A 122,751-nucleotide genomic window follows, 5' to 3' on the forward strand; every position below is an offset into this window, starting at 1 on the left:
CCTGGCTTCCCTGTGGTTTGTATTTATCATAATCATCTGGATCATTGGTTCTTAAAGTGGGGTCCGGGGACCCCCAGGGGTCCTTGAGGGAGTTCCAGGGGGTCCCCAGCTAAATGATGGATAGTTAGGAACCAAATGGACCCTTATGGGTCTGTAACTCTGAGAGTGTACAAATGGAACCAAATGGATCTAACGGGTTCTAACGGGACTGCATTAAATTAACATTGATTTTACAATATAAATTGTGGTCCCAGCGATAGAAATGCCATTAAATGGGGGTCCGTAGCCTAATGCATGTCAGACAGGGGGTCCTTGAAATTAAAATGGTTGAGAATCACTACTAGAACCTTAAAGATCTTCTCTTATGGGGGTCCCTGGCATATCTTTTCAAATGGGGGTCCGCGGGCTAATACTGTAAGTGTCAATTTGGGGACATGAAAAAGTTTGAGGACCTCTGTTCTAGATCTCAACTCTTCTCTCTGTGTTCTGTGCTGTCTGTGGCTTTTTTCTGGCTGTCTGCCTGTCTCCAACCTCATCAGCTGAACTGACTCTAGCTTGATTGGTTTGATTAGTGCAGGACTAATTAGTGCAGGTGTTACAGACTCCCTGCCTTTACAGGTCAGCCTGACCTGATTGACTCCAGAACCACATGTCACTCTGTCTCTAATATCTAGTGATAGATCATTTACAGGTATTCTGCTTTGAGACTGAATTAACTCCAGGTTTAGTTCTTCATGGGCAAAATGTCATATGCAATCCACTCTATATCATGTGTGTTACACTCGCAATAGTGCATTGGTTTTCAAAGTGGGGTCCGGGGACCCCCAGGGGTACTTCCATGGGGGTCCCCAGCTAAATTATGAGAGCATACAAATGGAACCAAATGGACCTGTTAGGGTGCCTGGAACCCCGATTTATATTGTAAAATCAATATTAGATTTGACTCTGAGAGTGTACAAATGGAACCCCAGGCATTTCTATGCCTGGGGTTCCAGGCATAGAAATGTCACTAAATGGGGGTCCGTAGCCATAATGCATGTCAAACTGGGGGTCCTTGAAATTAAAATGGTTGAGAATAACTACTAGAGCCGTAAAAATATTCTCTTATGGGGGTCCCTGGCATATCTTTTCAAATGGGAATAAGTGTCAATTTGGGGGTCCTTGACATGAAAAAGTTTGAGAACCACTGCAATAGTGCATAGATTGAATGTTTAAGTAACCCCAAAATATAGGCTACATTTAACCACTGCTCTCAACTTAAAATTCATAATGAAATCGTCATATAAATACATATAATATATCATTATTCTTCATACTGTAAGCATAATGATATTAATGTTATATAACAATCAGTAACATTAAGTAAAGTAATCATTTAAAAAAAATAATAATAATAATAAACGGGATGTAGGCCTGTTTGATTCACCTGAACCACTTGAACCCCAGCAAACCTGTTCTGGGGGAACACTCACTAAAAATAGCCGATCTAAGAGCTTAAGGTTGCAATTCACATGACACGTGGCTCTTGCGTGTGAATTTTGCACGCGTGTTTGTATGTAGGCGGCGGCCATGTACTGTACCATTGCAATTAATAAACCGGTTTCTGCACATATCTATAGGGATGAACGCAGCACTCTTTACATTCTGGAATGCATTCTTCTAACAATAGAGGTTGAGTATTTGCATATTGAAACATGTTTTAAATGTCAAACGTATATCAAGCATCGTCTCTCACGGCATCGTCTCTCACGGTCGTTACGCAACGCGCGCATGTTCCGCCCTCAGATCTATCTTATGGAAGCCACCGCACACACGCGCACACGCACGCACGCACGCACGCACGCACGCACACACACACACACACACACACACACACACACACACACACACACACACACACACACAGCTGACTCACTAATCAATGCACATTCATGAATTTGTTGATCAACTCTGACAGTATATATTTTACTCATTGGGAACAATTGTGTATCTTTACATTAACCTTGGCGATGGCTGCAGGGAAATCATTCCAGGGTCTGAAAATGACTCTAAATGAAAGACATCCTGTTAACATGACTCGCAATGCTAGTTCAGTTCTAGCAAACGAAGGCAATTAAGTCAAAGTAAAATAGGACAAAATAAGCCACCACACTATAGACGGGTTTCCGAGCGACGTCATCACAGAGCAGAATGCGCAATCTGCGCATGCCTGGGGGTGGAAGGCGCGTTTGAAAATACAGCCCTGAGCGGCAGTGAGCGCACTGGCCAATACAAACTAATAGGCGAGTGTGCTCCGGTGCGTAATTTCCAAACGCACCCATAGGCTTCCCCCCGCAGCTGCGCGGTCATATTCCTCTCAATGTTTACTAACAGGAAACCTGTCTATTATAGGCGAGTCAAAGGAACACTAACAGTAGGTCTGCTATATCACCTGTCCTTACATAACGTTAGATACAGTAGCTGTGACTTTGTTTCAACTGGATATTATGTGCTGTGCTACACAATAAAAAAAAAAGATTATGATAAGAATGGATGAATGATAAGTTTATTTTATTGTTACAAAAATGCTTTTAGGGTTCTAGAGCGCACGAGGCAACAAGGTAACAGACCGGCTTTAACTTCTATACTGTTGGCCAATAGAGCACCGAAGTCTGACGTAATTTACACGGTTCCCCCCCGCCCCCATTCTGAATCCCCATAGAAGTGTTTAATGTCGCTTCAAATAAGAACTGTGTTCCAGAAATAAACAAATGACCACGGCGGTTTGACTCTTATGGATATGAAGCATCAACTGACGGTGAGAAAAAACGATAATGTTACTTCCGCCGAATTAGTTAAATGTTCGCCAGGAACAGACCGTATCAAATATGAGTGACTGACTATCATAAACGATACAGAGCCTCCTCCCTGACAATATCGCAGAGACAGTTTGTTTATTTTTGGACCACAATTCTTTATACGAGACGATTCTAAGATGACCCAATGTTATTCTCCATAGAGAAATGACTTTACGACCCGGGGGGTTGGACGAGTGACGTCAGGACTTCTGTCCTCTATGTCAGTGGTTTTCAACCTGTGGTCCGGGGACCACCAGTGGTCCTTGAGGGGGTTCCAGGGGGTCCCCAGCCAAATTAATTGTTAGGAACCAAATTGACCCCTATGTGTCTGTAACTCTGAGAGTGTACAAATGGAACCAAATGGACCCTAACGGGTCCATTTGGTTCCATTTGTACACTCTCAGAGTTAAATAAACACTAATGATGATGATACAGTGTAGATTGGGACCCTCAAGATATCAAAATGGTTGAGTCCCTGGCATATCTTTTCAAAAGGTGGTCCGTGGGCTAATATGTGTCAATTTGGGGGTCCTTGACACGAAAAAGATTGAAAACCACTGCTCTATGTGAGATCCCTTGACAATAAACGTGTCATGGGATTGGACGTTTGAAGTGGCTGCCATTGGCGCTGGGCTGGAAGGCTCCCTATTTAAGGAGCCCCCCCCCCTCCTGCCCCCCCCAAGGAAAGGGAATTAAACCCCCCATGCACTGGACACGAGTGATCACTACGCTGATGCTGGGATCTGTGGCGCTAATGACTCCTGACTCTTACAGTACTTTTAATAGCTTTTTAACACTGGAGAGACACCTTAAAGGAGAATTTTGGACTAAAGTTGTCTTACCTTTTCTATGATGTTATGAAATCTTAGGATGAATGGTACAGTAGAACATTTTCATAACTCCATCCCTGGTCCGCCACAGCTTAAAACGTGCGCGGATAGGTTAGATCACATATTTTAATAGCTTTTTTTTGGGGCGTTTTTTTGGGTGAGATCTGACGTTCATAGTGACAGAACACTGTCCAAAAAAAAACAAAAAACAGAAGTCTCGCTAGACGATATTGAAATCTCTAGAATTCAATCTCGTCTAGCGAGACTTCTTTTTTTTTTCTTTTTTTTCTTTTTGGTTGCATAGTGTTCTGTCACTATGAACGTCAGATCTCACCAAAAAAAAAAAAAAAAATGTGATCTAACCTAAGGCCTATCCGCGCACGTTTTAAGCTGTGGCGGACCAGGGGTGGAGTTATGACATTTTTCTACTGTACCATTCATCCTAAGATATCATAACATCATAGAAAAGGTAAGACAACTTTAGTCCAAAATTCTCCTTTAAGCCAGGGGTCTTCAACAGGGGGTCCGGGACCCCTAGGAGGTCCTCAAGAGTTACTACAGGGGGTCCGCCAAATCTTTGTGTGATATGATTATTTGTTTTACCTTAACCACTTGAAACCTAGCATCCCTTTTCTATGAGGAGATCTTTAGCCAAAAATAGCAGATCTACAAGCTCACAACGCCTCGCAGCGCGAGGCGTTGTGAGCTTGTAGATCGGCTATTTTTGGCAAGGAGGTATAGGTGTAGAGGGAAAAAAAGAGCAGGCCAAGTAAACAAAAAAAGTTTAATCTAAAACACAATTTTATACAATATGTATAGTGGGGGTCCCTGCTTCATCTCTCATCTATACAATATGTAATGGGGGGGTCCCTGCTTCATCTCTCTCTCAGCTAGGGGGTCCTTGGCCCGAAAACGTTGAAGCTGCAAGGCACTGTCCATTGGGTGTGATCGAGGCAGAGTACTGAGAGAGATTGCATGCCAGTCCCTCTCTCGGCTCAGAGTAGAGGAGAGGTTGGCATGCGATTTAGTTTCTATATTTGTCATAGTAAACAACCAGTTTGTCTGTACTCACAAATACATTATGTGAGAGAGATAATCATAGTCATGCTACCAGGCAGGCTACTATAGGGCTCACACAGTCAAACAAAAACCCAGAACAAATGCGGTATGCAGACCTGTAATGTATAGGGCAATTACTATATGGAACACGTTGCCAACTATGATCACTGAAGCACCCAGTAAGGCTAGTTTTAAGAAACCCCTTAAAAGACACGTGATCAATGACCCTCATTTTAATTAACTGACCTGTAATTTAATGGATTGTCATGCTTAGTTATTTTTTACTTGACTTTTATTGTCTTGAAATGCTTTTAGCAAGACTGTACATGTATTTATTGTGTTGTGTTTTTATGTATTGTTCTGTTTGTTGGGGACCCCAGGAAGAGTAGCTCCTACTTTGGTGGCAGTTAAAGAATAAAGAATGGTGGAGCTATTTGTTTTACTTACTTACTTACTTACTTACTTTGCACGCACACTCCCTAGAAGGAAAACCCTCTGCCCTGCATTTTTCACATCTGCCTATTTAGAGCGCCACCAGGAGGCAGACTTTTGTAAAACATGTTTTTAAATATTACTCTGATTCTGTCCAATATCTCTGTAGTCATGTGATCAAGACAAATCTGTCCGATTTTTCATATTCCATCCTGATTGGCTAACATTGTCTTCCAAAGTTTGCAGGATTGGTCCGTTTTGAACAAAATGCCTCCATGAACCATGAACGCAGCGTGCGATTTCCGTGAAATTGTGCACGCACATTCCCACTAGGCCGAGGAAGAAATGCCACCCTTTTCATATTGGCCTGTTATAGCGCCACCATCAGGTCGATTTTTATAAAACAATTTCTTTGGGACAAAATGCCTCAAATCATGAACGCAGTGTCCGATTACCGTGAAAGGCCTATAGGAAGGAAATGGCATCCTTTTCACATATTACCTATTATAGAGCCACCAGGAGGCCACAATTACCTCCCTGACCTGGCAGAGGAGTAGCCTGGTATCCAGCCTGCTTCGCTACGTTCGGCGGACTTTTTTTTCTCTCTTCGCTTCTCAGTCTGGAATGCCTCCTATCTCCAAGGGAGGTGGGACATGGCAAACGTTTCGAGTCGTGCCATGGCTTCTGATTGGTCTGTGGTGCGGGGCGGGACAAAAAAAAACAGTGTGATCGTTGTGATTCGTCATTCGTTTGAACGACATCCAATCAGCAACGACGTTGCCTAACGTAACATATGTAGTTCCAGTGTAGTTCTGCAAAACGAGTCAATGGGGTGCATTCCAGACTGATAAGCGAAGAGAGAGAAAAAAGTCCGCCGAACGTAGCGAATCAGGCTGGATCCCAGGCTAGCAGAGGAGCACTTTTTCTAGTTTCCCCTGGATTCCTCGGATCATGACGCAACTCTCCACATATAGACCCCTGCCCCACCCCCCACCCTGATAAGCACTTGGAATGTTGAGGAGTTGGGTCATTACATTTTGTTTGACTCGGTTCCACAGATAAATATAGTGAAAATAGCTGATCTACGAGGCGTTGTGAGGCGTTGTGAGCTTGTAGATCGTCTATTTTCCCGATTTTCACCTCTTTCTAATATTATTTGACAATTTGGCCAAGGTTTGACCACTCTTTATAGTATAGTTTGCTGATTACTTTTGATGCAGTAAATGGTCTTTTACTTTTCTTGGTATTAAAAAGGTCCTAAAATGGTCTCTTTACTGTCATGCGGGGGCCGACCCGCAGGTTGAGAACCACTGTTTGAGCGCGTTCCCAACCTGTTACCAACGATCAGTGGTGTAAAGTAACTAAGTACATTTACCCAAGTACTGTACTTAAGTACAATGTTGAGGTACTTTTACTTTACTGGAGTATTTCCAATTGTCTATATTTTTTGACTTCTACTCCACTCACATCTAGTTACTTTGCAGATATAAATGATTACATTATAAAACATACATTAACCACTTTAGCCCTATTTTATACCTAGGCTATTTGAAAATGAGATCTGCTATTTTCAATGATGTTATTACTTTTACTTTTGGTACTTTAAGTACATTTTGATACCAATACTTTTGTACTATTACTCAAGTACATTTTTTAATTCCAGACTTTTACTCGTAACCGAGTATTTCTACATTGCAGTATTGATACTTTTACTGGAGTGAAACGTTTGAGTGCTTTTTCCACCAATGCGCCAACGGTGAACAAACACCTTGTTGTCTCTGACCCGGAGAACAGCACACTGTCCTCTGCTGACCCCACTGTGTGTGTGTGTGTGTGTGTGTGTGTGTGTGTGTGTGTGTGTGTGTGTGTGTGTGTGTGTGTGTGTGTGTGTGTGTGTGTGTGTGTGTGTGTGTACACACACAGGGCAGTATAAAGAGCAGAGCCTGCAGTGAGTCAGTCAGTCAGTCTGCTGTCTGTCTTTCTGTCTGTCTAACAAGATGATGAAACCCACTCTGATCCTGTTGCTGCTGCTGCCTCTCTGCTTAGGTGAGACAGCACACACACACACGCACACGCGCACACGCACACGCACACGCACACGCGCGTGTACACACACACACACACACACACACACACACACACACACACACACACACACACACACACACACACACAGACCAGGGGTCTTCAACAGGGGGTCCCGGGACCCCTAGGGGGGTCTGCCAAATCTTTGTGTGATAGGATTTAGTTTTTTTTTTTTTACATTAACCACTTTAACCCTAGCATCCCCTTTTCTGAGGGGAACATTAGCCGAAAATAGCCGATCTACAAGCTCACAACGCCTCGCGCTGCGAGGCGTTGAGAGCTTGTAGATCGGCTATTTTTTGGCAAAGAGGCTATAGGTGTAGAGGGAAAAAAAGAGCAGACTAAGTAAAAAAACAACAACTTTCATCTGATACACAATTTTATACAATATAGAGTAGGGGGGTCCCTGCTTCATCTCTCTCTCAGGTAGGGGGTCCTTGGCCTGAAAACGTTGAAGACCCATGACTTAGATATGTTATGTAGAGAGATGTCAGGTCATTGTTGACCTGACATCTCAGTGTGTATAGTTTCAATGTAGGCTGATGATAGGTTCTTGGTTTACGTATGTATTAGTTATTATTAGATTCTTGGTTTACCCACTGCCTATAACCCCTGAACCTAACATCTAATAATATAATTTTTAAACCATGAAACATGCTTTTTTTCTTGTGAGGATCATGAAAATGTTCCTCTCAAATGTTACTATACTTGTGGGGACAATAGACACACACACACACACACACACACACACACACACACACACACACACACACACACACACACACACACACACACACACACACACACACTCCGTGTTTTTAGTCTTTCCGTATTTTTTAAAGGAGCTACTGTACACCATGAATTTAAAAAATAATAATAATATTTGATATCATATTGTTTATGTCCCTCAAACGTTTTTCAAAAGGTTTGAGCCTAAATCAAGCCTCAGATATACTCATTCCAACTAACTTCTCTCTGGCTTATAAAGCACTTTCACCTGCAATACCACATTGTCCTGTTTGGCACGGGGCGCTATTGAGCCAGTTTGTATGCATGTTATGTCCTGGTTCTGTGTGGAAAAAGTAAAAAAAAAAATAAGAAAAAATTAAAAATAAATAAAAAATATTATTATTATTATTATTATTATTATTATTATTTTGGTTAGAACTGAAAAACGGGAGGAATTGTTCCCAGACGTGACGTAGGGTGGGGGAACAAATCTGACGGACTGTTTTCAGACCAATTTACATAAAAACCACAGATAGCCTATGAAAGCCTGCATGCTCGAAGTCGGGTATTTGTTGGAACAGAAGAGAGGTGGGGGAGACCAAAAACACACAAAAATGGTGTAGACCCTTCAAGTCTTTTGAATCCTTGTCTAGGCTAGCTATATATTAGGCTTCTTACATGCACTTTGTACTGTTTTTGTAGGCAAATGTCTTAAAAAGAAAGATTTTAGTCCCCTTTTAAAAGTGTCTGGTAGCCGAGGACATTATAGCCTCAGACTGGTTGTTAGAGGAAGCCCAAAAAGAGGAAAAAGGGCTGGCACTACTGTGCTGTCTCCAGGCCTGGAACTTCATCATGATGGCCTTCCTGCCAGGGCAGGAAGGCCATCAAATAAAACAAGATTTTAGACTATCTGCAGTGAAATAAATACATTATGGTATTTACGATCTGATCCATGCTCAGCCCTGCACCAATCAAAGCAGGGACGGACTGGCCATATGGCATATACCATATATGCCCGGTGGGCCACTGGGACAGTTTTTGGGCGGTGTAGCCACCCCTATAACTGGGGTTGGGACATCTCATTAGTAGACCCTTCGCTGTACTGTGATTGGCTACATTAGTACACCCCTAGCTGTACTGTGATTGGCTGACTCTATTGGCTGACTCTATTCAGCACTGTGATTGGCTAGCGAGACACATGATGAAATTAATAACCTATAAATAGGACTATGCACTTAAAAAAAAAAACTTTTATTTAAGTGAGCTTCCATCACTGTGATGACCACACCGCCCACTTCACACTGGGTGTGATTTTTTTTTTTTGGCTGGGGGGGTCGGGAGAATTCAGAATCTCAACAAAAGACACTGGTGTCGATATGACAAGAAAGAGACACTGGTGTCTACATGACAAGAAAGAGACAAAGGACAAAGTGGTACAGTCAGCTGGGGCATTACTTTTGCCCCAGCTGACTGTTTGCCCCAGCTGACTGTAATTTTCCATATTGGGAAAATTGGGCAGTAGAGTGTCTGCTATCTGCGCGCCGGTTGTGGTGGGCCGGTCTGGGCCAAAATGCCAGGGCTGAATTTTGGTCCCAGTCCGGCCCTGAATCAAAGTCGCTGAATTGGTTTGGTTTAAAGATGGGGACTAAGGGGAGTTAAGAATTCAGAATCTCAACAAAAGACACTGGTGTCTATATGCAGGGGTGCAATGCTCATTGGACGGCCTTGCACGGCGTGCCGGAACCTATTTGGCCAGGAGCACGCGCAGGCACACGCATAGATTTAAAACTACTTTAAATTCACACCTCAACAAAGTTTACAAAGGCTCCCGACTCACACCAGGGACATTAACAAAGGAATAAGCCTAGATGCATATCAATTGTCCATTGTGTGACCTGTACTGTCGGCATTAAGCGACGTGCGCGTCACGTCATTAAAATACAGTGCAAGCACATCCCAAATGAGCATAGTCTATATGACAAGAAAGAGACATTGGTGTTTACATGACAAGAAAGAGACACTGGTGTCTACATGACAAGACAGAGACACTGGTGTCTACATGACAAGAAAGAGACATTGATGTCTATATGACAAGAAAGAGACACTGGTGTCTACATGACAAGACAGAGACACTGGTGTCTACATGACAAGAAAGAGACACTGGTGTCTACATGACAAGACAGAGACACTGGTGTCTACATGACAAGAAAGAGACACTGGTGTCTACATGACAAGACAGAGACACTGGTGTCTACATGACAAGAAAGAGACACTGGTGTCTACATGACAAGACAGAGACACTGGTGTCTACATGACAAGAAAGAGACACCGGTGTCTACATGACAAGAAAGAGACACCGGTGTCTACATGACAAGAAAGAGACATTGGTGTCTACATGACAAGAAAGACACACTGGTGTCTACATATTGACAAGAAAGAGACACTGGTGTCTACATATTGACAAGAAAGAGACACTGGTGTCTACATATTGACAAGAAAGAGACACTGGTGTCTACATGACAAGAAAGAGACACTGGTGTCTGCATGACAAGAAAGAGACATTGGTGTCTACATATTGACAAGAAAGAGACACTGGTGTCTACATATTGACAAGAAAGAGACACTGGTGTCTACATATTGACAAGAAAGAGACACTGGTGTCTGCATGACAAGAAAGAGACACTGGTGTCTACATGACAAGAAAGAGACAGAGGACAAAGTGGTATAGCTGGGGCATTAAGGCCACTGTGGACTCAGGACAGGCACTTTACGAGGGGCACAAGGCCAAACTGAGGGGCAACGAACAGCCATGGCCTTTATGGCCTCCCCTGAAATTCCAATTCAAAAGTAGCAAAAATACCCGATCTACAAGCTCAAAACGCGTCGCAGCGCGACGCGTTTTGAGGTTGTAGATCGGCTGTTTCTGCTACTTTTGTGTGAAATAGAATGGCATTAATTTACAATAAAAGGTCAGTCTGTCTGCCCGACAGTATATGCAATGTGGCCCTCTGGTGTGAGTGTGGAAATATAGTGGCCCTCTGCATCATCAAAGTTGCATCACCCCTGACTTATACTGTTACTTCATACCCATAGAGTAAGAGTACTGAGTACATATATTGTTACTTCTACCCATAGAGTACTAAGTGACATGAGCGTATTGTATCATGAAGACATACAGTATGCCATGATTTTGTGAATGTAACCTTAACAGTACCTTCAATATTTGTGTCCTTATAGCTGGGGGGGAATTCGGCCAAGATCATCAAGATGGTGCACTTGGTGACGAGTTTTTGATTTTTGGCATGGCTTTAGGTATGGGCATAAGGTTTTCAAAAACCATCGCAAGCAAGCTGGGCTCGCCCCCTATAGTGGTCTGTTTGGAATGATTCCAATATTAGATATTTCAGTATATAGTTGAAAGCCCAATAATTGATAGAAGAGATTTTTTAATGGATTCTGTTACTATTGGTTATGCTAAATAACATACAAAAAATGTAGGAATATCAAACTTCTGCAAAGGCATCATTTTCAATATGGCGTCCACGATGGCTGCCGGGAGCTTAAAATAAACAGTATAAGCTGGGAGGGAATATGTAAAAAATCTTAAAATTTGTGCACTTGGTAACTCGTTTTTTTTATTTTGGCATGCTGTTAGGTATGGGCAAGGTTTTCAAAAAACAACGCAAACGAGTTGTGCTCGCCCCCTAGTGGTCGGTTTGTTGGTGGTTTGGTTAGTTGAAGCCTCCAATAATTGATAGAAGGGATTTCTCAATGGATTCTGTTACTATTGCATATTATGCTAAATAACATACTAAACATTTAGGAAAATTAAACTTCTGGAAAGGCATCTTTTTCAAGATGGCACATATTCCCTCCCAGCTTATAGGCATTTTAAGGTCCCCGTCATCTTGAAAATGATGCCTTTCCAGGAGTTAGATTTCCCTTTTTTTTTTGGTTATTTAGCATATTTAGCATACATTTTTGGCATGGAACAACATGCCAAACAATTTAAAGCTACCTTGTATGCTCTCCTTTATGTGGACATAAATAATTAAAATGTGTGATGTGCATGTGCATGTGCGTGTGCGTGTGCTTGTGCATGTGCATGTGCATGTGCATGTGCATGTGCATGTGCGCGTGCGTGTGTGCGTGTGTGTGTGTGTGTGTGTGTGTGTGTGTGTGCGTGCGTGTGCGTGTGTGTGTGTGTGTTCAACAGGACAGACGCAGTATAAAATCAGATGTTACGGGGAAGACTTCTTGATGCTGAGGAACCAGGTGCTGGACTGCACTGCCAAGGTTCCCCAGGCCTGCTACACGAGAAGTGAGTGTGTGTGTGTGTGTGTGTGTGTGTGTGTGTGTGTGTGTGTGTGTGTGTGTGTGTATTACTATACTTGCGAGGACCAAACGTTCTCACAAGTACAGTAGAATTTGAGGAATAGACGTTGTGAGGACCATTTTCTGGTCCTCGCAAGAAAAAATGGTTGTTTTATGGTGGATTTTTGAGTGGTGCCAACCACTCCTACATTTGACCGTGTGTGTCCGTCCGTCCGTCCGTATGTTTGAGCACGGCCTCAACAGCTGCAGCTGATTGCAACACAAGGATGCAACCAGTTACACTAATTCAAAGGCACCACTCTCTTCACACTGGGTGTGATTTTTTTTTTTAGAGATACGTTTACAATTAGACAAAGATTCAGGTTAGGATTAGACATTTAGAGGTTAGGTTTAGGGGGTCGGGTTGTAGATTTGGCTAATGTTCCCCTCAGAAAAGGGATGCTAGGGTTCAAGTGGTTAATGTAAAAAGAAAAAATCTTATCACACAAAGATTTGGCGGACCCCCTATAATAGCTCTGAGGACCCCCTAGGGGTCCCGGACCCCTTGTTGAAGACCCCTGGTCTATGGTTTGAAGCCATATCGCACATAACGAGACACATGTCATTATGAGTACAGTACAGTATGGCATCAGAATAAACTGAAACATATTTGGGCCCTTGTTACGTTATGTATTTTATACACACAGACTCAAATAAAGGAATTAAAATGTGTGTGTGTGTGTGTGTGTGTGTGTGTGTGTGTGTGTGTGTGTGTGTGTGTGTGTGTGTGTGTGTGCGTGTGCGTGTGTGTGTGTGTGTGTGTGGTACAGCTAACGGGGAGAAGGGTTGTGCTCGGCTGGCTCTGTGTGATCGTCCTGGATGGACCTGCTGCCACGAGAACCTCTGCAACGCCTGAACACCGTGACACCCCCCCCCCCCCCCCCCCCTCGACCCGGGGGGGTCAACGTCAACTTGGGAAAAACACGCAACCAATCAACTGACTGTGTCCCAAAGATATCTGTTCAATAAACATTATAAATAAATCTATGCAAATGGATGGAAAATGTCATCTTTATAAATGCATCTATTTTTTAAAACGGATGTATTTTCATGTTATTAAAACACGATGATTCATAACTTGATTTTTTGGGCTCTGTTCGTAATATGTTGGTAATGTTGGTTTGAAAAAAAATAAAATATATATATATATATGTGACGGTGGCCAGGTTGTCACATGTAACTTGCCACTTCTTTTTAGAATGCTGACACTCTTTACTTTGTCTCAATAATAAATAAATAACAATACACATTAAACTCACAACAATAAAATATCAGTTGCACGGTAAAGTGCGGGGTGCGTAATTACTGTGAGAATAATACTGTTTGTTAGGTACTGCAAGACTACGCCACCTTTTTATTTAAGAGGTAGGGTCCTCTGTAACACTCTTTCTTAGGCTATTCACAGGTTCGAGTTTACCCAGGTAAGTACAATACTTTTAAATGAGAACAACACTTCAACACATATCCCTTGGAGAAAGCTGGACGGAAACAGGTTTGTATAAAAAGGTAATCTATTTTATTAAGCTAATACAGTGGCGTCTATAAGCCATAAAATATTGAAAAGCATAAACAAAATATAACACTAATTCTAAAACCTCGACCTCCTAATGCGCCCACTAACTAACTAAAATACAGGAATACAGACAATCACCAAACACTAAAAACAGACAGGGCTTGTGCAAACTATAGCAAATAAATAATGAATTTAGCGTTAAAGTGCCAACTATTACTGAAGCAGTAAAGTGCCAAGTGCCAATTCAATTGCTATATGTCATATACTCATCACGGTTCAATGCAAAAGGTGGGAATGTCCTTATATGGGGTTTAACTGGAGCGGGGGTTTAGGCCAGGAATCACTGTCTCTTCTTGTCTTCGTGCGTATTGCCTGCAATCATAGAAACTAGAACCAGTTCATCTGTTCAGGTATATTTCACATATGAGGTTTAGGACCGTGGGTTTATAAAGGTAACGTTGCATAGAAGGACACTTACTCGCCCGCCAGACTGTACGTCTGGCTTTGAGGGTGTGAAGCGCGCAACGTTATCGCCACTGGACCTCTCCTCCGTTCCTTGGTTCGTCTGTCTGTCCTCCCCGTCTCTGCTGCTACTGCGCCGTCTGCTCACCGTCCGCTGCTGGTGGCTTGGTACGTGCCGCGATCACTGTATTCCCCACCTCTGCTCCGTGGTATGTCTGCTCCTCCTGTGCACAACCGTCCCTTCTGGCTGTCACTTCCACACTGCCCTGTATGCCTGTCTCTCTGCTGTCCAAGTGGCTCGCGCTCACTTTTGAATAAGGTGGGCCACACCCTACTCCGCCCTCATTCGCTCTGCCACCAGCGTGACCTGGGGACATTGGCCGTCCGCTGTCACAAGGCCAATGTCACACAGCCTATAGGGGAGTCCAATGTCAAGTGGCTCGGGGACCGGGGGGAAATACATTGTCAACCATAAAACATGCAGTGCAGAAATATAGTTAAGAGAATGATGTTTTTAAGTGCGTAATACAGGTTTTTCATCATCAATAAAAAATGTTACAATTTGGTTTCACCCCCCTGCTTTGACCCTGTCACATCCCCCCCCACTTTTCCGTTGCCAGTCCCTGCAACTGTCCCTAATCATGTCCATACCTCTGGGGTGGCTGGCCTATATTTGCTCTTCCCGAGCGCCGTGGCTCATCTGGTGCTCTCGGGACGGAGAGAAACCCATAATACTGCGGCGTTGTTGCTTCTACCTGCTCGGGCTGCACTACAGCTGGGGGGTCCTCGTGGGGCGACCTGGGGGCTACACACACTTTCAACGCATTTCTATGTATGGTCTTTTCTCGCCCCCCCCTTCTCGGGTCTGACTCGGTACACCAACCCCGTAGCTCCCACCTGTTCCATCACTGCGTAAGGCTCGGGGTCCCACCACGTACTCAATTTCCCCTGGCCATCTCTCTTCCTATTTCGAATCCACACTCTCTCTCCTGGTAATAGGGGTGTAATACCGGCCCTACGGTCATAAACCTGCTTTCTCCTCTTGGCCGTTTCTCCCATCCTCTCCCCTGCGGTCCTATAAGCTGTCGCCATTCTCTGTTGGTGGTCCTGTACCCAGCCACCCACTCCCATGCGCTCTTGCGCTGACTGCACTCCTAACTGGACATCTATAGGGCGCCTCAAATGTCGGCCAAACATTAAGTAGGCGGGGGCATAACCCGTAGCACTATGGATCGTGTTGTTATAAGCATGAACTAACTCGGGTAAGTGCTCATTCCATCTTCCTTGTTTATCAGTGTCTAGTGATCGCAACATGTTCAGTAATGTCTGATTAAATCGTTCCACTCCACCGTTCCCAGCCGGGTGGTACGGAGTGGTGCGACTTTTTGCAATACCATAAGTCTGACATAAATGGTGCATTAACTCGGACTCGAAGTTGGGGCCTCGATCTGAGTGGAACCGGGCCGGACAGCCGAACGGCTGGATAATATGCGTCCATAACGCACGGACAGTGGTGTGCGCAGTCTGGTCTCGGGTGGCAATAGCCCAACTATAACGGGTGAATAAGTCAGTAGCTACCAGAATGTTTTGCCACGCATCAGCAGGCCTACCTAATGTGAGGAAATCAATGGCTATTACTTCTAGTGGATATGAGACTTCAAAGGGTTGTAAGGGGGCCCGAGGCTCTGACCTGTTCCTCTGCAGGCTGCAGGCGACACAACCCTGTTGTAACTGACGCACCGCTCCCTCCATGCCTGGCCAATAGAACCGACGTCGCAGCTGGGCCAAGGTCCTCTCCAACCCAGCATGCGCCGCGGCCGTGTGGATTCCTCTCCATACCTCCTCTCTGCGTGAACCTGGACAAATGATCTGTGAGTATTGTTCTTTGGTATAAGGATCGGTCACCTTCCTATATAACACATGATTTCGTATAATCAGTTTGTTCCACTGGCGTAACAGTTGCCGCGCTCCCCGAGTCCAATTCTTCCTCTCCACCATATTAGGGGCTCTCCCCCGTTCCACGCACCTCTTCACCACCTGCACATCTGGATCCCGATCCTGCGTCTCTCTCCACTCATCCTCCCGGGCTGCTGGCGTCGATTGTACAGCCGCCACATCTACAGGCTGCACTGGGAACCGCGATAGGGCATCAGCGTTGGCGTTGTTTTTGCCCGGTCGATACTTGATGTCGAAAGTAAACGACGCAAGTTGAGCAGCCCACCGTTGTTCCACAGCTCCCAATCTAGCCGTTTGGAGATGCGCAACAGGGTTATTGTCCGTGAATATTGTGAATCGAGCGCCAGTGAGATAATCTTTAAACTTCTCGGTCACGGCCCATTTAAGGGCCAAAAGCTCCAATTTGAACGAGCTATAATTTGCGTCATTCTGCTCGGTCGGGTGGAGACTGCGGCTTGCATAAGCTATTACACGTTCGTGACCGTCTTGGACCTGGGCTAGAACCGCTCCCAACCCACGGCCACTCGCATCAGTGTAAACCACAAAAGGCTGTGTATAATCCGCATACGCTAACACCGGGGCTTGTGTGAGGGCACTCTTTAACGCATCAAACGCCCGCTGGCACTCCGAAGTCCACTCGACTTTACACTGGTGGGATTTTACGTCATTTGGGATTCCTATCAATAAGTTGTTTAAGGGTCGTGCTATAGCAGCAAAAGAGGACACGAAACGCCTATAGTAACCCGCTAGACCTAGAAACGCGCGGACCTCGCGGACCGTTGAGGGTGGTGTCCAGTCCCGCACTGCCACCACTTTCTCCGGATCGGGCCGCACTCCCTCTTTGTCCACGACATGGCCCAGAAATTGCACTTCCCTCCGCAGAAGTTTGCATTTGTCTAACCGCAGCTTCAGTCCATGTCTCCACAGGCGTTGGAAGACGAGCTCGAGGTGCTGTAGATGAGAGGAGAAGTCAGGTGAATATACTATAATGTCATCAAGATATACCAGCAAGGATTCTGTCACCTGACCACTCAGACACTGCTGCATCAGCCTCTGGAACGTCGCGGGCGCATTACAAAGCCCGAACGGCATGCGTTGAAACTCGAACAGGCCCAGCGGGGTCGTAAAGGCGGTCTTCTCCCGGTCCCGGGGATCCATTCCTACTTGCCAATACCCGCTGGCCAGGTCTAACGTGGAGAACCATTGCGCCTTCGTCAGGCTGGTGAGCGTCTCTTCTATCCTGGGTAGGGGGAAGGCGTCCTTGTGCGTCACGGCGTTAAGTTTCCTGTAGTCGACGCAGAACCTCCAGCTGCCATCTTTCTTCTTGACCAGTACGATAGGTGCCGCCCACGGACTGCAACTCTCCTTGATGACTCCCTTCTCCAGCATCTCATTCAGGAGGGTCTTCATCTCCCGGTACATGGAGGGCGGCAACGGCCGGTGTCGCTCTCGTATGGGTGCCGCGTCTCCGGTCGGTATCTGGTGTTGCACGACGTCCGTCCGTCCGAAATCCTCGTCATGGATGGCGAACACCTTCTTCCACCGACACAACATCTCGTGTAACTCTCTCTTCTGCGCCTCCGGCAGGTCATCACGCTCCGTCAACACTTCCATCTCTTCGGGCAGGGTCTTCAGTGGTCCATCATCTTCCACACTGATTACGGCCACTTCCACCTCTCCGTCGGTCCCCAGGGACAGGCTCAGGTCCCTGCCGCCTCGGACATCCGCTTCTTCCACCGGGTACAGCCTCCCCAGCTTCTGGTGGCGGTCCAGGACCAGACTATATGCGTGTGGGTTGCACACTCGTATGGGAACACGTCCGTGGCGCACCGTGACGAGGGCACGGGCCACTCCCAAATCTTTTCCATCCGGCAAGGCTTCCATCAAGGCCTCGTAGTCCGCTCCATTTGGTCCTCTCCAAGCGCGGCCCCAGATCATCACTTCACTCTGCGCGGGGATTCGAATCTTCCGCCGGCCGACCGGCCACACATAACCGATGGACCCATCTTCGTTCGTCACTGCCTCCACCCTCCTACAGGTGGCGAATGCGTCCTTCCACAGCGTCCTTCCCTGCTGACATGGAAACACAGGCCTCCCAGGCCATTTAAAGAGGGCATGCCATACAGCGTTCACGACATTCATCCCAATAATCAGCGGTTGAGTACAATGTTCATCTTTCACGATTACAACTCCTCTCCCTGGGATCTTCATTCCCTCCAGCTCTAGGTCCAATATGGCATAGCCAGTGTACGGTAAGTCAAGACCATTAGCGGCGCGTAATTTAAAAACAAGGGGCCCATTTCCCAACGTTAGGTGTGAGAATTTTTCCTCAAATAAGCTTTGCTGCATTAATGTGACTTGTGACCCAGTATCCAGTAACCCCCTTAAGTGGACTCCTCCCATAGTGATCCCAATAGTCGGACAGTCCCCAATAAACACTTCATTAGCCCTTGATCTGGCGAGTGCGCGCTGCACCCCTGTCTCCCGGACCTCGGCGACAGGGCGTACTAGTTTAAATGATTGGGGTCAGATTTACAAAAGCGAGCAATGTGCCCAGACTGCCTACAGCTCCTACAGATCGGCCTACCTCCCTCATCCCACTCGTTGCGTTGGTACGGCTCCCGGCGTCGTTCAGATGGAGGCGAACCGCGAGGTCGTGTATCGGTGGTGTTGGGTCGAAGGAGCGGTCTGATCTCTTTCATGAGCTCCTGCGTAAACCCCTGCATTTGCGATTTGACGTCTTCCATAATCTCCTGTTTCAGTTTCTCTCTCCATTCAGATTCCTGTGAGGGTGTTGGGATAGAGACAGGTTTAACAGCATGGCACAAGATTTCAGCAGTCCCTTCTCTTCTATGTTCAGTGTCTAGTAGGAAGGCCTCATTTTTTAGGGCGGCGAAGTCTTCTGTGGGGTTTCGACGGGCATATATTCTTAAGGCTTGACCCAGAGGGCCTTCAGACAGTCCTACAAGTAACTGCTCTCGCAGAATGGCATCGGAGGGAGCGGTGTCTGGGTCGAGCCGCCGCAGCCCGCAGAACAACTCTCTAAGCCTCAAAATATAAGCCTGCACACTTTCGCCTGCGCGTTGCGCACAGCCATAGAACAAGGCACGAGCTTGGGAAGCAGAAACAGATGTTTTATACAACGTGTCTAAACATTTAAAGACTTTGGCCACTGTATTGCGATCTTCCTTGTCAATTACACTAATTTGTCGCTTAGCTTCCTCAGTAAGGGTCTGTACTACAAAAGCAACTTTTTTCTCCTCTGTTAAATCCTGAGTGCCCAATAATCCTTTAATCTGTTCTCTCCATTCCCTGTATTTCTCCTCACCTTCTATGCCCGAAAACTTAGGTAGCCACGGTGCCCCTGGATACACTGGCATCATCATCATTACTTTCTTGATTCAACCAAACAAAACAAAACAAAAAGCAGCAAAACAGCAAAATTTCAATACAGTTTCTCTTAGGGATTTTGTGTTGTTCTCTACCCAGTCCTGCCGCGCTACGCCAAATATGTGACGGTGGCCAGGTTGTCACATGTAACTTGCCACTTCTTTTTAGAATGCTGACACTCTTTACTTTGTCTCAATAATAAATAAATAACAATACACATTAAACTCACAACAATAAAATATCAGTTGCACGGTAAAGTGCGGGGTGCGTAATTACTGTGAGAATAATACTGTTTGTTAGGTACTGCAAGACTACGCCACCTTTTTATTTAAGAGGTAGGGTCCTCTGTAACACTCTTTCTTAGGCTATTCACAGGTTCGAGTTTACCCAGGTAAGTACAATACTTTTAAATGAGAACAACACTTCAACACATATCCCTTGGAGAAAGCTGGACGGAAACAGGTTTGTATAAAAAGGTAATCTATTTTATTAAGCTAATACAGTGGCGTCTATAAGCCATAAAATATTGAAAAGCATAAACAAAATATAACACTAATTCTAAAACCTCGACCTCCTAATGCGCCCACTAACTAACTAAAATACAGGAATACAGACAATCACCAAACACTAAAAACAGACAGGGCTTGTGCAAACTATAGCAAATAAATAATGAATTTAGCGTTAAAGTGCCAACTATTACTGAAGCAGTAAAGTGCCAAGTGCCAATTCAATTGCTATATGTCATATACTCATCACGGTTCAATGCAAAAGGTGGGAATGTCCTTATATGGGGTTTAACTGGAGCGGGGGTTTAGGCCAGGAATCACTGTCTCTTCTTGTCTTCGTGCGTATTGCCTGCAATCATAGAAACTAGAACCAGTTCATCTGTTCAGGTATATTTCACATATGAGGTTTAGGACCGTGGGTTTATAAAGGTAACGTTGCATAGAAGGACACTTACTCGCCCGCCAGACTGTACGTCTGGCTTTGAGGGTGTGAAGCGCGCAACGTTATCGCCACTGGACCTCTCCTCCGTTCCTTGGTTCGTCTGTCTGTCCTCCCCGTCTCTGCTGCTACTGCGCCGTCTGCTCACCGTCCGCTGCTGGTGGCTTGGTACGTGCCGCGATCACTGTATTCCCCACCTCTGCTCCGTGGTATGTCTGCTCCTCCTGTGCACAACCGTCCCTTCTGGCTGTCACTTCCACACTGCCCTGTATGCCTGTCTCTCTGCTGTCCAAGTGGCTCGCGCTCACTTTTGAATAAGGTGGGCCACACCCTACTCCGCCCTCATTCGCTCTGCCACCAGCGTGACCTGGGGACATTGGCCGTCCGCTGTCACAAGGCCAATGTCACACAGCCTATAGGGGAGTCCAATGTCAAGTGGCTCGGGGACCGGGGGGAAATACATTGTCAACCATAAAACATGCAGTGCAGAAATATAGTTAAGAGAATGATGTTTTTAAGTGCGTAATACAGGTTTTTCATCATCAATAAAAAATGTTACAATTTGGTTTCACCCCCCTGCTTTGACCCTGTCACATATATATATTCAAAGATTTGCCAATATGTCACGATAATAAAAAAAAAAAAGACAGTCATGGTTCTCACATTTGGGTCCGGGGACCCCCAGGGGTCCTTCAGGGGGTCCCCAGCTAAATTATTAACAGTTAGGAACCAAATGGACCCTTACGGGTCTGTAACTCTGAGAGTGTACAAATGGAACCAAATTGACCCTTACAGGACACAGGACAGTAACTCTGAGAGTGTACACATGGAACTGTAAGGGTTGCATTTGTACCTTCTTGAGTGTTATGGGGGGTCCGTGGCCTAATGCTTATAACTCGGGGTCCTTGAAATTACAGAGTTTGAAGAAGCGCTGATTTAAGAGTTTTAATGTTTTATCATAATATCATAATGATGAAATAAACGCTGTGTATTTCTTTTCTTTTTGATTGATTGAATACTGTATTAGTCAGAAATGTAAACAGAGGGTGGTACAATCAGTCATTAAGGCTAGAAGCACAAACAAGTCCCAGGGGACTTGTTGCCATTGTGGTTTGGATCTACAACAGGGGTGATGCAACTTAGATGATGCAGAGGGCCACTATATTTCCACACTCACTCCAGAGGGCCACATTGCACATACTGTCGGGCAGACACTTCCGTATTTTACCTTTTTTCGTAAATGAATGCCTTACTTCGCCATTCTTTGTCACACAAAAATAGCCGATCTGCAAGTTCAAAAAGCGTCGCAGCGCGACGCTTTTTGAACTTGTAGATCGGCTATTTTTGCTATTTTTGAATTGGAATCCTGAAAAGTTTCATTTTTTTTTTATTTCAAATGCATTTAGTTATACTTATGTTAACTTTATGAACCTAAATACAAATACATTGGACATAAAAAATACATTATAATTTTAATACTAGTCATTAAGCCACTAATATAGACTGAAGTCATTAAAGCGGGTCATGTTTGCATGTTTGGAATCATAACAGCTGAAATCAATAATATAATCAGTATTCTGATATTAACCTGCGGGCCGCATTAAGTGAAGGTGGGGGCCGCATGTGGCCCCCGGGCCGCCAGTTGCCCATGTATGATCTACAAGCTCGCGACGCGTTGTGAGCTTGTAGAGATATAATATAGAGAGCTTACGGTGGGTTAAGGTATGTTCAGTAATACAAATCTAAATCTACGAAGTAACTAGTTTACTAAAGTTTTCAAATAGTAGGTAGTGGAGAAAAAGTACAATATTTTCCTCCGAGATGTAGAAGTGGAGTAGAAGTAAAAGTACTGGAAATTGGAAATACTCCAGTAAAGAGAAGATACTTAAGTACATGTACAGTACTTAGTTACTTTACAGCACTGGAACCACATCACCCTCATTGCTTGAAAAAAATGCACCGTCATCTCCTTTATCGTCTCTGTCGCGTAGAAACCTTGTATGAAAAAAAAGGGAACAGTTGAAATATGAAGATATGAGGTTTCTGCACAACGGCAAACGTTATGCAATAAATAAACACACTTATCTAATGATGTAAGCATGCACACGCACACACGCAATGTTTGTATTACGTTGCTTGTGTGGACATCAGCATTTTTAGGAGATTGAATGAATGCCATTTGACAATGTTTTACCATTTTCAATCCTAACCCTAGATAAAATAAATAAATAACACATCATAGCTGACCTACAAGCTCACAAGCTTGTAAAGAAGCTATTTTCGGTGTGTGACACCTGCCCAAAACTAAGTATTTAAATGTGACCGTAACTCTAATCCTAACTCCTAAACCCGACCTCTAAGTGTCTAATCCTAACCCTAAACCTGAATCTTTCTAAAAGTAATTCATCTTTTCTAACCATAAAAACAACCAGTTAAATGTTCCTCACATTTTATGTCTGTTTTTCAAATGCTATATGGGTACATTTCTCTCTCTCTCTCACACACACACACACACACACACACACACACACACACACACACACACACACACACACACACACACACACACACACACACACACACACACACACACACACACACACACACACACACACACACACACACACACACACACACACACATCCATGCTGCTGAGTCTGCAGGTTCAAAGGTGATTCACAAACAAACGGTACATGTGCAATTCACACACACACACACACACACACACACACACACACACACACACACACACACACACAAAATCTCAAAGCTCATGGTCAGTGCTGTTCAAACAGTGAATGTTTGACCATCAAACTACATTTCAGGGTTCACAGCATTCAATGTTCGTCAACTACCTTTTTTCACTGACAAACTTAATAGAAACTGAATAAAAACTAAGCTATGATGACTAAAACTAAGACTAAATATATTGACAATTTCGTCAACTAATAAAAACTAGACTAAAATGTTAGTGAGGGATCTAGTGGAGAAGAGATCCAGTAGAACTAAAAGACAAGTCATTTTATGTTTGGTTGAGCTTGGGGTGTTGCGCTCTGAAAATAGCAGATCTACAAGCTGACAACGCGCCGCGCTGCGACGCGTTGTGAGCTTGTAGATCGGCTATTTTCAGCATGCAACCAGGTGTAAAATCAGGCATTACGACGCCATCAAGGCACCGCCGAAATACATTTTAGTCGACTAAATCGACTGTAGATTTAGTCGACTATATAATCTTATGATATTTAGTCGACTAAAACTAGACTAACAGTAAAACATTTCAGATGACTAAAATATGACTAAAACTAAATGGAATTTAATTCGCAAGACTAAGACCAAAACTGAATCAAAATTTGCTGTCAAAATCAACACTACGAGGCCGTAACCATGGCACCAACAGCAACGTACAGCGAATGAAAACAAACAACGACCAATCAAGGTTTTTCACAAAGTTTTAATATTTCCACGTTTTTTTTTTTTTTAATCTTCCGTCTGTCGACAGGAAATGACATCATCAACCCTCGCCCCCCAATCACCCCAATGACCCCACCCACCCGACCCCTCTTTCTGTCCGTCTCTCTTCCAGCCCCCCCCTCCACCTACTATCTCTCTCTCTCTCTCCACCTCTCCGCCGCTCTCTCCGTCCCCGTTTTAAAAGTACAAAGTTACAACAAGCCCTTCAGAAAAGAATGACCATCTCAAAAAGAACAAAAAGAAAACAAGATAGAATGTTTATTGAACTCTGAGCGTGTACACACGCGCGCACTCCCAGAGTCACAGATTAAGATAGATAGATAAGAGTACAAATTTAGACATTCAATAACCCCCCCCCCCCCCCCCCCCCCTCATCTGTTCTGTCCAGAGAGCAGACTATGTATGACAAATCACCATGCCAACAGTAAAAATGCTGTTTCTCCGTTCACCGTTTATTTATTCTGAGAAATGTGTTTTTTTTTTCTTCCGATAGAATATTTTTTTTACTTTGATTTGCAAATGTCCAAAATAAACAAAAACAAACAAAAACTAAAAACTAAACTAAATAGGCTCTATATGCACAGCAGCCCATATTGGAAAGACATTGGGCCGCTTCCCTATACTTCCTGGTGTTACCAATGATGCAAACGAAGGCTCTGTCTCCATTTAGAATAGCAACTTTGCAACTAAAATAACACTGGTTCTCAAACATTTATTTTTTAATTTCAAGGAACCTCCGTAACTCTGAGAGTGAACAAAATGGAACCAAATCTGTACACTCTCGGAGTTGCTCATGCATAAGGGCGGGGGTCTTCAACGTTTTCAGGCCAAGGACCCCCCCCATAGCTGAGAGAGAGATGAAGCAGGGACCCCCCTCTATATCGTATAAAATTGTGTTTCAGATTATACTTTTTTTGTTTACTTGGTCTGCTCTTTTTTCCCTCTACACCTTGACCTCTTCGCCAAAAAATAGCCGATCTACAAGCTCGCGAGGCGTTGTGAGCTTGTAGATCTGCTATTTTTTGGCTAAAGTTCTCCTCAGAAAAGGGATGCTAGGGTTCAAGTGTAAAAAAAGAAAAATCATATCACACAAAGATTTGGCGGACCCCCTGTAGTAACTATGAGGACCCCCTAGGGGTCCCTGTTGAAGACCCCTGCATAAGGGGTCCATTGTGGTGGTCCTCGGACCACACTTTGAGACCCACTGGTGTAGCAGCCAACATGCACAATATCAACACCCTGACCCGCATCATTGGTTAACACCTGAAGAAAGTAAGGAGGAGGCCCAGTTTCTTTCCAATAATAATATGCTTGTGCATAGAGCCCCTTAATTAGACTACCCCACTAGACTAGAACCTGGACCAGACCAGACCAGACCAGGCTTAAACATGTGAAACATTAAGTTGAGACCTGAGGTTGGAGAACACCGCCTCCCAGTGGATGATGTGGTGAAACACAGATAAAGCTTAACACGCACGCAAAGGCACGCTCGCGCTCGCACACACACACGCACACACACACACACGCACGCACGCACACACACACACACACGCAGGCACGCACGCACGCACATACACACACGCGCACACACGCACACGTGTGACAAATGAAATAAAAAAACAAAACCTAAACAAAAGAACAAAACCTAAACAACTGCTCTCCAGGTAAAATGTGTTGAGATAACGGTTGTGATTTGGCACTTATAATAAGATTGAATTGAGGAGAGAAAAAAATGGTAGAAAAAAAATGATTCTAAAACCTTTGATATGCTTCAGGCAACGGAGCCCCTTTTTATACCATTTATTTTATTTTCGTCTCTATTTTTTGGCAAAGATATTTTGGTGCAGGCAGGAAGAAAGAAAAGGCGATCCAAGCACAGAGACAACCCGGGTCCAGTTTACCACGTCTAGAAGGGTTTAGGTTTTTAACCACCTGTATTATAGTATTATGTATATGAACTGTTTGAGCTTGTAAGATGTGTGTCACTGAATTGATTCCGTAAAGATTTGAGTTACAAATGTTCGCTTTAAATATTTGTGGCCAATTTGTCACCCATATATATGGAGAGGAGATGACATATACACACACACACACACACACACACACACACACACACACACACACAGCCTCGTTACAATAGCCATGTGTCGCTTTGCGGCTCAACTAGTTCCTCTTACTTCCTGTGATGTCAGCGAGCAGTAGCAGCTGTGATTGGGTTTCCCTCGGTCACCTGACTGTCCTCGCCTCCCAAAACGGTAAAACAAAAAAAAAACACCAACAAGAAAAAAAAAAAAACGCCAGAAGAACGGCAGTCAGCAACGTGCGCACAAAACAAAACCAGTCCAAACCAGTATAGAAACTACATGTTTATCCTACAGGAAATGGGAGAAAGAGAAGGAAAAAGAAAAGTCTTCCGAGAAAACAGAGACTTTTAGAAGCTCTGGTCCAACTGGGCCCAAAGGTCAACTGGGCCCAAAGATCAAAGCCGACTAGAGCTGGGTCACAACAACATGTTTAGAGCTGCAAACATCCATTATTCTACTGATTACTGAGCCTATCAATCTAATCATGTTGAAGTGCAGGCATATCAATGAAATTATGTTTTTCATGTATTTTTATAATTGACTAATACACTATAACGTATACCCTTGGTTCTTAAAGTGGGGTCCGCGGACGCGGAGGGAGTCCCCAGCTAAATCATGGATAGTTAGGAACCAAATGGACCCTTGTGGGTGTATAACTCTGAGAGTGTACAAATGGAACCAAATGGACCCCAGGTCCCAGAGATAGAAATGCCATTAAATGGGGGTCCGTAGCCTAAATGCATGTCAAACTGGGGGTCCTTGAAATCAAAATGGTTAAGAATCACTGCTAGAGCCGTAACAATCCTCTCTTATGGGGGGTAAAGCTTGGCATATATTTTCAAATGGGGGTCCACGGGCTAATAAGTGTCAATTTGGGGGTCCTTGACTTGAAAAAGTTTGAGAACCACTGACGTATACAATTGAAAAAAATCGTGTCTCACCTAGACACCAGATCTGACACGGATTCTGACCTGACGGTCAAGATTCTATTCATCCCCTGAGCAAGCTGGTATAGGCTCTATTGGCTCAATGGCAAAAAATGATACCGGGTTCAAATCTGGGGTAGAAGAGGAGAGTTACGAAGTGCAGCTTTAACTACTTAGGCCCCTCAGGTCTTCAAGTGCTGACCTGCTCGAGGTGCCTACAATGACTTATAAAAAACACGGTGAAGCAGCATTCTGCTTCTACGGGCCGACAGCGCGGAATAAACTCCCATTACACCTAAGACAGGCAGCATCTGTGGATAGCTTTAAAGCACAGCTCAAGACCTACAGTACTTCTTCACTCTTGCTTTTAGCTGATGTTTTTGGTTGATTTTTAAATCTCTGTGTTGTTACCCATGCCCTCACTGTATTGCCTGATTCACTGCTTTTTTGATATATTTTAATGTTGTTTTATGCTTTTGCTTTTCTTTTTTGCTTTATTGTTAAATTAGTTGTAACTGTAATTGTATTCTTGCTCTGTAAAGCACTTTCAGCTGCATTTCATGTCATGAAAGGTGCTATACAAATAAAGTTTATTATTATTATTATTATTGTATAGCGAAAATAGCCAATTTACAAGCTTGCTACGATTATCGCTGTTTTGGAACCCCAAAGAGTGTTCTTATTATATTTAATATATCATGTGTCTATATCCTCATGTTATAATGTTCAGTATCTCCCCCTTGGACAAGCGGGGAATATCTCTTGGAAGAGCGGTAGATGCATTGGTCTCTCATGCGTCGAGACCCGTCCCGCGTTCGACTCCGGGGTGGATATACTGCACTGTATGGATTTATAGCTTTAAAGACAGGATATTAAACACAACAATGAACATAATCATACTTTCATGTCTCCATATTGGAACCTAATGCCCAGCTCCAGTCATGATCAGGCTTTACATTTTCTAAAATACTAAAAAATACTACTAACTAGAGTACATCTACTAACTAGAGAACATCTACTAACTAGAGTACATCTACTAACTAGAGTACATCTACTAACTAGAGTACATCTACTAACTAGAGTACATCTACTAACTAGAGTACATCTACTTGAATAAGACAAGGAGAGATGAACATGCAGGCTTCACCTTTCTGTAACGCATGCTGCTCATTCTGCCTACATTTCCCAGCATGCCTTTGTACGACTCGTCCATCATGTCAGCTGTACCCTCACCTCCCCGGAAACGATAAAGAAACAATTGCTGATTGGCTATCGACGGACGCATTGTCTAGTGTCCTGCATTGTTATTCACATTATAAAGACCACCCCCCCCCCCCCCCCGTTAAAGGACCACTTCACCCATTTAAGGACCAGTCATTAAAACAGTTGATTCCCAAACCTTTTTAGCTCGAGACCCAAACTAGTGAAAATAGCAGATCTACACGCGTTGTGAGCGTGTAGATCTGCGCGTGTAGATCTGCTATTTTCACTACTTCTTAATTAAAACAAATTTAATTTAAATGTGATTGTTTTCACGTCCGTCTGCCATTTGCTTCTAAACACAATAATTCATATAAGACATCAAAGTAGACACACAGTGTATACTGGTTTGCACTGGGTTTGCTGACTGGTATTCCTGACTGGCTGGTTTTGAGCTAAAAAAAAGCGGATGGATTTTATCCATGACGTCATAATGAATGAAACTCACACTGTGTTAGTGTGTCTCTGTGTGTTTAGGATGTAGGATGAATGTGTGTGTGCATGTCAGGCTCCTCCACTATTTGTCACAACACGCACATGCGCGCGCACGCACACAAGCGCGCACACACACTCACACACACACACACACACACACACAGACACAGACACACACAGACACACACACACACACACACACACACACACACACACACACACACACACACACACACACACACACACACACACACACACACACACACACACAGAAAGATTCCTGCTTCAACTCAACTCAAGCGAGACAGACCTGAACAGTTTGTTATCGAGCCTGTAGGGGGCACTGAAGAGACACTTCCCTCTCTCTCTCTCTCTCTCTCTCTCTCTTATAACTGTGTAACAACACAGATATAACACTTGTTATTACACTGCTGTAACTTTACTATCATTTAACTCTGAGAGGATACAAATGTAGCCAAATGGACCCGTTACTAAGGTTCCATTTGGCTACATTTGTATCCTCTCAGAGTTACCCATAGATCAGTGGTTTTCAACCAGTGGTCCGGGGACCACCAGTGGTCCGGAGACCACCAGTGGTCCTTGAGGGGGCTACCAGGGGGTCCCCAGCTAAATCAGTTAACATAGCCTCAGAATCATTTTAACCACTTAGCTTTGGGCTATTCATAAATAGCAGATCTACAAGCTCATAGCGCGGCACCGAGTGCCGCGCTATGAGCTTGTAGATCTGCTATTTTTTTTAAAAATCTTGAAAACGTGTGCATGTCTTTGAATACATTCATTTTTCAAAGAGATTATTAACTCAAATCTTTGCTTGTGGGGGGTCCCTGGCACAAAACATTTTCAGACGGTGGTCCGCGGCCAAATAGTATATCAATTTAGGGGGTCCCTGGCATTAAAAAAGGTTGAAAACCACTGCCATAGATAAAACAAACCTCTCTTCCTCTCTCTCTCTCTCTGCTGGTCCACTGCTGTAGTCCACTGCTGGTCCACTGCTGTAGCCTTACTATAATTTAACTCTGAGAGGATACAAATGTAACCAAATGGACCAATGGTCCATTTGGTTACATTTGTATCCTCTCAGAGTTATCCATAGATAAAACAAACCTCTCTTCCTCTCTTTCTCTCTCTCTCTCTCTCTTCCTCTTCCTTTCTCTCTAGTTGGGAGGGGTGAACGGCGGCAGGCCCTCGTCGCTGGTGGGCGTGGCCGCCTCGTCGCTGGTGGTGGGCGTGGTCGCCACGTCGTCACTGGGCTCCAGGCTGTCCTTGGGGCTCAGCGTGCTGTCGGACGGGGGCGGGGTCGACTCGGAGCGGGGCGGGGTGAGCTCGGAGGAGGGGGGCGGGGTGAACTCCAGAGGAGAGTCGTCGTTCTGCGATGGCACGCCATTGGCCGTGGGAGGCGGGGTGGGCGTCGCCGGGGGCAGGGACAGGGGGAGGGCCGTGGGAGGCGTGGAGGGCGGGGTTATGATGATGACGTCACCGGAGGGCGGCGCCGCCGGCGGGGAGGAGGCGGGGAGAGCGGTTGTAGGAGGAGTCGGGGTTGGCTCAGTGGGCGTGGGAGTGGGAGTGGTCAGGGCGTGGTGGTGGTGGTTCACATCCGTCCTCCTGGGGTGGGGGGCGGAGTTGTTGCTGTTGTGTAGGAGGAGCCTATCCTCCCCGCCCACCAGAGAGAGGGGGGAGGGGTCTGAGGAGGAGGGGGAGGCGCCGGAGCCGGAGGCGGAGGCCAACGAGGGCGTCTTCTCCACCAGCCGCCACTGCATGGTGGACGTGTCCTTCCCCCCCGTGGAGATCAGGTGACTGTCGTTGTACAGGAAGCTGACGTTGGTCACGTGACTGCTGTGGGCGCTGTACTTGTGACTGGGCGCCTGTGTGTGTGTGTGGGAGGAGTCACAAGCAATTATTTATTTAACCCGTTAACACATTGACTGCCTAGATCGAGTTAACTCGATTTTAGCAAAAAAAAAAAAAAAAAAAACTTTTTTTTTTTTTTGACCCAAAGACCAAGGAGATATGAATTTTCGAAGATCTTTACTCTCATCCACTTCCTTGTTAACTTAAAACTTATATTATTTTGTATCTCGGCTCCTGAGTACTTTTTTTTTTTTCATTGAAAAATCTCTGGCATGAATAACAATAGGCAGTGAAAATAATTCAGGCAGTCAATGTGTTAAGTAGCAGAAAAATAGCAGATCTACAAGCTCATAGCGCGGCACTCGGTTAAAAAAAAAAAAAAAAGAATATTGTGAAAATGTGTGCAAATCTTTGCATATATATAGACATTTTTTACTCAAATTTTTGCTTTTGGGGGGGTCCCTGGAACAACATATTATGAGATGGGGGGGGGGGGGGGGGGGCACCGGACAAATAAATATAATTTTGGGGGTCCTTGACATGAAAAAGTTTGAGAACCACTGATTATTATAGCAACATAGTTCCCGCCCCAAGCTATGAGCTTGTAGATCTGCTATTTTTTGAATAGCCAAAGTACAAAATAATGGTTCAAAGTGGTTACACGCAGATGCGTTCCCGGTTTTAATGGGTTAAATGGATTAGGATGATGCAACTTAACAGAATGATGACATCGTGTTTTTTTTTGTGCAACATACGTCACACCAACGCGACGCGTTTCGAGCTTGTAGATCTGCTACTTTTTGATGCTTTTGAATTTGAAATCCTGAAAAGTTACAGTTTTTGGACATACGAGGTTTCCCTCCGACAAGAGGCCATATGAAATATAGGAAATACAATCATCTGAACATTAACGTCACACTGTGTACCTTTGTGTTGTTGTTGTTGTTGTGCGTTCCTAAGTAGTGCGTCTCCCACTTAAAACATCTCCATCAATTAAAGGCTTCATGGAGTGTGTAAATTGATAGAAAATACGTTCAGGTGAAGTATTCCTTTAAGGTTACGGTAACTGATATATAAAATAATAAGTGTTAAATAGCTCAATATTCTGTACTCATTGCTATATAGATGTTTGTTCAGTAACAGCTTCAGAAAAACAGCTGTAACTCAGTTTCTTTTTTTTTGCATTTCAGCGGACCAAAGCCCCAAAATGGCGGATCGCGTTTCGGAACGTTATTGTCCCTGTGTGGATTCCCAGATCCCTCCGCCTACCCACAGGAACTTTTTTTTTTACACAATGTATCTTCCACGGCGTTTCAAAACGATCGCTGATTTCAGGTAATTACGCTGGCATGGGGATAGAAAACTAGCCTGGTAAACCCTCCCTCCAGAAATCTCATTTCCATTTGATTCCAGGAGTGAGTCTGGCCTGATCCGCCTTTCTGCAATATTGGCTGTGGGCTGGAGTTGGGCGGGAGTAATACCGTTGACTGACAACCCCTTCAGCCAATGATCGTTTTTCCCCTTCAGCCAATTGCAGTGGATTTTTACCACCTCCGTCACTAATATGACGCAACGGGACTTTTGAGATCGCCATGCCCAAAATAGGTTGCCTTACTGGGATACATGCGTGTCACAGCCCGCCCCTCCCGGTTCTCTGAATTTATATTTTTAAATAGGCTCTGTCATGATTAATTGACCACATATATGAAGTTAAACAACTAAATTCTATCCAAACGATATCTTAACAGTAAATTCCGTGCCTCAAAAAAAAAGGTTGAGACCGTTTTAAAAACGAAAGTAAGACGTGACGGCACTCGAACAACAACAATGGCTGCCGTTCGTCTTTTGTCGGCGGCACTCAGGCTGCACTCGGCTTCATTCGGGCTCACTCGAACTCGCCACCTGATTGGCCAACTGTCGCTGTCAATCACAGAACGATGAGCGACGACGCTGATAGGCTCGTCAGTTCGGCGTACAGAGCCAATATTGCAGAAAGGCGGATCAGGCCAGACTCACTCCAGAAATCAAATGGAAATGAGATTTCTGGAGGGAGGGTTTACCAGGCTAATAGAAAACTATGTTTAAGATCTCGTAATGTCTCGTTCACAAACACACATTTAGATATACCAGTCCACGTAAGAGCACTGAGCATGGAAAAACTGCTTTCATGTATTATGCTCCACACAAATGGAACAGACTTCAGGACTCTCTGAAACTGGTGCGATTGGTCTCAATAGAGACATTCAGGGTGCTTCTTGAGGACACACTACATAGTGACTGTACCTGTTTCACGTAACACTGTTTATTTGGATCTGATTTTTAAATCTCTGTGTTGTTATCCATGTCCTCACTGTATTGTCTGATTCACCGCCTTTTGCGATTATTTTAATGTTGTTTTATGCTTCTGCTTTTCTTTTTTTTGCGTTATTGTCAAAGTTGTGACATTGTAATGTGATTCAAATGTTTGTTATCAGGGCGTCCTTGAAAAAGAGAGCTTGCTCTCAATGGCTTTCCCTGAATAAATAAAGGAAAAAGAAAGAAAGAATATCTTTGCAGTCAATGTGTTAACAATACTTATTCATCTTCTGAGGTGGGTATAGAGATAGAACATTGATTCTCAACCTTTTTAGTTCGGGAACCAAAAGAAAAATTGGATGTCAAATGATCAAATTCTTTTGAAAACAGTTTTAAATTTGTTTTTAATTTAGAAGAAAATAGTGGCAACATTTTAAATAAAGGGATATTTATACCCATAAAAATGGGTACCACTGGCATAGCGTGTGTGTGTGTGTGTGTGTGTGTGTGTGTGTGTGTGTGTGTGTGTGTGTGTGTGTGTGTGTGTGTGTGTGTGTACTGTACTTGCGAGGACCAAGTATAGTAGAATTTGAAGAAATATACATTGTGAGGACCGTTTTCCTGGTCCTCACACGACAAATGGTTGTTTTATAGTTGAAAAAACATTTTGTTAGACATACGTTTACAATTAGAAAAACATTCAGGTTAGGATTAGACATTTAGAGGTTAGGTTTAGGGATTGGAATTAGAGTTAAACATGATTTACTTAGTTGCGCGCCAGTGTCATGCACCGAAAAACAGCCGATCTATATATATATATATATATATATATATATATATATATATATATATATATATATATATATATATATATATATATATATATATATATATATATATATATATATATTGATGTCCTCACAAGCATAGCAATACAAACGTGTGTGTGTGAGTGTGAGTGTGTGTGTGTGTGTGTGTGTGTGTGTGTGTGTGTGTGTGTACCTTGAATCTAGAACAGGGGTAAGCGAACAGGTGAACTTTACAGAAGTCGTCGGCCAAGGCGATGACCTTCCTGCTGTGAGACCTGATCAGAGCGTTGATGTCCGTCCCGTCAGAACCCTCCGGCCACACGCCTACACACACACACACACACACACACAGAGAAACACACACACACACACACACACACACACACACACACAGAGAGAAACACACACACACACACACACACACACACACACACACACACACACACACACAGAGAGAGAGAAACACACACACACACACACACACACACACACACACACACACACACACACACACACACACACACACACACACAGAGAGAGAGAAACACACACACACACACACACACACACACACAGAGAGAAACACACACACACACACACACAAACAGTCACAGACACACAAACAGACACAGACGGGGGGCAAACCAGCCACCAGGGGGCAGAAACACATCAGGTTTCAGAATGATCACATTTACAGTTTAGCACCACACACACACACACACACACACACACACACACACACACACACACACACACACGCGCTGCACTAACCAAAGACGTGGTATCCCAGGACACAGGTGTACGTGGCCCAGTCAATGTCTTTACACTCAGACTTGTTTCTGATCAGCTTGCAGCCGTTTGGAATGTCCCCTGAAAACACATGAACACGTTGGATTGTGTCCCTCAAACACATTAGACCAATCAATAGTCTGATTAAACGTGATAATGTCCCATTCAGCGCATTGACAGCATCCGGAATGGGGGCCTTCCTCCTATCAAGGTGTCTTGGCTTAACAAACCTATTGGCATGATTAAAGTAATACTAGGTAACTCTTTCCAAAAAAACTAAAGTTAAATTGGATATCTTTTGTGAGTGGCAAATGTTTCACAACGCCCACTGCATGAATGTCACCCCTGAAAGCCTTTTATAAATATATTTTCCTGTTTGGCCAGGAACTACCGCACCAGTTTCCTGTTTGGCGCGAATAACAAAAAGGAATCTCACGCTGTTTTTAAGACATTACAGGATTTGAAGATGGAAAAACAACGCGTCGCAGCGCGACGCGTTGTGAGCTTGTAGATCTGCTATTTTCAGAACGCCACACAAGAGCGCAACCAAACATAAAATGACTTGTCTTTCAGTTCTACTGGATCTCTTCTCCACTAGTTTTAATTTGTTGATGAAATTGTCAATATATTTAGTCATAGTTTTAGTCATCGTAGCTTAGTTTTTATTTCGTTTTTATTTAGTTTTTGTCAGTGGAAAAAGGTAGTCAACATTTTAGTTTTAGTCGACGAAATCAACACTAGTAATTACCATTCTATCAACTGATAGGGACCCACGTGCAATTGGACACTTGTTAACACATTCCCTGCCAGAGTTTATTCATAAGGTACTCACCCACTGCCAGCGTTTTTGAGTTTTATAGCCTTTTGAACCGTTCACAAAAACATTATATCCATTAAAATCCGCGATCGGATGGTGTTTATAAACAGCAACGACGGACGTTCGAGCCCTCATAATGTTGACACTTTTTTTTCTTTTTCTTCTTCTGTGGTATCAGCGGCCCAAAGAGGCTGCAAACGTCATATCCGTTTGGCTGTGACGTGGCTGTGACGTTTCCCCACCGGCCATCTTAGATTAGCTTAGCATCCGATCGGCTATCAGATCGTTTTTAAACACAAAGAGGATAACCGTTCGTCGATCAAAGACAAGAAAATACAACCGGAGCTTACCATTCGTTTTTTAAACCGTGTGAAAACCATGATCTTTAGCCAAAACCAGGGAAAAACTGTTTTTTCAAGATAAAAACGAACCGGAAACGGTTGTCGGAAATTTTCTCATAGGATGGGTCGGAAGCGTCACAGAGAAAAAAAAAAATCAAGGATGGTACCAAAAATTTTTTTTTTCGTTATTAAACCACATAAAAAGACGATCCCGAGATATCTCGGGATACGCAGGTAACGGGTGGATTTAATGTCCCGCGATATCTCGGGATTGGCAGTATATGTGTTAATTGCCTAATTGCGTAACTATTCTCACGTGTTCCAGGACTATTTAATGAGTTTCTGTCTGTCTGTATTCATTTGGCCCGGATGAAGTTAAAATGTGATCAACTCACAGTAAAGGATCTCGTAGTCTCCTGAGTTGGACATGATGTAGTTGTTGTCTGGAGACCAGTCCAGATGAGTGATGTAGCTGGAATGTCCCTGAGCACAGACAGACAGGGAGACGTAAAGACAGACAGGAAAATATAAAGACAGACAGACAGACAGACAGACAGACAGACAGACAGTTAATTACATTACATTACATTATATCACATCACAGTCATTTAGCAGACGCTTTTATCCAAAGCGACTTACAATAAGTGCATTCAACATAGGTAGGGAACAAAACAACTAATCACCAGAGGTCTGAAGTGCATTTTCTGCTAAAACAGGCAACTAAGACTAGTATACCTAGCGCTAAGGTAAAAGTGCAATATATCAGCTACCTACTTTCTTAAACAGATGAGACAAATAGCAAAATGAAATGAGCAAGAGCTAGAACAAATAAGTGTATCGACTAAACAAGATCCAATAAAACAATACAATAATAAAACAAGAGTTCGTACAACTAGTTAACAACAAGTACGCAAGGCGAAGAGGAAGGGTAGTGTTTCCTGAAGAGGTGGGTTTTCAGCCTGCGGTGAAAGATGGGCAGTGACTCTGCTGTCCTGACATCAGTGGGAAGTTCATTCCACCACTGTGGGGCCAGAACAGAGAAAAGTGGTCGGGCAGGGGTGTAGGCATTGACCATAGCCCGGAGGTAAGAAGGAGCGGTTCCTTTCACTGCCCTATAGGCTAGCACCAGGGTTTTAAAGTGGATGTGAGCCGCTACGGGGAGCCAGTGTAGAGAACGGAGAAGGATAGTTGTGTGGGAGAACTTGGGGCGGTTGAACACCGGTTAACGGGCGGTTAATGTTCAAACTGCAAACTACAATCCCCAAATTCTAACGCAGGATTCAAAAACATTCTGGAAAGTGAGGACCGACCAGCTAAATGTTCCTCTCACACACACACACGGGCAAACACACACACACACACACACACACACACACACACACACACACTTACAGTGCACTTCCCGTATCTGGAGTACTTGCGTCCTTTCTCTGCTACAGTGTAGAGGTAAATAAAGTTGTCATGTGATCCCACTGCTAACAAGCTGCCATCTGGAGAAAGAGACACACACACACACACACACACACACACACACACACACACACACACACACACACACACACACACACACACACACACACACACACACACACTTATATATTGTATACCGTCACTGTCGGGAAGAAACCTTGTATCTTCATAATTCCAACGTTTTATGTTTTTCCACAAATTAACCCATTTTTGGGCGGGAACCCCTATTTGTAACTAAACCTTTCAGGACGGGAACCCCTTTTGGGAGTTATTGTTGCTATGTACAGTATATAGCAACATACATTTTTATCTTAGAATAAATATTTGAAGTTTTTCAGAAAACCTAGGTCAGGATTTAGAAGGCGTTTTTAGTATCTGCCTCAGGTCTAAATGGGATAAGGCTCTACTTCATAGAGTATAGAAGTCCTGACGTCACTCGTTCATCCCCAGGTTCGTAAAGTAATGTCTCTATGGAGAATAACATTGGGTCATCATAGAATCGTCTCATATAAGAATTGTGTTCCAAAAATAAACAAACTGTCTCGGGGATATTGTCAGGGAGGAGGCTCTGTATCGTTTATGATAGTCAGTCACTTATATTTGAAACAGTCTGTTTCTGGCGAAAATGTAACTAATTCAGCGGAAGTAACATTAGCGTTTTCTCACCGTCAGTTGATGTTTCATATCCATAAGAGTCAAACCGCCGGGATCATTTGTTTATTTTTGGAACACACTTCTTATTTGACGCGCACGTCTATGGGAATTCAGAACGGGGGTGAAAAACTGCGAACCAGGTAGGATGTGTAAATTACGTCAGACTTCGGTGCTCTATTGTGTCTCATAGAAGAGCGAGTTGTCTTTTATAAGTGAAAGTGCTTAAGTGAGACACGTTGTGAGCTTGTAGATCTTTCACTATTTCTTAAATCATACATTTCTTAAATCAGACATCTAGAGGTCAGGTTTAGGGGTTGGAATTAAGAATAAAACATGATTTTATACTTAGTTGCATGCCAGTGTCATGCACTGGAAAATTGCCGATCTACAAGCTCGTAGAGTTAAAAAAAAAAGGCTTATTGTGTGTGTGTGTGTGTGTGTGTGTGTGTGTGACCTCACCTATAGAGAACCTCATGACAGACAGCTGTTCGTTGCCATCAGTGTGAATGGCCACCAGATCTCTAGTCTCTGCATCCAGAGCATACCACCTACAGGAATAAAAGAGCATTACCTTATTATAAAATAAAAATGATTGACCATGCACTTAGAAATCAATTGACATTGCTATAAAACATACATGATAACAAATAAGCTGCTTTCTCGCTTGAGAACTGGAAAACGTCCGGGGGAATCATGTCCGGTGACATTGTCCGGTGTTCGGTCTTTCACACATGTAGCATGTAGCATGTAACATGCAGCATGTAGCATGTAGCATGCATGTTTACCCATTCAATCCGAGAACGCATTCTGTGTCATTTTAGATTTTTAGCTTTAACCATTACTTTATAGTTGGGATTTATACATGATCTACAAGCTCTATGAGCTTGTAGATCTTTTTTATTTTTTTTTACATGTAACATGTTGTTTACATTTGTATCTCCAAAATAGCTTAGATATTCATTACATCACCCAGCACTAGATAGAAGTTTGGAAATGTTATTTTGGTCGATTATTTCTCCCCTTCAATAACACCAATTGATATTGTATTTTATATCTTTGGAAAGCCTGATTAGTCACCTATATCAGTGGTTCTCAAACTTTTTCACGTCAAGGACCCCCAAATTGAGACTTATTAGCCCACGGACCCCCATTTGAAAAGATATGCCTCAGGGACCCCCATAAGAGAAGATGTTTACGGCTCTAGCAGTGATTCTCAAACCATTTTAATTTCAAGGAGCCCCCAGTTTGACATGCATTTAGGCTACGGACCCCCATTTAATGGCATTTCTATCTCTGGGAGGACTGGGACCCCAATTTATATTGTAAAATCAATGTTAATTTAACTCAGAGAGTGTACAAATGGATAACGGGTCCATTTGGTTCCATTTGTTAGGGTCCATTTGGTTCCATTTGTTAGGGTCCATTTGGTTCCATTTGTACACTCTCAGAGTTACAGACCCATAAGGGTCCATTTGGACCAACTATCCATCATTTTGCTGGGGACCCCCTGGAACTCCCTCAAGGACCCCTGGGGGTCCCCGGACCCCACTTTGAGAACCAATGACCTATATTGTAAGGATGGTGGATTCGTGGAATGAACAACGCAGCTAAAAGCGAGAGTGAATACCAACAGATAGAATATGGCAGGGGGTTTCTGCACTTCTTTTTAGGTGGGGTGGGGGGGGGGGGTGTGTGCATCATGCATGAGCAGGATGCATACAGTGCTGTGTCTACAGGACCTTCTATGTGGAACAGTCAACACTTACTTTCCTGAGTGGGTTCCTATGGCAACCACCGCTCCGCTAGGATGGAAGTCCGCACAGTGACCGTGTTCCTGAGAGAGAGAGAGAGAGAGAGAGAGAGAGAGAGAGAGAGAGGTGGAGAGAGAGAGAGAGAGAGAGAGAGATAGAGAGAGAGAGCGAGAGAGAGAGAAAGTGTATTTATTAATAATGATACAAGCATGTTTATATAGAGCACCGAAGTCTGACGTAATTTACACATCCTAGGTTTGTCTACCTGGTTTGCGGTTTTCCACCCCCATTCTGAATCCCATAGACGTGTTTAATATCACGTCAAATAAGAAATGTGTTAACAAAAATAAACAAATGACCCCGGCGATTTGACTCTTATGGATATGAAGCATCAACTGACGGTGAGAAAACGATAATGTTACTTCCGCCGAATTAGTTAGATTTTCACCAGAAACAGACTGTATCAAATATAAGTGACTGACTATCATAAACGATACAGTGCCTCCTCCCTGACAATATCGCCGAGACAGTTTGTTTATTTTTGGACCACTATTCTCAGGAGAGACGATTCTAAGATAACCCAATGTTATTCTCCATAGAGAAATGACTTTACGAACCTGGGGATGAACGAGTGACGTCAGGACTTCTGTACTCTATAACTCTAATGTGTTAGAATGTATGATGCCTGTGGCAGAAGTATTTCTTCTTCTTTTTTTGTTGTTTTGAAATATTTACTACTTATTCATATTTGAAAATAACATTCTATCTACATGTATGTGCTTTAACCACTTAAACCCGGAATCCCTCAGGGCTCTATAGTCCTTGGGCCAAACCCCAAAATCTCACATATCGCTACCACCTGGGATGGCAAATTCTAGTTGGGATTTTTTTATTCCTATACATCCCTAGATATTATTTTTGTATGATAGACCTTCCTGAGGCCCAGCTAAATTGGGGTTATCAGCTGCTAAAGTTACCACCCCCCATTGAAAAATGGCATTTTAGACACATGTGCATATCTTGGTATTGGCTCACGTTCAGGGCATATTACAATGTTTTATATTTTATGTTTGGTATCATTTTTAAGGGGACACTTTGAGCTTTCATTCGAGCCCTTTGGTGACTATGTATGATAAGTACAGTGGTCACTGGAGCTCTTCAAACCTTTAATAACCTTTTTTTTCTCACAATTTCCGCCTAAACCATATATTTTCTTTTAGTTCTGTGGCATCAAGAAACATCAGAGACACAAAACACAACAACTGGAATACTGACATGACCCTAAGGATTCAGGAAATGTATAATTTACCCATAGTATTTCATTCTGGGGTGGTAATTTTCAGCCTTATCTTAAACAAGCACTTTTTATGAGAAATAGACCGGTCAATAGGCATATAAGAAAGAGTACCACTAAACCTCCCAAAACGTTGATACAAAAGGGTTTTCAATTGATTCTGGTACCTTTAGGCATGCTTGAGAACATCCCAAATATCCAGGAAAATATACTTAGCAGAAAGGCATAATTTTCAAGATGCCATCCAAGATGGTCATGCAGTTCTGGGCAAGAACCATGCAGTGTTTTGCTTTCAGTACAAATATGTAATTTCTGCCTATTGTAAAAAGGAGACCACTTCTAGGAGAGGAGACTGCATCTATAGCTGTATGAGACCACTGTACTGTATCTAGAAACCACTGTACTGTACTGAATATATTGGAAGTGGTCTGTAGACCACTCTACTGCATCTGTAGACCACTATAGTGCATCTGTAGACCACTCTACTGCATCTGTAGACCACTCTAGTGCATCTGTAGACCACTGTAGTGCATCTGTAGACCACTGTAGTGCATCTGTAGACCACTCTACTGCATCTGTAGACCACTCTAGTGCATCTGTAGACCACTCTACTGCATCTGTAGACCCCTCTACTGCATCTGTAGACCACTCTACTGCATCTGTAGACCACTGTAGTGCATCTGTAGACCCCTCTACTGCATCTGTAGACCACTCTACTGCATCTGTAGACCACTGTAGTGCATCTGTAGACCCCTCTACTGCATCTGTAGATCACTCTAGTGCAGACCACCACACTGTATCTATTGCTATCTGAGACCACTTTACTGTATCTAGAGACCACTGTATTGTGTATATATACCACTGTACTGCATCTATAGCTATATGAGACCACTGTATTGCATCTAGACCACTGTGCTGCATCTATATCCCACTGTACTGAATCTATAAACCACTGTACTGCATATATAGACCATTGTACTGCATCTAAAGACCACTGTACTGCATCTATAGACTAGCTACTGTATCTATAGACTGCTGTACTGTATCGATAGACCACTGTAGTGCATCTGTGTAGACCATGTAGTGCATCTGTAGACCCCTGTCGTGATCTGTAGACCCCTCTAGTGTGTCTGTAGACTACTGTCTTGATCTGTAGACATCTCTGGACACTGATACTGCATCTGTAGACCCCTCTACTGCATCTGTAGACCACTCTAGTGCATCTGTAGACCACTCTACTGCATCTGTAGACCACTATACTGCATCTGTAGACCCCTCTACTGCATCTGTAGACCCCTATACTGCATCTGTAGACCACTCTACTGCATCTGTAGACCCCTATACTGCATCTGTAGACCCCTATACTGCATCTGTAGACCCCTATAATGCATCTGTAGACCACTGTAGTGCATCTGTAGACCACTCTACTGCATCTGTAGACCCCTCTACTGCATCTGTAGACCACTATACTGCATCTGTAGACCCATCTACTGCATCTGCAGACCACTCTACTGCATCTGTAGACCACTGTAGTGCATCTGTAGACCACTCTACTGCATCTGTAGACCCCTCTACTGCATCTGTAGACCACTCTACTGCATCTGTAGACCACTGTAGTGCATCTGTAGACCCCTCTACTGCATCTGCAGACCACTCTAGTGCATCTGTAGACCCCTCTACTGCATCTGTAGACCACTGTAGTGCATCTGTAGACCACTCTACTGCATCTGTAGATCACTCTACTGCATCTGTAGACCCCTCTACTGCATCTGTAGACCACTCTACTGCATCTGTAGACCCCTCTACTGCATCTGTAGACCACTCTACTGCATCTGTACACCACTGTAGTGCATCTGTAGACCACTCTACTGCATCTGTAGACCCCTCTACTGCATCTGTAGACCACTCTACTGCATCTGTAGACCACTGTAGTGCATCTGTAGACCCCTCTACTGCATCTGTAGACCACTCTAGTGCATCTGTAGACCCCTCTACTGCATCTTTAGACCACTCTACTGCATCTGTAGACCACTCTACTGCATCTGTAGACCACGCATCTGTAGACCACTCTACTGCATCTGTAGACCACTGTAGTGCATCTGTAGACCACTCTACTGCATCTGTAGATCACTCTACTGCATCTGTAGATCACTCTAGTGCATCTGTAGATCACTGTACTGCATCTACCGAGCCTTTGTGGCGACATAGTCATGTTAAATGTGCTTTATATATACATGTTTATAGCTGTGTTGAGTTGAGATGCAGTATAGTGGTCTATAGATACAGTACAGTGGTCAATGTATGTGGTCTATAAATGCAGTACAATGGTCTATACATGCAGTACAGTAGTTTATAGATTCAGTACAGTGGGATTGGATGCAGCACAGTGGTTTATAGATTCAGTACAGTGGGATATAGATGCAGCACAGTGGTCTAGATGCAATACAGTGGTCTCATATATGCAGTACAGTGGTCTCACGTAGCAATAGATGCAGTACAGTGGTATATATACAATACAGTGGTCTCTAGATACAGTAAAGTGGTCTCATATAGCAATAGATACAGTGTGGTGGTATATATACAATACAGTGGTCTCTAGATACATTAAAGTGGTCTCATATAGCAATAGATACAGTGTGGTGGTCTAGATACAGTACAGTGGTTTCTAGATACAGTACAGTGGTCTCATACAGCTATAGATGCAGTCTCCTCTCCTAGAAGTGGTCTCCTTTTTACAATAGGCAGAAATTACATATTTGTACTGCATGCAAAACACTGCATGGTTCTTGCCCAGAACTGCATGAGATAGGCATACATTTGGCATGTCTGTACAGGAGAGGCTTGTAGGTATCCATGTAACCCATTTTCATTCACATATATTGAGGTGACAGCTCAAGGGACCATTTGGAAAATGGTGATGGTCGTTTTTCCCTCGCCAAAATGTTGTCATAACTTTGAATCATTAGGTATTTAGCCCCCTTCCCGACAAGGTAGCATGACAAGGTTGGTCCCATTGGAAACCTGAGGTTGTCTGGAATCAAATGGTATCTCTATCTTTGGGCTACGTCTAAATTTGAGTGTTCCACAGTCTCCGAAAGACAGTCTCGCCGGCGTTCCAGCCAGCCATCCCGCAGGTCTCATAGGGTTAATAAAACATTGAAAAAAACACACTTGGGACCACTTTTTTTCTTGGGATCATCAAAATCCCAATATTAGAGGTCCTATGGATGCAAAAATCAAAACTAGAAAAAAAAATAAGCAGTCGCGCGTGGACCCCTCCTAGGGCCTCTACTACTTCAGCTTTGATTCCTGAAAAAACTGCTCCACCACCAAATAGGCCACACCCACTTCATCAACTACTTTAATTGGACACAGGTTTGTTTAATTTATAAAAAAAAGGAGCAGTGTGATGTCCAAAAAGTGTGTTATATAACTTTTAAAATGTTGTTGGCTATGAATGAAAATCCGCCTATAGAGAAAAATAACAACATGTCAAAAAATATAAAAAGCTGCTCCTATGGAAAGTCTATCATATTTTTATTTACTTATATTGGCCCAAAAAACAATTTAGTATAGGTAAGGTTTTGCCAACTTTGTGGTAGCGATATCTCGTCTGGCCCAAGGACTACTATACTAGTGTATTTTTTCCAGTGTTGTGTTATTGTGGGGAAAGCTTTCGCTGAAAATAGCAGATCTACAAGCTCACAACGTTGTGAGCTTGTAATGTCAACGTCTGCAACATTGACATGAAACATGACATGTGTTTGTTGGTTCTTTATATCTCTCTGTGTGTGTGTGTGTGTGTGTGTGTGTGTGTGTGTGTGTGTGTGTGTGTGTGTGTGTGTGTGTGTGTGTGTGTGTGTGTGTGTGTGTGTGTGTGTGTGTGTGTGTGTGTGTGTGTGTGTGTGTGTGTGTGTGCGTGCGTGCGTGCGTGCGTGCGTGCGTGCGTGTGTGTGTGTGTGTTGCTGTGCTGTCTGCACTGGGACATACCAGTTAATATTCACGTCACATTATGGGCTCAAAACGATCACTACGGCGGCTATATCAAACATTCATTAATCTGATCAACCCTCGTGTTCTTTTGCCAGAAGTGGGTGTGTCTGTTAGAGATGTGGACATCTCATGTGGGTCCATAAAAAGATGAATGTATTGATTCAAAGCGGATCACGTGCGGCCGGGTGAAGTAATGCGGAAAGTATTAATGACATATAATACTCTTAAGATGTGAAGTCATGTGTAGATGGGTTAGGGCATCATACCAGCGGGACAACGTTGTTTTTGTCAGTGACTATATTTGTATGTCAAAAAATATTTTGTTCCAAGCACCCCCAGGAGCCCAGGATGTCCAATGTATTTGTATTTAAGTTCATAAAGTTAACATAAGTCTAATAAAAAAAAATAGCAAACAATAAATCTGAATTCCAATGCAAAAATAGCAAAAATAGCAGATCTACAAGCTTTGAGACGCGCTTTGAGCTTGTAGATCTGCTATTTTTGCTACTTCTGTGTGACATAGAATGGCCCGACAGTATATGCAATGTGGCCCTCTGGAGTGACTGGGGAAATATAGTGTCCCTCTCCATCATCAAAGTTGCATCACCCCTGGCGTACATTCTCTGTAGAAAAAATGCACCAGACAACAACATCAGAGATGTGGTTGCAAATGTTGAATTAGTGCTGCTGCGTGCTAAAAGCTAAAACTGTGATGAAAAGAGGTCAACATGCTGGAAGTGACATCAGACACAGATCAGCTGCATCCATTGGAGAAATGTCTCACTCTCTTCAGAGTAGCCATAAACGCTAAAATCATCTGCATTTAATGGTATGCTTCAAAAATGACAAGTTGCACAAAATAAGGCTGCCAAGACTAGTTCTGGGTTGTTCTTATTGAACAAGTGTGAAAAATATGCATGAACGTCTTGCTTGGCCAAGTGTCAAAGAAAGACTTTCTGCTAGTTTACTTACATATTTTCATAGAGTCATTAACTCCAATCTCCAATCTGAGACTCCGATCTGTTTTTATAATAATATAACTTGGTGCTCAGAGATTCACACACACACACACACACACACACCCCACGTGGGCCCCTCGTATAAAAATAGAATTGGGTCAAAAACGGTCCGGACCGTTTTCGGCACTCCTCGTTTGGATTCTCAAAAACGGTCCGGACCGTTTATGGCACTCGATGTGTTAAGAAGACGATAAATTGTCATACAAATAATTGCAATTAAAAATGTCATTGTGTTTTTTTTTGGCATTGAACGATAATACGAGAATACAAATTACATTTCTGTTTGCATTTTAGGGCTTTGTAATCATGAATTACAGATATGACAGATAACTTACATAACTTTACAGTACAAAGGAATCACTGACATATCTAATCATTTTATACTATAAACTAAAATAGTGAAATAGCTGATCTACAAGCTTACAATGCGTCTCTTTGTGACACACTGAAATATTAGGGAGGGACTAGAGCAGGGGTCTTCAACCTTTTCAGGCCAAGGACCCCCTAACTGAGAGAGAGATGAAGCAGGGACCCCCACTATAGATTACACTGAAGCTTAATTAAAGCTTTTCATAGCTGTTGGATTCATGTTAATGTGTATTTTCAGACATTTAACGACTTAAATCGTCAATACTTAGTAAGCTTTCACTCTGTACTTGGTCTGCTCTTTTCCCCCCCCCCCCTCTTTCCCCTCTCGCGCTGCGAGGCGTTGTGAGCTTGTAGATAGGCTATTTTCGGCTAAAGTTGTCCTTAGAATAGGGATGCTAGGGTTCAAGTGGTTCATAACAATGATCCTATCACAGAGAGATTTGGCAGACCCCCTGTAGCAACTCTGAGGACCCCCTAGGGGTCCCGAACGACCCCTGGACTAGAGGAAAAGAGATCCAGTAAAACTAAAGACAAGTCATTCATAGACACTCCTTGAGGCAGTTCCAGGGGTCTCAGGCTAAATGCCAAACAGTTTTAACACTGTAGTCCTATTTTTAAACTTTGGCAATGCTGTGGGGGAGACTACAGAACAACTCAAATGTTGACAAATCTTCTCTCATTGGGGGGGGGGGGGGGGGTCACGGGCACAACATGTTTCCAAAGGGGGTCCTTGACATGAAGACGTTTGAATACGTTTTGAGAGCCACAGGTGTAGAGGCCTTAACCCACTAAGACCGGGAACGCCTCTGTGTCATTTTTAAGATTTCTTTGGCTATTTTTGATTTTTTTCGAGAAAAAAAAAAAAACGTGAAAATTTGTGCAAATCTTTGAATATATATATATTTTTTAACTCACATTTTTCACTCAAATAGTTGCTTCTGGGGGGGGGGATTCGGTTTTTGTTTTTTTAAACGTATGTTGCTATAATTACATACATTATACTAACTTTTTTCATGTCAAGGACCCCCAAAATAACATGTATTTGGCCGTGGACCCCCATCTCAAAAATATTCTGTTCCAGAAGCAAAGAATTTAGTTAAAAATGTTAGTTAAAAAAAACATATATAAATTCGATGATTTGCAAAAATGTTCACGATTTTAAAAGAGCTTGTAGATCTGCTATTTTTGAATAGCTCAAATAAATCTACAAATGACACACAGATGCGTTCCCGCGGTCTTAATGGGTTAAGAGTGAGAGTGTGTGTGTGTGTGTGTGTGTGTGTGTGTGTGTGTGTGAGTGTGTGAGTGTGTGAGAGTGTGTGAGTGCGTGTGTGAGTGTGAGTGTGAGTGTGTGTGTGTGTGTGTGTGTGTGTGTGTGTGAGTGTGAGTGTGTGTGTGCCACATACCTCCAGCTGTCGGCTCCACTCCAGGCTGTGAGACGAGGCGTTCCACAGACACACCATCCTGTCCTGAGCACACGTCAGAAACATCTCTCTGAAGGGATGAGACGCCAGACCCCACAACTCATCTGTATGGCCCTGTGAACGCACACACGCGCGCGCACACACACACACCCCCCCACACAGACACACACACATGTTTGTAATATTATACTCGTGGCGGACATCAACATTTTAGGACGGCACTGAAAACATAGCTAAACGGATGGGACTCACTGAAAAAACCCCCCAGAAAAAACAGGTGTTTGACCCGGATGGGTGGGGCTAAGCAGGACATATAGCAGTGCAACGCTTCTGAGAAAACAGGACATTCGATGTTGTTTCCATCCACTAAAACTAAAACTATGGCGAAAAATGTTGGTCGACTACCTTTCTTCACTGAAGAAAACTAAATAAAAACTAAGCTATGAAGACTAAAACTAAATATATTGACAATTTTGTCAACAAATAAAAACTAGACTAAAATGTTAGTGAGGGATCTAGTGGAGAAGAGATCCAGTAGATCTATAAGACGAGTCATTTTATGTTTGGTTGCGCTCGGGTGTCATGCTCTGAAAATAGCCGATCTACAAGCTCACAACACGTAGCGCTGCGACGCGTTGTGAGCTTGTAGATCGGCTATTTTCAGCATGCAACCAAGTGTAAAATCAGCCATTACTACGCCATCAAGTCAAATCAACTGTAGATTTAGTCGACTATAATCGTATGATATTTATCACTAAAACTAGACAAAAACTAAGACATTCCAGATGACTAAAATATGACAATATATGAAATATTTATTCAAAAGACTATGACTAAAACTAAATCAAAATTTGCTGTCAAAATCCACACTGCTCTGTGCCCTGACGTTACCTAGCATAACATACACGTGTTTTCTACATTCAAAGTAGGCTAGCTAAGCTTAGCTCGACAAGACGAGCCGAGGAGAACGTGCATCAGGCACACGACACTGTGTGACACGCAGGACGTAAGGGGCGGTCCGGTCCACGGGCGAAACGAGAAGAAAAAGGTGCTGTACCTGTACTTGAACCAGGAAGCCATCGTTGAAGGTTCCTCTGAGGATGAAATTCTTCGACGTTCCGACTAGAATCTGTTCTCCCTTCCCCTCCGACACCGCACGAATGGTTCCATACTGCTCTGGTACCTACACAGACAGCCGCACACAGCCGCACACACACACACACACACACGCACACACACACACACACGCACACACACACACACACACACACACACACACACACACACACACAGACAGCCACAAGCACAGACAGCCGCACAGACAGCCACAACATTTTATGTTACATTCAGGTCAAGCTTTTGATCAAGATCTGCTATTTTGTCTATTTCTTTGTACATTGTTTGGAGATTTTCAAGAAGATATTTTGCCTATAATGACACACCCTAACCCTCACTTAAAGATAATCGGGGTGATTTAGGGTCGGAAACGAACCAACCCAAGTAACGGGGGAAGGGGTACCGTCGTACCCCAGCCTAGATCGGGAGCGAATGTCAGCCATGAGTATCCTCTGGTACGTGCGGTTCCACGATCCGATCTTAACCCTTTAAGACCTGAGGCCGATTCTACAAAATGTCTTCTGAATCTATGAACTGTTTTTTGAAAAAAAAAGGTATGTTACTATGTCAGTGGTGCTCAAAGTGTTTCATGTCAAGGACCCCGAGAATGATATGTATTTGGCCGTTTACATCTAGTCAGCGACTGCTAGTGTGTGTGCATGATGTTATAATCCTAAAAAGACCGGGAACGCATCTGTATTTTTAGATTTCTTTGGCTATTCAAAAAGTAGCAGATATACAAGCTCATTTGAAAAATCATTAAAATGTGTCCAAATCTTTGAATATATATATTTTCAAAGCAAACATTTGTAACTCAAATCTTTGCTTCTGGGGATTCTACAAATGTCTTCTAAATCCTAAACGTTTTCTGAGTTGTCAGTGTGGTCCTCAAACCTTTTTTGTGTCAAGGACCCCTCCCCCCATGATATGTATTTGGCCGCGGACCTCATCTCAAAATATGTTGTTCCAGGGACCCCCAGAAGCAAAGATTTGAGTTGAAAACGTTTGCTTTAAACAACATATATATATAATATATTCAAAGATTTGCACCAATTTTCACGATTTAGAAAAAAATATATCAGATCTACAAGCTCGTAGCGCAGCACTCAGTGCTTGTAGAAAAGACATCCTAAAATGACACAGGTGCGTTCCAGGTCGTAATCGGTTAAGAGAATGAATTAATTATGAGAAGATTATCCTGTAGTGTGTGATGCTACCAGATGTCCAAAACGTTTTAACACAATGGCTGCCAATGACGTATATATACGTCTTTTAATTATCAGCTGTTGTCCGCCAAAGACGTATATATACGTCATGGAAAAAAAGAAAAAAAAAAATTTTTTTTTTCAAAAAAAAAATATATATATATTTTTTGAATTTTTTTATAATTTCAACCCTTGTCGAATTACAAACAGATTAGGAGCTAAAAATGTTCGAAGATTTGCTGCTCCATTCACTTCAATGTTAAAATTCAAACGGACAAACAATTCACTTTGTTTTTTGGTTTAAAACTACTGCTTTTGAGCTATATTGAAACATCAAACAACACATGTCAACGAGGTCAAAATGACCTCGTTGACATTTGTGAAACCACACCTGAATCTCATCTGTGATTAGAAACCATCTGGGGATCAATCATACTGGAGGAAAAAATCTGTGGCTACGCGAACAGGTACCAAAATCATGGCAAAACCCTGGCAGAGGCTACAGACTGTTCTGAAAAAACTCTGGCAGGCAATCAAGATTAAAAAAAAATGCCAGTGACTTTCTGCATTTCTTTGATAAAGTGGGGCGCTCCCCTTCCTGGCGCCACGACTTTTCAACGCGGTCCGCGTCCAGTGTTTCTTTTTTGGGGGGGCGGAGCGCTGAGGGCGTTTCAAAAGTAAAACAAGTTCAACTTGTGGAGAGGAGGAGCGTTGCTCATAAACGCAGTGGTGGAAAAAGTACTCAAATTCTTTACTTAAGTAAAAGTACCAATACTGGAATATAAAAATACTCCGTTACAAGTAAAAGTCCAGAATTAAAAAAATACTTGAGTAAAAGTACAAAAGTATTGGCATCAAAATGTACTTAAAGTACCAAAAGTAAAAGTACTAAATATTTGAAAATAGCCGATCTACAAGCTCACAACGCGTCGCGGTGCGACGCGTTGTGAGCTTGTAGATCTGCTATTTTCAAATAGCCTAGGTATAAAATAGGGCTGAAGTGGTTAATGTTTGTTTCATTATATCATAATTTATATCTGAAAAGTAACTAGTAACTAAAGTTTTCAAATAATTGTAGTGGAGTAAAAGTACAATATTTGCCTCTGAGATGTAGTGGAGTAGAAGTAAAAGTATCGGAAATTGGAAATACTCAAGTAAAGTACAAATACCTCAAAATGTTACTTAAGTACAGTACTCAAGTAAATGTACTTAGTTACTTTCCACCACTGCATAAACGTCACGCTGGAGCCGCGGACATTTACTTCCTGACTCCACGTTGATGTTGTTCCAGATCGTTCTATCTGCGCTAATAAGGCACGCGGCGATAAACACGTCTTACAAAGGCCTCCAGACATGATATCCAAAGCTCTTCTCTGCTCATAAACCACTTTAAAGCTCCTAAAAATAGTCGACCCCACAAGCTCCACGGCCGCGCTGCGTCCGCAACGCGCCGTGGAGCTTGTGGGGTCGACTATTTTTAGGAGCAGCGACCCAGTTTACAAGCTCTGAAAGTTTTCAATGTTCCTGCTGCTCAGTCCAGTTCAGGTTCTGCAACAGAACGTATCAGTCACACATGTCACAAATGTGTGATATGTGAAAGCAGATTTATGCTGTTGTAGCGACTGATTTGAGAGGTTACATAGTGAGCGATTTGAAGTTGTATTGCAATATGGGCTCAAGTAAAACATTTATTAAAAAGAAAAGTGTGCAAATGACGATTTACATTTACGTGTGTGTGTGTGTGTGTGTGTGTGTGTGTGTACCTCTATCTCCCTCTCGGGTCGAAGGTCGTGACCCCACAGGATGACCTTGTGGTCCTTGGCTCCTCCGCTCAGCAGGAGGCCGCTCCTCAGCGTACACAACGTGAACACACTGCCTTCATGAGCCTTGATCTGACCGGAGATCTGGTACGCTGCACACACACACACACACACACACACACACACACACACACACACACACACACACACACAGAGAGAGAGAGAGAGAGACATAGGAGTTAGCTGTAGTCGTTTCTTATCAAGACCCATACATTGGTGGTGGGGGGGATGCGTTTGGGGGGCTGGGGACCCCCAGAATTGTTTTTTTTTCCCCAAAATCTTCCAAGCATTTTCGAGATTTTTATGAGCTTGTATCTGCTATTTTTGAATAGCCAACATATTAATGGATAAAAATGTCAGAGAGAGAGAGAGAGAGAGAGAGAGAGAGAGAGAGAGAGAGAGAGAGAGAGAGAGAGAGATGGGGGGGATAGCTGACATTCTCCACTGTGGTTTCTGGTTAGCGATACAAGCTAGCTCTTGTCCTCTGAGGTATGTGTGCTAGTGCCTATGCGTGTGAGTGTGTGTGTGTGTGTGTGTGTGTGTGTGTGTGTGTGTGTGTGTGTGTGTGTGTGTGTGTGTGTGTGTGTGTGTGTGTGTGTGTGTGTGTGTGTGTGTGTGTGTGTGTGTGTGTGTGTGTGTGTGTGTGCGCGCGAGTGTGTGTGTGTGTGAGAGAGTGTGTGAGTGTGTGTGCGTGAGTGAGAGTTCTCCACATTCCTCTCCACACCCCCTCCTCTCCTCTCCTCCAGTGACATACTGACAGATTTAAGTCTGACTGTCTGTTACACCAGGTATATAAATATGTTCTGTAACATCTCTCTCTCTCTCACATTTTTTAACCGTAAAGCAGAAACTGTGCTGATCTACAAGCTCACGATAAATTATAGAAGTATAAATCAGACATAACTCTGTCTATAATCCCCAAACCTAACTTCTAAATGCCTAACCCTAACCTAGTCGTATCTCTAAACATTTTTTTTATACCATAAAACAACCATTTCTCTTTTGCCGTCCAAAGCAGGAAAAATTGTACGCACACACACACACACACACAGCCAAATTACTATGCAAGGCATTTTAGTATGGTCCAAAAGCTTAGCGGCTTCACAATAGTATGTGAAACGCATTCTAAATTTGGGAAGTGTTACGAGTACACTGACCACTACGCTGGTATGAACCTTCCCACAATGCACTGCGGTAGTAGTGTGGGTGACTGACAACAACATAGCAACCAGAGGAAGAGGACAGAGCAGAGCACCTTGCAAAGGGCCTGGTCTTCAAGATACCCAAAGGGACCAGTACCCATGTACCTGTCTGTCTGCCAACTACTTCAGGGGTGATGCAACTTTGCTGATGTAGAGGGCCACTATATTTCCACACTCACTCCAGAGGGCCACTATATTTCCACACTCACTCCAGAGGGCCACTATATTTCCACACTCACTCCAGAGGGCCACTATATTTCCACACTCACTCCAGAGGGCCACTATATTTCCACACTCACTCCAGAGGGCCACTATATTTCCATGAATGAATGAATGAATGAATGGTTTATTTCGGTCTTTTTCTTTCACAACAGATCAAAACAATTGTGTGGACTTTACAAAAAAAACATAAACAAAACAAAACAAAAAATTAAAGTCAGCTCACACACAAAATCCAAAATCAATGACCGAAAAAGGAATAGGCTGAAGCAAAATGCTTATTCATTGCCTATCCTTTACTCACTCCAGAGGGCCACATTTCATATACTGTCGGACAGACTCTCGTATTTTAACCTTTTTTTTTGCCATTCTATGTCACACAAAAGTAGCAAAAGTAGCAGATCTACAAGCTCAAAACGCGTCGCGGTGCGACGCGTTTTGAGCTTGTAGATCTGCTATTTTTGCTACTTTTTAATTAGAATCCTGATTTTTTTTTTTTAACTCTCTCATTTTTTTCAACTCTCTCAAATAAAAAGATATGTTCATACTGTGCCAGCAATTTTTTTTTATGTAAAACAATAGTTCTCAGGAGCCGAGATACAGCCTTTTTCAGTAATAAGTTAAACAAGAAGTGAATGGAGCAGCAAATCTTCGGATCACGATATCTTGGGTTCTGAACTTTTTCTTGGCACTGAGGGCATTCGGAAAAAACTCGGGATAACTCGTTTTTGGCACTCAGAGAGTTAACTGGAATCCTGAAAAGTAACATTTTTATTTAATTTCAAATGCATTTAGTTATAGTTTTGTAAATGTTATGAACTTAAATACAAACACATAGACCCCTTAACAGACGACGTCATACTGGCTGCGTGCAGCCAGTATGCGCGCAACGAAACCCATTATATCAGGTCTCGTTAGGACGCGTCTCACTAGCCAACACACAGAAGAGGGGGTTGGGGTGTGCTGAAACCAGTGCACCCCGAAACAGGTTGGGAATTGATTGCGTGAAACAATCACCTGTGCGTCCAGGCTCAATGTTAGTAAACAAATAATTGGTCTATTGGACATAAAAAGACAATAGAATGTTAATACTATCCATTAAAGCTACTAATATAGACTGAAGTAATTAAAGCGGGTCATGTTTGCATGTTTGGAATCATAACAGCTGAAATCAATGATATATCACTATTCCGACATTAACCTGCGGGCCGCATTAAGTGAAGGCAGGGGCCGCATGTGGCCCCCGGGCCGCCAGTTGCCTATGTATGAACTACTTCAAAGGAGTGAGTAACACCAGAGGGAGCTCCACTGATCCCATGCCCCCCAGATTTGGCACAAACACAGGGATGAGCGGCCCCCGAACTTCTAGTAATGCACATGGACCAAACTGGAACATGTTATGTGTAGTGTACAGTACTTCTGCTGGCCACCAGATGGGGCACTTTGCTAACATTCCGTGTGGTTTTGATGCCAGCCGATTGGTGGAGGCCTTCGTGTTCCCTGTGGATGGAGGCGTGGTCATCCTGGAAGAGACCACTCCCCCCCATCAGGATAGAAGTGTTTTTTTTTACTTAGTCTGCTATTTTATCCCTCTACACCTATAGCCTCTTTGCCAAAAATAGCAGATCTACAAGCTCTCAACGCCTCGCAGCGCGTTGAGAGCTAATGTTCCCCTCAGAAAAAGAATTCTAGGGTTCAAGTGGTTAAGGTAAAAAAAACTAAATCCTATCACACAAAGATTTGGCGGACCCCCTATACTAGCTGCGACATGTTTTGAGCTTGCAGATCTGCTATTTTTGCTACTTTTGTGTGACATAGAATGGCGAAGTACGGCATTCATTTACGAACAATGTTAAAATACGGAGATAAGAGGTTATGTTTTACCTCCACTTATGCCACGCCCACTGAAAACAACGTTGTAATGCTTATGAACAGACAAGGGCTCAATGGAAAAGCAGCATAATAAATGGTAAATGGTGCATTTATGTAGCCCTTTTATCCAAAGCGCTTTACATAGATTGTGCATTACATTCACACATTCATACACCGATGGCGGAAGAAACCATGCAAGGCACCAACCTGCTCATCGGGAGCAATTAGGGGTTCAGTGTCTTGCTCAAGGACACTTCCACACTAACTCTGGGGGAGCCTGGGATCGAACTGGGAACCTCATGGTTCCCGTTTGGCTGCTCTACCGGCCACTCTACCCCTGAGCCACTGCCGCATTATATAATGTTCATGAACAGACAAGGGGTCTACAGAAAGAAACGTCATAATGCTTATGAACAGACATATAGAATAGACTATAGAAACACGTCATAATGCTTATGAACAGACATATAGAATAGACTATAGAAACACATCATAATGCTTATGAACAGACTATAGAAACCAGTTGAGCAGCTTTTTGTGACAGTAGCTGTCCCGACATGAACCTTCTTTTCATAGACACGTATAGATCTATTTCTCTTGTCATCTTGATCCACAGCCCAGGTCACCTGGGACCTGCCTCTAACCTCGTTCCCAGAGAAAAGCGCAGAAAAGGAACTACAGCTAAACAGTGTCTACAGGACGGGACGTCGTCCATTGTGTGCACTTTGCTTGGTTTCATCGGCTGTCTTTTTTTTGGACCAATCACAACGAGGCTCCCTCTTTCTTTGGTGTTTCGCCCAGGTGGGCGTGGCTAATATACGCCCTAAACCTAACCCTAACCTCACCGAAAATATGCCTTAATTAATAACCCATGTGGTTCCCAAACGTGTTTGGTCGTGACCCAAAAGAGAAATTGTCTTGTCTTCCCGGGACGCAAACTAGTGAAAAATAGCCATTCTACAAGCTCACAATGTGTCGCTTGTATATCTGCTATTTTCACTACTTAACACATCGGTGCCAAACACAGTCTGAACTGTGTTTTCACAGAGTAACGCTTCGGTGACGAACAGGTGTCTGAACCGTGTTTTCAGTCTCTTTTGTTTTTTTCGTTTTTTTCTACACAGGAGGGGCTGGAGCAGCTCTGGAATCACCCAGGGTGATTCTGAGAAGGAAGGGCCTTATAGATCACTATGCCAAAAAACATGGCTCCCATCCGCTTCCTTTCTATCTCCTTCTCTAAAATCCCTATAACTCCAAAACTTTTTACGTTGGGGAAAACGACTCATTTTGTATGCGCGATCGCTGGGCCATTGTCACCCGCGGTAAAGATGTTATCGTTCCAGGCGTTAGCCAGGACCATCGTGCAAAATGCACGCATGCTTTGTTTCACATGGAATGCACGTCGTGGAGTCTACAGCTTAAACAGCGCTGCGCAGCTCAGCGGTGAGATTTCTGGCACCGAACGTAATCTGTTATTATAAAATTCTGGCACTGAATGTGTTAAAAAAAAGAATATTTTTTTATGAATAATTGTGGAAAAAAAAGAAAAAAGACATTGAAAATCTTTTGAAATATATATATATTTTCAGTGTGCGTGTGTGTGTGTGTGTGTGTGTGTGTGTGTGCGTGTGTGTGTGCGTGTGTACCTTTGGGTCCTTTCCCTGAAGGAGGTTCTGTAGTACTCCTGGTCCAGACCAACATGATTCCTCCAGAGTCTCCGGTCAGGATGTCTCCGTTGGGAAGGTACACCAGGCACTGGATGAACTTTGGCTTCTCATATTTCTGAAGAAAGAAATATTGAAGTTTATAAATGTGTTCTCTCTCCTGATTGGATAAAATCTGTTTCACACATTCTGTTAACTAAAGAGCTGGAGAGGCGGGGAGACGCTGTTATAGCAACCATTACTGTCCACCTGTAAATGAACATGTTGTGTGTTAAATGGATAAAAGAAGAAGGTGATGTTTTTTACCCCAAAGATGCCCTGCTTCCTGGCCAGAGAGGCTCCGCTCCACAGCCAGAAGAAGATGTGAGACTTGCCAGAGGTGACGATGGTGCTGTGGTCGGTGGGATGGAACTCTACGGCCAACACCACCTCGTTGGTGGTCTGCATGGAAGGGACACACCTCGTTAACCTCCTTATCGTTAGCTAACGGCTACAGTGTTTAAAGTTGGGGGAAACAGTGGCGTAGAGGTCAAGAGGTCACCTCACCTTGATCTCAGAGATCTTGTTTTTTTTCTGCCAGTCCCAAACGGTCATCATGTGGTCGTTACAGTCGTCGATCACAGCCAGGTGCGTTCCAGAGTCCTGTATATGCAGGGTTACAACACAGCACTCATTCTATGTCCAGAGTCCTGTATGCAGGGTTACAACACAGCACTCATTCTATGTCCAGAGTCCTGTATGCAGGGTTACAACGCATCACTCATTGTCCAGTAGAGATGCGCGGATTGAGGTTTTAGCCGCGGATAACCGCAGTTTGGTCGGATTTGGGACAATCAAATATAATATTCATTTAATAATAATTCATATTGGATAAACCGTGGGTGAAATAATGCGGGAATTAAATGAATGACATCTATAGGCCTATTATTGCTTTTAAAAAGCACAAAATCTCGGCGTGCGAGGTTTAGGGAAATTCTAATCCCCTCCCCTTGTAATCGCTGACACTGCAGCCAATTTCAGACTGAAGCTCCACGCAGCTTCAGGCTGATAATCAGGGATGATATATGCGGGTGACGAAAAAGCCCATCCGCGCAACCCTAGCATCCCTTTTCTGAGGAGAACTTAGCAGAACTTAGCGGAACTTAGCAGAAAAATAGCAGATCTACAAGATCTACAAGCTCACAACGCCTCGCGCTGCGATGCGTTGTGAGCTTGTAGATCTGCTATTTTTTGGCAAAGAGGTGCATAAGTGCAGAGGGAAAAAAGAGAAGTCCAAGTAAACACATTTTTTTTTATCTGAAACACAATTTTATGCAATATAGAGGGGGTCCCTGCTTCATCTCTCTGTCAGCTAGGGGGTCCTTGGCCTGAAAACGTTGAAGACCCTTGGCATAAGTAATAACAATAGAATAAAGAAAAACGTAAAAAGATTTAAAGAAAGAGTGCAAAAAGAGCAAAAAGAATGAAAAGAGCATCATCACAACAAATGAAATGTACATGTGCATAAAAATAAAGAAAAAACACTTGGTGTGTTGTATTCTGCCCTGCCAAGGCAGAGTGCAGTAACTACGAAAACAAAAATCACTGAAAAATGGGTTTAAAAGTGATTCAACTGGTCAGCCAAATGAGATATTGGCATATAAGTGATATTACACTAATTGTACATATGTTCTTGAGGTAATTGTTTATCCCCCAACATCACAAAGGCTAATTTGACCTTTGGGCAACCCAAATAAGTCGGTGTGTCCAAAAACGTAGTTACTGCTCTTTGGCTTGGCAGGGCAGTATACACCACCAGCATTTTTTTTTGCTTCAGTGGCTGTCACCTAACTTTGTGTAAACAACTTCTCAGGGTAGAAGACAGGGTTAAAGCAATTAAAAATGGGATTGGTATTTAAGATAGTCAAAGACACAGAGCCCTCAACACCCTCATACCTGTCTAACTACTTCTCCAGAGTGAGCCACAACCCACAGCCACAACACCAGAGATGATCTGGTTCCACCCACCACTAGAACAAACATGGGAACATTCTCATTCTACTACTCCGTCTCCGCTACCAAGATGTGGAATGCCCTGACACCATCCCTTACTAAATGTGGATCACTGGATTCTTTCAAAACTGGCCTGAAAAAAAAAACATCTAACAGGAGGTGACCACAAGGGGAGCTAAACCAAATGTTCCCATGAAAAAGGTGGTGTCATTCACCTGGCCAACATTGGGCACAACCGCCGTGGTAAGGCAGTGTTGATTTTGACAACAAATTTTGATTTAGTTTTAGTCATGTTTTAGTTTTTTGTCTAGGTTTAGACGACTAAATATCATAAGATTTTATTCGGCTAAAATTACAGTTGATTTAGTCGACTAAAATATATTTTGGCGTTGCGTTGATGGCGCTGATTTTACACCTGGTTGCATGCTGAAAATAGCTGATCTACAAGCTCACAACGCGTCGCAGCGGACGTGTTGTGAGCTTGTAGATCTGCTATTTTCAGAGCGCAACACCCGAGCCAAACCAAACTTAAAATTACTTGTCTTTTAGTTCTACTGGATCTCTTCTCCACTAGTCCCTCACTAACATTTTAGTCTAGTTTTTATTTGTTGACGAAATTAGTCATATAGTTATAGTCATCGTAGCTTATTTTTTATCTAGTTTTCGTCAGTGAAAAAAGGTAGTCGACGAACATTTTTTGTCATAGTTTTAGTCGACTAAATCAACAGTCGTGGTATGGTTACGGTACGGTACGTTGTAGTCCAGAATGTATTTTGCAGTGTAAATACTCACAGCTTTAGAGAAAGCCAGGGAGCCCACTCCCCTCTCGAACGTTCCCAGTCCGATCACCTGCAGAGTGGACAGACTGACCGAGTCCCAGACTCGGACGTGAGGCTGCAGAGGCTGCAAAAAAACAGCAACGCAAATGTATTCAGTGGATATGGTCGGTATATACTGTGATTGTATCACTGCAAATGGTTGTGTTGTGCTAACACAAGGACCTTAAACGTCTATAGCAGGGGTCTTCAACAGGGGGTCCGGGACCCCTAGGGGGTCCTCAGAGTTACTACAGGGGGTCCGCCAAATCTTTGTGCGGTATGAAGAACTTTAGCCAAAAATAGTAGATCTACAAATCTCACAACGCCTCGCGCTGTGAGGCGTTGTGAGCTTGTAGATCAGCTATTTTTGCCTAAGAGGTATAGGTGTAGAGGGAAAAAAGAGCAGACCTAGTAAACGACAAAAAAAGTAATCTGAAACACAATTTCATACAATATAGAGGGGGTCCCTGCTTCATCTCTCTCTCAACTAGGGGGTCCTTGGCCTGAAAACGTTGAAGACCCCTGGTCTATAGCCACAGTATAATGGTCATATAGTGTATCACAGTCATAAGTGTAATATTGCTTTCATAACATGGTTGCAAGTGATTACCAACAAGATTTGCCCCTAATTCTTTTTTTTTAAAAGATATATTTGGGGGCTTTTATGACTTTATTTTTTTGAGTGGTGCCAACCACTTCTACATTTGACTTTGTCCATCCTTCCGTATGTCCGTCCGTCCGTATGTCCGTCCGTATGATTGGTCAAGGTTCACGTGACACGTGACAATATGTTGTCACGTGTCACGTGACAACATATTGTTGCTGATTGCAACACAAGGATGCAACCAGTTACACTTTCAAAGGCACCACTCTCTTCACACTGGGTGTGATTTTTTACCCTAGGCTGACAGGAAATGGGGCGAGAGATGGGGGGGGGGGTGTGACACACACACAGCAAAGGTCGTTGGGATCAGGAGTCGAACCCGCGACATGCTGTTAAACTGGATTACCAGCTTATGTGGGCGGGCGCCCTTTGCCCCTCAATTTTAACCAAAGATATTACTGTATGTTGCTAACAAAAGCTAGCATAGCAGTGGGTTGTTGTGATTATGTAATGGAGAACTCCAATGCGTTCCAAAGGGGAGTTCCAATTACACTATGTTATGATACTGTACATCAATGCAACCTAATGCGGAGATCTCCGATTGCCCGGCTAGACAAGACTAGAGCCTGACCGATATATCAAAACAGTTATACAAGCTCAAATGTCACAATGTGAGCCATTATGAGCCTGTAGGTCTGCTACCTTCGAAATGTTATTGAATAGGGGTTTAAGTGCTTAAATAAAATAATGTTCAGTTTATGTGTATTTTATATTCACCCAAAACTCAGACCGGGCTCATTGCAAGACTAAGGTAGAGGCTGTTACACTGAACTGTGTGTCTATGTAGAGGATGTTACACTGAATTGTGTGTCTATGTAGAGGTTGTTACACTGAACTCTGTGTCTATGTAGACGTTGTTACACTGAGCTGTGTGACTACGTAGATGTTGTTACATAGAATTGTGTGTCTATGTAGAGGTTGTTACACTGAACACTGTGTCTATGTAGACGTTGTTACACTGAGCTGTGTGACTATGTAAAGGGTGTTACACTGAACTCTGTGTCTATGTAGATGTTGTTACATAGAATTGTGTGTCTATGTAGATGTTGTTACATAGAATTGTGTGTCTATGTAGATGTTGGTGTCACATTAGTATTATCAGTTGTAAATGACATGGATGTACCCGTCCATCTTTGTCGACTCCAGCGATCTGTCCAGTGGCGATGCGGATCTTATCCGGATGGATGGCGAGGCTGTGCGGGGGTGAAATAAACATCAGCACCATGTATTTATATTACAAGATAATATACAAGTATAATAAATAGAGTAACCATCAGTACAACAGATTTTATTGCATCTATCAAATTGCAGATTGAGAATTAAACCAAGACAATTAGGGTTCTATGGGTCAATTTATAATTTAACCCATTAAGACCTGGACTTTTTCATTTGAGCTAAAAAGCATTATTTTACACTTTGGCTATTTAAAAATAGCAGATCTACAAGCTACATATCATTTTGGGGGTCCTTGACATGAAAAAGTTTGAGCATCACTGACAGCCACACAGACATTTTTTCAAAAAAACTGTTAGGATTTAGAACAGTGGTTCTCAAACTTTTTCGTACCAAGGACCCCCAAGTAGACACTTATTAGCCCTGGGACCCCCATTTGAAAAGATAAGCCAGGGACCCCCATAATAGAAGATTTTTACGCCTCTCTAGCGGTGATTTCAACCATTTTAATTTCATGGACCCCCAGTTTGACATGCATTAGGGCTACGGACCCCCATTTAATGGCATGTATGTCTCTGGGACCCCAAGTCATATTGTAAAATCAATGTTAATGTAACTCTGAGAGTGTACAAATGGAACCAAATGAACCCGTTAGGGTCCATTTGGTTCCATTTGTACACTCTCAGAGTTACAGACCCATAAGGGTCCATTTGGTTCCTGTCCATCATTTAGCTGGGGACCCCCTCAAGTACCCCTGGGGGTCCTCGGACCCCACTTTGAGAACCAATGATTTAGAAGACTTTTTGTAGAATCAGTCTCAGTTCTTAATGGGTTAAGCAATAGAACATAGTTCAGACAGACAGACAGACAGTAACAGGTCTCACCATTTGACACAGTCGGTGTGTCCCAGGTAATGTCTCTGCGTTCTCTCTTCATAGTTGAACAGGACGACCACGGACGCTATGAAGTAAACGATCTCCCCCGTGGGAAGCAGAAAGACGTTGGCTCGACAGTCCCTTCCACGGTAGCCATACCTGCACCCAGGATAAGGATGGACAACATGACAGACAGACAGGCAGACAGGCAGACAGGCAGACAGGCAGACAGGCAGACAGGACAGAAATGTTGGCGTCTCCCACGGGACCCCAACAAAAATCAGACGGAATCGTTTAAGCCCTGTTTAAAAAGTACTATTAGATTATTATTACGTTGAACATTTCTGTTTTATTGTTGTTTGTCCCTTGAAAAATCCACAGAAATGTTTTTATAATGTATAAAAGACCACCGTAAAGGAGACGGGGGGGCGGGGACGGGGTGGATGGGCCTGGGCTACATTGTTACAATGATACTTGTAGATCGGGTATTTTTGAGCAGTGCAACCGCTCCTATAAGAGGGTTTAGGACCCATCCGTGGTGAACGTTTTTCTTTCCGTCGTGAAAATGTGTCTTTCGCTGTGACGCCATGCTGTGGAAAACACGCCCATAGGCTAAGCTTTGCAGGACGTGCTGTGATTGGCTAGCGAGACACATGATGAAATGAACTTCAAACTTCGCAGACGCGCTGTGATTGGCTAGCGAGACGCATGATGAAATTAATAATAATGTAAAAAATGTAAGCACGTCAATTCGCAGGACGTGCTGTGATTGGCTACCGAGATGCATGATGAAATTAATAACTCAAAATATCACCGCTCACTTCACACTGGGTGTGATTTTTTTTCTAGTTTTTAGTCTAGTTTTAGTTTTAGTCTAGTTTGTATTTTTAATACAATTGTCAATGTCTTTAGACGCAGTTTTAATCATCATAGCTTAGTTTGTATTTAGTTTTTGTTTAGTTTTCATCTGTGAAAAAAAGGTAGTTGACGAAAAAAAAAAATCGTCATACTTTTGGTGGACAAAATGAACAGTGGGCCTACTCTGTGTGGAGTTTGCATGTTCTCCCCGTGTCTCCTAGGGTAGTTGATACCCTCACAAAAACATGCAGTAATCCTGGTCACTATACTGCCTCCCCCTGGCCAGCCAGGGCGCCTGATGGAGGGGGAAAGGAACTGGTTGGAATAACGTGTTCCTTCCACGCGCTACGTCCTACCAGGGAAACTCTCCCCTGTCAGGTGACAAGAAGGTCAGTTGGCTCTCATGCATTGAAGGAGGCATGAGCTCGGCCCTGACCTCCCTAGGCTGGTGGGGGGAGTGTAGCGCCCAGGATCACTTAGCAAATTGGCACCGGGTGAAAAAAAAGGGTTACAAAATCGAGGGATAAAAAAAAAAAAAGAACAGTGAGCGTGACAGGCCTGTCTATGTGTGTATATGTGTGTGTGTGTGTGTGTAAATACTGTGTGTGTAAATACTGTGTGTGTGTCTGTGTGTGTTCACTGTGATGTGAAGGATACACCCATTCCAGTTTGAGTCTCTCTGGAGGCAGGTCTGTCCTGATGTCTTCATAGTTCTCTACGTCTGACGGGATGAACATTGTGATGGGACGACCTCTCATGAACATCTTTATGTGGTTCCCCTCTGAAAGACACACACACACACACACACACACACACACACACACACACACACACACACACACACACACACACACACACACACACACACACACACACACACACACACACACACATGATTAGCAACGGTCAGGCACCCTACCAGAAGAGCTAAGGGATAGAAACCTCAGTGCCTTTGTTTTAAATCCCTTCTGAACATCAAGTGTATTTGCTGAGGATTGTCCTGTTTTAAATCTGTTTTCTGTTGACTTTTTAGTGTTTAGATTTTTCTTTGTTTTTGCTGTTTTTAACATGTTCTGTGAAGCACTTTGTAACGTTGTTTTTCGAAAAAGTGCTATACATGTTATTTCAGTATCATTATATCAAACATTGAACGCTGTTCATATTAATTAAGCACGTTTTAACAGCGTTGTGTAATTCTCTTTGTAAATCACAGGAAGAAAAAACATTCAATTATCTAGGACAGGGGTCTTCAACAGGGGGTCTGGGACCCCTAGGGGGTCCTCAGAGTTTACCATAACCACTTGAACCCTAGCATCTCTTTTCTGAGATGCTAGGGTTAATAATAACCCTAGGGTTAATAATAACAATGCCTCGTGCTGCGAGGCATTGTTATTACACAAATATTACACAAATAGAGCTGATCTACAATAGAGCTTGTAGATCAGCTATTTTTGGCAAAGAGATATAGGTGTAGAGGGAAAAAAAGAGCAGACCAAGTAAACAAAAAAAGTTGAAACACAATTTTATACAATATAGAGGGGGGTCCCTGCTTCATCTCTGTCTCAGCTAGGGGGTCCTTGACCTGGAAACGTTGAAGACCCCTGATCTAGGATTTGAACTCTTATTGTCTCTCATTATGTCATCATGATTTGTGTGTGTGGGGATCTCATTTTAAACAAGCTTAGTGCTTTTTATGAGTTATCCAGTTTAGTAGACCTTGTATTGTGAATTGTATTTCCATGTACTGTTTCTCATGTTTTACTAAATAAAGTACATCAATCCGTCAATCACGTTGCTCAGGTGTGTTCATGTTTTTATTCCAACTGAATTAACCCATTAAGACCTGAGGCCGGTTCTAGAAATGGTTTCTAAATCCTAACAGTTTTTTGAAAGAAATATATATTTTTTTAAATTCAAAATTGTTCTAAAATAGCAGATCTACAAGCTCGTAGCGCGGCACTTATGAGCTTGTATATCTGCTATTTTTGAATAGGCAAAGAAATCTAAAGTGATGGAAGTAAGGGATCATGAACAGTTCAATCAGAGGATTCAATCAGATCTGGTCATTATTGACAAATAAACTAAGGTTGACCGGAATCCCTCAGGGCTCTTTACTAAGAGCCTTTTCTGTTTTCGCTCTACATTAAATACCTTCGCTGAAAATAGCAGATCTACAGCAAGCTCACAACGCGTTGCTTTAATTGCAACACGTAGATCTGCTATTTTCCGCTTAAGTTTTCCCCCAGAATACAGATGGATGCTGGGGTTTAAGTGAGTTAATTATCACTGACGTTCATTCTCCTGTCCTGGTCGTGATCCCTTGTGTTTACATGGCTACTAGGAAATCAATCATTTGGCCCAGAATCTGACAACGAAAAGGTTTTATTGATTTAAAAAGCAGCTTTTAAGTTTTACAGGCAGTCTGTGAGACGATGTTCTCTCCTGACAGACAGACAGACAGACAGACAGACAGACAGACAAGTGCCGTGCAGGTGAGCAGCGGAAGCCGTGAGTCAAAACCCCAAACCAGCAGAACCAAAATATATGAGAGAAAGAAAGAAAGAAAGAAAGAAAGAAAGAAAGAAAGAGAAAGAGAAAGAGAAAGAGAAAGAGAAAGAGAGAAAGAGAGAAATAAAGAAAGAAAGAAAGAAAGAAAGATTCAATGGGGGAGGGGTAGGTCAGGTCAGGTGAAAAGGATATGGCGTGAGAACAGGTCAAGCGCGTCATTCCGTTAGCGTGCTAGCTCAGCTGTTAGCCTGTTAGCGTGCTAGCTGTTAGCCTGTTAGCGTGCTAGCTGCTAGCCTCTTAGCCTAATGGTGAACTTACCGGCCTGGGCCAGGCTGTTTTTCTCTCGGGTCGACATTTTGGCTGGTTGACAGACAGAGAGAATGTCACTAAAACACGCACGCGCGCAAACACACACACACACACACACACACACGTACGATACGAACAGTAAAACACACACACACACACACACACACACACACACACACACACACACACACACACACGTACACGTACAATACGAACAGTACTCACACACTCACACACACACCCTGACAGATGGTATCTGACACACAGGAAACTTCTCATGTAAAACTCAAACTTGGCAACATGATGAATCAGTGAGCAAATGTCATATGGTTCTCAACAAGGGTCCTTGAGGGGGGGGGGGTTCCAGGGGGTCCCCAGCTAAATGACTGATAATTTAGGAACCAAATGTACCCTTATGGGTCTGTAACTCTGAGAGTGTACAAATTGGACCCTTATGGGTCTGTAACTCTGAGTGTACAAATGGAACCAAATGGACCCTTGAGGGTCAATTGAAATGAAAAAGGTAGAGAACCACTGGTGGACATTTATCGACAACTGTGATTGTTACAATGACTTAATACAACAGGGGGTTGTGTATTTACTGTTACAGATGGTGAGTGTGTGTGTGTGTGTGTGTGTGTGTGTGTGTGTGTGTGTGTGTGTGTGTGTGTGTGTGTGTGTGTGTGTGTGTGTGTTACTATGAGGATGATGAAGATGATGTCATATTTACCTTGACTGACCACTGGATCTTTATGTCTACAAAACAAAGAAAACACGTTAGTGACACCGTGTAATGTAGTGTGTGTGTGTGTGTGTGTGTGTGTGTGTGTGTGTGTGTGTGTGTGTGTGTGTGTGTGTGTGTGTGTGTGTGTGTGTGTGTGTGTGTGTGTGTGTGTGCATACAAAGGGATGTACATAGAACGTCATGACAGAATAGTGAACTAATAGCAGTTAGCAATGGACATATTAAAATGTCATGCATCCTCAGTGAGAATGTACAAACATTCCCGTGTAATTAAATGTATTTTCCATCTCTGTGTTAACCCAGACATCCTTACATCTCTGTGATAACCCAGACATCTTTACATATTTTACAGCTAATACACCACATGTTGTTGTGGTTGATGAAGTGTCATTATGGTCATTAGGTCATTATGATTATGCATGCACTTCATGGTATCACAACACCTCCAAGGCCTTAAAAACAAGGCTCCAAACATCCCAAAACAAACTTGTAAGGCTACTACTTGGCCTCAATCACAAAACCCATCTAACCCATGCTCATTTTGCTAGGATTGGATGGCTTAGGGTTGAGGACAGAGTACAGCAACTTGCTATGGGCCTGGTCTTCAAGATACACCACAACATTGGGATCCCCCTGTATTTGTCAAAATACTTCCAAAATGTTAATGAAGTCCATGATCATAACACCAGAGGCAGCTCCACTAATCATGTTCAACCCAGATTTGGCTCAACAAAAGGGAATTAACTCGTTCTCATGCTATTCATCAAAAATGTGGAATGCCCTACCAAAAGGAGTAAAGGAGTGTAAAACCCTACTCACTTTCAAAACTGCCCTAAAGATACACCTTCAGGAGGCTGCAATTGATAAATGGCCCCTGTCCAAGTCCTAACCTACCCCACCCCCCTCTCTCTTTCTTCTTTTGTACATATTTTTCACTCTTCATACCAGTAACCTGTAAACTGATTGTATGACATTCTATGGTAGTGTGTATATCTGTCTGTCTCTTATATGTCATCATGATTTGTGTGCATGGGGATCTCATCTTAAACAAGCTCAGTGCTTAATGAGTCTTCCAGTTTAGTAGACCTTGTATTGTGAATTTGTACTTCCATGTACTGTTATGTTCTCATGTCTTACTAAATAAAGTACATCAATCAATCACATCAGTCTGTATTATAGATATCCTGCACCTTTGACCCTAGCCTAGAGGAAGCCTTTATGACCAAGTGTCATTAAATACCAACCACTCCTACATGCCATCTCAGAGCTATAGGCTCTATCTATGGGCTATAGGTGCAGACTGTTTGTTTTTATAGTTGGCAGCCTAGGATATTATACCCACACACTGGTTGTTAGAGGGTTTCAACAACTTGGGATGTACTGTGCTGTCTTCTGATATAATTGGCAGCCGCCGCATATGGCGGACACGCTGTTACTCGCCCATAGAGTACTGAGTAAATACCGTTACTTATACCTATAGAACAGTGTTTCCCAACCCTTTTGGGTTGGCATAGCCAAAATATCCAAGGGCACACCTAGATATACTGTGTGTGTGAACATTGAACATTACAAAATGTCTTTGGCCTACAAATATATAAACTTGGGTCAGTGCAATGAATGGAGTGAGTCTGATTTCACCTTCCCAGAGTAAAACGTATTTGGTACTAAACCCAATATACTTCTAAAAACACAATATCCAAACATTTATGACAGCACTTACCAAATAACTTTAAAAAGAAATGTAATAAAGAAACCTGAACCTAACATCAACAGTTACTTTTCTTTGAAATTACAAATTAAACTGTTTTGAAATTTCAAGCACATAAAGCACTTAATATATAGAAAACAAATCTAACAGTGTATTTACCACAGATGTTAATCTTAACTTCAATATCAATATAAAATTCAACTGTGAGTGAACTGATCCTGATAGCATGACACACACATGCTATCATAATACAATAAGCGTGACATGCTTGTTGTATTATGAAGACATAGGCCATCATTCTGTGAATGTAACCTTAACTGTACCTACCTTAACCCATTAAGACCTGGAACTGTGTCATTTTTAGATTTGAGCTAAAAAGCTTTATTTTACACTTTTGGCTATTCAAAAATAGCAGATATACAAGCTCATAGCGCGGCACCGAGTGCCGCGCTACGAGCTTGTAGATCTGCTATTTTTTGAAAAATCGTGAAAATGTGTGCAAATTGCACACGTTGCTTCTGGGGGGTCCCTGGAACAAAATATTTTGATGGGGGTCCGCAGCCAAATACATATCATTTTAAGGGTCCTTGACATGAAAAAGATTGAGCACCACTGATATAGAAACATAGGTTTTTCAGAAAACTGTTGAGATTTAGGAGACATGTAGAATCGGATTCAGGTCTCAACGGGTGTGTCCTTGTGTGCTCTCCTTTATGTGGACATGAATAAAGTGTCAAAATGTGTGTGTGTGTGTGTGTGTGTGTGTGTGTGTGTGTGTGTGTGTGTGTGTGTGAACCTACTTGTCAGCGTTCTTGACCACCTTGGCCAGCAGTCTGGAGGTAGAGGCAGCCTTGACCAGCCGGTTCCTGCTGTCCTCTCCACTGTCCCACGTACTGCTCTGGGACCGCTCCATGCCCCCCCGCTTAGCGCTGTGACCCCTGCACGCGCACACACACACACACACACACACACACACACACACACACACACACACACACACACACACACACACACACACACAGTTAGGCCCGTGATACAGTCTTGTGAGGAAGATGACACTGGACGAAGGTTGGAGTTTCATAATAGCAGTGTGTCTTCCTCTGTGTCAGAGAACTCTGTTCTCATTAAGCCACTTATAGAACCCTAATTATGGTTGGCTGGAGTCCCGCAGGGCTCTGTGCTAGTGTTTTCTGTTATTGTGGCAGTGTTGATTTCGTCGACTAAAACTGTGACGAAAAATGTTCGTCGACTGCCTTTTTTTCACTGACGAAAACTAGATAAAGACGGGGGGAAAAACAAAGCTATTATGATTAAAACTATGACTAAATATGTTGATAATTTCGTCAACAAATAAAAACTAGACTAAAATGTTAGTGAGTGACTTGTGGAGAAGAGATCCAGTAGAAATCTAAGAAAAGTCATGTTATGCTTGGTTGCGCTCTGAAAATAGCCGATCTACAAGCTCACAACGCATCGCGCTGCGACGCGTTGTGAGCTTGTAGATCGGCTATTTTCAGAGCGCAACCAAATGTAAAATCAGCCATTACGACGCCATCAAGGCACCGCCAGAACACATTTTAAATGTTATTATATCTAGTCAACTAAAACTAGACAAAAACTAAAAAATTTCAAATGACTAAAATATGACTAAAACTGAATCAAAATGTGCTTTGATTCAGTCAAAATCAACACTGTATTGTGGGGAACGCTTTAGCTGAACATAGCCCATGTGAGCTTGTCGATCTGCTATTCTCTGCAAAAGCTTTCCCCACAATAATGATGCTGCAGTTTAAGTGCTTAATCTAATTACGCATAATGCATAATAATATCTAAATATAGATATTTAGGCTTAAAGGACAACACACTGTGTACCTTCATCTATAAACTGTGAGCCTGTCAGTCAGTGTTCATTTTGATTTAGTTTAGTCATAGTCTTTTGAACAAAATGTAATTTATTTTTGTCAAAATTTTTAGTCATCTGAAATGTTTAATTTCAGCTTTAGTTGACTAAATAGTACTGTTGATTTTGTCGACGAAAATGTATTTTGACGGTGCCTTGATGGCTAATTTTACACTTGGTTCCATGCTGAAAATAGCAGATCTACACCAGAGCGCAACCAAACATAAAATGACTTGTCTTTTAGTTCTACTGGATCTCTTCTCCACTAGTCCCTCACTAACATTTTAGTCTAGTTTTTATTTGTTGACGAAATTGTCAATATATTTAGTCTTAGTTTTAGTCATTCTAGCTTAGGTTTTATTTAGTTTTCGTCAGTGAAAAATGTTCGTCGACGACAATTTTTCGTCATAGTTTAGTCAACGAAATCAACACTGCTGTCAGTTAATGAAACCTCCAACTCACATCAAGTCACTTTTCCTCTACAGACATTCTGAGACAGACAGACAGACAGACAGACAGACAGGACACACACAGCAGACAGAGCAGCAGTTAGACTGAAAAAAAGAATAGCAGTTATTAGACATACTGTAGGATTAAGCAACAGTCAAAAAGTGAAACACTTTGTAGTTATGCAGAGATGAGAGGACAGGCACGCACACACACACACACACGCGCACACGCACGCACACGCACGCACACACACACACACACACACACACACACACACACACACACACACACACACACACGGTTTCACTCAAAGTAATCGGCCCACACAATGCAGTTGTTAGACAGGTTGTAAATAGAACAGTTAGACAGGTTGTAATTAGACAGGTTGTAAATAGAACAGTTAGACAGGTTGTAATTAGACAGGTTGTAAATAGAACAGTTAGACAGGTTGTAAATAGAACAGTTAGACAGGTTGTAAATAGAACAGTTAGACAGGTTGTAAATAGAACAGTTAGACAGGTTGTAAATAGAACAGTTAGACAGGTTGTAAATAGAACAGTGAGACAGGTTGTAAATAGAACAGTTAGACAGGTTGTAAATAGAACAGTTAGACAGGTTGTAGATAGAACAGTTAGACAGGTTGTAAATAGAACAGTTAGACAGGTTGTAAATAGAACAGTTAGACAGGTTGTAAATAGAACAGTTAGACAGGTTGTAAATAGAACAGTTAGACAGGTTGTAAATAGAACAGTTAGACAGGTTGTAAATAGAACAGTGAGACAGGTTGTAAATAGAACAGTTAGACAGGTTGTAAATAGAACAGTTAGACAGGTTGTAAATAGAACAGTTAGACAGGTTGTAAATAGAACAGTTAGACAGGTAGGAGGAACTGTCTTTTCCTCAGAGAGAGAGACAGGTGAAGATCAGAGAAACAGGTAAAGAGCAGACAGACAGATACAGATCAGAGAGATGGGTACAGATCAGAGACGAGTACAGATCAGAGAGACAGGTAACAATCAGACAGACAGGTAAAGATCATAGAGAATGGTAAATATCAGACACACAGGTAAACATCAGACAGACAGACAGACAGGCAGCCATCAGACAGACAGGTAAAGATGTGAGAACAGAGGTCATGTATATCTCCATCCAGCAGGGGGCAGGGCAGGCAAAAAGGAACAGACATGCATTGTTGCTTCTATCTACATCTTCTGACACTGATCAAAGATCAATTCTTTAGGAAGATAGCTTATCATCCCAGTGGCTCTCTAACTGGTCACAAACGGTCGCGCACGCACGCACACACACACACACACACACACACACACACACACGCACGCACGCACACACACACACACACACACACACACACACACACACACCTAACTCTATTTCTGGTCTCCTAAAGAGGCGGCCACTTACGGAGGACCATCTTTTCACTTTTTCATTTCGCCCATGCTATTTAAGACCTAGAGTATAATATAATATTATGTATGCGTCAAATTAACCTCTTCTGCCTAATTATCCAAGCTTTAGAAATAAAACTAAAGCCCAATAACTTGAATGAAAGTTTTGGCAACTCTGCATCAAAATAAATTTCAGTTACATATAGTACACACTATACATTCATACATGTACATATGTATGCATATCAAGTATGAAGGCATACAGAATATTATACTCCACGTTTTGTATAACTTGTATGTTCTATAACTTGTACAGTAGGTCTTAAATAGCCTGGGCCAAACACCGTGAAAAGAGGATCTTCCGATACGGGAAGTTAAGGCGATGTGGGCAGTCTCGTTTTTTTTTTCTTCTATTGTTTGTCTTGGACTGCACCCCCAGTAGCTACGATAAGGACAACGAGGAAGTGATGATGATGTCACTTCCTGTCTGGCCAGCCGTTCTCTCGTCATGCTCAAAGCAGAGGTCATGACACTTCCTCTGCGGGGGGTCAAGGGTCGTGGATCAAGGGTCAAAGGTGAAGAAGAAGGGTTTGGGAAGATGTAGCTCTCAATTTAAATGAACATGACTATAGAGAGCCTTTGATGTTGACCTCAAGTCAACTCCGTACCAGGTGTCATTTAACTCTGAGAGTGTACAAATGGAACCAAATGGACCCGTCCTTACGGGTCCATTTGGTTCCATCTGTACACTCTCAAAGGTAGACGTGGCTTCAGGTTTATAAGGACCAAAGTGATAAACGAACACAAAGGATTTCTCTCTCTCTTTCTTAACTTCTAATATATATAAACAGACAGACAGAAGGCAGAAATACAGACAGACAGACAGGCAGAGAGACAGACAGACAGACAGACAGACTAGGCATTATAGATCATCCCCCGCCTCAGGAAAGCAATGCGAAACACGAAGCCCCTCCCCCTACAGGAAGTGAGAACATCCAGTACAGGAAATGACAGAGTGTTGGGGTGTGAGTCAGGGTGCGCTTCTCGGTTCCCTGCATTTCAAGCAAGCTGCAGCGGAGGAGGTGTGACTCTTCACTGAACTCAACAATTTGAATCAGTTAACCCAGGGGTCTTTTTTGTTCACGAGGTCTGCTCTTTTTTTCCCTCTACACCTATACCTCTGTGCCAAAAATAGCCGATCTACAAGCCCACAACGCCTCGCTGCGAGGCGTTGTGGGCTTGTAGATCTGCTATTTTTGGTAAAAGTTCTCCTCAGAAAAGCGACGCTCAGGTTCAAGTGGTTTAGGGAAAAAAAATCATATCACTCAAAGATTTGGCGGACCCCCTGTAGTAACTCTGAGGACCCCCTAGGGGTCCCGGACCCCCTGTTGAAGACCCCTGAGTTAACCAATTCAACCCGGGAACACATCTCTCTATCATTTTAAGATTGCTTTAGCTATATTCAAAAATAGCACATCTCCAAATTAGATCTGCAAGTCTTTTGAAAAATTGTGAAGACTTGCGCAAATCTTTGATATACATTTTTAACTCAAATCTTTGCTTCTTAGGGTCCCTGGAAGAAAATATTTTGAGATGGGGGTCAATATAAAATAAAAACAAAAAGCCTGCTATTTTGAACAAATTGACATAAAAACTGCATTCACTGAATGCATTCACTGAAATGCTATGGTCGCTAATTGCGACTCGTTCACTACCATTTCTTATTCGTAATGTTTCTCTGGCAGTTTCCAAGTAAACACAATGCTGTAGCAGGCAAAAGGGGGGGGGGGGGGAACTTGGATTCAGAAACCGGCGAAAGGGGGTACAGAAGCCCAAGACGTTGAAGAACCCCTGTTAAAGGGTTAGAACGTAGTCAAAGGGTTAGCACGCAGTTAGCTAAAAGGTTAGCACGCAGTTAGCTAAAAGGTTAGCACGCAGTTAGCTAAAAGGTTAGCTAAAAGGCTAGCAACAGCAGCCGTCGGCTTAAAAAAGGGTTTTCGATTGACAAGGTGTGGCGGTGAAACCTTTTGGAGGGGGAGGGGGCGGGGCCCTTGCCGCCGCCGTCCGCTGTGTGGGTCGCCGTGACTCTGTGGGGCGTGGCCTGTGGGGTGGGGGGGTGCGGGGAGGGGGGGTGCGAGGAGGTGGAGGGAGAGGGGGACGCGTGGGAGGTGCCGGGGGAGGAGGCAGCGGCGCTGATGCCGTCCTGGTGCTCCTGGATGTCCTCCATCTGGGAGGAGGAGCGGACGCTTCCTCCTCCGCTGCTGTCCTTCCTCCTCTCTCCTCCTCCTCCTCCTACTCCGCTGTGGGAGGACACGTCAGAGCAGTGAGACACGGGACGGACGGACAGACAGACAGACAGACAGACAGACAGACAGACAGACAGACAGACAGACAGACAGACAGACAAGAACGTGGAATTTGGGACGGATAAACAGCAAAAGTTAAAGGAGCCCAGGAGGTCCTGGGCTTTTCCCCTCTCTCCCCTCTGGGTTCGAAAAAAGGAACATTAAATCACTTAATGATGAAGGATCCGTCAGATATATACAGGGGGTGGGGACTCGACTGGAGCTAACGACAGGCAGAGAGACAGGCAGAGAGACAGACAGACAGACAGACAGACAGACAGACAGACAGACTAAAAAAGAAATTTAGTATAATATTAACACATTAAACGCCAAGAACGTAGTCCTACGGTCCATTAAATCCAACTGTTAAGCGCCGAGACCGCAGTGCTACGGTCCGGGTGCTTTTTCCTTTTTTTCGTTTTTTTTTTTTTTTTTTTTCAATTTTCTACACGGACCATTTTCAGTGTAACACCACCGGAACGGAGCTATTTGCGCTCCGGTTTTGCCGTTTCCGTCGGCCTCCATTCTAAAGCGCACACAAAAACGCCATTTTCTCCCTTGTATTTTTTTTCTCCTTGGTCATCACTGTTTAACATAAACCGTTCTAACTACAACATGGCGGCTCCGTTTGACACGTGGTCTGCACTAGTAGACGCAGGGACATGTGGACGATGTTTACAAACAGTGCATCGCGCATTCACAAGGATTTTAACGGGGTCTATGGCGACGTGAAAAAAACTAAAAACAACAATAAAACCTTGGCACTGGTGAGTACATTTTGAGATTTACCCTTGGCGGTGGATGTGTTAATGAATTCAAGTCTCCATGAGGTGACTAATCGATATTAAATAAATATTTGTTTTGGGTAAACTATCCCTTTTAACCGACATTGGACAGACGGGAAACTATAGCTGAACGACTGCAGAGTGTCTGCCATTATAATTATTTGACCTGAGCTACACCTTCTGACAGTTCTGCTTGAATGCTGTCAGACACGTTAGCCTAGCCTACCAGACCGGTACTGTTAATCCCGCTAGTGTTACAGTAGCACCGGCGTAAAAACAAATACATATTTAAGGCTTACAGTGAAAGCGTGCTCAAGCATGGATGAACGCTCCAGGCTGGTTACAATTACAATTTAGGCGTTTAGTAGACGCTCTTTATCCAGAGCGACTTACAGTAAAGCAAGTTAATCACATACATCAAATGCATAGAGACAGTGTAGCGCCTCAGTAATCTATGGATCAGGTAAACCAAGAACCATCAGTGTGAACATTATAATAATATTTAAACAAAAAATAACTATAGAAACTATAGGATACCAGGTCAACAAAATGAACCTGGCATTTGCCAATCAAAATGCCAGCGTACAAGGATTTGTCAGTAACGTCACTGTCAAGCGACTGTTCCAGACTTTCAGACTCAATGGAGGCCGCATCAAAGACCGTCAGCTCACTCCACTTTGGTTGAATTGATATTATAATAACACACTAATTGAGCCCCTAATCAAAAAGTATATGGAGATTTTTTTATGGATTTTTTATGCCGCAACGTTCCCCCAAAGTTGCTGATTATTCGAGGTTCAAATATTTATGTTGACATCCTAATAACTTCGCGTACAATAATGGCTCTTTACTTTGGGGGATGAGTGTTTTCTGTCCGAACCAAATGAATCCGTAAGGCACAGGTCCATTTGGTTCCATTTGTTTCAGTTTCAGAGTTAAATTAACACACATCCCAGAGATCCCAAACATTTGTCCTAAACAAATGTCTCAAAGTCCTTCACCCTAACCCATAATCAACCAATCTGCGAGGGTCCTTGAAATGAAAGAGGTTGAAGAATGCCTCAAGTCAAAGACAGCGAGGCAGCAATGAGTAAAAGAGTTTTTTTGGATGGAGTGACAGTGAGTGAGGACGCTTCCATTGTGCTTGAGAGCTGAAGACATGTCCCTGCCTGTCCCACACACATAACCATCAGGCCTGTCCTCACACAGCGCCTGAGGGGACTATTATGGGATGTGTGCTGAGGCACTGCTAGGAGGAGAAACCAGTTCACCAACAAGTACTGCTTCACTGCAGCTCTCTGTGTGAAAAACCATTAGACTGAAGGACTTCCTCTCAATCACACCAAGTAGACTGAGAGTTCTTTATGAATTATAAAACCCATTATGTTAGAGAGTTACTAAATAGTTGTTTTAATACAAAACCATTACATTAAATAGTTTTAGAATAAAACCATTACATTAAATAGTTGTTTTAGAATAAAACCATTACATTAAATAGTTGTTTTAGAATAAAACCATTACATTAAATCATTGTTTTAATACAAAACCATTACATTAAATAGTTGTTTTAGAATAAAACCATTACATTAAATCATTGCTTTAATATAAAACCATTACATTAAATAGTTGTTTTAATATAAAACCATTACATTAAATAGTTGTTTTAATATAAAACCATTACATTAAATAGTTGTTTTAATATAAAACCATTACATTAAATAGTTGTTTTAATATAAAACCATTACATTAAATAGTTGTTTTAATATAAAACCATTACATTAAATAGTTGTTTTAATATAAAACCATTACATTAAATAGTTGTTTTAGAATAAAACCATTACATTAAATAGTTGTTTTAATATAAAACCATTACATTAAATAGTTGTTTTAGAATAAAACCATTAGATTAAATAGTTGTTTTAATATAAAACCATTACATTAAATAGTTGTTTTAAATTAAAACCATTACATTAAATAATTGTTTTTAAAATAAAACCATTACATTAAATAGTTGTTTTAGAATAAAACCATTACATTAAATAGTTGTTTTAGAATAAAACCATTAAATTAAATAGTTGTTTTAGAATAAAACCATTACATTAAATAGTTGTTTTAGAATAAAACCATTACATTAAATAATTGTTTTTAAAATAAAACCATTAGCCTGAAGACTTATCTCAATACCACCAGTTGACTGGAGACTTCTTCATGAATAAGACTATTAGGTTAGATGTATGTGTACACTCTCAGAGTTATGGGATTCTTTGACATATAGACGGGTTTCCTGTTTGTAAACATGAGAGGATATGCGCGCGCAGTGGAGGGGTGAGCCTATAGAGGGCGCTATTACCCGCAGCAGCTCTGGCCAAATCTACATTCATAAAAGAAATGGTCTTCACCGAAATGAAATGAAAGTAGATTAAATTATGCAGTTTGTAATATCTTGTTTACTCAATAAAAATTATTTGTCGGAAGTTGGATCTGCTCGTCTTTTATTTGTATACAATAGCAGCATTATGCCTATTATGCCTATAATAGCAGCATTATGCCTATCTAACTCCCGAACACAACAACAGAGTGAAGGGCACTTCCGGGTTCGTTCTACCCCAGGCATGTGCGGATTGCGCATTCTGCTCTGTGATGACGTCGCGCGGAAACCTATGTATAGAAAGTTTGAGAGTTCTCTCAGATTAAGAGAGAAGAGGTTATGTTTATCATTAGCATTTATGTAAAACAGAATGTCATGTAATAATAATACATTAAATACAGGAGATACAGGGCAGGTGCGGTGATCGATCCATCAATCAATCAATCAATCATCCAGCTGTGACTGATGTTCCAGTAGGACCTGTAAATATGAATTAATTTGAAATAGAAAGGAGAATAGACGAAGACGTTGCACATAGACACGTACTTGCGTACAGTCGTGTGAAGTAAGTGAGTAAGTGCTGTACCTCTTGGCGGCCGAGGACAAGGTGTCCTTCCTGGACACGGAGAGGGGGGTGGAGTCTCTCTGGGACTTCCTGGCAGAGCCGTTGGTGATGCAGGACAGAGAGTAGGCCTCGCGCAGCGGCGTCCCGCCTGTAGGGGGCAGCAACACCACATGAACAGTTAAACTACTATAAACTATAAACACTACTATAAACTGTAAACACCTCCTGGACATTTAAACCTCTAACTCAGTGGGTTCCCAAACATTTTAGCTCAAGACCCAAAAGTTAGACGAAATTAGACGTTTGCCCGGGACCCATACGAGTGAAAATTGCAGATCTACAAGCTCACAATGCGGAGACGCGTTGTCAGCTTGTAAATCTGCTATTTTCACTACTTATTAAGTGTTTTTTTTTAAAGTAATTTTCTTAATGGAAATGATTATATATATATTTTTTTCTTATTGATTAAAAGTTTTATTTTAATTGTGATCCATAAAAATTGCTCTGCGACCCGAACATGGGCCCAACCCACTGACCACTGTTTGGGAAACAGTGGTCTAGAACTAGTAAACTGGACTAAACTAGTTAGCTCTGTACTTGGACCGCCTTTGTCTTTTTCTTTCATGTAAACCAAATCTCTTCACCAAAAATGTTTTGGCTAATGTTCCCCCCAGAATATGGATGCTGGGGTTCAGTTGGTTAATTAACCAACTTTCTAATATCATGTCTCTATGTGTTGTCTGTCTGTCTGTCTGTCTGTCTGTCTGTCTGTCTGTCTGTCTGTCAGTCAGTGTGTGTGTGTCTAACAGGAAATCCTTAAATGACCTCCAACGACTGAAAGGAAGCAAGCGCGGGGGCGGACACACACACACACACACACACACACACACACAGCACAGCTCTTAAACAACACAATGGTTTCGATCTTATTCCTGAAAGTTAATGAGCTGAAACAAGCACAGAAGCCATTTGTGCGTGCGTGCGTGCGTGTATTGAGCAACACATGAAACCCCCACTGCTCCCTGTAACTGGAACACACAGAAATCCACCGCTGTGAGCTTGTAGATCTGGTGATTTTCACCAGTTTGGGTCCCAAGGAGACATAACATTTCTCTTTTGGGTCTCCAGCTAAAAGGTTTGGGAACCACCGCTGTATAGCAATGACTACTGTCAGAATATACAGCTAAGCAAGGGCGTGCGAAGATTTTCGGTTTCTGGGCGGATATTTTACTTTTTTGTGGGGGTTTTGTAACTTTAATTTGGTTAATTTACCTGCTAGGTGAAGACAAAGCCTGGAGCCGGCAAAACATAAACAAATGGGAGTGCGCAGTAGGAGCGTGCGACTATGAAGCGTGCGCGTGGTTTCGTCATAAGAGCGTGGTTCTGAACATGAACACATCAGCCCTGTGACTTTGTGTCGTTTATGATATTGAGCTACATTTGATCACGTCTGTGTTTGGAGAAAATGTATTTCTTTTCGTACTTCATAGTATCTTTCGTATCTTCATATAATTGGTCCTCATTAATGCTCATAATGAAATGGTACCATTTTTGTCTACTTGGTCTGTGTCTCAGAGGAGGGCTGTGGACAGTTCAGAAACCCGCCTACCAGTGACATCATCAATGGGGAATTCCAAGCTAATAGAAACTGCAGGCTTTATATTCATGGAAAGTTAGCATGCTATAATGGAAGCCATTGGTCTGGCGTTAATGAAAAAAAGATATATATATTTGAAAAACGATGATGTCACTGGTAGGCAGGTTTCTGAACTGTCCACAGCCCTCCTCTGAGACACAGACTGAGTAGACAAAAATGGTACCATTTTATCATGAGCTGTGAGGACAGGTTGAAAATGGGTGAAGTCGTCAGTTGATGCTTCATGTCCATATGAGTAAAATTGCCAGGCTGATTTGTTTATTTTCGGAACACAGTTCTTTGACGCAATCTAAGATTTCTCTATTGTATTTATTTTCAATGTAAAAAATGTATCTGTGACCCAGGGTGCTAGCGCCCTCTAGTGGCAGTGCTGTCACCCTTGGGTTCTCTATAGTAGTACTAGTACTGTTTAAATCACTACGGTTAAATGTCAGAGGTGGTGACCTTTGCCCCCTGTGTGCTTCTTGGCGCTGGGAGGGGCGGAGTCTTCGGAGGCAGCCAATCGGCGGAGGACGTCGGCCAGCGCCGCCTTCATCACGGTGATGTCATCGTCCTGCTGCTGGACCCGCAGCTCCAGAGACGCCAGGCGGTCCTGGACGTCACTGACCCCCGACATGCTGTCATCTGTTAGAGAGACAGACAGGTTGTTAGAGACACAGACAGGCAGTTAGAGAGACAGACAGGCAGTTAGACACGCTGTCATCTAGAGACAGACAGGCAGTTCGACATGATGTCATTTAGAGAGACAGACAGGCAGTTAGACATGTTGTCATCTAGACAGACAGGCAGGCAGTTAGAGAGACAGACATGCAGTTAGAGACAGACATGCAGTTAGAGAGACAGACATGCAGTTAGAGAGACAGACATGCAGTTAGAGAGACAGACATGCAGTTAGAGAGACAGACATGCAGTTAGACATACTGTCATCTGAAGAGACAGACAAGTAGTTAGAGAGACAGAAAGGCAGTTAGAGAGACAGATAAGCAGACATGATGTCATCTGGAGAGACAGACAGGCAGTTAGAGAGACAGACAGACAGACAATTAGAGAGAGAGACAGACAGACAGACAGACAGACACCTAGACAGACACCTAGACAGACAGACAGACAGACAGACAGACAGACAGACAGACAGACAGACAGACAGACAGACAGACAGACAGACAGACAGACAGGTAGACTGTCATCTAGAGAGACAGACAGGTAGACTGTCATCTAGAGAGACAGACAGGTAGACTGTCATCTAGAGAGACAGACAGGTAGACTGTCATCTAGAGAGACAGACAGGTAGACTGTCATCTAGAGAGACAGACAGGTAGACTGTCATCTAGAGAGACAGACAGGTAGACTGTCATCTAGAGCAGTGGTTATCAAACTTTTCGGGCCTTGAGTCTGTGACCCCTAAAAAATTATCCCCCCCAAAATCATGTCGGTCCTGACCCACAGGTTGAGAAACACTGATCCAGATAGACACACAGGCATATTACTGCTACCAGATAGAGAGTCAATAAATAATGAACTACACACTGGCTCATTATGTATTCATCATCTACAAGGTGTTCATCGGCACACCAACACCAGGGAGTGCCACAGGGATGTGTGCCGAGCCCCTTCCTGTACACACCAAGCTAGACCAATGACTCTAGCAGTCCATCAGACGTCACTACCTTCTTCCATCAGACGTAACTACCTTCCTCCCTCCAATACTGGGGAAAGCTTTCTTTGAAAATAGTCGCTCGACAAGCTCACTTGTCGATCGGCTATGTTCAGCGAAAGCTTTCCCCCATAATACGGACGCTGGGGGATATAGGGCATCGCAGTTGCGGCCACTTCCGGGTTCCACTGCAAAATACTCAATGCATTTTTCCCATTGACTTTTTAAGCTTAGAATCAAGCTATCCAGGCTCCCAGTGAATCATGATCATTAAACGTTTTTTTCTGTGATTTTTTTTATTTTATATTTAATTATATGATATACTATATTTAATAAATACCCTTTGTTTTGCCGTTTTCAAAAAAGTATTTTCACAGAATCAAACGTTTTATGGTCATGATTCACCGGGAGCCTGGATAGCTTGATTCTAGGCTTAAATGAATTGATATAAATATTTTTGGAAAAGTCAATGGGAAAAATGCATTGAGTATTTTCTTCCGGCACCAGGAAGTGGGCGAGAACTGCGATGCCCTATAGCCGATCTACAAGCTCGTAGATGAACATTTTTAGAAATGTTTTGAAGATTTGTGAAAATCTTCACTGATAATGATATGCCCAAAACATAATGTCTAATGAAATACTTTTTCTTTTTTTTTACTAATTAGAACATTTTTCGATTCAACCCATTAAGACCGGGAACACATCTGAGTGTCATTTTTCAGATTTCTTTAGTTATTCAAAATAGCAGATATACAAGCTCGTACCGCGCTATGATGAGCTTGTATATCTGCATTTATTTTTTTTAAATCGTGAAAATGTGTGCAAATCTTTGAATATATATTATTTTCTGTAAAGCTAACATTTAAGATCTTTGCTTCTTTTTTTAAAACATGTTTTTTTGTGGTGCTCAAACTTTTTCATGTCAAGGACCCCCCCAAAAATGATATACATTTGGCTGCGGACCCCCATCTCAAAAGATTTTGTCCCAGGGACCCCCCAGAAGCAAAGATTTGAGTTACAAATGTTCGCTTTAAAATTATATATATTCAAAGATTTGCACAAATACTCAGGATTTTTCAAAAAAAAAAGAAAAATCCTTTGGCTATTTTTGAATAGCCAAAGACATCTTAAAATGACACAGATGCGTTCCCGGTCTAAACATGGTTAAGAGACGTCAAAACACCATATGAGAGACAAAAACGGCATTAGACCCAAAATCTCTGGACTCTAATCCAGGGGTCTTCAACAGGGGGTAGAGCAGACCAAGTAAACAAAAATGTTTGAATCTGAAACACAATTTTATACGATATAGAGGGGGTCCCTGCTTCATCTGTCTCTCAGCTAGGGGGTCCTTGGCCTGAAAACGTTGAGGACCCCAGCTCTAATCCAAGCCATGATCTGCTGGCTCACACACAACCACTCTGGACTGTGTGTGTGTGTGTGTGTGTGTGTGTGTGTGTGTGTGTGTGGGTGGGTGTGGGTGTGGGTGTGGGTGTGTGTGTGTGTGTGTGTGTGTGTGTGTGTGTGTGTGTGTGTGTGTGTGTGTGACTGTGTCTGGACTGTGACAACGCGGTTTCACACGTCACGACAACCATCTCTCCACCTCCATGTCAGCAAGACAACGGAAATGATAATGTGTGTGTGTGTGTGTGTGTGTGTGTGTGTGTGTGTGTGTGTGTGTGTGTGTGTGTGTGTGTGTGTGTGTGTGTGTGTGTGTGTGTGCCACCACCTCACCTCATCAATAAGCAAACAGCTGAAATGGTTGACAGTGTCAAATACCTCAGAGTATAGCATCGCACACGCACGCCATACTTCCCTCTAGGTACAGGTGTGTACACACACACATACACACACACACACACACACACACACACACACACACACAACCTTGCCATACTTCCCTCTAGGTACACACACACACACACACACACACACACACACACACACACACACACACACACAACACTGAGCTACACACACACACTGAAGAGTAGAGGGGCAGCCAAAGCCACCTTAAACAACAGGCCTTAATGAACAGTCATGAGTAACAGTTTGTGCTGTTCTTGTTGTTGTATTGTTATCAGTGTTGCCAGATTCTGTGAGAGAAACAAGCAACCAGGTCTAGGACAACCAGCCCAAAAGAAGCGTCTATGGGCCACATGAGCAAGACCCTCCAGAAAAACGCGGGCTAAAATCCTTGATTATGCGGGCTAAAACTCTTGATTATGCGGGCTAAAACTCTTGATTATGCGGGCTAAAACTCTTGATTATGCGGGCTAAAACTCTTGATTATGCGGGCTAAAACTCTTGATTATGCGGGCTAAAACTCTTGATTATGCGGGCTAAAACTCTTGATTATGCGGGCTAAAACTCTTGATTATGCGGGCTAAAACTCTTGATTATGCGGGCTAAAACTCTTGATTATGCGGGCTAAAACTCTTGATTATGCGGGCTAAAACTCTTGATTATGCGGGCTAAAACTCTTGATTATGCGGGCTAAAACCCTTGATTATGCGGGCTAAAATCCTTGATTCTGCGACGAAATATGCGTTTTTTTTTGCAATTTTATGCGGTGAAATTGCGGGAAGTTGCGAAATATGCGGAAAGTTGTGAAATATGCGGCAATATGCGAAATAAGCGATATGCGAAAAGTTTCGAAAAATGCGAAATATGCGGAAATATGCGATGCGAATCACATATTATGCGATGCGATGCAGCCTTTTTGAAAAAACGATACCCCCGCATAATTATGCGCCATTTTGCTGATTATGCTGTAAATTCTGCGATCGCATAAACACATTTTCTAACTTTAACATATACATCAGCTATTTGAAAATAGCAGATCTACAAGCTCACAACGCGTCGCGCTGTGAGCTTGTAGATCTGCTATTTTCAAATAAAATCTTGCGGGGGAAATTATAATACGCAGATCTGGCAACCCTGATTGTTATTGTGTGTCATATGAATAGTGATTTGAAAATGAATAGTGATTTGTCATATGAATGTCTTATGAATGTCTTATGAATGTCTTATGAATGTCTTATGAATAATGATTTGAAAAGGAATTTCCCCTTGAGGACGGTTAAGTCTAGGGAGGTAAAGATTCACCATATTTTCATATGAGGTTCTCACACATTTTCCCCTTATTTAACTAAATGAAATTCCAAATTATGATTATTATTTTAAAAACAATCCAGAAAAAAAACTAGGAAACATATTTTATTTCTCTATCAAATGAAAGAATGGTTCAGGGTTAGGGTCAATGTGTACTCTATATAAAAAAAAAGACAGTGTGTGTGTGTGTGTGTGTGTGTGTGTGTGTGTGTGTGTGTGTGTGTGTGTGTGTGTGTGTGTGTGTGTGTGTGTGTGTGTGGTGAACAAGTGAACTCAAAACTAGGTCACGCACTCTGCTGTTTAAAAAGAGAAACGTGATTCATCTTTCAACTCACCGGTTTCTATCATCACGTATCTGTATTGATAATCAACTGTCTTACTATGAATCGTTATCTCTACTGTTTAATCCAGTCAATCCGGGAACGCAGCTGTCATTTTAGATTTTAAAGGTTCTATGACATTCATTTTCACTTTTTTTTATTTTTTGGGGGGTTTTATGACCTCAATTACACCCCAAAAAAACTGAACTTTGAACATTCAGTGGATTTTCTGTGGTCTGGGGTTTTCTGAATAATTAGGCTGAAAAGTAATCTGTGATTGGCCCTTGGAGAGTGAAGTCAAAGGCCATTAATCCCGCCCACTTATATGAAGTTAACGTTGGAAATAGGTGACGTGCTCCTTTAAGACAGAAACAGAATACAGTTGAAATGGATTATCGGTGTGTGTGTGTGTGTGTGTGTGTGTGTGTGTGTGTGTGTGTGTGTGTGTGTGTGTGTGTGTGTGTGTGTGTGTGTGTGTGTGTGTGTGTGTGTGTGTGTGTGTGTGTGGCTAAGGAATGTGGCAGTCCATTGTGAAATATGACAAGTACAGAGGTCTTCCTTCCTCGCTTACACACACACACACACACACACACACACAGGAACGCAGACACACACACACACACACACATGCGTGCGCGTCAGATGCTTTCTAACTGTAGCTTTGACCTGGAGAGACATCTCACCTGTACTCTGTATTCTATTGTGTTCTACTCTAACTGTACTGAGTTCTATTGTATTTACACTTGAGGCATTTAGCAGACACTCTTTATCCAGAGCGACTTACAGTAAACAAGGTAAACACACACACAGACTGCAGAGAGACAGTGTAGTGCAGGGTTCCCCGATGGGCGGAGTTGGGAGCAACTGTTCTTTTTTTTCTTCTTTTTTTTACCCATTTAGGCCTGAAGCCGATTCTACATGTCTCCTAAATCTCAGTATTCTGAAAAACGTATGTTTCTATATCAGTGGTGCTCAATCTTTTTCATGTCAAGGACCCCCAAAATTATATGTATTTGGCCCCCCATCAAAATATTTTTGTTCCAGGGACCCCCAGAAGCAAAGATATGAGTTAAAAATGTTCGCTTTAAAAATATATATATTCAAAGATTTGCACACATTTTCACGATTTTTCAAAAATAGCAGATCTACAAGCTCGTAGCGCGGCACATAGCCCAAAGTGTAAAGTGTAAAATAATGCTTTTTAGCTCAAATCTAAAAATGACACAGTTCCAGTTAAAGAAATAATATCTGTATTACTGTTCAAGCAGACTAACAAACACATCTGTAAATAAATTGTTGATTCTGGACTTATTTTGATGTTCAGTATGTACAACTGGCTGCTGTTAATCTGTATTACTTTTCAAGCATACTGTAACAACCAAATGTTTTAAGTAAATGGTTGATTCTCAACTTGTTTTGTTTCCAGAGTGCATTTTTCCCTTGTGTGACCCTCAACACAGGATTTAAGAATCCCAGGCCTAAAATAACACAGTGTCAAATTAGCTCGATTAGAGAAAAAAAAAACGAATAAAAAACTAAACATTTCTAAAATTTCACAATGCCCCCCCCTGGCCCTCGGCTCGGTACAGGAGACATAATAAATTTGGCCCTTGGGGAAAAGTAATTGGGGAACCCCGGTGTAGTGCCTCAGTAAACTAGGATCACAGGTAAACCAAGAACCTAGAATCAGTCTACAGACTATATAATATCAAAACATAAATAACCTTTACGTTGAAACTATAGAAACTACAGGATCCCAGGTCAACAAATCATTGGTTTTCAAAGTGGGGTCCGGGGACCCCCAGGGGTCCTTGAGGGAGTTCCAGGGGGTCCCCAGCTAAGTGATGGATAGCTAGGAACCAAATGGACCCTTATGGGTCTGTAGCTCAGAGAGTGTACAAATGGAACCAAATGGACCCTAATATGTCCATTTGGTTCCATTTGTACACTCTTAGAGTTAAATCAACATTGATTCTACAATATAAATTGGGGTCCCAGAGATAGAAATGCCATTAAATGGGGGTCCGTAGCCTAATGCATGTCAAACTGGGGGTCCAGTATTGGATTGTACTGTACTGTATTACATTACATTGTGTTGTGTTTGTTTGTACAATATCATGTTGTGTCGTATAGGTCTGCAGGTCCGATTATGTTGATAATTAGCAACTATTTTAATGGATTATAGCGCTTATTTGTCTATTACCATATGAATTAGTTTCAGGCATGTTCTGACTAACAATAAAGACCATGAAGATGACAAATTCATTCAAAAATATGCCTTTCCCCCGGCTGCTGGATCTACCTTATTCAGAATCAAGGTAAATAAAGTCAATGATGTCTGACTGTCACCATGGAAACGACCCTACCTTCTAGGGATGGGACGTAATCATTATTATCGTTTATCGTGATGAAGAAACGCTCACAATAAATCGTATCGCAGAGATTTAAATTTATCGGGAAATTGTGCTCGGTCATACACTGGGATCAATTCACCTTTGCCAAGCTGCATATCCCGTACCACATTAAACCCTCTAGAATTGGTAAAAAAAAACGCATCTGTAAAGAACATACTTGATACAGTGTTTTTTTCACTCTCTAAATCTCTTTGCTATAAATAGCAGTTGCGACACGTTGTGAGCTTGTAGATCTGCTATTTTTGTGCAAATGTTCCACTCCAGACAATGGATGCTGGGGTTCAAGAAGTGGTTGACAAAAGTGTCTCTACCCATTAAGACCTGAGGTTCCGCTTCTACAAAATGTCTTCTAAATCCCAACAGTTTTCTGATGCTCAAACTTTCTCATCTCAAGGACCCCCAAAATGACATGTATTTGGCCGCCGACCCTCATCTCAAAATATGTTGTTCCAGGGACCCTCAGATGCAAAGATTTGAGTTACAAATGTTTGCTTTAAAACAACATATATTAAAAGATTTGCACACATTTTCACGATTTTTCCAAAATAGCAGATCTACAAGCTTGTAGATCTGCTATTTTTGAATAGCCAAACTGTAAAATAATGCTTTTTAGCTCAAATCAAAAAGTGACACAGATGCGTTCCAGGTCTTAGTGCCTTAAGAGAGTTTTAAGCATAGCTTGATTATCGCGATAATATCATCGTCAATGTCACAACAATCGTTGACATGTAGTTTTCATTATGGTCCCTATACTACCTTCTTCTATCAATTACCTTGTTCAGAATCAGGAAGTGGACTCGAGTAGTACTTCCTGTCCAACAGGAAGGGAAGTAGTGCGGTGCTAGGAGAAATTCCAGAGCACTGACTCCTGACTCCACTCAATTATTACACATTCATATCTATCTATATGTAACGTATACTGTATATATTTATGTCTATATTATATCGTTTCAACAGGTGAGTCAGTATGATCCAACAGCAGTGACAACTCACACACACATGTGTGTGTAGGGAGGAACTAGTTGGCATAATGACTAAATTGGGGAGAAAAAAATTATTTAAAAATCCACAAAAATAGCAGATCTACAAGCTCATAGCACGGCACCGAGTGCCGCGCTATGAGCTTGTAGATCTGCTATTTTTGAATAGCCGAAAGAAATCTAAAAATGACACGCAAACAAAACAAAAACATTTGAGGGTGAAATGGAGTCTGAAGAGGTGAGTTTCAGACTGTGGTGGATCTCTCTCTCTCTCTCTCTCTCTCTCTCTCTCTCTCTCTCTCTGACTTTATGAAAACCCCATGTTGTTAGATCTACAAGCTCACAGCGCTTGGCCGGTGCGTTGCGTGAGCTGTGAACTTGTTAGTAGAGCTTCTATTTTCGCCGCTTTTTTGTGCAACACTCTTCCTGTATGACACGGCGGTAGAGCATTAATTTCACACTCACACGAAAACACTCACTAAAACACACACACACACACACACACACACACACACACACACACACACAAACGCACATGTTGTCTTTATCTCCCCGTCCTTAATGGAGAGCATTCCTCTCCGTCTCAAATAAACACCTATCATATGTCTCTCTCTCTCTCTCTCTCTCTCCGAGGGTGTGTCCCGTTTCATTATACTTAATGGTTTTATAGACGACAAGTCTGGGCCTCTCTCTGTCTGTCTGTCTGTCTCTCTGTCTGTCTGTCTGTCTGTAATATTTCCCTCTCTCACACACACACTCTCCCTCCCCCTCCCTCTCTCTCTCTCTCCCTCAAATGTTTAAAGATAATATAATACAGGGGTCTTCAACAGGGGGTCCGGGACCCCTAGGGGGTCCTCAGAGTTACTACAGGCGGGCCGCCAAACCTTTGTGTGATATATATTTTTTTACCTTAACCACTTGAACCCTAGCATCCCTTTTCTGAGGAGAACTTCAAGCCAGATCTGCTATTTTTTGGCAAAGAGGTTTGGTGTAGAGGGGGAAAAAGAGCAGACCAAGTAAAAAAAAACAACAGAGTTTAATCTACAACACATTTTTAATGCATTGAGGGGGGTCCCTGCTTCATCTCTCTCTCAGCTAGGGGGTCCTTGGCCTGAAAACGTTGAAGACCCCTGATAAAGTAGATAAATATAAAACCATAAAATATTGTTTCTAGTATGTCTTTGTTTTTGTCTTTTGTATGGATGTTTTTTCTTATTGTAGTATTGTGTATTATAAGGTAAAAAGGGTATAGTAGGCATTATGAGCTACACCTTATCGGTCCAAGTAATGTTTCTGTGCCGTTTGTTCTGACTAACTCTGTGACAACAAATGACAGCAGTAAATCATTTATGTTTTGCATTTACTTGGTATGAACCTCTCTGTCTCTCGCTCTCTCTCTCTCTCACACACACACACACACACACACACACACACACACACAGGACAGGTTTTTCTTGTCACCTCTCCAACATCCTCCTAATCATTTACCTGGAACTAAAAAAACGCAAATGATATTTTTAGATGGACATAGAAACTGTGCAACAAGCCGCCACACAGACACACAGTCAACCGGTACGATAAACATTAAAACTCCTCCTACATCTGCAACACTAGGCCCCCGTGCCGTGTCCAATGGGAGGGCGCTCGCCTAAAAGCACTTCCAGGCGCCCGAGTTGAAAATGTTTAGGCTTTCGGCAATTATTACATATTTCGCCTAATTGCAATTATTTGAGATAATCGCAATTATTTTTTACATAAATCAATCAATCAATCGTCAATCGTTTTCAAACTAGAAAATGTGCTCCTCGGAGCACAAGTCTCCGCCAGCAAATATTGGAATTTATTCCAAGATTGGAATTTTGATGATAGTGTGTACGTCAGATGGCACATTGACTGCAAACAATGTTCTTTAAGTGTGTCTACATAATGTATTGCTCCGCCATTTCTCAGCCATTTCGTGATTATTCCTGTCTTACCTCACTTTGAAAGAGACACAGACTCTTTCAAAGTGACACATCTATTTATAGGCCGCTATACGTCATGCGTCTCACTAGCCAATCAGAGCACACTCTTTCAACGTATTGTCACGTGTCACGTGAGGCTTGACCAATGTTAGCTTGGCCGAGGGGGGGGGGGGACGGAAAGTGAAAACATAGTCTCCTGGCGGAGACAAAAATAATAAAAAATCACACCCTGTGTGAAGTGAGTGGTGCCTTTGATGAGCCCCGTATTGACCCCCGTATTAATGCTGTCATCAATGTTTGTTTATCGGACAGACATACAGTACATACATACATACATACATACGGACACACGGACAAAGCCAGATATAGGAGTGGTTGGCAGAACTTGGCACCACTCAAAAATCACACCCAGTGTGAAGTGGGCGGTGTGGTCACAGTGGTCATCACAGTGATGGAAGTGATTCACTTAAAAAAAAACATAAACGTGTTTCTTTTAAGTGCATAGTCCTATTTATAGGGCTATGCACATGTGTCATGTGTTTCTAGCCAATCACAGTCCTGAATAGTCATGGTGGCCAATCACGGTGCAGGGTTAGGGGGGTACAATGGTGGCCAATCACAGCGCAGGGTTGGGGGGGTGCAATTGGGTCGATGTCCAAACCTCACATATAGGGGCGGTTGCACCGCCCAAAAATATATATTTTTTTGCTATCTTTACATATTCATGAAAGTATATTATTAAATATGTCAGTAATGTTTTCAGCCCTGTGTAAGTTGTGATTATGAAGCCTAAAAACCAAACAGAAATGTTAAATTGTATCAATATGTTCCAATGTCCAAAGCCAAAAACACATTAACAACATTAAATCGTCAATCGCAATTATTTGTGTGACAATTAACCGTCAACTTAAATTTGTAATGGTGACAGCCCCTAGGTAGGGGAGAAGTGTGGGCGACGCGCGACCGCAAGGTAAATGCCCAGCGCAACGCTAAGTCTGCTGGAGTTTTCAAAAACTCCCGTCAGCTGATCTAATTAAGGGCCCGGTTGCACAGACAGGGATTAGGCTTTAACCTGGTTTAATCCAGTCGCACAAAATGTTAAGCCTCGTTTTCACTCTCATCCTGTTTAGTTTGAAACCATCCTTTTAATCTGGGTTTGCACCCGGTGCCTCGAGTGTGTGCTCCTTGTTTCTACGTTAAATCCTTGATTAGCCCCAGACTATGCTTTATTTAAACTTTGTTGTTGATGCATCTGGGTGTAAAAGTTGTAAAAGTTATATTCCGAATGAATGCTTTGGGTCATGTAAACGAGGAATACTTGTATTCATGTCCCATGTAAACAGGTAAGTAGAACAGATTAAGAATCTCTATTCGGAATGAGTTGATTCTGAATGAATACATGATGTCCATGTAACCACAGCCAATGTGAGCCGGACGTCACACACCCAGCTCAGAGTCCAATCAGTTTGACTCAGGCCAGGTGCGACTAGTCAGCCATCTCCCGCCTAGGGCCGTCACCATGACAACATTCAAGTTGACCATTAATTGTCGTACAAATAATTGCGATTAACGATTTAATTCTGTTTTTGGCCATTGAACATTGGAGCATAATCAGCATTATGAATAAAAATTACATTTCTGTTTGGCCTTTTTAGGCTTCGTAATCAAAAAGCGGAAATAGCTGATCTACAAGCTTAAAATGCAATCATTTGATGACCGGTAGGAGACACAAAGAGTCTCCTAGCGGATACATTAGCATCTTTCCGCCGGTAATCTAATTATTGGCTCAGGAATGCGACAAAAACAAAAAGATCCTCCTCATGCCTTTACGGCTAAAAGGATTAACTTCTCCCAAATGTTTCATGTGAAGGACCCCCACATGAAATATTATAATGTAAATAAATATCTCTGCCAGGGACACCCATAACAGAATATTTGTCTTTTTTTTCTTTTTCTTTTAAATAGCCGATCTACACGCGTATCTTTGAATAGCCGTTACTCATTTTGCATCGGGACCCCCTACCAGGACCCCCTCCTCAAGGACCCCTGGGGGTCCCTAGAAACCCACTTTGAGAACCAGAGAGCTCCAAACTAAAAAAGGTGTCGAACCTTAAAACGGATCTCAAACTAATCCGTGACACCCGGTCAAATCTAATGAAGTGCTTTGTGTAAATAAAGAGTTTATAATAATACTTTCTGCTAGACATGTTTACTCTGTGGATTAACCACTTAACCCTTTAAGACCGGGAACACATATTCAAAAATAGAAGATCTACAAGCTCATAGCGCGGCACTCAGTGCCGCTTTATGAGCTTGTAGATCTGCTATGTTTGAATAGCCAAAAGAAATTACACACAATAAGTTCCCAGTATTATCTTTTCTATGATGTTATGATATCTTAGGATGAATGGTACAGTAGAACATTTTCATAACTCCATCCTGGGTCCGCCACAGCTTAAAACGTGCGCGGATAGGCCTTGCGTTAGATCACATATTTTAATAGCTTTTTTTGTTCTTTTTTTTTGTGAGATCTGACGTTCATAGTGACAGAACACTGATTTCAATCTCGTCTAGCGAGACTTAGATTATTATTATTCTTTATTTTTTTGGTTGCATAGCTTTCTGTCACTATGAACGTCAGATCTCACACGTACGTTTTAAGCTGTGGCGGACCCGGGGTGGAGTTATGAAAATTTTCTACTGTACCATTCATCCTAAGATATCATAACATCATAGAAAAGGTAAGAAGAACTTCGCAGGAAAATAGCAGATCGACAAACTCACATCCCCACAATAACATGAAAACAGAAGAGACACTAGCATGCAGTCCTGAGGGACCCCGCTGAACCATAATATAGGATTTAAGTGGTTAAAGTGAAATAGCGTGTAGCCAGATATTTCTCAAGGAAGAGTTGAGTCGGGCGGCGGGCAGGAAAGAGTTAAACACGGTAAGCTAACATTTACATCATGATGTCTCTCCTCAGACGCATATCCATCACTGTCAGTCAGTCTATCTCTGTGTGTGTGTGTGTGTGTGTGTGTGTGTGTGTGTGTGTGTGTGTGTGTGTGTGTGTGTGTGTGTGTGTGTGTGTGTGTGTGTGTGTGTGTGTGTGTGTGTGTGTGTGTGTGTGTATGCAGTGTGAGGGTAGTAATGTGTGTTTGTTGTTTCTCCTCTCCTTGGCACGCACGCACACACAAACACACACATAAACACAAACACACACACGCATTCCAACCAGCCCCTGTTTCTAATTAAACCTACAACGCCAAACACAGACATAGTGTACACACTGTCACACACACACACACACACACACACACACACACACACACACACACACACACACACACACACACACACACACACACACACACACACACACACACACACACATTCACTACAGTACGAGATCTGCTGCAACAGAGAATCAGTAAAATCTTGATACTCTTTACACAAATTGTCATTAAAGTTGTGTGTGTGTATGTGTGCGTGTGTGTGTGTGTGTGTGTGTGTGTGTGTGTGTGTGTGTGTGTGTGTGTGTGTGTGTGTGTGTGTGTGCGTGAGCGCGGAACAGGGCACACTCCACTTGGAATGTGAGCGCCTATAGTCTGGAACCGGCAGTAACACACACACACACACACACACACACACACACACACACACACACACACACACACACACACACACACACACACACACACACACTTTGGCAGAGTTCCAGCTGTGACTGACTGTGCTGTACATTGATTCTCCAACTACCCCCCCCCCCCCCCCCCCCCCCCACCGACATTTTACATTTTAAAGGAACAGCGTTGTGTTCTTTACATTGAGCTCTGTGGAGCCTCGTTTCCCCCAACGCTAAGCTATACGTCTGCATTCAGAAACCATCTTCATTTCTGTTAAACTTTTTTGTGTAAATTATTAACGCCCCACTTGATCACATAACAGCAGGGGTCTTCAACGTTTTCAGCCCAAGGACCCCCTAGCTGAAAGAGAGATGAAGCAGGGACCCCCTCTATATAACTATTGTTTTTTAAATTAGGTCTGCTCTTTTTTTCCTCTACACCTATACTTCTTTGCCAAATAGCAGATCTACAAGCTCACAACGCCTCACAGCGTGAGGCGTTGTGAGCTTGTAGATCTGCTGTTTTTGGCTAAAGTTCTCCTCAGAAATGGGATGTCAGGGTTGAAGTGGTTAATGTAAAAAAAATCCTATCACACAAAGATTTGGGGGACCCCCTGTAGTACCCCGGACCCCCTTTTGAAGACCCCTGTACTACAGCGTCACACAAAAGCATCAAAAGCAGCAGATCTACAAGTTCGAAGCTTGTGGAACGGAATTTGGAATCCTGAAAAGTGTCAGTTGTGGACTTATGAGGTTTCCACCCCGACAGAGAAGAGAGACGTTCTGCTTTCGGTTTTGCTCCCATAACTTATATCTATAGCAGTGGTTTTCAACCTTTTTCATCTCTTTCTCAGCTAGGCGGTCCTTGGCCTGAAAACGTTGAAGACCCCTGGTCTATGGAAAGGCTGAAGGGCCTCTATCTGCACCTGCAGTGTGTTGTTGAGGAGAGAACGGGGCCCTTCGCCTGCACTGCCACCTCCAAACTACCCCCGTGTTCAGAGTAAACAAAGTTATGACCACGTGAACCGTCAAGAGGTCCCTGTTCTGGGGGGGGGGGGGGGGGGTTGGGGGGGGGGCATTCTGCGATAATAGCACATCTACAACAAGCTCATAACGTGTCGCAATGCGACACATTGCAGGGAGTTCCACTAGGTCAGACTAATAATGTCTAGCTGGGTCAGGAAAGTAGCCGGCCAAGTGCAAGCAAGTACACGTGCGCGTGTGTGTGTGTGTGTGTGTGTGTGTGTGTGTGTGTGTGTGTGTGTGTGTGTGTGTGTGTGTGTGTGTGTGTGCGAGTGTGAGTGTGAGTGTGAGTGTGAGTGTGTGTGTGTGTGTGTGGGGGGGAGTAAAATGGTCTATAACATAAATTATTTCATGGCTCTTAACACTGAAGACCTGAAGAGGTGGAGGACTCGCGACTCACCACGACACATTTAAGGATGACTGCAGCTCTCTGTCTAAAAACAGGTCGCGGCGAAAGCTTGGCCAGCATCTGCAGTGTACCTGCGGTACCGGTCCAACTTCCACCCAAATGGAACCGGACCGGTAGGCAGCGGTTCCGGTGGGAGACAGAAAGGAGACTCTTTGTGTCTCCTACCGTGGTGTTAAACATAGGTGTTTACCTATAGAAACACGCTACAGTAGTGGTGTTTACCTATAGAAACACGCTACAGTAGTGGTGTTTACCTATAGAAACACGCTACAGTAGTGGTGTTTACCTATAGAAACACGCTACAGTAGTGGTGTTTACCTATAGAAACACGCTACAGTAGTGGTGTTTACCTATAGAAACACGCTACAGTAGTGGTGTTTACCTATAGAAACACGCTACAGTAGTGGTGTTTACCTATAGAAACACTAATGTAGTGTGTTTCTATAGGTAAACAGTAAACACCACCACACTACTGTTGTGTGTTTCTATAGGTAAACAGTAAACACCACCACACTACTGTAGTGTGTTTCTATAGGTAAACACCACCACACTACTGTAGTGTGTTTCTATAGGTAAACACCACCACACTACTGTAGTGTGTTTCTATAGGTAAACACCACCACACTACTGTAGTGTGTTTCTATAGGTAAACACCACCACACTACTGTAGTGTGTTTCTATAGGTAAACAGTAAACACCACCACACTACTGTAGTGTGTTTCTATAGGTAAACACCACCACACTAATGTAGTGTGTTTCTATAGGTAAACAGTAAACACCAACACACTACTGTTGTGTGTTTCTATAGGTAAACAGTAAACACCACCACACTACTGTAGTGTGTTTCTATAGGTAAACACCACCACACTACTGTAGTGTGTTTCTATAGGTAAACACCACCACACTACTGTAGTGTGTTTCTATAGGTAAACACCACCACACTACTGTAGTGTGTTTCTATAGGTAAACACCACCACACTACTGTAGTGTGTTTCTACAGGTAAACACCATCACACTACTGTAGTGTGTTTCTATAGGTAAACACCACCACACTACTGTAGTGTGTTTCTACAGGTAAACACCACCACCACACTACTGTAAACGTTTGACTTCCAGCGGGCCTTCAAAATAAGAGCATTCGTGATGTGAATAGGCAAGTACGCGTTTTACAATATCGATGTTCTGGTTTTTGAATGCTTTAGTTTTTACCGTTGCTACAAAAACTATAAAATGACAACGGTGAACCCACAGTCATTGTGTATATCATATCGCTATTTAGATATCTGGCATAAATGAGATATGAAATGTTGTCCATGTCGTTCAGCCCTAGTGTGTGTCTGTCTGTCTGTCTGTCTGTCTGTCTGTCTGTCTCTCTCCTCAGAAGCATGTCATCAGTGTGTGCCAGGAAACAGGTCAGAGTGATGATGTCATCACCCTGCGCCCTTTGTTGGTTCATTTGCTCAGCAAACTCCTAATGACATTTAGTTCATTCACAGCTGTGCACACGCACGCACGCACACGCACACGCACACACACACAAACACACACGCGCGCAAGTCTCAAAGTACTGTTTTGAAATGATGTTGTTTATATTTAGATTCATCGTAATTCACTTTAAAACCGTAGAATCATGAGTTCTGAGGGAGAGGAGACCCATTGATTTCCCTTCCAGCTGTAATCCAGGGTTCGCTCTCTCTGTGTGTGTGTGTGTGTGTGTGTGTGTGTGTGTGTGTGTGTGTGTGTGTGTGTGTGTGTGTGTGTGTGTGTGTGTGTGTGTGTGTGTGTGTGTGTGTGTGTGTGTGTGAGTGACATTCCTGCATCTGGAAATGCTCTGGAGCATGTGCAGTCTGCTCCACAAGACTCCTCCTCCTCCAACTTTCTGCTCCGCTCACCTTTCACCTCCTCTCTCACTCGCTCTCTTGCTCTCTGTGTCTCTCTCTCTCTCTCCCTCTCTCCCCCTCTGTCTCTCTCTCTCCCTCTCATTGTATCATGTATAGTAGTAGTGTAGTAGTAGTATAGTAGTAGTGTAGTAGTAGTGTAATAGAGTACCCTAACAGTAGTAATGGTAACAGAAGTAGCAGAAGTAATACTAATGTATCCAGATCAGTGACAGTTACAATGAACCATAGTAAGGAATACAAGGTTAGTGGACACAATGTACCTGAGACCCTACTGACACCAGGATGGAGAAAGAGACAGAACCACAGACACAGAGACAGACAGACAGACAGACAGACAGACAGACAGACAGACAGACAGACAGAGACAAAAAAGACACACACAGACAGACAGACAAAAATACACAGAGAAAGACAGACAGACAGACAGACAGACAGACAGACAGACAGACAGACAGACAGACAGGACACACACCCGTTTACAACATGAAGATAAAAGAAGGTTGTTTTAATACTCCACTCCTTGCCTTTTTTCATTTATCATTAACACACACACACACACACACACACACACACACACACACACACACACACACACACACACTGTAGTTCAGGTAGTTCATGTCAGTTGTAAATGAACTCATATCACTCAGCAAATAATGGCATCTGTTTATAGAAGAACACTTCCTCTCTCTCTCTCTCACTCTCTCTCTCTCTCTCTCTCTCTCTCAAACTCACTCAGTCACACTCTCTCTCTCTTTCTCTCTCTCACACACACACACACACACACACACACACACACACACACACACACACACACACACACACACACACACACACACACACACACACACACACACACACACACACACTTTATTGAGCCATCAGTGATGGGCCTGTTGGCGCGTGCAGCAGACTGGATAAATAAATCATTTCCTGAGTCTTCTCTGCACAAGTCTTTGTTCACACACACACACACACACACACACACACACACACACACACACACAGATACACTAGCCTACACACTCTGTCACACACTAGCCTACACACACTAGCCTACACACACACACACACACACACACACACACACACACACACACAGTGTGTGGTATACCAGCTAGCTGTTATCTTCAGTGAAACAAACAAAGCCATAAAAATAAACTGACTCTCACGTGTCTGTCTGTCTGTCTGTCTGTCTGTCTGTCTAGCACTGACACGTGTCTAGCAGAGCAGAGAAGAGAGGAGAAGAGGGGACAGACAGACAGACAGACAGACAGACAGGATCGAGGCTATACCGGCGGTATAGCCTCGGACTCTCTCTCTGAGAGGCCATACCTCGGCGGGTATAGCCTCGGTCCTCGGAGCAGACAGAGAGCTCCACGCCGCCTCACGGCGCCTCCAGGGCGGCCTCAAACTCACCCAGACTCCCGGTGAATCCGTCCATGGTCCTCCTGGAGGAGCAGACAGAGTCCTCCTCTGCTGGGAGGAGCAGCAGCGCCACAGAGTCCTTAATAATAATCCTCCTCCTGCTCGCTAACCGTCGGATAAACACAGATCAATAATAAGGCCGTGGTTTGGTTCTCCTCCAGGATCTCCTTCCCCCGGGTCTACTGCTGATCAGACTGGAGGAGGAGGAGGTGGTGGAGGGGCCTCCTTCTCTCCACCAGGAGGAGGAGCAGACAGGAGGAGGAGAAGAGAGGAGGGAGCAAAGGGAGGCTCAGCGACGCCGAGCTTCGCGCACCGAGCGCCGGGTACAAGTTGTGCCACCAGCCGGGGAGGGAGGGGGGGGGGGGGGGCGGTGTGTGTGTGTGTGTGTGTGTGTGTGTGTGTGTGTGTGTGTGTGTGTGTGTGTTATCCTCCTATCCTCTGGTTGATCGTGTTATTGTCGCTCGAGTTCCCACCGACACACACACGCGTCTCTACACACATGAATACACACAGTCACACACACACAGAGAGAGAGAGAGAGAGAAAACACACACCAGAGCCTGCCTTCCGCTCAGTGCTGCAGAACGGAGGGGGGGGAGGAGGGGGGGGGGGGGGGGGGAGTTCCGACTCCGCCTGTTCTGGCATGAAGCTCTTCCCCCTGCAGAGAGACACGCACGCACGCACGCACGCACGCACGCACACACACACACACACACACACACACACACACACACACACACACACACACACACACTACTGTAACTGCACACGCAGACACAAACACAGTCAGTCAGTCAGTTATACAGACAGACAGACAGTTAGTCAGACAGAGAGACAGTCTGACAGCTAGACAAAGACAGACAGTTTGACAGACAGACAGATAATCAGTCAGTCAGACAGACAGACAGACAGACAGACAGACAGACAGTTAGTCAGAAAGACAGACAGTTAGTCTGACAGACAGACAGTCTGACAGTTAGACAAAGACAGACAGTTTGACAGACAGACAGATAATCAGTCAGACAGACAGACAGACAGACAGACAGTTAGACAGACAGTTAGACATACAGATAGACAGTTTGACAGACAGACAGTCATACAGTCAGTTAGTTAGACAGACAGACACAATAATGTAATAAATGCTATGTTAGAGCACAACGCCACCTTGTGGTCAACTCAGATGCCAATCAGCTATCCTGGTAGGGAAAGCTCTGTGTGTGTGTGTGTGTGTGTGTGTGTGTGTGTGTGTGTGTGTGTGTGTGTGTGTGTGTGTGTGTGTGTGTGTGTGTGTGTGTGTGTGTGTGTGTGTGTGTGTGTGTGTGCGTGCGCGTGTGTGATTCTGGTCATGAGAGAGTTCATTGTGATTCTCTATAATTGGGCCAATCTACAGGAATCTGCTTCCCCTCAGCTACTGACTAGAAACAGTGTGTGTGTGTGTGTGTGTGTGTGTGTGTGTGTGTGTGTGTGTGTGTGTGTGTGTGTGTGTGTGTGTGTGTGTGTGTGTGTGTGTGAAAGAGAGAGAGAAATGGTGACACAGTCTTTACTGGCAGAAGCTGCCCTCCTCCACACACACACACACACACACACACACACACACACACACACACACACACACACACACACACACACACACACACACACACACACACACACACACACACACACACACACACACACACACACACACACACACACACACACACACACACACACAGACCCCTCTCTCTTGAATGTTGAATGGGAAGGAGAGAGGGGGGGGTTTACAGTAAAAGATGGATGGACAGCTGGCTGGACAGACAGACAGACCTCGTTTTTGTCACAGACCATTCTGTCCGTTTTCTTTTAGTTTGTCTTGTTTAGTGAATGAAAAGAGAACAGCTCCTGTGTTCAACGTGAGTCCTGTGATTCACATCAACACAACAGGGCAGCAACCTTGTATCTGCACATTTCAACAATTTACAGGGGTTTGCTTTTTGTTTGTTTTTTGTTTTTTTGCGCAAGAGTATTCAAAGTAAAAGTCCAGTCCAGGGGTCATCATCGCCATGCTGGCTTGTGGTGGACATTTTTGACAAAATTCTATTTTTGCCATGGACATACAATCCTACTATAATTCAAGTAACCTCTGTCTGTAGTGGTGCGGCCTCTGTCTGTAGTGGTGAAGCTACCCGGTTCTCCTCAATGGCTGGAGCAATTGCTCTGATTTTGCACACAGCCATTGACCATTACCATCTGAACTTAACTGTGAAGCCCGTTTTTCAATTTCATCAAATCTCAGCTTCTTATTAGCATTTATGTGTGAAAGAATGTCGCCTCCCGGGTTGCCAGATCATGTGCGCATATCCCCCCACGGATGCGTCGACAGGTCTGTAACTCTGAGTGTGTACAAATGGAACCAAATGGACCCTTACGGGTCCATTTGGTTCCATTTGTACACACTCAGAGTTATAAAGAATCCACTGCACCAATGGACTCATCAGCTAAATCAGTGTCATACATATTCTGATGAAAACCTGGAGATTGACTGACATTCAGTAATTGGGAGTTATGATCAAAATAAGAGCATTTATAATGGTGCGTAAAAACAAAATCAAACATTTGGCACAGACAAGGCAAAGTCTTGCCACGGACACATTTAACTTTTAACACGTAAACGAACACAAACAAAGTTGATTCAGACAATATAGAACATCGCCAAAGCCAGTACTGTTTGTTTTATTATAAAAATGTCAACTTCCTGCTGATTTTACTATTTGAAGATCCGAATCCAGATCCGCGGATCCAGTGCGAGTTTTCTTCTTGATAAAAATTGCAAAATCAACAGGAAGTTCAAATTTGTATCACAAAAACAAACAGTACTGGGTTTTGCAATGTTCCATATTGTGTGAATCAACTTTGTTTGCGTTTGTTTATGTGCTAAAAGAGTGACTTTGAGAGCTGTTTTACCGTACAATGTAAGTCAATGAGGAGAATATTTTTAATTATCAATTTCTAATCAATGGAGCAATTATTTTTGATTTCTTGTCCACCTTTGGGTAAGAGTATCAAGTATGGAAAAAGTGTCATCCTCAAGTAAAGTAAATGCTCCTTTAAATTGTTTTTCAAGTAGGCCTACAGTACTTGAGTAAATGTACTTATTTACTTTCCTCTGATTAGGCAGAAGTAGTGGTGCTTTTTTTTTTACCAGATGAACCCGAGCGTCCCAATTCTGGGGCGTGTTCTGAAGGTTCACTGTGAGCTATTTAGATTTATTTAGAGCAGCTATTTTTGGAAAAGAGGAGCAGTGAGAACACAGATTGCCCACAACACTCAGAAATAACGGAAGTCTCAAGGTGCTCGGCCCAAATGTTAAGAAGTTATCCCCACAGTTTTTTCTGTAAATATGCTTTTATTTATTAAAAATGGTGGCCCCCTGTAGTAACTCTGACAACCCCTAGGGTCCCGGACCCCCTGTTTAAAACCCATGTTATAGGTTTTCACATCTTTCACATTTCTATTATTAGGATTTTTTTTTCTTTTCAAAAACGATTGAAAATAGCCGATCTATCCAACAAGCATGATAACGTGTTTGTGATCTAGGCCAGCGGTTCCCAAACGTTTTAGCTCGAGACCCAAAAGAGAAATTAGAAAAAACTAGTGAAAATAGCAGATCTACAAGCACACAACAAGATGCATCGAGACGTGTTGTGTGCTTGTAGATCTGCTATTTTCCCTACTTCTCAATTATTATTTCTTAATTTATTCATGGCATTCCTTTGATTAAAGTATTTAATAGTAATGGTTACTTTGGGGGAAAAAAGGTTTTATTTCTTCATCCAAACCTTTCTGATGTGTTTTTCATTTGAAATCATTTTTCAAAAATGTTGGGGAAAAAAAAAGAGTATCGGCATGTACTCACGACCCATAAAAATGTGTCTGCGACCTAAAAATGTGTCCCGACCCAGTGTTTGGGAAACACTGATCTAGGCACACTGTGTCATCGCCAACCTTGATGATGGTATTTGAGTTATAACCGGCCACAAAGTCGAAGGTGTGCACGAGTACAACAGAAGGGCTCAGAATGCAGGGTTCCCTTCGTCCATATGTTTTTCACAGTCTATGATTCAAACACACCGAGGAGTACAGTCCTAGGTCAGATGGTTGAACCATTTTTAAACCACACAGATGTGACATCCGACACTTTCAAAGGGCTGCCATTGGCACTTGACAGTGGGAAGTCCGAGCCTTGAAGGTGTGAAATGGTGTCGTTTCACACCTGGGTGTCAATTCAATGTTGTCAATTCAATGGAATCAAAGAGGCAAATCAGCCACGACAATGTGCTACGAGGGTAGCACAAAGTACCTGGGAGATGACGTTGTCAGTGGATCTATTAGGATCTATTAGGATGGTAGGCGACCTGCAGTGGGTCCAAGGTGCTAGGTAGAGAGGAACACATGTAATCCTTACTACTTATCAAAACCTTTTCATTTCAAGGACCCCAAGTTTGGTGTGCATTACGCATGCATTCAATGACTACATCGTTCTACATGATGAATTGAGTACAAGGGACATAACTTTTGTTACGTCACTTTTTAACAATCTTGTTAATAAAGTATTCAATCAATCAATCAAAGGCCACTGACCTGTAAGGGTCCATTTGGTTCTTCATTTTATTTCTACCTCTTCTTTTTATTCTGTTGTCATGGCTGCCAGTTCCCACCTGATGTTGTGTGGGAGTCCTGACTGCTCCAAACCGTTCTGAAGAACTGCTAGCTTACATAACGTCTTCAAACTAGGACTTACATGTAAGGTATGTAAGATGAGACTTGATCCAAAGAGGATGATACGATCTCCCACCATGCAACAGCACATGTCACCCAACCAAACAGGGCCTTTCCCCATCGGCTCAACCTTCTTCCAGGAGAAGGTCTTGGGATTTAATTTCCACAGATCATTGAACTCCCGTCTCAGACCAGAGTTTGAACCACCATATATGTACAGTTCTCCATTGTAGGCAAAGGCTGCATGACCGTGACGTTGTTCTGGAAGAAGCTGTGCAGAAGGTGTGTTCAGCCAACAGTTGGTCTCTGTGTCAAACACTCTGATGTTGTTGTCCTGGTGCCCATATCCCCCAAATACAAACATCTTTGTCCCGATGATGGTAGCAGAGTGACATGATGAAACAGGTGATGGAATGCCTTTGGTGTTAATTAAAGACCAGATCATTGTGGTGGTGTCCAACTTGTAGATGTCATTATAGTATCCAGTCAGCTGGTTGTATCCTCCATGGATAAACATGACCTTCTCCAAGACACAGGCTGAGTGGCAGTACCTCTCCCCTGGAACAGTTCCAGAAAAGTTTGGCTTGAACCATCTGTGGGTGTAGACATCAAATACATAAAGGATATCTTCCCAGTCCCCCTCAAAGGTAAACCACTTGCCGTCATCCACTTTTGTCTTACTATTCATCACCCCACCCCAGATATAGACGATATCTTCTATCAGTACAGCTGTGTGTCTGTAGCGCATGGAGGGAACATCAAGGGAACATTCTCCTCTTCCAGTTGTCTCTGGGGGCAACGTCCTCCAGCACAAAGTCACTGTGTTGAAGATGTGCACATCAATCTGATCCTTGTTGTTGTAGGTCTTCCCGTCATAGAAGAACCCTCCAAAGGAATACACCTTGTCCTCCACAAGCCCAGCAGCACAACCAAAGAAGCGATGTGTCTGTGGTCCTCTTTTCAGGGGCAATGTCCAGAAAACCATCTCTACCTCAGTGTCAGTCTTCGTCAGCTTTGTGTGTCCTCGTCTTAATCTCTCAATATTCCTCTCGATCTCTATCGATGTGTGCAATATCTTATATAGGCTGATAAAGCTCTGGTCTGATCACAACACAAACTGATGTCATGCATGTGTGACAACACTGATTTGTGCATGTGTTCTTACTTTCACACATTTCTCTTACATGGCAATGGCTCAACTGAAATACATACATGGGCAACTGGCAGCCCGGGGGCCACATGCGGCCCCCACCTTCACGGCCCGCAGGTTAATATCAGAATACTGATATATTATTGATTTCAGCTGTTACAATTCCAAACATGCAAACATGACCCGCTTTAATTGCTTCAGTCTATATTAGTAGTTTAATGCCTATGTTAAAATGTTATTGTCTTTTTCACGTCCAGTGTATTTGGGCAAAGTTGCCCAACCCTGTCATATAAGCGAACAGCCTTTTTCCATGCCGTTGAAGGCACAAGGGGGCGAGGGGGCGCGGCTGGCGGGCTATGTTAGTGCAGTGAGTGGCAGTTGGGGCAAACGCAGTTAGCCTGGTAAACCCCCCTCCCTCCGGAAATCTCATTTGCATTTGATTTCAGGAAGGAGGTCTGGGATCGCTCAGGGAGTAAAGCTGCCCGAACCGCTGCGTGTTAGAACCAATCAGCAGATGCTAGGGACGGGATCATCCAATCACCTGCCAAGTAGCTTGAGAAAAATCACACCCAGTGTGAAGAGAGTGGTGCCTTTGAAAGTGTAACTGGTTGCATCCGCAACAATCAGCAACAATATGTTGTCACGTGACACGTGACGACATATTGTCACGTGTCACGTGAAGCTTGACCAATCAGCCGTGCTCAAACATCAACAGGCTGTTCGCGCCATATAAACCCTATTCACATAAACCCACAACATGACAAGAGCATGGAAAGACAGGCAAGGCCAGTTTGTTTGTAACACATTTTAACAACAAACAATGTGCTTTACACAAAACACCAAGCAAAGATAACACATAATAGGACATTAGGATACAATAAAAACAAAATAATAAACACAAAATATAAAACAAAATCAATTACAGTGCAGAAGAGAGAGAAAAACACCCCAATCATAGGCAGCATCAAACAGAACGGCTTTTAACTGTGATTTAAAAGAAGTAAGAGTGCAGCAGACCTGCAGTTTTCTGGCAGTTCGTTCCAGATGAAAGCAGACCTTTCCCAGATGACCTGAGAGATCTGAATGGTTCATGGTATCACACAAGATAAGAAATGTATTATGGCCCTAAACCAGTGGTTTTCAACCTTTTTCATGCCAAGAACCCCTAAATTGATATACATTTGGCCGCGGACCACCATTTGAAAATGTTTTGTGCCAGGGACCGCCAGAAGCAAAGATATCAGTTAATTTTCGCTTAAAAATATATATAAATATTCAAAGATATGCACACTTTTTCAAGGATTTTCAAAAATAGCAGATCTACAACCTCATAGCGCGGCACAGCGTGTATATCTGCTATTTTTGAATAGCCAAAGCTAATCGGTTAAAATGATTGTGACGCTATGTTATCTAATTTCGCTGGGGACCCCCTGGTACTCCCTCAAGGACCACTGGTGGTCCCCGGACCACTGGTTGAAAACCACTGCCCTAAACCATTCAAAGCTTTATAGACCAACAGTAGTATTTTGAAATAGATAATTTGCCACACAGGCAGCCAGTGTAAGGATTCAAGAACTGCAGTGATACGCTCCTCTTCCAGGGAAAGAAACACAAAGCAGATCATATAAGACACAAATAAACACATTAAGAATCCAACAACAGCATCAGATCACTACAGTGCATTATTTACTATTGTAAAAACTGGAGAATAAAAGATCGACAAAAAGAAAAGCAAACTCCCTGAGTTTCATGGCGTCAAACAGAAGACAATCATCATGAACAATGATCTGTGTTCCTGATTCTAAGAGTGTAGAGCAGTGGTTCCTGGGATGGTCCCTGAAGGGGTTCCAAATGGACCCTTACGGGAGTAACTCTGAGGACGCCCCTGAGCAAGCAGGCAGGCTCTATTGGCTCAATGCTAAAAGAAAAAAAAAAGTCTGCACTTGTGCATGTTACCCTGGTTAAAATCCCTGATAGGACATTAAGGTTGCACAGTGTAGCTTTTTAAATATGTTTACTTCACTGTTGATTTGTTGTTTAACTCCCATGTCTGTGTTCTTAAAGGCTTATAACAGTGTTGTTTATCTTTATCTTCCATGGTCTATTGACCCTTCTCTGTTGTGCCCCTTATTTCCCTGAAACTAGTTGCATAAGCGTGAAAGCTCTGGAAACATCATTGTTTCCACACGGTTAGCATGTCAGGCTAAGCCGTAGGGGGGTGCATTTCGCCTTTCCGACATGTCGCCTTTCCGACGTTAACGAACCCTATACCTAACCCTAACCGCACGCGGAAGCCACTAGTCGGAGTGGCGAGATGTCGGAATGGAAGGAGCACCCCGCCGTAGGGTTAGCATGTCAGGCTAATCGGTAGGTGGCGGCTTCAGCTGCAGCACTTCACTAAGGTTACGGTCCAGCTGATCGATTATGTCGATCATGAATGAACTGGCCTTGTCGCCCTTTCTCCGGAACCATGTCGATAACGTGACGCGCTTTGTTTTGTGTGGGATGTTTCTCATTGGCTGTATCCAATTCTTCAACCAGTGATGACCTTCTTATCCAGAAGATCGTCCAATAGCTCGTTCAGGATGGGCTCTGAGATTCTTTGAATGAACACCTTCCTCACAGACGTCAGCTTGTCCTCTGCTCCTTTGACGTCCTGGATTGGATTTGGCCGAGTTGCAGAAGCACCTTGAAGGGGGATTTAATGTTTATTGTTATTGTCTCCGCCAGAGGTGGAGAGTATGTTTTCGTTCCCGTCACTCTGTGTGTCCCCCCCCCCGCTAGCCAAGCTAACATTGGTCAAGCTTCACGTGACACGTGACAATATGTTGTCACCAATGCTTTTGATTGGCTAGCGAGACGCATGACGAAATAAAATCCTGTAAATAGGTGCGTCACTTCCAAAAAACATTTATTTTTTTGGAAGTGAGGTAACATTGGTCAAGCTAACGGGATCAAGCTAACATTGGTCAAGTGACACTATGTAATATAAATAGGTAAGACAGGACTAATCAGGAACAGTACTGGCGGAGACCTGTGCTCCGAGGAGCACATTTTCTAGTTAGTGGTGTAATTATAAAACAAGTAAGATAATATATTAAAGTGCAATGATACTTTGGTAGAGGTTTGGGTTGTATAGTCACATTGTCATGATGGAACTAGTCCAACTGGTGAGATATCTTACTCTGTTGCTCCGTTGATTAGAAATTGATCATGCAAAAATAGTGTCCTCATTAGCTTGTATTGCACAGAGAAACAGCTTAAAGTCACTGTTTCAGCACATAAAGAAAGGCTAAATATATAGCATCACAAAACCCTGAACTGTTTTTTTTTTCTTTTCTTCTTTTTTTTTTCATGTCAACTTCCTGTTGATTTTATCATTCCATTTGAAGATCCGGATCCAGATCCATGGATACAGTCCGGGTCTTCCTTCCTAATACAAATAGCTAAATCAACATGAAGTTGACATTTTTCGAAAATACAAAACAAAAACAAAAAACATACTGGGTTCTGTGATGTTATACATTGGCAGAAACAGTTTGATTTGCCATCCTTTATGTGTTAAAAGAGTGACTTTGAGAGCTGTTTTATCGTAAAATGTAAGTCAATGAGGAGACTATTTCTAGATTATAAACAACGGAGCAACAGAGTAAGATACCTTGTCAATTGGACTAGTTCAGGGGTCTTCAACAGGGGGTCCGGGACCCCTAGGGGGTCCTCAGAGTTACTACAGGGGTTCCGCCAAATCTCTGTATGATATGATTTTTTTTTTACCTTAACCACTTGAACCCTAGCATCCCTTTTCTTAGGAGAACTTAAGCCAAAAATAGCAGATCTACAAGCTCACAACGCCTCGCGCTGCGAGGCGTTGTGAGCTTGTAGATCTGCTATTTTTGGCAAAGAAGTATAGTTGTAGAGGGAAAAAAGAGCAGACCAAGTTAAAAAAGAAAGTTGAAACACAATTGTATACAATATAGAGGGGGTCCCTGCTTCATCTCTCTCAGCTAGGGGGTCCTTGGCCTGAAAACGTGTCACCTTTTAAATAAGTAACTACAGCAGGCTCACACTGTTTGTGTGAACATTCACAAACAATGACCCTCATTGTACGGTAATCTTAATGTGTTCATATAAACGCTATAGTCTTAGGCTGCAGAAAACGGCAAATTGAAAAATATTGCCTTGATGGCAGCGTGACACTGCCACGCAACACCACAGATAGATCATGTGCCTGTGTACAAACGCTCCCTTCTACTTCCTTACACACAGCACGACTTAGAGCAAACAATAAAACACACTCCAAAACAGATAAAGAAATGGAATTGTTATGGATACTTCATAAATAGTCCTCGGTTTCCAGAGAATTGAATAGCCTGTTAATGGCAGTGAGTAATGGCGTACGCTAAGTGGGCCGTGTCGTCATTTCCCCTGTTTATATGACGCTATAGGCAGAGCGGTTTGAAAGATTTCCACTCTGGGTGGTGGTTTCTAGCCTCGCGTAGCCAGACTATATCACTGCGTGGATATGAGTCTGGTGCTTCTATGAGGACGTTTTTTTTCCAAGGGGGCGGGATAAAAAAAATGGCTCTGGACGCAATTGGTTAGACCTACAACCAACTACCAACTACCACAGTCTCCATATTTGAATACTGGGCCCTGATTGGTCACCCCAGACTTCTGGAGCAGGAAATGGATTCACAATGGAGCGGTGCCAGACCCAAATCGCCGAGGGCAATTCTATTTTGCACTAGCAGAGTCGTTTGGTCCAAGGCTAGGTGGTTTCACTTTTCTGCATTTTCAACCACCACCCCAAAAAAATCCTGTGTAAACGCAAGGCACATCTGGTCAAATGTTCTGACGTGTTTTGCAAGGAGCGTTGTTGTGTAGTAGAATTTTTGTCAATAGAAGTATATAAGCTTTTGGTTTTTAACATCATTTAAAGTAATGACATGAAACCGAATGCATCATCAGAGTCAATAGATGTAGCATCGTGATCGCATGTTTGAAAGAGTGACATGGTTTCACTCACGTCTCTCGTCTGCCTCCATCTGCTTCTGTTTCTGTATCTTCTCCACGACACTCTTCATTTCTGTCATTTGAACTGTGAGCTTCTGCACTTTGGTTTCTCAGGCTCTGCTGTTCCTGGATCCGTTTCTGTTCCTGGCTCTTACTGTCCCCCAACTCTTTGATGGCGTCTTCTCTTTCTTTCATTTGAACTGTGACCTTCTCTGCGTGGTCCCTCTGTTCCTTCAGCAGAGCTGTGAGTTTCGCTACTTGGTCGCTCTGGTCCAGCTGGTTCTAGGTCGATTTCTGGTCTTGACCCTTGCTCTCTTTGATGGTGTTTGTTTGTGTCACACCCAGGAACAGTGATGTCTCTTTTATAGAACATATAAATATCAAAATATATAATATCAAAAATTGTGAAAATAGCACATATCTGCAAGCTTGTAGATCTGCTATTTGAAATAGGGCTTAAGAGGGTTCATAATTATTTTAGTAATACCTGTCTAGTCCAGATTATACCCCCTCATGTTTTTCATCATCTTGTGGCTTGAATTTTAACCCATACCATCGTTAGCATGTTAGCATTATGTTGAATAGAAGACGAACAGTTGAATTCCCCAGAAGTATAATTCTCATCTCTGAGTTTTTTTTTGCTGGGGCCTGGAAAGTGTAAAATCAGCCATTACGACGCCATCGAGGCACCGCCAACAAACATTTTAGTGTTGTTTACTAGTCTGACATGTTATTCATCTGCTGTAGTCTTTAACCTGAACTGGAAAACAAACTGCTACATCAGCCTGGGGTGTTAATTGTACCCCTTTCTCCTCTCCTCTCCTCTCCTCTCCTCTTAATGTTGACGAAAACTAAACAGAAACTAAGCTATTAAGACATAAACTATGAGTAAATATATTGACAATCTGGTCAACAAATCAAAACTAGATGAAAAAAATCTTTAAAGGTTGAGAACTAGTGATTTAGAAGGTATTTGTGGAATGGCCCTCAGGTGTGACAGTGAAGAGTAAAGACAAACTAATGAAACAAAGCAACAGCTTTGAACCACATGAACCCCCAGTGGCCCCTATTCTGGGACCAAGGGTTTGGAAAAAATAGCAAGATCTACAAGCTCACAATGTGTCGCAATGCAGCATGCTGTGAGCTTCAGCTTGCAGATCTGCAGGTTCATAATGTGTCCCAATGCAGCGCGGTGTGAGCGTGCAGATCTGTAAGTTCGTAATGTGTCGCAATCATAGACTGTATAAAATGAATGGACAGCGTTAGACCAGTAGGTTCTAATAGGCTCTATGCACAGCAGCTATATTATCACTTCCTTCCCAGGTGTTACCAATGATACTAATGAAGGCTCTGTTCCATTTAGTGTAGCACAGTGGTTTCCACAACCTCCATAACTCTGAGAGTGTACAAATGGAACCAAATGGACCCTTACGGGTCCATTTGGTTCCATTTGTACACTCTCAGAGTTACACACCTGTAAGGGGCCATTTGGAAGCCCATGAGGGTCCCTGGACCCCAACCGTAGACATGCACAAAATCAGCACCCTGACTCTGTTTGACCAGAATGGAACAGAGCCTTCATTAGTATCATTGGTAACACCTGTGAATGTCTTCATAATATGGCTGCTGAGAATAGAGCCTATCCGCCATCTTTCAATATCGCGTCATATCGCGTCATATCCTGCAGAATGAAACCAGACCATTATTCATTGGTTGGGTAGCTTGTCAATCAAATGCGGGGGGTGGGGAATGAATGCTATTGGTTGTGTAGCTTGTCAATCAAATCGTCCCGCCCCTCCCAGAGCACAACCTACTGTATCGTCAATTTTAAAATAAATGGGACCATAGTTTACCAAAACGCATATCATGATGATTGAAAGGAGACTTTGAACTAGCGACTGGAAGCATATGGTATTTATGACAATTTTTATTAAGGTAAGAAAATCTATTCTAACGTTTCTCAAAAACGGGGGGCATACGTTAGTCCGACAGACCATTACTCCGACTATGTGGCATCCGCGTGCGGTTAGGGTTAGGGTTCGGGTTTGGTATAGGGTTAGTATAGTAAACGTCGGAGGCATGCGCTGTCGGAGGAACGGTCTGTCGGACTAACGTATTGCACCCGTCAAAAACCCATCCGCTTGCGTTAAAATAAATTCTTTCTGACACCCGCAGGGGTATCATATTAACTGTCTCTTCCGTATTGGCGTCAATGTAAAAATCTCAGGCTGGCCCCTTGGTCGCAATACAACTCGCCGTGAGCTTGCAGATCTGCAGGTTCATAATGTGTCGCAATGCAACACGCTGTGAGCTTGTAGATCAGCAATTTCCGCCAAAGAGATTTGTTCTAGAGCGGAAGAAAGGAGGGGGCCTAGTATTGGCCCCTGGAGGACTCCAGTGGATGAAGTGCAGGTTCAACCAGTTAAAAGGACGACTTTTCAACCTTATCTTCATATAATTGGTCCTCACTAATGCTCCTCGTCTGTGTCTCATAGGAGGGCTGTGGACACTTCAGAAACCTAGTGACATCGTCGTTTGGCAGGGTTTTTCTTCGAACAATTAACTTTTTAATGTATTTTGACTTGTATTAACGCAAGAACAATGGCTTCCATTATAGCATGCTAACTGTCCAGGAATCGAAAGCCTCCAGTTTCTATTACTGTAGCTTGGATTCCCCATCGATGAGGTCACTGGTAGGCAGGTTTCTGCCCCACCAACAGCCATCAAAAAGTGTGACTCCCTACCCTCCTTCAAACTCGTATCTGTCAGATTTCTCGTATTCCATTCCGCGTCCAGTTGTCGTGAAACTTTGCACAGTACTTAAGTAAATGTACTTAATTACTTTCCACCACTGAGCCCAGCCACCATGAGCAGTGTTGCCAGATTCTGTGAGAGAAACAAGCAACCAGGTCTAGGAAAACCAGCCCAAAAGAAGCAACTATGGGCGGCCACATGAGCACTTTAACATACACATCAGCTATTTGAAAATAGCAGATCTACAAGCTCACAACGTGAAAGAAGACTCAACTATTGCCGAAAAGCGGAGACATTTTGAATCAGCGGCTGCTAAAGGAGTGCTAAAACGGTGAAACACGCCGGTCAAGCGCCGGTCAAGCGCCCCCAATACACAATAAGTTATGTATTGCTTTGCTTTGTGGAATCTTTAAAGTTACAAGCAAGAGGTTTTTTTTCATAGCACAGGTTGAACAGTTTACATCTTTTCTGGCAGACATGTGCTCAGAAGTAGAGAGGTCTGCCTGGACGACCATATTTGGGCAATGGTTTATACTGCATCTGTGTTATGTCATGCCACAGGCATAAGCCTATATATCAACGTCAAGCAACAGATAGGACAGTTTTCCACACGGTAATTAGTATCACGTTAGTATAGGGCTTTAGTTAGTAGGCGAACGAGGGAATATTAACACCCACGTCTCAGATATGACTTTAGGTGTGGAGAGTAAGCGGCGGGGTCAAGTGATTCCTGATCCTTGGGCGACCAAGAATAATAATAACTACTCCTTTACTAAGAATGAAGTTTATGAAATGGAACGCGAGAACCTGCGGCTGCTTCGCGAGTTGTGCCGTTTGTCTCCGAAGACCCGACTACCCAGTACAGCAAGCAATACGACTCCGGTGCTCAAGGTGTACCACACCGGGCGCAACCGACACCGGAAACAGCAGCGCATCGAGTCGGAGAACCTGGCCGTCTTGAAGAGGTTGCACTCCATTAAGCCCACACCCATCACGGTGTGCTCAGGGCAGCTTGACGACTACCAACGCCTAGCCGCTTACCCGGGGACTCCTTCACTCTTTAAGTACAAGCCCCCCAAGAGCAGCAGAAGCACCAGCTTTGCTAAAAGACTGTCCGCGAAGGTTCCTACGGGTAAGGATTCGTGTCTCTGGCCTTATGACGGCGACGAGGAGGAGGACGAGGACGAGCCGCCGAAGCAGTGGCCAGAGGATGTGCCGTCCATGGTCGTTAGCGGACCTCCTGTGGAAGACAAGATTGCTGGGGGACCTGAGGAAGATGAAGTTACTGGTAGCAGACCCGAGGAAGATGTAGGTACTGAAACTCCAGTTGGATTAGTGGGCTATATTAAGGAAAAGATTAAAGATTTCTGCGATTATTTTACAGGTGCAAGTACAGAAGACACGGTCACAGAAAGCTCCTCTGACCCAGATGTGAACCAATCACTCCAGTCCCTGGACCCGACCCAGGAGGATGCAGAGGATGTATCAGGTGTCACTGGCACGCTCGAGGATAAAGATAAAGCCTCAGTTGTGGATATGTATTCTTCAGGCGATAACTACTCCTTTCCTAATGATGAAGTCTATCGTATAAACCAGGAAAACATGCAGCTGCTTCGAGAGTTGCCACGCACATATTCGTACTACCCTGGGCTCAACCAGCACTGGGCACAGCAGGGTTCTATGGAGACAGAGAACCTTTCCGTCTCGAAGAGGGTGGAGCCCATACCTGCCTTAAGGCGCTCAAAGCTGCTCGAAGACTACCAACAACAGCAAGCTAATTACCCAGGAACTCAAACGCTCGGCCGGTACGACAACATGATGGCAGCTTACGCCTCAAGTCCGATTCCCAAGCCCTTCAAAGTCAGAGTGCCCCGGCCAAACTGGATTGATTAATTGGATCAATCTATAGATCAGGGGTCTTCAACAGGGGTTCCGGGACCCCTAGGGGGTCCCCAGAGCTACTATAGGAGGTCCGCCAAATCTTTGTGTGATAGGATTTAGTTTTTTTACATTAACCTCTTGAACCCTAGAATTCCTTTTCTGAGGGGAACATTAGCCGAAAATAGCAGCTCTACAAGCTCGGCTATTTTTGGCAAAGAGGCTATAGGTGTAGAGGGGAAAAAAGAGCAGACTAAGTAAAAGAAAACCTTTACATTTTATACAATATAGAGTAGGGGGTCCTGCTTCATCTCTTTCTCAGCTAGGGGGTCCTTGGCCTGAAAAGGACCCCTGCTCTAGATGATCTCTCAAGTGTGCAGATGACACAACAGTGTTACGTTTTATCACCAATGACGACCCCACAGCCTAAACGGTTGAGGTGGCGGTGCTCTCAAGGTGCTGCTGCAAACGTAATAAGAACCTTCAAACATTTAGAGTGGTTTATCTGTTAGCAGTAAACATTCTATACCAACATTTCACTTGCTTGCACCAACATGCAGCGACGTTTTAGTGAAACATGTTCCACAAAGACTGTGCTTGCTAACACAACAATGCGATATACACAGTACAATATACAAAAACATTTAAAATACATATAAATATATATAAATCACGAAACAAGACAAAATAAGATAATAAAGTTAAATAAATAAATAAAAGCAGCAATGGGGATGTGCAGGATGTGCAGATGTGCAGAATGCACGCGCGCACCCCCCCTATTGGCTATTGGTCGTTCCTACGACCAATTCCTACGGCAATTGGTCGCAAATAGGCAATAGGCAAACCCCCCTACGCAATTGGTCGCAAATAGGCAATAGGCAAACCTTGCTACTCGGGGTGATCAGGCCTTTTTCGGTCCGGGCCCCTGGCCTTTGGAACCTGAGGCTAGCACAATCGGCACTTTCTTTTAAATCTCTTCTGAAAACACACCTGTATGTAAAGTAAATTTTCTTAGGTCTATCTTCTGCCTTTAATTGGCACTTCTACTTCTACTGCTGTATATTGTTTATGCTGTTGATAATATGTTGTTTTTATTTCTTGGTTGTTTTTATTGCTTAGTTGTCTGCAGGAAGGGAAACGGAGATGAATGTTGGTGCACAGGTGTATTTATTGGATGGGATTGGAGATGATTGGTGGACTGATTACTGGAGGACCAATGGGATGGTGATACGGAGTTGAGGTGATGTTTCACTACATTGGCTCCCGGTTGTTTTTAGGTTTGATTTTAAATGTATTTTACTTATTTATAAAGCTCTCAATGGTCTGGCACCTTCATACCTCTATGACTGCCTGCCTAGATATGTCCCAAACCTCCCCCTCAGGTCTTCTAGTGCCTGCTCCAAGTGCCTACAATGACTTATAAAAAACACGGTGGAGCAGCATTCTGCTTCTACGGGCCGACGGCGTGGAATAAACTTCCATTACACCTAAGACAGGCAGCCTCTGTGGATAGCTTTAAAGCACCGCTCAAGACCTATTTCTTCACTCTTGCCTTTAGTTGATTTTTAAATCTCTGTGTTGTTATTCATGTTTTTCCTGATTCACTGCTTTTTTTGCTATATATTTTTTTAAATGTTGTTTTATGCTTTGATTCAATGCCTTTTTTTCTATAGTATTTTTTAATGTAGTTTTATGTTTTTGCTTTTCTTTTTTGCTTCATTGTTAAATTATGTTTTACTCTTTCTGTAAAGCACTTGTGCTTTATTCTTGCTCTGTAAAGCACTTTGAGCTGCATTTCATGTCATGAACGGTGCTATACAAATAACATTTTATTATCATTATTATTATTATTATTGATGAGCTGGACCTGGGTTTGAAGAAAGAGGGAGAAGCAGTAGAGGGGGAGATAAACACTCTAAGCTTACTCGTAACATGCTTTGTTGAGATGTATTCAGTTTTAAGCAAGAGTTTGTTCATACCAGCATCACATTACAGCTTAGAGCTTCAATGACAGATGTTTTTTCAAAGTTGAAGTCATACTGGGTAACATTAATTTTAGTAGTGTTTTCGGCTACATCTGGTAGCTCCGTGTCACATACAGCATTTGTCTATATGGATGTACTGCTCAAAAATAAATGCTGCAGGGTCCTGCCCGGAACGAAAAATGTTGTCAGAAACTGTATTTAGGAACTGTAAAATACACACAGCATAATATTCGATGCTTTGTGTCAGGGGCAGACACTCGCAAATAAACATAACGTTTAATAGTGTCTAGAGATATTTTCAAAGACACATTTACGTGGTTATAGTGAAACAAGAATTGATTGGATATAAACATATCCAATGTGACTGTGTATGTGTCGCGCATGACAGATTACATGTGTTAAAGACACAAGCACGTTCTGCAACATGACCTGTGATCCACAAGGCCCACTACCTTCCTCTAGTGGCGTTACAGAAATATAGAACCCTGGCGCACTGGCCTTACCCTCTTTTTTTTACGGGTACACCCCCTTTCCACAGCCAAGCCCCCTTTCCTGGGTTGGGGTATATAAGTATAAACGGAAGTGCACGCCCCTGTATCGAGGGCTGTCTATTGAAAAACGTACACAGTATGACTTTAATAGCAAGGCAAGGAATTCTGCTTGGAAGCCCATATTTGGGCAACGCGAGGGCTGTCTATTGAAAAACGTACACAGTATGACTTTAATAGCAAGGCAGGGAATTCTGCTTGGAAGCCCATATTTGGGCAACGATTTTAGCTGTGTCTGTTACGTCATACCCTACGCTATAAGCTCAAGGCTATATAACCACATCAAGCAGCAGGCAGAATCGTTTATCACACACTATTATCTGATAGTGCTGTAATCAGTATCTTTAGTATAGGCCGCTAGTTCATACGCGTGAACAACAAAATACACATACCAAAGCTTCAGATATGACCGAGGGAGAAGAGGTCGAGGAGTCAGGTCTTCAAGAGAAACAGAGTCCACAGCCAGAAGACGATGTGTCATCCATTGTCACTAGCAGAACTAGCAAAACTGGTGAAGATTCAGCCTCATCCTCATATTATTTAGGCGTGGAGACTAAGCAGAAGGATAAAGTGTTCTACAAATGTCCTGGTTGGAGGAGCAGGAAAAACTTCTCCTTTAGTAATGATGACGTCTCTGGTATAGACCGTGAAAACCAACGGCTGCTTGGACAGTTGTGGCGCACCTGTGGGAAGAACAATGCAACTAAAGCACCTCGAGTTCTCAAATTGTACCACAGTGGGCTTAACCGGTACCGGGCACACCAGCGTATCGATACAGAGAACCTTGCAACTTTGAAGAGGTTGGAGTCCGTTAAGTCCTCACGCATCGTAAGGTGCTCAGACCAGCTTGTAGACTACCAACGCCTAGCTGCTTACCCAGGAACTCCTTCACTCGCTAAATACAAGCTCCCAGAGAGCAGCAGAAGTGCCAGTCAGAGGATGTCCCTTGCTGGCAAGGATCCTTCTCAACGTAAGTCATTGGCTCGCTGGCTTATCGAAGCCAAGGAGGCAGAGAATAAACGTCTCCACGAGCAGAATTTGAAGGTCCAGTCGAAGCGGAGGCAGCAGCTGGGTGGCGGACCTGAGGATGGAACAATTGCAGAGGAAGATGGAACCACCGATGGTACAGGAACTTCTTCAGGTGGATTTATTGAATATGTGAAGCAGAAGTTTCACGAGATGGTGGATTGGCTAACAGGTGGAAGTTCAGAAGACACAGTTACAGGAGACACGGTTAGCTCCTCCGTTACAGACGTGACCCAGGGATCAAATGTCCAGGAGGCAGATAATGGTGGTCTCCAAACGCAGAAGCAGTGGCCAGAGTCTGATAAAGATTCACGTATGACCCAGAGATCAATAGTCAAGCGACCGGATATGTCATACAGTTCAATTGGCACACCTGACGACGAATATGGAGAATACGAAGATAAACAATCAGTTATGGATATATATTCTTTAGGCTTGAAGAAAAGGAAAAACTACTCTTTTCCAAATGATGATGTCTGTCGTATAAACCAAGAAAACATGCGGCTGCTTCGAGAGATTTCGCGCACAAATTGCATGACCAGACCAGCCACCGCAGCGTGTACGAGCACCATTGCAGTAAGTAAGACAACTCCAATACTCAAAGTATACCACACTGGTCGCAACCGAAAGTGGGCACAGCAGCGTATCGACACAGAGAACCTTTCTGTCTTGAAGAGGGTGGAGTCTGTTAAGTCCACACCCGCCATAAAACGCTCAGGGCAGCTTAAAGACTACCATCGTCTAGCATCCTACCCGGGAACTCAGTCGCTCTGCAGGTACGACGACACCATGCCGCACCACACCACTTCTGCCCCAAGTCCGACTTCCAAGTCCAGCAAAGTCAAAGTGCCCCGGCCAGATTGGATTGATTAATTTCAATCTATGGACACGATGACACAATGGTGTTTGGCTGCCACTGCAGTCGACATACAGTAGATGAGGTGGTGGAGGCGCAGGGTGAGAATTGATCCTGAACTGCAGGCAAAGGGGTGCGTGTGTCCATTAAATCAACAGGGCTGCTATTGAACAAGTCAACATCTTCAGACTAATCATCTCTGATGACCTGAAGTTGTCTCTACATGTGGACACGCAGGTGTAGAAATCCCATTTCATCTGATTTAGTAATATTTCATTGTTGCTTCCTACTATGAGTTTTTATTACCATACAGTATATCAGTATTAGTATCTATGGATCTATTGTCTTTTTATTTCACCGTGTTTATCGTGTGGATTGATGGAGATAATAATGGGACAGATTAATCTCACTGAAATGGTATTAATGGGGATCATGTATACGATCAATAAAACCTTTAACCCTTGGATTATTATTTGTTTTTATTTGTATTTTTTATTGCCAGTTATTATGTGGGGTAGATTGGTGCTCAGTCTATTAGTTTGTGATCCATATGGCTGTGTTTCTTCCGAAAGGTAAAGTTTGGAAGATAGCAAAGCTTGAATCATTAAGCGTATGTTACGTATTACGGGATCAGAAATCCCATTTCTGAAGGAAGGAGAGACAGAGATTGTGTTTCATGAACTTTCCAAGATGAAGACAAGACTCAGGACCTGCAGCAAATCGTAAGCCAAGCCGGAACACTGTTCTGAAACTGGAGAGTCACAAAATAAGTATAGGATTATACAGCAGGCAGCAAAACATTTAGCTAGATAAATCCTTTTAGGCCTTTTTTTATTAGACTAGATTTTCAGGTTGCAATGCAACGTTCAAATCTAGTCCTACATTGTGCTGATCAGAGCAATGGTCACAGAGTTATGGCCATTTGAAGTGATGAAGGCTGGATAGCCGAAACGTTTGTTAATTTTAGAGACATCAGACATGTAAGAAATGATAAAAGTCAACTCACTCTTGCCACACTGAGTGCGACCCGTTACTAATTTGAACTGTGTAACACTGCTGTAGTGCCCCATACGTACAGTATGTGTGCAATTTAGGATTTTTGATGTGACTATTCTCATGGCAGACCCCTGAACAGTGTTTGTGAAGTTTGACGCAGTTCAATCAATCCTGAACTTCAGGCAAAGGGGTGCATATGCCCACCACCATCAACAACAGCTAAACCAGCTCAGTGGCCTTGTGGCTAAAGTGTACGGCTCGTCCTTAGACTGGAGGCGGGGTTCGATCCTCGGCCATGTCATACAAAAGACTACAGAAATGGGACCCAATGCCTCCCAGCTTGGCACTCAGCATCACGGGTTGGATTGGGATAAGGCCCCGCGATATACTAGCATCATGTCCGGGGCCAGGGGGTGTACTTGTACATCAAAATGCCTCACGCTACAGAAATAAGAGATAGGCTCCTGCCCTATGGGTCACATGGCTCTGCAAGGCTTACTACTTACATCAACAACAGGAAATTACAAAATAAAACAAGGGAACCAGGAGACCTGGTACTGCCAGACCCCTAGTGGTTGAAATCTGAATGGCCGGGCTTCGGTATGACGTGTGTCCCTTCTATGACGAAAGGGGGACAAACTTTTTTTGGCTGGGGCCGGGGGACAAAGTGACCATGCCCATGTATGGAGAAAACAGATACAAAGCCTCATGTAAGCCCGACCCCTTGGGTCTGGCAAAAATAAATACAAAATATTGAATGAGTCAACATCTCTGATCTTAAGTCGTCTCTACATGTGGACACGTGCGTGTCCACAACAATGACATATTACTAAATCAGATGAAATGGGACCTCTACACGTGTCCACATGTAGAGGTCCCATTTCATCTAATTTAGTAATATGTCATTGTTGCTGCCACGGCGGGGGCCCGGGGCCACTGGGGGCCGCCTGGTGTGACTATTCTCATGGCAGACGTTGTGTTTCTCAGTGTTTGAGCCAAGTGTGTTGAAGATTGGAGTAACAGAGCTCCTCGGGTGTGCGGATGTTATGTTTGTGATGTCGACCCACCGTCCACTATCAACCCAATAGGGAATGTTATGATATAGCATAGAGTGTAGAGACAGGAAACTGTAGGTCAGAGAGAAGGGATAGATACGAGACATGATGGGAGTATCCTCACCACGCACAACTAGATGTGGCTCAGTTCAATGCTGTGCAGTGCTGTGTTGGTACCATGCTGCCACACTTCCTGTATACCTTCTACATCTCCAACTTCTGCTTCAACTCAGACATGTGTCATCTTCTGAAGTCCTCCGATGGCACTGCCATTGTCAGCTCCATCATCAATGGGATTAACAATGCCCTGGAGGAGGTCTGCGTGGGACGGAGTGACAAGAACCACCGTAATACATTTTAATACTGTTAATATACCTTAAAGGTAGGGTAAGTGATTTACTTTGGTTAATATAAGTGTTAAATAGCTCTATATGCTGATAGTACTCATTGCTATAGAGTGTTTGTTCAGTAAAAGGAGTCTCCCATGTCTCTCCAGCTCTTTATTAAACAGAAAATGCATTTTCAGTGCTCTCTCCTGATTGGCATAAATGTTGTCACCTACCTGAAAATGTACTATATTCTGTTTACTAAAGAGCTGGAGAGACCCCTGTGACCCAACAAATGCTCTGTAGCAATGATTACTATTACAATGTCTCTCTCTCTCTCTCTCTCTCTCTCTCTCTCTCTCTCTCTCTCTAAACCAAAAAATATCACTTAACCTACCTTTAACTACAGTTATGGTAGTCAACACAGTTAATCTATTGTTAATATTACTGTTAAATATACTGTTAATGGGTGATCATTATAGTTGGACTGTTTTAGGGGTTCTTTCATACCAGCATCATGTTGAACAGTTCAGATCTTCTCTGGCAGTCATTTGCTCAGAGATAACAACAAGGCATGGACGTTTACCCGGACCTCTACAGTTGTGGAGTGGTTTATGTTGTGTCAGCGTTACGTCATGCCTAAGACATAGGTCTGGTGTATATAACTATGTCCAGCGGAGAGTAGAATAATTTGTACACTATGAGCAACTCGGATCCGAACCAGGGATCAATTGACCAGGAGCCAGATAATGAAGGGCTCCAAGAGCAGCAGGAGCAGCATCTACAGGATGTAACATCTAGTGTCCTTAGCAGACCTGAGGAAAGTGAAGAGGAACCCTCAGTTAAGGATATATATTCCTTAGGCAGGAGGAACAAGAAAGACCACTCCTTTGCTAAGGACGAGGTCTATCGGATAAACCGTGAAAACCTGCGGCTGCTTCGAGAAATGTCGCACGCGTCTAGCTCAGTGAGTGGGAACACCAATAAAGCGAGTAACGCACATCCAATAAGCTCAAAATACCACAGTGCGCTCAACCGTCAGAAGGAGCATCAGCGTATCGAGACGGAGAACCTTGCTGTCTTGAAGAGGTTGGAGTCTGTTAGGCCCACGCCCGCCGTAAGGTGCTCAGAGCAGCTTGAAGACTACCAACGCCTGGCTTCTTACCCGGGAGCTCAGTCACTCTGCATGTACATGCCACAGTCCTCCAGCAAGGTTCCTTCAGGTCAGGGTCAATGCTCAGACAGTGATGTCCATGACAACAACAGTGGGGCAGATTCTGCCTCAAAGTCCGATTCCCAAGTCCAACAAAGTCAGAATGCCCCGGACAGGTTAGAGTGATTAATTGGATGAATCTATGGATGATTCATCATCAAGTTTGCAGATGACAACGGTGCGGCGCCTGATTACCATCCACGACCGCAGCCTACACAGACAAGGTGGTGGTGCTCTCAAGATGCTGCCTACGTAAATAACCTTGAGCTTAATGTTGATAAAACAAAAATAACTCTTCCTGTACTTCTGGAAATATGGGTAGGCATGCCCATTACATCAACTGCGGGGGCAGGGCGCATATTGAATGATTCCAGTCCAGTCAAGAGTCCACATTTCTGACGATCAGAAGTAATCTTTGCACGTGGACACGCTGGGGTAGAAATCCCAGCAGTGTC

The 122,751-nt window shown here is 43.1% G+C and overlaps 2 protein-coding genes across 3 annotated transcripts; one reads left to right on the plus strand and one right to left on the minus strand.

Annotated features, from left to right (window-relative positions):
• The first annotated feature begins 7,133 nt into the window (after nucleotides 1-7,133).
• Nucleotides 7,134-13,426, plus strand: LOC311058903 (uncharacterized protein). Its single transcript, XM_084076432.1, has 4 exons — nucleotides 7,134-7,204; nucleotides 11,210-11,284; nucleotides 12,189-12,293; nucleotides 13,117-13,426. The coding sequence occupies exons 1-4, from the start codon at nucleotides 7,156-7,158 to the stop codon at nucleotides 13,200-13,202; spliced, it is 315 nt and encodes a 104-aa protein (XP_083932558.1). The 5' UTR covers nucleotides 7,134-7,155; the 3' UTR covers nucleotides 13,203-13,426.
• A 16,141-nt stretch (nucleotides 13,427-29,567) lies between these two features.
• Nucleotides 29,568-99,293, minus strand: eml4 (EMAP like 4). Of its 2 annotated transcripts, XR_014602112.1 has the most exons (25): nucleotides 98,730-99,293; nucleotides 80,350-80,529; nucleotides 78,270-78,396; nucleotides 74,210-74,485; nucleotides 69,230-69,367; nucleotides 66,708-66,733; nucleotides 65,987-66,028; nucleotides 63,818-63,941; nucleotides 62,312-62,461; nucleotides 61,378-61,447; nucleotides 59,565-59,675; nucleotides 57,327-57,422; nucleotides 57,087-57,221; nucleotides 56,763-56,898; nucleotides 51,767-51,915; nucleotides 48,740-48,865; nucleotides 47,665-47,796; nucleotides 39,599-39,666; nucleotides 38,292-38,380; nucleotides 37,101-37,198; nucleotides 36,104-36,191; nucleotides 34,533-34,631; nucleotides 33,955-34,085; nucleotides 29,914-30,671; nucleotides 29,568-29,753 (listed from the first exon to the last, which is right to left on the minus strand). XR_014602112.1 is itself a non-coding variant. In XM_084076551.1 (24 exons), exons 1-24 carry the CDS (start codon nucleotides 98,752-98,754, stop codon nucleotides 29,964-29,966), a joined length of 3,324 nt encoding a protein of 1,107 aa, XP_083932677.1. In that variant the 5' UTR covers nucleotides 98,755-99,293; the 3' UTR covers nucleotides 29,903-29,963. The 2 variants fall into 2 exon arrangements, 1 of the variants encoding a protein (XP_083932677.1); XM_084076551.1 differs by lacking the exon at nucleotides 29,568-29,753 and having other exon boundaries at nucleotides 29,903-30,671.
• Between the last annotated feature and the right edge of the window lie 23,458 nt (nucleotides 99,294-122,751).

Source organism: Gymnoscopelus microlampas (assembly GCF_963454915.1).
Source record: "Gymnoscopelus microlampas genome assembly, chromosome: 13".
In the NCBI taxonomy this organism is placed as follows: Eukaryota; Metazoa; Chordata; class Actinopteri; order Myctophiformes; family Myctophidae; genus Gymnoscopelus; species Gymnoscopelus microlampas.

What these genes read in the sequence shown, in the direction of transcription:
- LOC311058903 (XM_084076432.1), top strand. Translation starts at nt 7,156, where the DNA reads ATGATGAAACCCACTCTGATCCTGTTGCTGCTGCTGCCTCTCTGCTTA. An exon ending in GATTTTTGGCATGGCTTTAG is followed by an intron (nt 11,285 to 12,188) that starts GTATGGGCATAA and finishes TGTGTTCAACAG; the next exon opens with GACAGACGCAGTATAAAATC. An exon ending in CCAGGCCTGCTACACGAGAA is followed by an intron (nt 12,294 to 13,116) that starts GTGAGTGTGTGT and finishes TGTGTGGTACAG; the next exon opens with CTAACGGGGAGAAGGGTTGT.
- eml4 (XM_084076551.1), bottom strand. Translation starts at nt 98,754, where the DNA reads ATGGACGGATTCACCGGGAGTCTGG. An exon ending in GGAAGCAGGGCATCTTTGGG is followed by an intron (nt 56,899 to 57,086) that starts GTAAAAAACATC and finishes TTCTTTCTTCAG; the next exon opens with AAATATGAGAAGCCAAAGTT. An exon ending in CCTGGGATACCACGTCTTTG is followed by an intron (nt 34,086 to 34,532) that starts GTTAGTGCAGCG and finishes GTGTGTGTGTAG; the next exon opens with GCGTGTGGCCGGAGGGTTCT.